We start from the raw sequence: 144,179 nt of genomic DNA, 5'->3' as shown, positions 1-144,179 counted from the left end.
CCCCATTTTCTTTAGTATTTTCTGAAAAATATTTATCTGGATAAGTGTATTTATTCATAATATTGTATTTTCAGATAAATAAGATAATGATTGTTTTAACCATAAAAAACCATTATTAAGAGGAATATTTTTGTCCCATTCAAGTAATAGTAACTTTTCTTCCAGGTGGAAAAGTATATATTCACCTAGGAGAACCCAGGAAAAATAAGTTTTCCATAAACTCTACATAAATCCAATAAGCATAATGAATTAACCAACATTGGATTATATTGTTATTGGATTTTATTTGTTATTAATCTAATCCAATATAATAAACATGTAGAATTTATTTAATATGATTCAATCCAATCCAATTAGTATAATGGATTATGATCGAATCCATTGACAGCCCAGTAAGAAGTAGAGCTGTAGAAGTCACTATTTGGGGGCCCATGGATCAATAGTTCATGTGGTTGTAAATCATCAGTCAACATCCATACATTTGTAGGCAATCATGAGAGGAGCACACGTGAACGTACTCATATTGATAAAATTAGATGCATGAAGGCGCGTGATGACATGAACATATCGCAGAGATCGTCTGGTCCACATGTATAGTGCTGTGGCATGAATGATTTAGAGGGTATACACGTAGCATTGCAATGCACTTTTGAGTTTTGACTTGACACATCAAAATACATACACACAGTCCACAGAAGGATGTCCATACATCTTGCATCATGACTACGAAATGACATACCCAAATCAAAACCTTATTGCAACTTATTTGATTTATTTTATAGAATGAGGTGAAAACAAGGAAATACAAATTTCCCAGATAATTAGACAAGATTTTTACTGTTTGAATATGGGCTTCTTTTAAGGATGACAAATCCTCGACATTGGCATGGGCTTGGCTTGATCCTAACCCATATCACTTTAGTCATGAACTTTGAGAAGATCAGAAGATTGAGAAAGAAGAAACGAGGGAAATATTTGAACTATATAGGTCCTTGTCAAGCAACCCAAATCCATCTAATACGACGCCATTACATTATTGACTGGTTCAATTTCATTAATACAAATTCGGCCCTAAGCTAGATTAGGAGCATGGTACTTGCCTGATAGAGACGAGTCGAGACGGGGTTCCCAGCCGACCATGTCCCATTGTCATCCCTGCTAGTGATAGAGGCTGCTCCACTGGATTGATACTGATAGTCGATCTGCATTGAGTGAGGCCTCATCTGGATAAGCCCATTCAAATTCAACGAAGACTTGGTCCAAGGACGACCACGTTATGTAACCCTGGTTTTAAGTTTTATGTCGACAGTCGACGCTAACATATCAATACCCGCCCCGGTAGGGATGGATCAGGATACCCAATATATGGTCTGGAAAGATTTGGTGCAAGAACCAAGGGCACCCCTAAGGTTCATTTTGGAAGGAGTATAAATACAAATTTATAGACTACAAAACTGAGCTTAATGATTTTGTATGTATTTGTACTGAGTTGATTTTGCATACATTTGTATTGTATACTTGTATTTGTACCCTTTTCAAACTGAGCTTAATGAATGTATATTTTTAGACTCGAAATTTCAAAAAAAAAAAAAATCATGATCCACCGATGGTCTAATTGGCAGAAATTCCTGAAATTTAAAACCTTGCAAACAACTCATATTCTAGCTTCTAATCTATATCAATATCAATATAAATACATTAAGTTTGAATGTATACGAAAGAAGGCTTGAGAATGTAGGAAATTGAATCTAAAAGTAAATTTTGCTTTTTTCTTTTCAAATTACAAGAATGCCACTCACTCTCTCTTTCTTGCTTTTTTTTTCTTTCAAATTATAAGAATGCCGCTCTCTCTCTCTCTCTCTTACAAATTACAAGAATGTCACCTCTCTTTTGTTTTTCCTTACAAATTACAAGTATGCCACTCTCTCTCTCTCTCCCCTTATAAATTACAAGAATTCCACTCTCTCTCCAATTGAGGGAGACATCATCTCGGCATCTCTGCTGCTAGGGAACCTGCAATCAAAGGTAGTCAAGTTCGATCTGAGTCGAGCTCGAGCTTAAGTCTCTAATTCGAATTGAGCTCGAGCTAGACGACACCTTAGTCACTGAGGGAGACATTGGCTCAGCACCTCGACAACTGAGGAATACCTTAATTTGGCACCTCGTCAACTAAGGGAGACCCTATCTCAACACACCGCCTGTTAGGGAAACCTCAACTCGACACTTCAGTAGTTGAGGGAGATCTTGGCTTAGCACCTCGACTACTAGGGAGACCTACAATCAAAGGTCTCACAAGCCTAATTGAGTGTGTACATAAGGTGTCACCTCGGCTCGGCACCTCGGTCATTAAGGGAAATCTCAGCTCAACACCTCGACAACTGAAGTAGACCTTAGCTCAATAGCTCGCCTGCTAGGAAAACCTCAACTTAACACTTCAGCAACTAAGGGAGACCTTGGTTTGGCACCTCGACAATTGAGGAGACCTTGGCTACTAAGGAGACCTCAGTTTGGCACCTCAACTGCTAAAGAGACCTACAATTAAAGGTAATCGAGCTCGAACTTCCAAACTTTTGACTCGAGCCAAGCTCAAACACAAATCTCTAATTTAAATTGAGCTCAAACCTAATAATTTATGAACGAGCCCTTGCAACGCTGGGCACCCTCCACTAGTATATACTAATAAGGAAATGGGGTACGGATGACCCCTCTACATTCAGCAAATGGAATCGCACGGTACCTTGTGCATTCTTTAACTTTGTTAAATAAGTGTATTTAAGATACATGCCATTGTGCATTGTAGATATTTACCCACTAAAACCTTTATTATTTACAATTCTACCATGCCTTTTTACTCTTTTATCCAAAGTTTAATAACTTTGTAGATATTTACCCACTAAAGCCTTTGTTATTTACAATTCTACCATGCCTTTTACTCTTTTATCCAATGTTTAATAGCTTGTAGATCCCTTTTACTCTTTCATCTAATGTTTAATAGCCTTGTAGATATTTACCCACTAAATATATAAGATTATTTTGAATTCCTAACATTCCATTTACTTAATTGTTTTGATTTTAACTCCTTTACTATTTCTACTTTTATTTTATTATAATCATTTATTTTTTATGTTTTTTCTTTTTTCTTTTTACTTTTGAGTGTTTAAACCTCTTCAAACCTCTCTCCTAAATCTCACAAATTTTCATTGTTTCCTATATTTTTAATATTCTTTCAAATATTAGTTATTTGGTTAGAAATATTCTTTATAATATTAGTACCCTAATTCTTATTCTTTTTAATTATCTTCTCTATCTTTAATATTATACTAAAGAACTTCCTAAAAATATTTTTTTTATTTCATTTTTATTTTTTTATTTCATTTTATACTAAAGACTCAAATTTGAATTTGAATTCAAATTCTAATGGACTTGAATCAGATTTGGATTTAATCCGGCTCCACTTTAATTTTCTAAAATACCAAGAAAATAAAAAATGTACTTATTTTTTAAAAATTTTATATATAATAAATTAATATAAATATAACATACTAAATTTATTATGTATATAAATTCATATATAATATAATATATAGAATCCATTTTTATAATTTTAAATATCATTATATAAAATTTATATATTAAAATTAATAAATATTATAATATAATTGGATTCAAATTCTAAATGGATCAAATGGGATCAAATCTAAATCCAATCTTATTATTAATCAAATGTAGATTGTAACATCCGAATCTGATTCGATTATATAATTACATCATCTGAATCCATGATAATTAGATTGGATGTTGAATCAACCCTCAATTTTGGGTATCATTGACAGGCATATGTGGGATATGGTTAAGCTCAATGTCAAGAGAGATGAAGGTTGTATGTTGGATGCAGTGGGCCTAGTGTCAAGAGAGAGATAGGGGTTGTGTGGGATATGGCAAGGCCCAATATTAAGAGAGAGATAGAGGGGGTTGTGTGGGACCTGATGTCATAAATGGGGTGAAAGAGAGAGAGTGGGGTTGTGTGGCACCTAATGGGCCTAATGTTAGGGGAGAGAGAAAGAGGGAGAGAGAGATGGTTGTATGGAACCTGATGGAGCCTCGTGTTAGGAGAGAAAGAGAAACAGAGTTTGTATGGGAGAAACAGAGTTTGTAAGTGAGACCCGATAGGGTCTTTGTTAGGAGATTAAGAGGTGGAGAGGTTGTGTGGGTTTTATTTAAAAAAAGTTTTAATTTAGTGAAAATAAATTATTTTTTCTTTCTTTCAAAAAAACAACTTATTTTTATTTGACAAATTATTTTTCTTTTTTTAATGATTTTCAATCTTGTAAACCCCTGAATAAAATTAGGGTCATTTACTTTTATATACTTTGTATATTTAATAAACTATTTAAATGTACCCAAATAAAAGGTAAAAGACAAAAGTAACCTTCACTATTTATTAAATTCTCAAATTAGGTGAACTCGTCAATAATGTGTGTGTGAGAGAGAGAGAGGGAGGAGGCTGAGGGAGAGGAACCGCCACTACTAGCTTGGCTATAACAGAGGTGGACGGAACTGAAGGAGAAGGAAAAGAATAAGAAGAGTGGTAGAACAGGGAAGGAAATAAGGGGAAGGAGAGAGAGAGAGAGAGAGAGAAGGGGGCTATTAGAACGAATATGCCAGTGCAGTGGTGGTGGTGGCGGTGGTGGAACAGGGGAAGGAGGGAAAGGGCGGCGAAGAGAGAAAGGGGGGAAAAGTGTTAGGGAGTTGACAAATATGATTGCCACCCCAGTCCCAAACCAAACTCGACCCTTCGAAGAAGATAGGAGCGGGAAAGAGTGTCAAAGTAAGCAGCGCGAAGAAGATGGGAGCAGGAACGAAGAAGAAGGTCCAAAGGAAGTTCAAGATTAGAGGCTATACCCTGCAAATCGACGCCCTAGAAGAGATTCTCTTTTTCTCGTGCCGTTTTGAAGATGCTGAAGATGAAGCCTTTGACCTCCTCATCAACAAAATCAAGAAGTAATCTCGTAAGTCACACTTACCCTTTTCCTCAAAACCTTCAATCTCTTTATTTTGTCTTCCTTTAAGTGGTTTTTGTTTGATTTCCTCAGTCTTGATGATGGAGGTCCATCCCAAAGCCCACATCACTATAGGGGCAGCAGCTCCTAGGATAAGGATAAGGGAAGGGATAATTCAAGAATTCAAGATTATCCCATAATTCAAGAATTCAAGACCCATCAAGAATTCAAGAATCCAAGATAATTCAAGAATTCAAGATACATCCAAATTCAAGACTCAAGGAAGTTCAAGATCCAAGGTAATTTTAGAAGGCAGGATAAGTCATGCACCCAGGGAGATCGGATGGTGGAAATCAAGCCCAAGAGTGTTCGATCCTATCAAGATAAAGATCAAGATCAAGAAGAGTTCAATCCTAGCATATTAGAGATCTATCACAATTTTCTTTCCTATTTATTCTACAATTTGTTACGGGAGGTTGTTCCACGGAATTGGGAAAATCCACATCCCATCGAAGGAGACGACCACGACAGACAACCCGGTACTGATAGAAACGGCAGAAATTGGCACAATCAAGGTAATTTCAATTTCTGTAGGAATAATGATGAATTTAAACTCAAGGTAAATATTCCTACTTTTAGAGGAGATCTTGGAATAGAGGGACTTCTAGATTGGACCACAGAAGTCGATCGGTTCTTTGAGTACATGGAGATACCAAAGGAACGAAGGGTAAAATTGGTAGCTTTCCGATTAAAGGGAGCCGCATCTGTTTGGTGGGAACACCTGAGAGAGACCCGGATCAGAGAAGGAAGGGGTCCTGTTCGAACCTGGAGGCGCATGAAACAGCTTATAAGAGGTAGATTTTTACCCCCAGATTACTAACAGTACATGTTTGAATCTTACCAACGGTGTGCGCAGGGTTCCCGTAGTGTTAATGAATATACATCTGAATTTTTGAGATTAGCTGAAAGAAATCAATTATCTGAAAGTGATAACCAACAGGCAGCCCGTTATCTAAGCGGTTTATGACCGTCTATCAGAGATAAAATTGGTGTACAGATGGTTCTTAGTGTGTAGGAAGCAAGAAACCTAGCCTTGAAAGCAGAATTAATGTTCCAGGACAAGGCACGCAATGATAATTATCGCCGATACAGCGGGAGCGACAACAGACTGGCAACTATCGACAGGAACAAATCAGTCCCGGCAGTTCAGCTTTCTCACCCGGCAAGTACAGCTAATGCCGGTAAGGTTACCACAGGAGGACATACTCGAGGTAACCCTTCCAACCCTCCTAAACCCAGTAATCCCTATGCAAAACCTGCTCCTAATAAATGCTTTAAATGTAATGAGGTTGGACATAGGTCCAGTGACTGTCCCAGGAGGAAGGTAGTTAATATGGTAGAAAGGGAGGAGGAAGAGGATGTGGAGGAGGAAGTATATTGTGGACCTGATGGGGAAGATGAAAAGGGTCCATACGAACATGAAGAGTATATTTGTGTTGTGAGAAAACTAATGCTGTCCCAGAAAAATCAAGATACCTCTCAAAGGCACAGATTGTTCCCTACTAGATGTACTATCAAGGGTAAATTATTTAATTTAATTATTGATAGTGGCAGTCAAGAAAATATTATTTGCAGGGATGTCATACAAAAATTACAACTACTTCCTGAAAAACATCCCAACCCATAGACAATTGGGTGGATCAAGGAAGGTGGCGGCGTACGGGTGGAGGAACGCTGCAATGTACCATTTTCTATTGGTAAGTATAATGATGAAATATATTGTGATATTGTAGACATGAATGCTTGCCATATTTTGTTTGGTAGGCCTTGGCAATTTGATACAGATGCAAGGTGATGAAGGGAAATTTGGCCCGACCTCGCAATCACCCGACACGTGGAAAAAGCAAGCAGCTCGGGGCAGCAGAGCGCCCAAAACGAGCACCGAAAGTAACCAACAGTCCAAGCTCACTACTGAGCCCGAACTCTACCAGACTGGATTCCCTACTAGGAGCCCGAGCTCCCTGCTAAGAACTCGAGCTCCCTGCGAGGAGCCCGAACTATCTCGGGTCCTAAGCCTCACAAGGCCGTGACCCGAGCTGGCCCATGGCAGCTCGAAACACTCCCCAAACCGAACTCAAGACATCTCGCTCGCCACTCCAGACTGACCAAACGTACCTGACACCGAGGACGTCCGTATCCAAGGGCAGCACACCTGACTGATTTGGGATCTGACGCCTGACAGCTGCACTTCAAACGGCCTCCTGCCACCGTCGTCACCAGCCGTAGAGACGGCTCCGACAAAAGGAGCAGTGGCGGTTCTGTCCGGCCAGAGGGGATGACATCCAAACTGGCAGGAGCTCAGAGATAATCAGGCCCGATCTGACAGAAGCCTGGAAGTGAGTGCTCGAGGTGGTTATAAAAGGCTCCCTACCCCCCAAGAACGAGGTATGCTAACTTTGCGCTATCTGGCTTATCTTGCCTTTGAAAGATTCTAACTTGAGCTTCGGAGCCCTTACGCCGGGTTCTCCCCGGAGCTTCTTCACCCCCTCCGTTTCAGGTCCCCTGCCACTCAGTTCAGAGGCAAGATCGTTGACAGCTAAGACCGGCCGGATTGTGCATCATCAATTGGCGCCGTCTGTGGGAACGCTTCAAAAGTGATAATAGTGCTACGCGGCCCGAGCGGAACAAAGTTGGAATACGCACTACGTTTTGAGTTCGCGGCATCCAACAACGAGGCGGAGTACGAGGCACTGATAGCCGGGCTAAACCTAGCGCACAAGGTTGGAGCAAAGCACATAGTTATCTGTAGTGATTCCCAGCTTGTGGTCAACCAAGTTACAGGCGAATACGAAGCGCGCGAGCTCACAATGATTGCATACTTGGCAAAGGTAAAGGAGGCTCTGCTCAACTTCCAGTCACACTTCATCAAGCAAATCCCGAGGTCAGAGAACACTGAGGCCGACGCTCTGTCCCGACTAGCTAGCACGAGCCACAACGCCATGAGAACCGTGTACGTAGAGGACTTACCTCGGCCCAGCATTCTCGGTGGGGCAGAAGGGGTCGCTCCCGTCACTGAAGCAGAGCTGAGCTGGATCGACCCACTCGCGAGCTTCCTGCTAGACGGAACCCTCCCCGCGGACCGCAACGCAGCCAAGAGGGTGTAGTGCCAGGCAGCCAAATACGTCATGATAGACGAACGGTTGTACCGACGATCCTACACGCTCCCCTACCTGCGATACTTGCGCCCAGCCGAAGCCGGGCTGGTACTCCGCGACACTCATGAAGGCTTGTGCGGCAGACACCTGGGGGGCAGAGCCCTCGCCCAAAAAGCACTTCGACAAGGATACTACTGGCCAACGATGAAGACAGAGGCAATCGAGCTCGTTAGAAAATGCGACAAGTGTCAGAAGCATGCCAATATCCACCATCAGCCCGCTGCCGACCTCAAATACCTCACCAGTCCATGGCCCTTCGCCCAATGGGCCATCGACCTCCTGGGGCCATTCCCACCAGCGACAGGCGGGAGAAAATTCCTAGTGGTGGCAGTAGATTACTTCACAAAGTGGATAGAAGCTGAACCCCTGGCAATAGTTACAGCCCGAAACATACAGAACTTCTTTTGGAAGAACATTGTATGTCGCTTCGGGCTACCTCGGGTACTGATCTCCGACAACGGCAAACAGTTCGAGGATATCAAGTTCCAAGAATGGTGCCAAAGTATGGGAATTAATCAGAACTTCACGTCGGTCGCACACCCGCAGGCAAATGGCCAAACAGAAGTAATGAACAGAGCCATCCTCCGCGGACTGAAAGCACGATTAGACCGAGCCAAAGGTTTGTGGGCAGACGAACTACCAAGTGTTCTATGGGCTCACCGAACCACGAAAAAAACCGCTACAGGAGAGACCCCCTTTAACCTCACCTACGACACCAAGACTTAAGGAAGTTCAAGATCCAAGGTAATTCCAATAAGGCAGGATAAGTCATGCACCCAGGGAGATCGGACGGTGGAGATCAAGCCCAAGAGTGTTCGATCCTATCAAGATAAAGATCAAGATCAAGAAGAGTTCGATCCTAGCAGATTAGAGATCCATCACAATTTTCTTTCCTAGTTATTCTACAATTTCCAAATGTATTATAAATATTGTTATTTTCTAAGCTAATGAACAACTCAGTTTTCTGTCACCTTTTCTCTCTCCTCTAGAGATTTTCTCTCTTTCTCGTTTCGCTAGAAACTTGGTTCGCCCGATGCTTGCATAGCCAACCCAGTTTATTGCTTCCACGCTGCGTCACTTGACCTTCAATATCTTATTGTTGTGAAAAATTGGAAGTTCAATCATCCATTCTAGACAAGGAGCTTGTGCAATGGATTGTAAACCTTTTATTTGAGGTCGAAGCCACATTCGAGGAGAACCCCGGTTCTAGTAATCGATCAGTACTTCGCATATAGATGCTTTCATTGTCTCTAAGTTTTGCTATGATCCCATCAAAAAGGTTGAGTAAGTCCCTTAATTTAGTGTTTTTTAGCTGTAAGATTGTCAAAAATATGAATGTAGTTAGGGGTACAAGTCAGGTTGGTCCGAGTTAATAGTTTACATTATTTCGGACTTGGGCTTTGGATTGGGTCCATTGAAAATTTGATAAAATCTCAACTCTAATCCAGAAAAGTTACACCCCTAAATGTAGTGCTCAGGGTAACAGAAATAAGATGAAAAAATACAAACATGTTTTAGAACGTTGTTACCAAAAGCCCATATGGGTTTTGGTTTTTAATTATAAGGAAAATATTGGCATTATAAAAATATTTAGAGCACTGTATTAATGGGGCCTATCAACAAAAGATATATATATATGTAGAGTTTGAAAGTTCAGGATACATTTAAGGAGTTCAACTTGGATCAGTGCATCCCCGTGTTCAGACTATTCGAACAAGGGACAAATTTCTTTCAACCTTATATTGGGAATATCTCTCCATGGAGATATTTCCAATGCAAGGTTATAAATGTTGTTCGAACTGACTTTACACCGATCGAAGCCGAATTCACATTGAGTAATGAACCCATAAAATTATTTATTTAAAAACTACTTTATCTAGTCAATTAGAAAAGCAAAATGACTCACAATTGAAAATTTTATTACTCAATTGGGAAATAATGTTCTTTCGCTCATTGATACAAAAATTAATTTCGCACACCACATTACGAAGATGATTTAATTTGATAGGAGCACGCCACAGGTGATTTGATTTGATATTGAAACATTACATTTTGCATCATATTGATGGAAACATGAAGAATACTTCTTTATTATTTAGCGCAGGACTGTAAACGGATGAAGGCTTTATTGTGTTTGATATCAAACTCCCTCTATTTAAGGCTGCACACAATTCATCTCTCTGCAGATATATATATATAAGTTCGTCTCGGTTCGATTTCAACCAATTTTCGAGTTGAATTTGAATATATATAATAAAAATATTGTAATTTTTAATTTTTTAAATATCAAATAAAAATATTTTTATATATAATTTTTTATTTTATAAAATATTTTTCTTTAAATCGAGTTCGAGCTATAAATTTTTTATTCGAGCTGAGTTCGAGTTCAATGTTCTAGTTCGAACCGAGTTCAAGCTTGAGCTCAAGCTTTATACAACCTTGACGAGCCAAACTCGAGCCTCATACTATTTGGTTTGGCTTGACTCGAATCCACCCCTCTATGTGACCACTAACATAAAGTATATCCTAGGTTCCTCAGTCAAAGTTTCCTTTTCCTCTATTTCTGTTTATTTTTTCCCTCCTTAAAACTAATTTCTATCCACCATCTGGGCCATAGACGCTTTAACCTCTTACTATTCCAGCAGTTTTCTCTCACTAAAAATACTCCTAAGTCCTAACAAAGTAAGAAGGGATGCCTGATGGACCACATACATGACGATAGGAATTGGAAACTCCACGAGCATTAGCTGCGTATCTAGTCCCAGTAATCCCAAACAGTAATCAATCTTGGACAGATGCACAAAGAGATCATGAACATTGATAATGGTTCTCCAATTAAAAAATGATAAATTGTTAAAACCTCCCCTTAAGCTTTGCATCGTTGCTGAAACCTCCTTTGAAGTTTGGTAATTACAATTATTTTCCTTGAATTTTTTGATACAACTGCAAATAGACCCTTTTTTTTAGAATACTTTAATAAGAAGCACAAAAATGTCCAACTTTGCCCTTCATATTAATCACTCAGGTAAAACTGCAACTTTAAACTCTCTCTTTTTTATTCTTGTTCATAAAGTCTGTATTGTTCTTATCGCATAAACCAACTTCAACTGTAGCGGCATGGGTATTTTGGATATTTTCATGTCTCATGTTAAAGAATTTTAGTCAGAAAGTTCAGAGGAGATTTCAGCAATTTACCTTAAAAAAAATAGAACATTGACAATGATTCTAAATGTTAAAGAAGTAGAACAATGGAGAAGAAAAATCCTAGACTATCCTTTACAATGCAACAGGCTAAAATGAATTAAACTGTGGTTCTAAATGATCTTTTTCAGAATGTTAAATCAAAACCCTAAGTGAGGAAAATTAGTTAAATCACAAGAAATAACAAATAAGAAACAAAAAACACAAAATCATAACAAGGTGCCAACCGGCTGGTTAGTCTCCTGCTGGTTGCAGCGGAAATTTGGGATTGAAACTGCTTCCAGCATGCACCGCTGTTAAATCTTATTTTTATAAATGATCATAGATATATAGTATATTGTGCAGAAGATGCTAGCTTGCTGCTAAGGTTTTTGGCGAGTTGCAGTAGAGATGTTGGGATTGAATCTTGCCTTCACCTGGGTTTGAGGGAGGGTTAGCCCTGGTTATATACTCCATTTGCCTTATCAAAAATAAGATAAAATGGAGAAAGAAAGAAAATATGTGATATATGGAGAGGAGGGAGGATGATGAAAATTGATAAAGGGTGTTTTCAGTTTTCTTTTCATTATAAGGTTCCAATAAGAACTAGGGCTGCTAGGCAGGTGAGCTCAGCCTTAGCTACCAAACTCAACTCAAGTATTTTCTTGGAGAATGGATTTTCAGGCTCTGAGCCGAGCTTGAGCCTAGAAGCTTAGGCGTGATCTCCACTGAACTTAGTTTGAGGCGTTGGGTAGACTTGTAGACCAATCCCAAACTTAACTGGATCCAACCTAAGCCCAACGGGACCTAAAGCATTTCTTGGATCAAATACCAAAACAAAATAAGATATAAAAAAAAAATAGAAAATAAAAACTAAGCCCCACCAAAAATTCTTTTCTGTATGATGGAGGCTCATCCCAAGGCCCATTTCACCCCTAGGGGCGGCAGCTCCTAAGATAAGGTCCCACGAATCCGGGAGGTTGTCCCACGAATCCGGGAAAATCCACAGTAGTTGGCAGAGGTCACACGTAACATCGAACGGCAGTTGGCAGAGGTGACTGAACAACTGCAAACCTTGTTACGGGAGGTTGTCCCACGAATCCGGGAAAATCCACAGTAGATCGCAGGAGACGACCACGACAGACCACCCGTCGCTGCTGCGTCCCGACATCCAGTTCTTGACGACGACAGTGATGACGATTTCGAATTTGGTGGTGCTCCAGTTCTTCCCGACAACGACAGAAACGGTAGAAATTGGCACAATCAAGGTAATTTCAACCCCCGTAGGAATAATGATGAATTTAAACTCAAGGTAGATATTCTTACTTTTACTGGAGATCTTGGTATAGAAGGACTTCTGGATTGGATCACAGAAGTCGATAGGTTCTTTGATTACATGGAAATCTCAGAGGAACAAATGATAAAATTAGTAGCTTTCCGATTAAAGGGAGGCGCATCTGTTTGGTGGGAACAGATGAGAGAGACCCGGATGAGAGAAGGAAGGGGTCCTGTTCAAACCTGGAGGCGCATGAAACGATTAATCAGAGGTAGACTTTTACCTCCTGACTATGAACAATATATGTTTGAATCTTATCAGAGGTGTGCGCAGGGTTCCCGTAGTGTCAACGAATATACATCTGAATTTTTGAGATTAGCTGAAAAAAATCAATTATCTGAAAGTGATAACCAACAGGCAGCCCGTTATCTAAGCGGTTTATGACCGTCTATCAGAGATAAAATTGGTGCACAGATGGTTCTTAGTGTGCAGGAAGCAAGAAACCTAGCCTTGAAAGCAGAATTAATGTTCCAGGACAAGGCTCGCAATGATAATTATCGCCGATACAGCGGGAGCGACAATAGACCGGCAACTGTCGACAGGAACAAATCAGTTCCGGTAGTACAACCTTCTCACCCGGCAAGTACGAGTAACGCCGGTAAGGCTACTACAGGAGGACATACTCGAGGTAATCCTTCCAAACCTCCTAAACCCAGTAACCCTTATGCAAGGCCCGCTCCTATTAAATGTTTTAAATGTAATGAGGTTGGACATAGATCCAGTGACTGTCCCAGGAGGAAGGCAGTTAATATGGTAGAAAGGGAGGAGGAAAAAGATATTGAGGAGGAAGTATATTGTGGACCTGATGGGGAAGATGAAGAGGGTCCATATGAACATGAAGAGTATACTTGTGTGGTAAGAAAATTAATGTTGTCCCAAAAAAATAAGGATAGTTCTCAAAGGCACAGATTATTTCGTACTAGATGTACTGTCAAGGGAAAATTATTTAATTTAATTGTTGACAGTGGTAGTCAGGAAAATATTATTTGTAGGGATGTCATCCAACAATTACAGCTGATTCCTGAAAAACATCCCAACCCATACACAATTGGGTGGATCAAGGAAGGAGGCGGCGTACGAGTGGAAGAACGCTGCAATGTACCTTTTTCAATTGGTAAGTACCATGATGAAGCATATTGTGATATTGTTGATATGGATGCTTGCCATATTTTGTTAGGGGGGCCTTGGCAATTTGATACAGATGCAAGGCACATGGGTAGGAAGAATATCTACCAAATTGAAAAAGAAGTTACACGTTATACTTTGTTACCCATAGTAGAAAAAAATATTACAAATACTCCAAAGGCACATGAGAAAAATTTCCTTACCATCACCCATCATCATGCTGAATTTGTTAAAGAATGTAAGGATACTCATGAGATACATTTGTTAGTAGTAAAGGAGAAGATGTTAATGATGAAAATACAATTCCAGCTGAAATACAAGGACTACTGGATGAATTTAATGATGTAGTTCCAAAGGAGTTACCAAATGAACTCCCTCCCATGAGAGATATACAGCACCATATTGATTTTGTTCCAGGTGCTAGTCTACCTAACCTCCCACATTACAGGATGAGTCCTAAGGAGAATGAAATTTTACGAAAAAAGGTAGAAGAATTATTGAAAAAGGGGCACATTCAAACCAGATCACCATAGGGTACAAATTTCCCATTCCTAGGCTGAACGACATGCTAGATCAACTAAGCGGAGCTGTAGTTTTCTCAAAAATAGATCTCAGGAGTGGATATCATCAAATCAAGATCTGTCCCGGAGATGAATGGAAGACAGCCTTCAAGACTAGAGACGGCTTGTTCGAGTGGTTGGTCATGCCCTTTGGACTAACCAACGCACCCAGCACTTTCATGAGGCTGATGAACCAGGTATTGCACCCCTTCATTGGTAAATTTGTGGTAGTCTATTTTGATGATATTTTGATATACAATAAATCTATCACTGAGCATGTGGGACATATTAGGGAGGTCCTGAAAACATTGAGGGAAAATAAATTATATGCTAACTTGAAGAAATGCATCTTTATGAATGATAATTTATTATTCCTGGGATTCGTTATAAGCAAGGATGGTGTGAAAGTAGATGAGAAAAAGGTGAAAGCCATTAGGGAGTGGCCGACCCCATCCACTGCCACAGATGTCAGGCGATTTCATGGGTTGGCAACCTTCTATAGGCGTTTTATTAAGAATTTTAGTAGTATCATGGCTCCCATTACTGAATGCTTGAAAAAGGGGAAATTTCAATGGGGATAAGAACAAGAGCAAAGTTTTGCTCTCATAAAAGAAAAGTTATGTACTGCTTCTGTTCTTGCCTTACTAGATTTCAATAAATTATTTGAAGTTGAATGTGACGCCAGTGGAGTTGGCATAGGGGTTGTATTGTCCCAAGAGAAAAGACCCATTGCTTTCTTTAGTGAAAAATTATGTGAAGCCAAAAGAAAGTGGTCTACTTATGACAAGGAGTATTATGTTGTGATTAGAGCCTTGAAAACATGGGAACACTATTTAATTGCAAAAGAATTTGTTCTCTATACTGACCACCAGGCCCTAAAATATCTTAGTGGGCAAAAGCAATTAAGAAGTGATTTACATGTCAGATGGTCTGCTTTCCTACACAAGTTCCCATATAAAATTGTGTATAAGGCAGGACAGCAAAATAAAGTGGCTGATGCACTTAGTAGGCGTGTAGCTTTCATCAAGACCCTCAGCGTTGAGATTGTGGGTTTTGAGTGCCTAAAAGACTTATATGCCCAAGATGAAGACTTCCAACAGGTATGGGAGAAATGTGTGAATAAACAGTCAGCAGAAGACTTCTTTATTTATGACGGGTTCCTTATGAAAGGGGAACAACTGTGTATTCCTTGCACCTCCCTCCGCGAAAAGATCATCAGGGATTTGCATGGGGGTGGACTAGCAGGACACTTGGGAAGGGACAAAACAATAGAAGCTGTTAAGGGGCGATATTATTGGCCGAAATTGAGAAGGGACGTGTCTACTATCGTAAGCAGGTGCTATGTTTGTCAGACAACTAAGGGACAAACCCAGAACACAGGTCTCTACATGCCCGTACCCGTTCCTACTGCTATATGGGAAGACTTGTCCATGGATTTTGTGCTAGGCTTGCCAAAGACCCAGAGGAACATGGATTCCGTCTTCGTGGTGGTTGATAGGTTCTCAAAAATGGCTCACTTCCTCCCATGCAAGAAAACAGCAGATGCATCCGCAACAGCCAAATTATTTTTCAGGGAGATTGTTCGCTTACATGGGGTACCCAAGACCATCACTTCAGATCGTGACACACGGTTCCTCAGTCACTTTTGGATGACCCTGTGGAGGTTGTTTGACTCATCACTTAATTTTAGCAGTACAACCCATCCGCAGACAGATGGACAAACAGAAGTGGTAAATCGAACCTTAGGGAATTTAATTCACAGCATATGCCGGGAACGGCCGAAACAGTGGGACTTCGCCATAGCCCAGGCTGAGTTCGCCTATAACAATGCAGTGCATAGTTCTACAGGCAGATCCCCATTCTCCATCGTATACATGAAGGTCCCTAACCATGCACTGGATTTAGTGAAACTACCCAAGGTACCCAGCGCCAGTATCTCAGCAGAACAGATGGCAGAACAAATCTGGTCCGTCCATGACGCCGTAAAGCAGAAGCTAGAGCAATCCAACGCCAAGTACAAGATGGCCGCAGACAAACACCGCCGACCTCAAGTGTTTGATGTAAGTGATGAGGTTATGGTCTTCTTAAGGAAGGAAAGAATTCCCGTAAGTACCTACAACAAGTTGAAGCCTCAGAAGTATGGTCCATACAAGATCGTGAAGAAGATTAATGATAATGCCTATATAGTGGACCTACCAGATCATATGGGTATATCCAAGATCTTCAACGTTGCTGACCTTCACCGGTACCTGCCAGAGATAACACTTGCCTATCCTCGTCACGACTCGGGGTCGAGTCCTCTCCAAGTGGGGGAGAATGATGGACGCCCATCCCAAGGCCCATCTCACCCCTAGGGGCGGCAGCTCCTAGGATAAGGTCAAGAGTCCAAGATAAGTCAAGAAAGGATAATAGGATAATTCAAGATCCATTAAGACTCTTCCAAGACTCCAAGACTTATCAAGAATCCAAGATTATCAAGACTCTTCCAAGAAGCATCAAGAAATCCAAGACTCCCAGATTCATGCATAAGGAGAGCCAAGGAGATCGAACAGTGGAACATCAAGCCCAAGAATTCCAAAAGGGTTCGACCTTATCAAGACAGCCCAAGAGGATCAAGATCAAGACCAAGACTCGTGTTCTTTCCTAGTTCTTTTACAATTCCCAAATGTATTATAAATACTGCTATTTTCCCAAAGTTATTCATCAATTCATACTTCAGATTTTCAGAATTTCTTCAAGTTCTCTTCTTCCTATTTTTGCCACCTTTTCTCTCTCCTAGAGAAATCAGTGTTTTTCGCTAGGTGCTAGCGAACGCCCGGTGCTTGCATAGCCAGCTCCGGTTCTCATTGCTTCCACGCTGCGTCACTGTATTTCTTTCTCTCTTAGCATACAAGTGCAATACTTACAGTTAACATTTTGGTAACTTTTAAGAAATTATTGCATTAAATAAATTAATTCAGTAAAATAATTTTGCGTTTTTTATTCATATTATCTTGTGTATATGCATCCACAGTTTTTACTTTCTTACTTTAGGATTGAGATATACAACGTATTTGTCGAGATCCGCTTCGGTCAGGACAAGCCCGTGCTCACACCGTCCCAACAGCTTTTTGCAATTTTGCATCGGGAATATCTCTCCATGAAATAAAGTATATAGATACAAAGATATTCCTGGTGCAAGACTGTAAAGGTTGCTTGAATGGTCGTTGCCCTAACGGAAGCCGAATTCGTATTTGCCTAGCTAGTATCCTTTTTTGGTAGAAAAATAATTCCATTAGGCTCAGCTTGAAAGGAGTACAAATACAAATATGTATAATAAAAATACATATAAAATAATACAAAATTTATGGTTACGCTCTTCATATTTGTATCTATACTCTTTCCAAATAGAGCCTTTTAGGAAAAGAACAAAGAAAACAACAGAAAAACACAGAAACAAGAAGAACAAAACAGGGAAAAAAAAAAAAAAACCTAAGCAGCTACCTACAACCGATAGTCTTTAGCAGAAGCTTCAGCAATGCCCAATGGGATTTCACACATGGATTTGAAAAACTTCATTCACCACACTTTGCTGCAACATGAGCTGTCTTGTTAGTTTCTCTTAAACAGAAACCGAACTTCAAAAATCTCCCTGTTGCCACGGCCTTTATATTTTTGTAAAAAAAAATATAATTTTAGGGTGATCATCAACTAGTTTTTCAATCAAATGTTTAATGCATTAAATAAATTGTTGACCTTTCAACAAGCCATGGCAAGTGATGAAGATGCATGCTTTCTTGCTAGGACCACCAATGTTGAGCTAAAGAACCCTGTACGAGGTCACGTCCCAGGGAAATCGAAGAGACTGAGCTTACTTTTTGTTCGTCATCTCTTCTTAGCATTCCACCCCAATTCCCATGACCGTTTGATTGAACCTGATAAGAGAGGAGAGAGTGGAAATGTCCCATTGCAGAACAATGGAACATTTCACAATTATGTGTATGTGTGTTCATTTCATAATTGCTTCTCATAGTAATCCCGCTGAACGACTAACAGTGCTGATGGCAATAACATAATTTCTAGCGACCGGGGCCGATGGATTCAATTTGTTGAGAGAAAGAAGATGTTAGAGGTCTTGTGAGTTATCCCAGGGGTGAAGACTCTGACAGTTAAGTTAGCAAGAGAAGAGACTTATAGCTTAAGTTCCAAAGAGTTTATCTCAACATGGGAGCCCCTTTTTCTAGTCAAAGTTGCCTTAGAGGAGGAGCAGGTGGTGGTGATTGGTGGGGTGACTACAAAACCCAAGAATTTTCCCAGGTGACCCCAAAGACATATTTTGTGGGGTTCAGCTTCATATTGTACTTTCTTAGTACCCCAAATGTCTCGTCGACGTCCGAGGTGTGCTATTAGCCTTAAGACTCTTTACAACCATGTCGTCGACATAGGACTCGATGTTCCTCTCCATTTACTCTTTGAAAATCATGTTCACCAGTCTTTGTTAAATGGCCCCGACATTTTTCAGTTCAAAAGGCATCACCTTGTAGCAGTAGGTGCCGTGCTCAATGATGAATGAGGTCTTTTCCTTGTCGGCCAGATGTATCTTTATCTAGTTGTACCAGAGAAAGTGACCATAAAGCTTAGTAGCTCGTACCTTGTAGTGGCATCGACGAGTTGATCAATTCTCGACAAAGGAAAGTTGTCTTTGGAGCAGGCCTTGTTGAAATCTCTCTTATGAAGTCGACACCAAGTAGTTTGTCCACCTCCTCTCTGATGGCTTTCAAGCATTCCGGTGCCAAGTTCCTCTTCTTTTGCTAAACCGGCCTACAACTCGGGTCCACGCTTAGCTAGTTCGGAAAGTATGTCCTGAAGGGGTGAGACCAGACTCGTATCGTTTTCTCAGGCTCGGCATCGTCTAGGGGAACTATGATGAAGTCCTCAGCCGAATGGCCTTAGCTGGACAGTTCATCCCTGAGGTCGAGCCCCTCTAGTGATAATGTTTCCTTGTTCTTGCCTTTTAGCACCGCAACGTAGCACTATTTGGTAGCTTATTGGTTTCCCCTATACCATGCTCCGTAGGGAACTTCACGACAAGGTGGTAAGACGAGATGACTGACTTGAGTGCATGAAAATCCAGCCTCCCTATGATGTCATTGTAAGGTGAGCTTATCTTCAAGACCAATAACTCAGTTATCCGAGTGACGTGCTGAGGTTCAGTCCCTATAGTGACCGATATGGTTATTTTTCCTTTAGCTTTGACAATTGCTCTGGAGAAGCCAACAAGTGGCACATTAACTGGCTGCAATTGGTTTGATGTTAATTTTATCTTATCAAACATCTCAAAAAATAGGATGTCGGCTGAAGAGTTGTTGTCTATGATGATCATTTTCACCATGTAGTTGGTGATAGTCATTAACACCACCAACACGTCATTTTGGGGCATAGATACCCCTTGTAGGTTGTCATCTAAGAAGGAAATGAGGTGTTCTGACCTCGACCTTTTCAGTGCTTGGCTCTGGATGTTGTATTGCCAAGCATATGCTTTCTGAGATGAGGCGAATGCTCCCCCCGAGGTCGAGCCTCCGACTATGACTTCAATGACTCTAGCCAAGGGGCGATGATTGTGGGGCTCGGCTTGTGGTTACTACAAGGATGATGCTGGGGCATTGACTTCCACAAAATCCATGAGGGACTTGATTTCGTTCTTGAGCTCGTAGTAGTCCTCAGTGTCATGGCCGATGCCATGGTGGTACTTGTAGTACTTCTTGGGGTTCCCCCTTCTCGAGCTTCTCTTCAACTTAGCCAGCCACTTCATGAATTCTTCTTTCCCTACTTACATTAGTATGCGCGTTTGGGAGGAGTTTAGCGATGTGTATTTATTGAAGGAAGGGGTCAACGGCTTCTTCTCTCCACCTTTGTTGGTGGGACTGTCGTTGTGGCCATCCCTTTCCTTCCTCTTATTGTCATTGAACCCTTAGTTGGCCTCGGCTTTTAGTTCTTAGAGGCGTTTGTTGGCTTTGGCCTCTTCAGCGATGATATACTTAATTCTAAACCTTCTTCAAGAACTCGGCTTTAGTCTTAGGCGGAGTCTTGGAAATGGGCCAACTAAGGGGTCTAAGCCAGAGGCCATTAATGGCCGCGTGCATACAGACCGAGGGGTCGAGGTCTTAGACCTCAAGTTCTTCCTAGCTGAACCTCTTCATATATGTCTGAAGGCTCTCCCCATGCTTTTGCTTGATGGACATCAGGGAGATGATGGTTTTCTGACACCATCGACTACTCATAAAGTGACTTAGAAAGAGGTACGTGAACTGTTTCCAAAAGGCGATGGAGTGTGGAGAACCATCGGCGCGTTGCTCCTTTGAATGTGGCTTGGAACTTAGGGCAACAACGTAATTTCTAGTGTCCTTAGCCAACAGGTCCAACCTATTGAGAAAGAAGATGTCAGAGGCCCCGAGAGTTATCCCAGGGGTGAAAACTCTGACAGTCAAATTAGCAGAGGGCTGTGAGGGCTCGGACCAAGTAGAGATGACACATATAACTTAAATTCCAAAGAGTTTACCTCAATGTGGGAGCCCCTTTTTATAGTCAAAGTTGTCTTAGAGGAGGAGCAGGTGGCGGCGATTGGTAGTGATTGGTGATGAACGGCCTGGATACATCCAGTCGAAGCCATGTGTCACGATCCCCAGGTCGGCCAAATATTCTTACATCAAAACCTACTTTTCTTAAATGAGTTGTTCATTATCATGTTTTTGCTTTTTTTGATAAATCGTTTTTTCATTATCATGTTTAGGTGATTAAAAAATGAACTTATAATTTTTTAACCATCTTTTGAATCTCTATTGCAGAAGCAATTCAGTAAAACAAGTACCGGAGAAGTTTTAGAGCAAAATGGTTTCAAATGAAAAAGATGATCTCAAAGCTTTGAATATTTAGGGGCAAAATTGGTATTATGAAATGCTTTGAAGTGAGGTGTTAACGGTCTTAAACGGTGCAATTAGAAAGGTCTTTTTTATGTTATGTGCTCCTGACCAATGAGGTATATATAAATTGTTTTTAAAAGTTTAAGATATATATATATATATAGGCTGGTATATATAAATAATTTAATTATTTGTGTAAAAAATAAAGAGCAATTCATTAACCAGAGCAACAAAGATAGTCTCCAAAGCAAAACAAAAAACCAAAAAAATAAAAATAAAAAGTTAAACAGGATCGGTTCCAGCTAAACCAAAGAGCCACTCTAGACAATCAAACAAAAATAAACCCCTAGAAACCTTTCTTAGCTAAAGTACAACCCATCACAGTTTCTGTTGATTAAAGAAAATGAAACAGATAAAGGTCCGATTACACAAGCAATATCTTTCAGAAGAGAAATAACCTCAACTGAACTGGGGTGATCTTTTTACTGACAGCTGAGAGTAATTTCTTGCAATCAGAGTCCAATGTAGCTGTGTTTAACAAGCTGAATTTGTCTTTCAATCTCATTCCAAAATTCAAGTTGAAGCCATTAGTTTTTTTTTCCCAATCCCAAATTCTAAAGGTGAAGGGTGGCCACCTTAGAATTTCGTCAACCATTTTCAAAAGGAAAGTTATAAATTAAAGGGGACGACATAACCCGCCTTACCCGGCCTAAACCAAAGTACATCTAATACTCTCCCTCACAAGCTCAATCTATCCCCTATTTAAAAAAACTGTAAGACTTAAAACTATAAAAACTCAAGAAACAAAGCTCATCAAATGATGAAAGAAGGTTGCACCGCATAGCAGCACTAATCAAGCCGGAAATGAAGCATCCGCATATAGTCTTCCTTCAACAGAGTTGAAAGACGTGCGAGGAAACGATTAACATCATAAATAGCGAGTCTATCCTCCTTCCCAGGGAGTATGCAATTAAAAGCTTGACATGCATGTTATTAAGAAGAGTTGAGCCATTAAAATTGGATTGGTGCTACGACTTTCTTCCTATTAAAACCATAAACCGTCTATGATCATTCCTCTTGGACAACTTTGCCACGTGGACTTGTGAAGCAGTCCCTTTCTGGATTGAGACATGCGTACGTGGCTATATATTCATGTTTCAATGGCTGTATATGACCGACCGACAAACTAATGACCAATGTCAACTAATTTGTAGGCTTGTATATCATCGAAGTTCCATTTTCCACTTGGGTTCAAAATGCAAGATATCTTTTCTAAACTTATTGGCCACGTTGCTCTCACATATCCTCGAGAACAAAAACAATGATTCTCACATCCACGGTGAGTCCTCCCGGCGACCTGTAGTTCCCTCTAGGGTCGGGAATCTTATATACTTGTATAGATCCAACAAGGGCTCCACTAATTTGAGAAGGCATCTGCTCTCTGTTTGACGCTGTTTGGGACCCTTATTTGTGGGGCCCTGTTCATTTGAGAGGGCTCCATTCTTAGTCTTATATTTGTATAGTATCTATATATGTTTTAACAATAGATACTTGAACACTGTTTTAACACTTAATTATTGAGCATCTATGTATCTGCAGTATCTGTGTGTTCTGGGAGGCTGTGGGATTGCTAAATGAACCAGGGATCATGGGGATCATCCTCACACAGGATTGCTAACACCGTTTTAATAGTCTTTTGCAACTTTGTATTGGAAATATCTGTCCATGAAATAAAGTATATAAGAATGGAGATATTTTTAATGCAAGACAGTAAAAACTGCTCGAATGGGCTTTGCCCTGACTAAAATCAAACTTGGTTGAGACATAAGCTAGGTTCCTTCATTCGCTAATCATGCATACAGCAAGTTTCAGAAATTAAAATCTGAACACAAGGGGGGAATAAGGCTAATGTGACTAAAGAACTGAACAAATATTGCAAATGATTCCCTATCTATCTGATGGATGGTCCTGACTAATCACATTCTCTCTACACATGGCAGCTGAAATTAAGCTAGCCATCTAAGGAAAGAGCAAAATTGACCTAACCAGAAAACCTTTCCCAATCCTCTCCAGAAGTGTGCCTTAGGGTGAAGATTGTCGAGACTATTGTCATCCAAAATACTGTCTACCCCTGTGAAAAACCCAATCATCACAATTAGTGCCTTCTTGACAAGGGCATATCTAAGAATAAAAATTTTGTCATGTATCGGCCAATATGTATCGTATCAGAGCCTTTTCGATACGCCTCTTCAGGGGTGTTTTGGATCAGTGAGTGGTTCAGGGGTAGACCTACCACTTTGAACCAGTTTCAAAAATAAAAAATAAAAAACAGCACTGATACAGGCTGATACGCCTTACCGATATATCACCCTGTATCGATATTTTGAACCTTGGGTATACCATTTCAATGAATTAGAGGATCCATTATTCATAAGAAAATATTAATTATAAATACAGTTCTTTAGAAATTTTATTTGTAGGTGATATGTTAAGTTAATTTTAATAAAAGAATATTTTATAGTATTAATTAAGGTTCTTTTCACTTTATAAGTTTTTTACTCAGGTAATTGCATTTATCCATATTCTTTTATTTCTTAGATAATAAATTAGATAAGGACCATTTTAATCATCAAAATCCATTATTAAAAGTGGTATTTTTAAGTTATTTAGCTATGGTACATTCAAATACTTATACTTGTTTATAAAATGTAAGGGGCCTATGTACCTGTTAGTAAGTTAATTAAGGACCGGAGGATGCACGGATATCCATACATGAAAAGATGGCCATCACATATATTCTAATTTAGAGCTATTGGGGGGTTGAAGCGGATGTTTACTGCTCACCGGCATGATGCTTTCACTTCACTACCTACACCAACAACCCTTTATTTACAAAGGTTTCTCCTCCAAGGTGATACTAAAAATTGAAGAAGGGGGAGAAGAAATCCAACTCATACAAGAATTTCAGTCTTTTCAGAGAAAGAAAATTAAGATTGTGCAAGAGAGTACACATTGATATTTTCACTGAACATATTGGTATTTACATTCTTCACAAACTGAGCCTTGAACAATTGAGTTGTCCTGGTGCTTTAGAGCTTGCTGACAACATCAAAACATACGGTTCGAATCTCCTGTGAACACGATTACAGGTTTCTTTTCTAACAACCAATCACAAACCAACCATTTACTTTATTAAGTTTACAACTTATGTTAAGTGGGCCCTGTTTACGATACAAGGGTGGGGTCTGTGTAATACTAGTCTCAGTAAATAAAAAAAAAAAAAAGAAAAGAAAAGAAAAAAAAGCAATGCCACTAACTGTAAATGAGTAGTTTATATATTTCATCTGTGACATAATCGGACCAAATCATTTAATTTTCTCCCCGCAGTAAGTACTGGTTTGTGAATTGTGAATGGTTGTCATGTATGTATAGGTGGGTTACAGTAGAGCTCGACTCATTCCAACCCTCTGAAGTCCAAAACAGATTAAACTATGTCCCTCTTTATCCTGGCTACTGATCGACTTTCTGGCTTGGTGTATCTTTTTCTTTCCTTTACATGATTCCAATTGGTATGAGGTTACTTGAGTCCTCCTGAATAGGATCAACCACACGTTTATCCATTTTAAACTCCCATGGATGAAGACCACTACAGCTTTCATAGCTCCTTTTTCTGGTGAACTTTCTCAGCTCCTCACATTCTTTTCTTCCTTTTCTTTCACTCTTTAAATAACTTATATTTTAATTACTTACCAAAAGTTATGCAAGTGGAAGCTAGTTTCGCGTGCTTAAGCAACAATGTCCCATAACAACAACCGATCTGTAGGTGTTGCAACCAACTAGCCAACAACTAGGACTTAAATAAAATGTAATTTTATCGAGTTCAGTTTATGGAGGTGGCTTCTGGGTATTGGAATGGGCCGGAGGACGTCTGGCCAATTACATAAGAACAGAAGGAAAAGAGTGATCTCATCAAGATGCAAGTTAAAGGGTAATTAACTTTTGGAATCTCCAGCCTGTAACAGATTTTAATTTGATGTTACAGTCCTTTCTTTAATGCTTTTCCCATTTGACTTTTGAGTAATTAGTTATGTTGGCCAGTGAAGGATGGATTAGCCGGAGTTGACATCAGCTCGAATTGGATTGGACCGTTGGAGGACCAAAGGTGGCCAAACTTGAACAACCTTTCTCTTGCCCTCTTTGAAGATGTTATTAACTCAGTTGAGAAATCTACAAGGGCCACTTCCAATGTTATCCCATAGATTATTATTCGGATTGAACGATTCATGTGCCACAGCAGAATCTGGGTTGATGGTCAAAGAGATTTTTTACTGAAAAACACTTGCGTTGGTCAATACAATTAATTGCTATTTCTACTTAAAATGTCAAATTCGATGTTACTCACAGATATGCATTTTTCTAGTTCAAATGACAGATATCGGCCTGTATCGAAGATCATTCTTCTTTTAAAAAAAAAAATGGTTTAGAGGAATGGGTTAATTTAGGCTGGTCTACCCCTCAACCAGGTTAACCCGACGACCCTACAGGGGCGTATTGTTGAAATTTTGAACTATATGATGTGGCTCACAAATTTGTATTTCATCAACCCAAAAAACAATGGCAACGTAATGCCACCGTACCAAACCCACCAACCCCACCCCCAATTGCTTCTTGATTTGACCTTATTTGGAACCATGGAGATTAATTTCACAAGGTTCGATCCGACCTCACCAAGAATCAAGAATGCCACACCTACACCTCTAATCATGCATAATATATTAAAAAAAAAAACGGTGGAGATACTGTAGCTAGATTGAACATTTAATTAAAGTGCTTTGGCTTTATTATATTCATTATAATCAAATATGAAATCTAATAAAATTAAAACTTCAGATTCTTAATTTCAATGTGCCACATCGGAGTCACGATTCAACATCGATCACCAGGTGATTCAGGAAACATCATTTTTGACGATTCAAGACGCCATTAATGTTAATTATAACGAAGATCCAGTTCTGCCGACAGATACCAAGATTTGGGAAAAAAAAATAATTCAACAAGCTAGGATTTGCCGCCGTCAATATTCTATACTTTAATTATTTCGTAACCCATTTTCCTCATGGAATTAAATAAACCATATCATCATTCTCATGGAAATTAATACTGCAAATGCATCTCAATGGATTGGAATTTGTGCTACGTTCTAATTTCTGGATGAAAATGAAGAACTTAATTGGCCCTCATTGCAATGAAAAATAAAATAATTATGAAGAGGAAGAGGAGGACAAAGGCTTTACATTAAAATAATTCAATTATGGGTGGTCTGGAATAATCTTAATCTGGATGGTGAAGTAATTAAAATCGTTGGCCATGGTCTTACTCTTATTACAAGCCTACGCAATTTCTTGAAGTAGTGATTCCGCCATCGACAACAAGGTTATGGCCACTCACATATTTGGATTCATCACTAGCAAGGTAAAGAGCAGCCTCAGCTATGTCTTTAACGGTTAGGGTTGCACTCTTAAGGTTGGCAAGGCTTCTCACAAACTCCTCCATCTTCCCAACTTCCTCCTCACAGGGTATCCCTACTATGTCCATACAGTCCTGTACGTCGTTGCATCTCCTCCATGCATTAACAAGCATGGAGGTGGCCACCCCAAATGGAGAAATGCAGTTAACCCTGATCCCGTACCTGCCCAGTTCACATGCCGTGTTCTTAGTAAGCCCCACAATGGCATGCTTTGAGGCTGTGTATGCGTGAGGACCCAACCCTCCCAACACACCTGCTACACTCGCCGTCGAGATTATGCATCCACTCCCCCTCGGCACCATCACCCGTGCCGCATGCTTCATTCCCAGTGCAACCCCTCTCACATTCACTCTCATTACACGGTCGAATTCATCTGCATCAAAGTTTATGATGCTTTTGTGCTTTGATTGATTCCCCAGGACCCCAGCATTGTTGAAGAGGATGTCGAGACGGCCGTGTCGTGAGACCGTGGAATTTATCAACTTCTCTACATCTTCTTCCAGGCTGACATCGCAATGAACGTAAGTCACCGATGGGGCTAAGGATCTAGCAAGAACGATTCCCAACTCATCCTCAACGTCGGCAATGACCACCTTCGCACCTTGTCTTGCAAACAGCCTCACCGTCGCTTCTCCTATCCCTCTGGCACCTCCGGTCACGATTGCAACTTTACCCTCCAGCCTACATCGTATTAATTAGTCACACACAGACAGAGAGAGAGAGAGAGAGAGAGAGAGAGAGAGATGAAGACATTTAGTAATCTTAGAATAACCTAGCTATCCCTCTTCCTTCAGCAGGAACTAGGAATATATAGTACTCATTAGTTAAATGCAACTTTTGTTTTCTGCCCTTAAAAGAATGGTCTTCATATATATTTATATGCATAAATTACTAGTCAAAAGAAATACCACAAAGATATGTTAGTATAACCTCATTATATTACGAATCAAATACTGTGATATATATAAAACTTGAAAGCATAAAAATTTGTTTTAATTTGTCAATCAACCCTATCATCACACGAGGACGCTACATATTTTAAATGGCTGCTGCCCATAAGAAATACAATCTTTATATATAGCGTCCAATGTCTTCCTCTTGCTATACTAGGTGTTTTCCGGTGGTCCGGCTTGTCGGCAAATGCAACTTATGGATTAGAAACCGGCGAATGATTAAGTCACCCATCAACTTGTAATACATAGCCGATGAATACCACAGCCGGCACACAAAGACACCATTGAGGTCTACTCAGTTCCTTGAGTGATCTGGCTGTTTATGCAGAGAGAGAGAGAGAGAGAGAGAGAGAGAGAGAGAGAGGTTACCTTCTAGGGGTGGAGGAGAGAGAGCTATTTTCCCGACTCAAGACATGGATTCCTTGTAGTGTTTTCTCCGGCATCACTTGAACAGACATGGTCTCTGGTTGATTACAGAAAAGCGGATGAGAGAGAGAGAAAGAAAGAGAGGGAGAGAGAAGAAAGAGGAGGGCACAAATTATTGTTGAGGACGTGTATGTATGGAATAGGATAGCAGTAGCTAGGGGAATTTATAGCGATCCCGGTATACATTGGCTGTTCTTCAGCCGTGGAAACGAACCACGAACATTCTTGGTAGCCTCCGCCCCATTGTCGCTCAAAGCTTAATTTTTTCTTTCCGTAATTACCTAAAGTACCCTTCCATCTTACCTTAAAAGTCAGCGCGGCGAACAAAGGCGCCTTTTTGCCCAGTTGGTCTTGGTCAAGGACTCAAACTCTCCTTTTCTTAGGTTCTCGACCGTTTCGTTTGTGAATGAACTGTGATGGTGAAACGTCAAAAAGACCGTACAATTGTACGAATGTACAAGGATATGATGGTAATCTCGCCTCTTATGAATCACTTCAAGAAATAAAGATAAGATCAAGGCGTTCTACAAAAGTATCCGATACGTATCTCACCTTTTATTTGTTTTCGTCTTTTTCCTTTTTTTTTATTTTAGTAAAATGAAATCTCCCTTCCTGATTTCCTTCTTCTTTCTCGCAGCAATTTAAATGCCATAAACAAATCATACAGATACAGTCTGGAAACAATAGAGAGGGCTCCGTAATTGGGTTTTCCTTTTCTGGCATTCAAAGCTAGCTCAGACTCAGACGTATTTCTCTGGACTCTGCACTCTGCAGGACTCATAGAATCTCTATTTTATACTTCTTGTCGACTTCTCAGAACTTACAGCACTCAGAAGCCAAAAGAGTAAAGACCCTTCTCCACACCTGTATGTCGGTGGAATGGGCTCGACCCCTGGAGGTGCTTACAATTACTGCATCGTTCTTAGTATTCTTTGTCTACTCTTTTTCTGGGGAAGTGTACATTGTTTTTGGTCTAGATCTCAGAAGATGGTGATTGAGGAGCTCATGCCATCAGAATATGCAGGGGAGAAGAATATGCGGTCAGACCAGGAAGTTGGGAACTTAAAAATAATTTGTTAATTAAGCATGGTAGTAGCTGGAACACACCAAGAAATGATAACAGCAACAGAATCGATCGACCTCTTCTTATATTTAATGATGGAACTTCTGAACTTGCTGAGAGACCAGGTGTTTTATGCCTTTGTTGCCTGTACCTGTTGTATCCCCAACACTCAACAGTTCAAGATTTTGAGGAGATATGTTCTGTTTTGGTTTGGGTTTCCCATTTCCAATCCATGATGGTTAATTTAATGGTGATGGCGCCATGACATGACATGACATGACATTAGGGTTCCAACTACATCCATCAAGTCATCTCAACATATGTAAGAACCTAAAGCGGGTTGCATGGGCTTACACCCATCTGATTGGGATCATCAGATCAATTAACACACACTTTTGCAGCTCCTTTGAAGTTTGAATTCCATCCGACCAGATAGCTTGCTTTATCTTCCCTGTTTTACTCGTCTTTCACATATTTGAAATAGTGGTTGTTAGTTTGTTGCTTTGCACAATTTGACTAGAGAAGGGAAGGCGACCCTAGTTTATGACCAAGCCACCTTGTTTCAACGATTCAACCTTCAAAGTTCAAACTTCAAACTACTTGTCTTGAACCTAATGTATTGTCTCGCTAAAAAATACCAAAAGAATTAATTAAAAAATAATTTTGTTTGGTATCTTTGATTTCACTTTGGTAGAGTTGGTACAAGTTCAGCAGTTTGGAGATACCTTGGCAAGACCAGATTTTGTAGCTGGTAATGTTTTCTCCATTTACTGGAATGGTCAAAAAATCATTGCATGTGCAATAGACACAGAAAAAAGTAGAAATCATTGTATCTGGGTCGGTGCAACTTTTTTAAAGTTGAAAAAGAAAACTGGATACTCATTCATTCTTAGTCAACATTAATCGCATTGCTTCAATTGGATCACCTGAGAAATGAAGGAAGAAGGATGAAGCAGTAGACCACGTAACACGAGGGGTGAGAGACTCCCATATTTAGCCATTCTAGATGCGCACGCGTTGATCGAAAAGTGTAGCTAACCTCTTGCATTATCAGATCAGCTACTAACCATCGTAGCCTCCACGGTGGGATTGAAGATAACCCCGACGAGAGATGTATGGAAATCGTAGCCTCCAAGGTCGCTCAGTGCCGTGGCATGCGCAATGATCTGCCCCAAATAAATTTGTCACGCATCACAATGCCTATACGTGACTGAGTTGGCCCGAGTTAGCATTTTACACTGCTTTTGCCTCGGGCCTTCCGGCTTGGTCGATTCTAATTTTGACTGAATTCTAAACTGAGTCCAACCAAGTTAGACCCTTATTTGGCAATCACTTTTGACTAGTTAATTGGCATTAGGATCAGACACACATAGACAAGGAATTATTGTAATGCAAAATCCAGAAATATAGATTCGAATACCACTTAAAACTAAAAAAAAAAAAAAACAAACAGAAATAAAGAAAGTAAACAGAGATAATACAATTGTGAAGAGTGTAGAATTGTGCACAATACCTCACTAAACCCCAAATCGCTCGACTTCCATCTCAAGTTAAAAATGTCAAAAAAAGGAAAAGCTCCAAAGTACATAATTGTTAGTATTCAGAGTATTCAGGTTGAATTTATAAGCTGAATACGAACCAGGTCCATATTGCCGACCCAAATCATGTATTTCTATCACACATCACTATAAAATTTTACTTTTACATTTTTCTCAACTTAATCCAAAGTGGGTCATAAAATATATCACAGTAGTAAATTCAAGCAATGTTTTTAAAATCAGACTGGACAGGGAACTTTTTGGGTCCAGTTTCCGAGTTGAACGGTCTAATCATCCAATCCAAATGGATGACTTGTTCTGACAAAAATAAAAAAAATAAATCGATCAAAAATAATTGTCCGGGTCGATGATTCAATGGTTCGACCGGAACAGCGATTCGCTGATCAAATCAATAGTTTTTATTAATAAAAAAAATGATTTATGGTAAAACGAAACCAATCAGGTGACCAATTTTTGGTTTTTCTTATCCGATCATCCCGTTTTGAAAACACTGGATTCAAGGCACAAATATAATAATTATAGTATAGAAGCTGTTAGGGGGAAGAGAAAATAATTTGGGTTTGAGCTCCTAAAAATATATATATATAGCTCCATTAACCATTTGGGGAAGGATTGTTCTTGTTGCTTTCTTATCTTAGCCAGCTTTTCTCTTCAGTTTATCAGAAGACTGAATGAGTGGCTTGATTTGTTTATTGGGCAGTTTCGTGGAACGCGATACGCCTATACCATCTACTTTTGCTTTCCAACACAGTCTATCCTGAAGATCATTATGGGAATAAATCGGCCAGACTAGCGAAAAGTAAATTTTTTTTTAAATTATATGAGCCAATATTTTATATATTTCATGGGAGGCTGAGCCAATTGTTACCTTATTGGGGAAGAAAATGCCCAAGCCAAATTTTACATCTGATTGAGATACCCAAAAGAATGAATGGGCTGGCTATTAAGCCCTCCCTTTTCATTTTTTATTTATCCAAGTTTTTGATTATTTATTTAAAAGCTGGATGTTGGGTTGGATGATATCCTGTTGGCCTTTAAAATAATTGAGCCCAATTTTGTGTCGAGTTGGGATTAGCCAGTCCAAGCATTTAATAGGTTGATGGGTCATGTTATGTAAAAGGCACAAGTATCATGACCCAGGGTACACCATAACCTTTCTTCTTCTTCTATATATTTATATTTGTAAAAGAAAATGATTGAAAGAGAGGTTGTATTTTCAAATCTGTTGTTGGATCTATTCGATTCATCTTCACAAACTCCTCTTACTTTCTAACACGTTGATGGAGGGGACCTTCCAGCCAACATGCACTAAGAAGGTAGGAAGGTCATAGGATGTGAATCCATTTTCATTTTTTTATGAAATTATAAAGAGACAAGTAATTAATGGGGGAAGGAAGCTTATGGCCTACCCTGAAAAAGAAAAAAAATGTGGCCCACATTTTGACTGTAAATGGACCATATTTGGTCCATAGAAACACAGAGAATATGCATGCTCCAGCCCATTAGTTCTAGGCCGGAAGTAAGCCTGTTGGCTGTTGCTGCTTAGAGTGATCCCATTAAAATTCCTAGTTTTATTTCTTTCCTTCTTAAAAATAACAAATCATAAAATTTGGCAACTAAAGCAATAACGGATGAAAACATTTCCAAGCAGTATAAATAAAACTATTGATCTTACAGATAAAGAAAGTAAAAATAAAGCAAAAATAGAAAAGCCAAAGCGCATCCCTCTTTTTCTTATCCTTGCTTATTTCATTATTCATAGGTTAAGTTAATTAATTAGTAGAAAGAATAAGAAGCTATGGAAGATGGACCACCATCGTGTTAGTGACAACCACTTGATTAAAAGTTTTGCTTTCCGGGTTTGGTGTTATAATTTTACTAGCGACTGAGCCCCTGCTACGCAGGGGGCTAACATAGAAGCAAGACACGTAAAGTGTATACAAAATCAATAAGGTAGAAACATAGAATTTAATATCATAGAAAGTAAGTGCCATGGTGATTGATAGGGTGTGTTAATAGTGATTGATATACTTAAATGATGCGATTTCCGCATTCAAATTGTTCAATACGTTACTTAATATCGATATCTACTTCAAAAGTTGGCTCTAGACAATCCAACCAAACTAAATACTCCATGAAGACTCAGCTCAATTTTCGTGGCTTAAACCTCCCAATACCTAGCGAAATGTATGTTATTATAGTTGAAAATCATGAATACTTTCTACATTAATTTCATTAGACTATCGCAAGCATATATCCCTCCACACCACACCCCATTTGCCCAAGTGCACCATGACAATTCCATCCGTTGCATTGAAATGGGTGTGATGTGGAGGGATATATGCTTATACCTTATATAGTCGGTGCAAATGAACTTAAAAAAGAGAAAGAAGAGGACAAGAAGCACAGTTAGGAGAAGGCAAGAGTATAGGAAAGGTCGATGAAGCCGACAGCTGGAGAAGAAATCCAACCAACGGAGAACAATATCCGACGACGAAAGACAGAGCGAGGTACACAGAGAGACAGGTGAGAAGAGAGAGGGAAAACGTCGATGAAGCCGACCAGCAAAGAGAGACGGAGAGAGCTAGAGAGACAAGTGAGAAGAGCGACGGAGAGAGACAGACAGAGAAGCCTGCGAAAGCGAACAACCGAGGAGATAGAAAGAAGTGAGAAGAGCGACGGCGATAAAGATGGTTTTCTTCGCTGCGATGATAGCGATGCTCAATGTCATCCACACTGCACAATAGCGATTCTCACGAACGATCAGCGTTCGAACACTTGACACGTCCGGCACACCGCAGCGAGCAATCCTATTGCGCGTAAGAACACTTCACACATTCGGGGTCGTTCCTATGTGGGGATACCGCGATGGCATTACCGTAATACTTAGGTATTTGCTTTGTGTTGTTGTAGTACTGCCTCATGGTGCGCAATTTGGTCGGTCCTAACTGTCAAAGACCTTGCCTCTGATTGGAGCAACAGGGGGGCTTGAAACGGAAAAGAAAGTGGGGAATCTCCGGGGAGGAACCCGATGAGATCACTCCGAATCTCAAGTTAGTATTCTCTCAAAGGCAAGATAAAACCAGATGGCACAAATTTCGCATACCTTGTCCTCGGGGGGTAGAGAGCCTTTTATAACCACTTCGCGCACTCACTCCTAAGCTTCTGTCAGGTCGGGTATGATTACTTCTGTGCTTTTGCCAGTTCGGGTGTCATCACCTCTGTTGGGACAGAACCGCCACTGCTCTTTGTCGGAGCCGTCTCTGTAACTGGAGATGGCGGTGGCAGGTGGCCGTTGGAGTGCGGCTGTCAAGTGTCAAATCCAAAGTCAGTCAGGTGCGCCGCCCCTGGAAACGGACTCCTTCGGTGTCAGGTACCGTGTGGTTTGTTCAGTTCGGTGTCCTGGAGGCAAAGTGTTGGAGTGGTGTGCGAGGTGAAGTCTTGAGTTCGGACAGAGGTGTGGCCCGAACTGCAATGGGGTAGGCCAGTTCGGGTTGTTTCCCTTTGTTTTCATAAGGCTCGGGGCCTAAGGGAGAGCTCGGGCTCCTTACTGGGAGTTCGGGCTCCTTGCAGGGAGTTCGGACCGCTGGTTCCTCCTTTCGGAGCTCGCACCATGGCGAGCTGCTGTGCCAAGCTGTTGCCTTTGACACGTGTTGAGTGGTTACGAGGTCGGGCCAAATCTTCCTTCATCAATTGCCCCCCACTCCTCGTGCTAAGGGTCTTGCCCTAGCGCGGGGAGTTCGCGAGGTGGCGGGTAGATTTGTCCCGTATTTCGAATTGGTTGACTGATAGCGCGAGGTGCGCATCGTCAGGATTCTTTCGGGTTTCTCGAGCGCCAAAAAGACGGGAACGCACCAATCTGCCTACAAATGCTGACATGACAGCGCGTGACTTATTTCAAAATTCAAAAAGCGCGCCGCTGGGAGACGTGACAGTGCACGCTTTATTTCAAAATTCAAAAAGCGCGTCACTGGGAGACGTGACAGCGGGCATCTTTTCAAATTTTAAAAACATGCCGCTGCCGCCTTTAATGTGAGGAGACGTGCGCTTTCAGTCTCGAGGGACGTGTGGCCAGTCACGTCTCGATCTCAGCAGGCATGCGGTCAGCGCGACTGCGGGCCGTCGGATTGGCTTTGAAGCCGTTGATTCTCGATTACTGTGGGTATAAATAGTGGGGGACCCCAATCGCTTTGTCACTTCTGCGTTTTGCTTCTTGAGCTCGCGTCCAAGCCTTTAGTTCTTATTCAAGATCTTAGCTCGTGTTCAAGTTCCCGTAGTCCGTTCAAGCCTTTTTCCGGGTGAGTACTTTCCTGGAATCCATCTTCTCCTCCCGATGTCTAGCTCGGATAGCTCAGACAGTTCTTCAAGGGGGTTAGATGCAGGTTCTACGAACCGAGTTGCATCCCCCGACGGTCCTAGCGAACCGGAGGTAGAGCTCGAGGAAGAGTTCAAACCCGTAGGCTGAGTCACCTCGGGTAGTTTGGCGTCCACCTCTCGTCGAGGTCAGACGTTAGACAAGTTTGGACCCTCGACCATGACATATGAGGGGTTTCAATCCCATATTACCCAGTTCAACTTGCCTGGGGAGTACGCCTACTTCATACCTTCGGGCAGTTTCCCTTGGGAACACGGTCCTGATGAGATCGTGATATTCCGGGAGCAGCTCGCTATGCGATTGCGCCTGCCTTTCCACCCCCTCCTTGTCGAGGTCATGAACCACTTCGGCGTTACTGTCGGCCAGCTTCACCCGAACTCCATTTGTAACTTGGTGGGGACAATCTCCCTATTTTGCGAACAGGGCTTTCCTTTAGACTTGGGGATCTTCTCTTCCATTTTAATGCTTAAGAAACAAGCGGGTCCCCTACCCGGGCGTAGGCGGGCATATTACCTATCTCCCCGCCCGGGTTTTAAGCTTTTACATGAACTTCCCAACAAGGTCCCGGCGTGGAAGCGGGACTACTTCGGGGTGTGAAGTGTATTGGGGTGGCCATTTCAAACCGGGTGGGGGATGACTGCCCCAGACTCCGGTGTTACGCTTGATAAGGAGACGGCGAAGGGCCTCCGGCAATGGGCACGGCTTGGGCTAAAATGCCATCATTATCTGTCGGAGTCCAAGCTCATTGAGGCCGGTCTGAGTTCGGGTAGGTTCCTTACTCAGGTTTGTCTTTTGTTTTGCTCTGTTCTTTCGTTTTTTCCTGATGCCGAGCTCATTTTGCAGGTGTGAGGGACTTAGAGAGGACTCGTGGTGGGCACCTGTTTCACGGCATGAAGAAGAGGAAGCGGGTCGCCAAACGAACTCATGTCGAGCTGCCCCGGGATGCGGAGCCCGAGGTACCAGATTACCCGTCCGTGAATCTGCCCAGGGAGCCTGAGATGGCCCCTCCAGTACATGAAGAAGTAGGGGCCCCTTATGCCGAGGCTACTTACACGGGGGCTCCCGCTTACTCAGAGTCCGCTTACACGCGAGCTGGGCCCTCAGGCTCGGGAGCCCAAGGCGAGTTCAGGACCGTGTTGTCGCCGAACCACGCTCTTCAAAAGAGTAGGGAGGCCATCTATCCTGAGGAGGTCGCGGCATGGTCCGAGCTTCCTTTGAACCAGGTAGCTTGTCGTGCTGCCACTCATGCCATGGTGGTAAGTCAGATTTCTTGTCGGGCTCTTTGCTTTTATCCTTCTTGCTATCGTTCTTTTGATCATTTTGTTCTTCCCTTTTGGTAGGTGAATTCTTCTATCCATGCCTTGGCGGCCCAAGTGGAAAGGAGCTCGAGGCTGGCGCGAGCTGCCGAAGAGGCTTTTCGTGTTGCCGAGGTGACTTCCCGAGCTGCTGAGGCGGCTGCTCGCGCTGCACAGGCCAAGCAGGCGAGGTCTCAGAGAGATGCCGAGGCCATGGGAGTTGTGGTGAAGCATATGGCGGACTTGAGGCTGTATTTGCAGCATCAGGTTGAATACCTTCAAGAGGATATCAGGGAGAGGACACAGATCTTTTCTCAAGGCACTGAGGACGCCAAGAAGAAGGTCGTCGATGAATACATCGCCTCGCCGCGCTTTGATGACCTGATGGTGGACTCGTACAGAAAGGGCTTTAAACTAAGCCGGTGAATGATCCGGAATACATACCCCGAGCTTGATATTAGTGCGATATCCACTTCGTGCATTACTTAGGAGATGGCCGACACCGCTGATGGTGAGCCGGATTCTGAGGGCGAAGCAGGACCTTCGGGTGTTGTTGAAGTGCCTTCTGATGAAGAATAAGTACCTCCGAGCCTGTAAGCTTGATATGTATTTTCTTTTTCGAAATGTACACTCCCTTATTTTGAAATGGAATGACTTTCTTTTGGTTAAGTGTTGGTTGTTCTTTCTCCCGAACTGATCGTATTTGCCGAACTGACCATATGCCCGATCTGTTTTTTTTCCAGGTTACTACACTCGCGCGGCCTGTTTTGGTGTTAATACTTAGTCTCTGAGATGCCGATGTCCCTATTAGTTCGTTGTTAACACTTCGCCTGAGTCTTTGGTTGGCGCTCTTCTCCTTTGGTTGCCTATGCCAAGGTAACTTCGTTAGCTCGGCATCCTAGCCCTTAGGCTCTGGTAGCGACTTTGTCCACTTCGCTTGGTGGTCTATAGGTAGTATTGCCTTAAGTTGACGATGTTCCACGCTCAGGGTACTTGTCTGCCCTCTAAGGTTTCGAACTCGTATGCCCCCCCGAGCGCTCTCTTTACTCTGTAGGGCCTTTCCCAATTTGGTCCAAGTTTGCCCATGCCGGGTTCGGGTGCCATGATCTTACGGAGAACTAGGTCGCCAATGCGAAAGCTCCGCTTCTTTACTCTAGCATTGTAGTACCGAGCTACTTTTTGCTGGTAGGCTACTGTCCGGATGTGCGCGAGGTCTCTTACCTCATCCAGTAGGTCGAGGTTGGTACGTAACTCGTCTCCGTTTGTCTGATCGTCATATGATTCTAGTCGTAGTGTAGGTATTTCGATCTCCGCCAGGATTACCGCTTCAGTGTCGTAGGTGAGGTTAAAGGGGGTCTCTCCCGTGGCGGTTTTTTCTGTAGTTCGGTGAGCCCATAGAACACTTGGTAGCTCGTCCGCCCACAACCCTTTAGCTCGGTCTAGTCGTGCTTTCAGTCCGCGGAGGATGGCTCTGTTCATTACTTCTGTCTGACCGTTTTCCTGCGGGTGTGCGACCAATGTGAAGTTCTGACGAACTGACCAGTGCGTATGCTAGCTTTTCTATCTGCGGGTACCTTGTCTCTGCTCCCTGCAAAATTTTACTAACATAATAGATGGGTCATTGGACCCGATCTACTTCTTTTATTAGTACCGAACTGACCACCTCGTCGCTTGCCGAGAGGTACAGTTCCAAGACCTCGCCCTCCTCGGGCCGGGCTAAGATCGGCACACTAGCGAGGTAGTTTTTTAGCTCGCCGAACGCGAGCTGGCAGTCTTGGGTCCATTCGAACCCTTTGCCTTTGATTGCTTTAAAGAAAGGCAGGCAGCGGTCTGCCAATTTGGACAAGAAGCGGCTATGCGGCCGTTTAGCCTCTAAACCTCTTTTACTTTTCTGGGTGGTCTCATATCTAGGATGGCCTTTATCTTGTCCGGGTTGGCCTCAATACCGCGCCGGTTGACAATGTACCCTAGGAACTTACCCGAGGTGACACCGAAGACACACTTGTTTGGGTTCAGTTTCATGCTAAATCGACGCAGAATTTTGAAGACAGAATCTAAGTCTTGTATTAATTCCTGTGAAAACTGCGTCTTGACGACCATGTCGTCTACATAACATTTTATTTTCGTGCCAATTAAGGGCCGAAACAGCCTATTTACAAGTCTTTGGAAGGTCGTCCCAGCATTTTTCAATCCGAAGAGCATGACTTTGTAGCAGTACAGGTCGAACTCGGTTATGAAGCTGGTTTTTTCCTCATCGGACTGATCCATCCTGATTTGGTTGTAGCCCGAGTAGGCATCCAAGAAGCTTAGCAACTCATGTCCCGAGGTCGCATCCACTAGGCGGTCAATTCTGGGGAGGGGGAAGCACTCTTTCGGGCAAGCTCGGTTCAGGTCAGTGTAGTCGACGCACATGCGCCACTTGTCGTTTGCCTTTTTCACCAACACTGGGTTGGCTACCCAGCTCGGGTAATGAACTTCCCTTATGAAGTCTGTTGCGACGAGCTTTTTGACCTCCTCGTCAATCGTCCTCCAGCGCTCTGGGGCTAAGTTACGTTTCTTCTGTCTAATGGGTCTGACTACAGGGTTAGTATTAAGTTTGTGAGTTATAAGGCTGGGGTCAATACCGGGCATATCAGCCGCGGACCATGCAAAAATATCTAAATCTTGAAGTAAAAAACTCATCAGTTCGGTTCGTAGAGGTTCCTTGACAGAAGCACCAATCTATAGCGTGCGAGCTGGGTCCGTAGCCGAAGTCGGGATTGCGACCGTTTCCTCTGTGGGCAAAGCTCGTTCCTCGCCTTGCTCCGTAGGCCACTCCAGTTCAAGGTCGTCAGCCGCCTTGGTTTTTCACTTCAGGGCGGCAACATAACACTTGCGAGACTCGAGCTGATCGCCCCGCGCTACCCCCACACCGAAGTTCGTAGGGAACTTCATTGCCAAATAGTAGGTGGAGACCACTGCCCGCAGGATATGCGTAATTGGCCACCCTATTATGGCATTGTATGGGGAGGGGGTCACGACCACCAGGAAATCATGGTTGAGTCTGACCGCACAAGGCCATGTGCCAACTTCCACAGGTACTGTTATTTTCTCGAGGGGTTTGACTTCCTCTCCGCTGAAGCCCACCAGAGGAGTGTTCGCAGGCTTCAGCTCGCTTCTCTGCAACTGTAGCTGGTCAAATGCCGACTTGAAGAGGATGTCTGCCGAGCTGCCCGAATCCACAAGTATGCGCCTGACCTCGAAGTCGCTGATCCTTAGTTTTATGACAAGTGCGTCATCGTGGGGGTAGTGGACCCCTCGCGCATCATCTTCCGTGAAGAAAATCGGTTCTTTCGTCTTCGGCCTCTTTGGAGGGTTCTTGTCTTCTCGAGCTGCTTCACGAATTGACGTCCGGGCCGCTGCCGAAGTACAACCTGCTACCACCGAACCTCCCACTATCACATGGATGGTTCCCCGAACTGGCCTCTCTTCCGGAGGCTGCCGTTGCAACAATTCGGCTGGCCTGCTGCTGGATTCGAAGGCATCCCTTCCGTGCTCCCCTTGCCGACCTGCCTTATTAATATTATTATCATGCTATACAAAATTTCTCAAGTATCCGCGACGGATGAGTCTCTCTATCTCGTCCCGGAGGTTATTACACTATTCGGTACTATGACCGCGATCTCTATGGAAACTACAGTACAAATTTGTATTTCTCTCGTTTGGATTCCCCTTTAGACGAGGTGGCCACTTTACGTATGGGGCGTCTTTGATCGTCATCAAGATCTCGGTCTGCCTCGTCTTTAACGGTGTGTAATCCGTCCGAACTGCTAAGGGAGCTCGGAACGGCTGGCTCAGCTTCGGCTCCCGGGCCGGGTTTTTTCTGTCGACTGGGTTGGAGGGCTCGCCTTTCCTCTTCCTTTTCTCGACCCCGCTTTCGGTCCTTTGGTTGATCTCTTCCTCTGTTCTCATGAACTTATCCGCGAGCTTGAGGAATTCGGCCACGGTCGCGGGCTGGTTAGCTACCATGTGCCATTTGAACTCCTTGTGTGTTACTCCTCTCTTGGCCGCCGTGAGCTGCACCGCGGGGTCTAATCGCGGTATCTGCAAGCGTGCGTCATTGAACCGCTTGATGTAGCCCCGGATGGACTCTCCTTCTCTCTGGACTACTCCGAAGATGCTTTCCTCAGTTCTAGGGCACCGCTTGTTAGTGACAAAGTGTGCGGTGAAAACCTACACGAACTGGGCCCAGCATCTTATCGACTCGGGGGCCAGGTTCCTGTACCAAGTGCGGGCTACCCCCTGAAGGTGGTGGTGAAGGCCACGCACATGCACGATTCACTGGCCCCAGCTAGGTGCATTTGGGACTAGAAAGCATCGACGTGGTCGTTGGGGTCAAAGGACCCATCATACTTGTCCAAAGGTGGGAGCTTAAAGTCTCTGGGCATGGGGACTGCCAGAAGTTCCGATGCGAGGGGGAAGGAACTGAGAGAATCGGGGCAGCTTTTACCTCTTCCGAGCTTGTCTCTTCTTTACCTCTGAGCTCGGGCAGGACACGGGTGGCAGTTCGGCAACTTCGCCGGCCCCTTCGTTGCTGGGTGTGCCTGGTGCTGGCGCTGCTGGCCTCTGTGTGGCCGAGCTCAATGGGCACGGGCTATTGGTAGTCTGCCGCTAGGACGCTGAATCGATTCTCTGTCAGCGGGAGCTCAGACTTGGAGTGCCGAGATACTGACTTGGCGGGCGAGGTGCCCAACCTGCCGGCGAGCTGCGAGGCGGGGGTGATTTTTCTTTCCCCTCGGCCCGGGGATGAGGCCTGGCTCTTGTGGGGGTTCTGAGGTTGGGAGACCTCTCCTCGGTGACGGCGTCCACCCTGAGGGGAGGGCTTAACCGGCCTTGGAGCAGGGTGCCGAGGTGGAAGCATTGGTTGGTTCAAAGGCAGTTGGGGGAACTGCTGCTTATAGTGATACTGAGAGATGTGGTGCAGTACTTGGTGCTGCTGGAGCTGATGTTGCTGGAATTGTTGCATTTGGACTTGCATTGCCCTCATGCATTGCATCAGGTCGTCCAACTGGTTCTGGCTAGTGCCAGGGGGACAGCAGTTGGTTCAGTAAAGGTTGTTTCGACAGGGAGAGGAAAGGGGACGTTCATGGCAGGAAGGTTTATGGGCACCACTGTTTGTGGCGCATTCAAGCTGGGGATCCCATCCACCGGAAGGGGGATGGTGAACTGTCCGATGCACACCACGGGGAAATGAAGTTGTTCCCCAGTGGTGTTCACCTCCGTGCCACGTCCGGCATTGCTGGAAGAAGCTTTTAGAAGCGTTTTAGAGGGAGGCTTTTAGAAGCGTTGGGGTTTTTGGAAAAAGAGGTTATGAGAGTTTTAGAGGGAGGCTTTTAGAAGCGTTTCCCACAGACGGCGCCAATTGATGGTGCGCAATCCGGCCAGTCCTAGCTATCAACGACCTTGCCTCTGACTGGAGCAACAGGGGGGCCTGAAACGGAGAAGAAAGTCAGGAATCTCCGGGGAGGAACCCAGTGAGATCACTCCGAAGCTCAAGTTAGTATTCTCTCAAAGGCAAGATAAAACCAGATGGCGCAAAGTTCACATACCTTGTCCTCGGGGGGTAGAGAGCCTTTTATAACCACTTCGCGCACTCACTCCTAAGCTTCTGTCAGGTCGGGTATGATTACTTTTGTGCTTCTGCCAATTCGGGTGTCATCGCCTCTACTGGTACAGAACCGCCACTGCTCTTTGTCGGAGTCGTCTCTGTAACTGGAGATGGCGGTGGCAGGTGGCCGTTTGAGTGTGGCTGTCAAGCGTCAGATCCCAAGTTAGTCAGGTGCGCCGCCCTTGGATACGGACTCCTTCGGTGTTAGGTACGGTGTGGTTTGTTCAGTTCGGTGTCCTGGAGGCGAAGTGCTGGAGTGGTGTGCGAGGTGAAGTCTTGAGTTCGGACAGAGGTGTGGCCCAAACTGCCATGGGGCAGGCCAGTTCAGGTTGTTGCCCTTTGTTTTTGTAAGGCTCGGGGCCTAAGGGAGAGCTCAGGCTCCTTACTAAGAGTTCAGGCTCCTTGCAGGGAGTTTGGACCGCTGGTTCCTCCTTTCGGAGCTCACACCTTGGCGAGCTGTTGTGCCAAGTTGTTGCCTTTGCCACGTGTTGAGTGGTTACGAGGTCAGGCCAAATCTTCCTTCATCATTGCCCTTTATACAAAAAACTTTCACTGTTTGGAAAAAACAGCCCAGACTGTTTGGATGCTTCGTGCACATGACACATAACCATGGCCAATGGGTGAGGGGTAAAAGAATATTTTTAACCCAATATTCTTTTAGCCAAAAGGACAAGTCAATAGGTAAAAGGTAGCGAAAGAAAGGAAAAAGTAGGAAAATCTTTACAAACTTCCCTTTTTTTCCCTACTTTTTCCTTCTAACCAAGCACAACTCCAAAGTTTTCCCTCTTTATATGCAGTCATGCATATATTATTAGCAAGGATGTGTCTGCTGGATTCAGGAGTGGTCATGGCTGGGTAGAGGCGTAGGGCTTAGCTCCTTTCTATAAGATTCCCCTTTATATAAAGGTAGTAGCCCAAGCCGAATCAGACTAGAAATGATTACCCCTAATTTTTTTTCTTCTTTTCCTTTTTTAATAAGCAACACCGCCAGTTGAAATATAGTATAAAAGAAATGTAATTAAAAATGATCGAGCCAATTAGGAGGTGATTCAGTTAGTACGGTAAATTCATTTAGGGGCATTATTTTTTCGGATTTTAAGAGGGAGAAAGTTGGTCAATGGGATTTTAGTTCTCATTGACCAAGAATCCTATGTTCTTTTTTCATATTTATGTGGAGATTAGGGAAAGATTATTTTACTCGGTACCACTTACCCCGGTAAGTGATACCCATCTCCTAGGTGGGTAAATAATTTTCACACCTATGGGGAAAGTTGTCAACACTTGAATGAGACAAAAATGCCCTTTTTAATAATGGATTTTTTTGGATAAAATGGTCATTGCCTCGTTTACATGAGAAATAAAAGAACATGGGTAAATGTACTTACCCGGATAATTATTTCCCAGGAAAAACTTACCCAGGTAACTGCATTAACCCGGGTAAGTAACTTACCGAAAAGCGAATGGGGCCTTAAGGATAAGTGGACTGCAATCCACATCAGAAATCTGAATTACAGCCCCCTCCTAGTCTATTAGTAGCCCCCCCCCCCTATAAACCACATCCTGCGAGTAAATTTAGCATCAATCCACGGATAAAATTCAATCCCACCCTAGAAATCTTAGCTCCAACCTGGGGGGTGGACTGAACTATAAAAACCCATTGATAATAAAGATGTGGATTCAATTCCTGCAACCACCAACTTTGAAAAGAGAGGGCTATTAATGTGGTGTTGCACTATATGACCCTATCGGGGATTTGGGCATATAACCAAGATGCCTATTAACAACCTTTAGACCTGTAAACGGAGTGAATTCGAGTCAAATCAAGCCATGTTCAAATTCGATTCCGAATACATCATAAGTGATTTGAATTCGATTCGAAATCCGTGAGATATTCTGAAATCCCAATCGGATTCGATTTTGTTTAAAATGCTGAATATTCGATTATAACCGATTTTGCATAGAAAACTATAAATCTAAAAACCAAAGAAGAGAAACAACTATCACATGTTAACAATACAAAAAAAAAAACTCACAAAATCTAAGACAAGAATGAAATTAGACAAAAAAAAAACCATAATCCAGAAGAAAGAAGAAACGGGAGATAGAAAAGGAGAGAAAGAACAAAGGAAGAGCAAGAAATCTTGGATAATAACCCCAATCGACAGAAGTTGAAGTTTAATCTTTAGAAACTATTTTGTCTTTCATCTTTGATAGATATCAAAGCCGGTTCTTCTTACTTTCTCTTTAAACATTTTCATCCTGAGTGCCAAAAGGAAAAGTGTTGTAGGAAAAAAAAACTTTTAATTGAATGTGAGGACTGAAGAGACGGAGAGGGAGGAGAAAGAGGGGAGAAGAAGTTGAAAGGCTTTTAGTATCTTGGTAAATGAAAAAGTTTTTGAAAAACTTTTGGTATGTCGGTAAATGAATCATATTTATCTTTTGTAATAAGAAATACAAATGACACTTTGGGTTGTGTGCGTAAAAGGTGTACTACAACAGTCAAATTAAAATATAATATATTTATATTATATATCTATTATCGAATTCGAATATGGTGAATTGAAAATGCATACTGTGATGATTGTTTTCAAGCCGAATTTTGCTTAGCCAACCATTTTTAGACCGAACCATTCAATATTGGAAGGTTCTCCATTCTGGGCTGGAAATTAAGGCCAATATGCCAAATTGGACATATTACCTACAAAGCACCACTTGTTTCTGCCATGTAATGTAGACGAATGATTTGGCTAATCCAGCAAAGCATTCGTCAAGTCACGGTTGCCGAGATTTTTTTTATTAAAACAATCCCCTGATGGTTTAAACAGGTGGCAAAAGGTTATTTGCTGGAATTTGTCCCATGAATAAAGGATGACCAAATGGAGAATAGAGAAAATCGTTTAGGGTCCAGCAATGCTATGTAAGCTTCTGAGTTCTGATCAATCCCAAATGATTAAACGATGTATTACTCATGAGTACTAGAGAATACTCTTTGCAAAGTATTCGGCATGAGCTCACCAATCTTTTAAGAGAAGACTACTAGAGGCTTTCTGTGTTACATATAGATTAGTTTTCTTTTTTCTTGATGTATTGCATATATTCATTTTAGAGATGGGTGAGATGGTGAGGCTGTGTTTTTTTTATTTCAGTTTTGGTGCAAGCCAAAGTACGTATTCCCCTGTACTAAGATTCTTCCTTTTTGATAATGGCTAATAAAATTTAAAATGATTAATTGCCCCTTCACCTAAAAACAAACTTGGGAGTTTAATATATATATAAGTACATATAAAGATGTTTCTAATGTAAGGGGTTGTGAGGACAGTGTGAAAACCGTTTTGTGAAGACCAAATCCGAAATCAATCTGCCTACACTCAAGAATCGACTTTCTCCGGTGAACTGGGCATGTATGCAGTGGAGCAGCAAAATTCACTTGACGTTGCCTTGGCCCATCAAGAATCAGATCCACGTAGACTTCAATTCTATATATTGGCTCAATATTCCATGGTTTGGTTGATTCCATATATAATACATTATTCGGATGCTATTCGTGCTAAGTCTAGTCCCCATCAATGGCCATGATAACACAAGGCTTTAAAGAAATTAACACTGAAGGCCCCCGGCCCCAACCAATTAACGCCCCTCTCTTCTTGAAGGGCCAAATTAAGTTGTGGCAAATCTTAGCACTGACCAGATACATAGGCCTGTGGTGTGTAAAAGTTCATAAGAGGCTTCCTTTTGTACTCGATCGAAGTAAATAAATATGATTTGATTAAAGTGAAGTAGACAAATATGTATTAGTTTTAGTAAAGATGTTGGTCTAAATGTTGCCATTACGTTGTTCACATCATATTACCTTTTCTTTTCTTATATATCAGTTTTTCTTTCCACTATTGGATGCATGCATATTGAGCGAAAGGCGTTTGGACTTTGGATGTTGCAACTTGCAAGAATAAATACTGCAGACCGCAAAGCAAGGCACTTAGTAAAGCTATTTCCTGGTCATTATGCTGCTACTTTTGTTTTCATTTTTTAGCTAATGAAAAGCTTGTGTCAAGTGGCTCATATTGGCCTCTAATCAAATAAACTTGAAATGGCGTTTTAGGTTTTTCTTTTATGAAATCAGACAAAATATTCGACATGTTGAATTTAGTTAATTTTATAAACAATCAGGTGTGCGTTGAATGTGTCTCTTCTCTATTACATATAAACAATAAATCAGAATGTCATAACTTTTTTTTTTCCGAATGTCAGAACTATAAATGAGAATTCTTGCTTTTAGCAGTAAAAAATGTGACCTAGGTTATGAAATAATAACAAAATCCTGCAACTAGGGGTGTCAATTGGAACAGATTTCGTCCCATCTCATGCGGCCCAATATGAGTTCAGACCATGCATTTTGGGCAGTCCAATCTGTTAAAACTCGTTTTAATTTAGATTCGTTTCAACCTAAATCATGTCCATTAATACCTACCTGTATTCTTATCTTCTATCAATGGACTGGATACTGGTTCAATTCGACCTAATTCAATATAAACCCATTATGAATGGATTAGGTCCAATTCAATCCAAAAAAAAAGAAAGAAAATGCTTTGGGCAATTAAATTTGAACATGTCCAATTCAATATGTCTTATTGGTTGGTCCAATCTGTCCAAATTGATTTTGATTTGGATGAATCCAACCCAAAACCAGTCCATTGACACTCCTACGCACCTGCAACGACAACAACAATAAAAGAGCCACTTGAACCGAAAATTAAGGCATATTTTGGTCTGAGTTGGACTGACTTTCTACTACGTAAATTAGATAACTGCATGCACCTGATAAGGCTAAAGGCATAAGTAATATGTATCACCTGACTCAGGCTTTGGTACTTCTTTTACTAGACAAACTTGTGGGATAGGAGATGAAGAGGGTGAATGGATCCCAAGGAAATAAGTGTTTGTTCAAATACATACTTATCCAATAAGTGCTTGTTTTTAAGTATTTATTAGTATTTGGGAAGTGTTTGCACAAACCTCTTATATTTATTTTAATTACTTATTTGTGTTGCAATATTTGCTGAATTATTTATCCCATAAGTACTTATTTTTGCGAAATAACAATTATAACCCTAACTTAATATAGGCATATATTTGATATTTATGAATATTATATTGATACACGATAGACAGAAAACAATAGTCTTCGCCACTGAGGTTCCACAATAATTGCTACCGTTGCAAGTTAATGTTCAATTGAGAGAAAACGAATGGGTTCTATTGGCTTTTTGAAGATGGGGCAGTCCCTAGAAAATAAAGAAAACATTAAGGATAGTCTTGTCTAAAAAAAGAAATTAAAATAAAAAAAATAAAAAAACACCTAACTCTGACATATTTTTTAAGTGTTTATTTTTAAAATAAACACTCATTCTAAGCTTATTTATCAAACACGAATATATACTTTTTTACATTTATTGTATAATCCCAACATTTAAAATAAGTACTTATTTAAGTGTTTCCAAATAGGGGTTGCATCCACTGACTTTACCAATTGCATTAAACATAGAGCTAGAAAATTTCTTTTTTATCGCCTCTAATTCTACTGTTTGCATAACCTTTTTGGTAAAGCTAAAGTTTGATTAAAAATCCCCTCCAATGATCCAACAATATTTTGTCTCTCATTTATTTTTGCAGACTCGTGGGGATGTGCTACCCCCGACTTGTTTGCCAATATGAATGGATCTGTTTTTCTAAAACGAAAACAATCAACACATCAACAGAAATATATTGTTTTTAGTTTTGTTAACACCCCTAACTTTTGCAACTTTTCCCAAGTATTCCAACTATTAATGAAGACAACAGAGTCCATATTAAAAACGTTTTGGGAATAATATATGTTATTTTTGTGAAAGCATAAGCGCTTCACATAAAAATGCAATATTTTACTAGGATACTTTATTTTCATTAATGCATTAGTTATAAATCTCAAAGATTAGAATATGTCTCACTACATCACGATTTTAAGTGGAAGCATCTCTTCTTTTTTTAATTATCCATTTTATACAAAAAGATTCAATCTTAGAATTATAGAAAAAGATGTTAAAGTAGTTGTCTCGATTAACTTTATTCTTTCTCATAAAAATATATTTGAGAGTTTCCTATTTTGGTCAAGTAAGGAAGCTTGATGGGTTATCCCACTTAATTTGGGCACGAGGGAGAAGTCGTGTAGCCAATCTAGGCGATATCAAGATCAACCATATCTATCGATTCCACCACCCTATTTCAGCCATATATATCCAGTGTCTTGCTCAGTCAATAACATACTTCGAATTTTCAAATTTTTAAGGTTAGAGATATCAATAAATAAAGGTTTATTTAAGCATGTGGAAGAAGTGATCTGAGACCAAATTTATTCAATGACCAATTGAATGTAGTGCGAGGAGAGGAACATGGAGAAATCTTTTTTGGGGCCCTAACCAATTTCCACGTGAAAATTTCCTTAGGTTATTTAGCTAATAATTAAGCTCAACTTGAAAATGTGATCATCTCCCAAAGGCTGTGTTTGATCAGGTTGATGAAAAGTTTTTAGTGGAAGTTAACAAAGTTAATTCATTTATAGAAATAATGACTTCATCTATAAAACAATTGATTAATCTTTTCAAAATCATGGGTATGACTTATGAGTATTCAATTCAGAGAGAGTGAGAGAGAGAAATGGGGGTGGGTTAAATGATATAAAAAAAGAAATACTACATTAGTTCGTAGAGCATTTTTCTAAAGTTCAAACTTCAAAGTATTGATACGTCTGTATTGAATATTGTATTTTGAATCTGCTGATGCGCACAAATCTAATCTATATCTATAATATAAAGAGGAACAAGAGAAGGCAAGAGGGCTCTCACGAGGTTGTTCACTCTCTCCCTTCTCACATGTGTGTTTTATTATTTTGTTTAAATTATAAAAGCAACCCTTTATGTTAATATTGTCATGTGTAGAGCTATTAAATTCTTTTTCATTATTCCCTATTTACAAAGAAATTTATAACTGACAAAACACATTATCGACATTCTCTCTTCAGGTGCAGACCTTCCTTGAAGATTACATTCTACTATTCTAGAATGTAGGCATCTTGCTTCCGGCTTTGTATCAACCAGATTTATTTATACATCTTGATCTTGTAATCGCTTAGCCCACGGGCTAGCAAATCATGCTGTCAGATACAATCATGCTATGACCTGATCGACTCCTCCAGATTTCATCAGGTCTAAATTTCTGGATGAGATGTAACCTGTTGTTTTGAAATAATTTTTTTTGCCTCTGGCTTCAAAAAGAAATGACAAATGGAGACAATAATAATAGTCATTTATCATGCATGTTATTAATGTGTTTGCCTAGAGAGATTTTATTCCCCTAACTTAAACTATTTTCTTATACCTAATATTCCCTCTATTTTTTTTCTCCTGCCCTCATCCTTTTCTTTAAACCCAAATTGATAAACCCCTATATTTCACTTTCTATTTAAATCATTCCTTAATGGCTGCCTACACACACACCTTTGCAAATGAACCATTACAAGTTGACATGTTTAGCTCTCTTAAGGTTGTGTTTGGTTTGAAGGAAAAAGTAGGGAAAGGAAGGGAAAGGCAGAGAAACCTATACAAGGTTTGTAAAGGTTTCCTTACATTTCCCTACCTTTTTTCTTCAAACCAAACATAACCTAAATATGTAAACTTTCTCAAATGAATACATTCTAGGGCTTTTTCCAAAGCCAAGCTAATTTTTGTGAGCATTTAATTTAATTTATTTGTAAATTATTGATTAGCCTCACAAACACTTCTCTCTAATTTCTCAATTATGTGCTCCATACACTAGGGGTTTAATTTTCAACTTTTCATGGTAGAATATTCTTAGATCTTTTCTAACCTAATTTTTGTACAGTTTATATATTCTCAACTTTTTTTCAGTAGTGTTTAAATCTCAGTAATCCTCTTTCAGCCTTACAAGGAATGGTTGATACGTATTCCTGTTGTTATATACATCGCTTAACTTTTCATTATGGCTATTTATCGCCTGTTGCATATATTAATAGAAGTTTAGGAAAACTGTTTTTCTGATGATCAAGAAATAAACATTTGTTTCAGTCTTCTTTTTAACAAGAGATAAGAAGAGGACCAACTTGTAACATGTATGACGTTAAAAGGATCAAATGATATAACCTGCTAGAAAATGTCAAAGAGTGCCATTTCCTGGTGCTAACAGTCTTGTCAGTTGTCTCTATCAAAATTTTACTATTTGGTTTTTAATTAGAATTGGAGTCAAAATTGACTATTTGACTAGAATGGATTATTTTGTAAAAGAGGGAGAGGATTGGCCAAACAGATCCTAATTTCTGTATATCAAGCTGAAACAATGGGGTCTTTCGGTTTGTATTTCTCGTTTAGTGGTGCAATTTGGGCAGGCCCAATTTAATTTGAGTTCAAACTGATCTAGTTCGTAATTTTTTATGGGCTAGGCTTGGATTTTTTGTTTTAGAGCTGGGCCTGTGCCCAAAGCTTTAGATTTTTTATTTTTTGGGGGTAGGCTTGGGGTTGGGGTTAATCCTTAGATAGCCGAACTTTATTCATTTATATATATATATATATATATGTGCATGTATAATACATGCATACATATATACGTACACATACATGCATGCATTTACACATACTTGTAAATCAATTTTTGGTCTAAGCTGCCTAACCAACCCAAACCCAACCCAAATGCATCAATTTTTAATGTAAGGCTGGTCTAAGGTTGGATAGTTTGGGCTTGCCCTCAGGCTCAGGGCTTGGGTTGAGCTAAAATCCAGCCCAGTCCATTCGACTTGCACCCCTAATCTCACCATTTTAGGGGTGTTTTTCCAATATGACTTTTTTTTTTTTTTTTGTCAGTTCCTAAAAAAAAAAGCAGTTGGTTTGAAAACAAACCGATTGTTAAAAGGAAAAACACAAAAAAACATGTACATGCGTGCTTTCTTAAGCCTAAAACCAAAAATATGCTCTTAAGAGGGTGTTTGACAACATGGTTTCAATTGCCATATAAGCGAACTGGTATAAAGATCATTATCATCTAATTATTTAATATCATGCTCCATAAATCATATAATTTCTATCATTTCTATACTATAAAACTTATTTTTATTTTAAAAACCATTACTCTGATGGTTCCTGATGAATCAATTTTTGTTGATGTATCGATTTTTTGGCTAAGTACCTCGTCATTTGGTCTGCTTCCAAGTGGCCGATGACTCAGGCCAAAGTGAACTTTGGCTGCCAAGCTGAGTCGAGTTGGGCAAGCTATGTGGCGAGCTGACTATAGTGTCGAGCTGCCTACGAGGTGCCGAGTTGACCAGGTGGCAAACTGCTTGTGAGGTGTCGGGTTGACCAGGTGGCGAGCAGCCTGTGAGGTGTCGGGCTATCTGTGAGGTGCTGGGTTGGCCAGGTGGCGAGCTGCCTATGAGGTGCCAAGTTGACCAGGTGGCGAGCGGCCTGTGAGGTGTCGGGATGCCTGTGAGGTGTTGGGCTGACTAGGTGGCGAGCTGCCTAGTGGCGAGTTGAATTGGTGAGCTTCATTGCTCTTTAGAGACCTGCAAGGAACCAAATGTCAAAGGACCCGGGGTGGCTAACCCAGCGAGATCGCTCTGATGCTTAAGTCAGTACTCTCATAGTAGAATGTGAGCTAAAAATCACAATGTCTGAGAGAGAGAATTTGCTTACTTGCTTGCCCCCCCCATTGTCATTGGGGTTGGTGCCTTTATATAGGCCTTGCTCACGTATTGCCCCCCGGGATCTCCGAGAGGTCATGTCTAACTGGTTTGAGATCCTCGGAGGTAACTGCCATGCACGTTGACCATCTTCTGGAACGAGGGCCAACCTCCAAGGATCGTGGGGAATGCATGCCGAATTTGTCGGCGAGCACGTCTTGCAGGTTGCCAGGTCGACGCATGTGCCAGGCTGCCAGGTTGGACACCATCAACTTGGCAAGTTGTTGCCTAAGTGATTCCGGGTGTCACCTAGTTGTTTTGAGGTGCCATGTGTCACAATATCATTGGAGGGCCAAATCCGCCCTCATCAATTCCAAAGACATGTATTATTTACAACTTGCTTTTGATCTTTTTTTTTTTTCTGATGTGATCACTTCAAATACAAATGAAAGCAAAAACATTAATGTTGGAAAATATCCCTCAAGCAATTTGGTGCCATTTTGGTCTCCAAACTTTAAAATGTGACAATTTTGTACCTGAACTTTCAAAACATGATAATCTAGTACCTATTGTTAATTAGTTGTTAATAAGCCATTAAGTGACATTTTGAAAATGACACAAGTGCCCTTCGAGTGTCATCTAATTTTCTTTATCAACCATCCAAACATTGACAAAAAAATTAACAACCTCAAATCCTTGCCTCTTCTATTCAATAAAGTTGGGGTCACTAGAATGTCCACTCAAACATGACTCCAACTTTCTTGAATGTTGGAAAAGACAAGGATTTTGGAATGTTTTTTTTTTCAACGTTTAGATGGTTGATAAAGAAAATTAAATAACACTTGAAGGGCAATTGTGTCTTTTTTAAATACCACTTAACGGTTGGTTAACAGCTAGTTAACGACAAATACTGGATTGTCATATTTTGAAAGTTTGGGTATTGAATTGTTGCATTTTAAAGCTTGGGGACCAAAGTGACACTAGGCCCAAAGTACAAGGTACTAATCGGGATTTTCCCAAACATTTATAAATGCATGGGCAGTGAACATGAAATTGAGACTTTGGAATAAAGAAAATTACTGCCTTAAATTTGAATTTTGGGAACTTTTCTCTGTTTTGATTTTTTTTTTTTTTTTTAACTTTGAAAACCAGTTTGACTGGTTGAACCACATCAAACTGGAATCAGACCTCGATCCAGTTCAAAGAAAAGTGTCTGGGTTCAGGCGGTTCTGACTTGTGATGCTGATGCAGATACTGAATTACCTGCTAAAATGGGGAAAACTAGGGACCAGTTACCTTTCCGACCGGTTCAATTCCTGGACTGATTTTTAAAACATTGTCTGTAACCTACAATTCTCGACCGATGTCAATTGATGAGTAGGGGTGTCAATTGGACCGCATTTGGTCCAATTTGATCAACGTCCAATCCAATTCGATGAATACTTCGGACCATTTGAATCAACCCAATTCAATGTTTGGACTGACTGATATGTTCAAATTATTTTTAATTTAAATTGGTTCCAACATAACCCCGGTCCATTGACACCTGTATTCTTGTATACTTTCAATGTATAAGATATTGGTTCAATCTAACCCAATCCAATATAAATCTTTCACGGATGACCAAGTCTAATCCAATATAATAAATATTTTGGACCATTAAGCCTAGATTGGTCCAACTCAATATGTTTTATTGGCCTGTCGAACCTGTCTGATTTTAATTCGGAGAGATCATCCAACCAAAACGGCCTATTGACACCCCTATTGGTGAATTACCTTTCTTTTATGCATTTACCGAATCACCTTATATTTTTTACACTGAACCCATTTGACCTTGAAAAAAGACACTCAAGCTGATTCATTCAATCACAGACCAAATTAAGTAAACGAGTAAAAGACCAAAGTTATGTAAGAAGGTTGTAGAACCAATGATGAGACTATACACCAGTTTTAAAATACATGAGCCCTATAATCATTCAACGTCTGTGGGCTTCACATTATACTTGTTACTTAGGAGTATGTTCAAACATTGACCGAAGTTTCCCTTAACTTAGTCCACAAGTTTGAGTATGTTCAAACATTGACCCAAGTTTCCCTTAACTCAGTTCACAAGTTTTAGGCCCGAGAGTGCTTTGGGCCTAGTGGGGTTCTGCTACTCACACGGACCTCACAATATGTTTATGGCTGCACATTAAGATTTAGGAGAGTTTACATTTGCGCCCTATAAGGAGGCACCCCACAACACATTCCCATTATGTATTGGAAACATCTCGATGATAGTACCATGATGAGGGCGGATTTGGTTCTCCAATGATATTGTGACACATGGCACATCGGAACAAATAGGTGACACTCGAAATCACTTTGGCAATAATTTGCCTTAGCCAAGTTGATGGTGTCCCACCTAGTGGCCCAGACGTGACCTGACGGCCTGGCCCTGGTGCAAGCTGGCAGCCTAGCACAGGCACGACCTGGTGGCCTGGCACAGGCACCGACCTGGCAACCTGGCCCAGGCGTGACCTGGCGACCTAGCACATGCACCGACCTGGTGATTTGCAAGACGTGCTCGCCGACGAATTCGACATGCATATCCAAACACTCCCACGATCCTTGGAAGTTGGCCCACGTGCCGAATGATCTAGAGGGTGGTCAACGTGCATGGCGGTTACCTCCAGGAATCTCGGACCAGTTAGACACGACCTCCTGGAGAGCTCGGGGGCAGTACATGAGCGAGGCCTATATAAAGGCACCAACACCAATGACAAGAAGCGGGCAAGTAAGCAAGTTCTAGCTCTCAGACTTTGTGATTTTTAGCTCGCAGTCTACTATGAGAGTACTGATTTAAGCATCAGAGTGACCTCGCTAGGTTAGCCACCCCGGGTCCTCTGACATTTGGTTCCTTGTAGGTCTCTAAAGAATAACGAAGCTCATCAATTCAGCTAGCCACTAAGCAGCTTCCCACCTGGTCAGCCCAGCACCTCATAGGCAGCTCGGCACCTAGGTAGCTCCACTTCGGCATCTGAGTCATCGGCCACTTGGAAGCAGACCAAATGGCGAGATACTTAGCCAAAAAATCGATACGTGACCAAAAATTGATTCATCATACCAGGATCGATTTAGGAACATATATCCCTTACTAACATGTTATGTGGCTTTAAGGTCTATGTGAGGGGAGAATATCCCAATTCCTCCGGGCCGGGCCAAGGTGAAGCCTCCTATCCCAGGTGCTAAGCCAGCCCCGGCCCGGGCCATGATGAAGTTGTAGGCTTGTATAACGTAAACGGCGACAATCGATGGTTTTATAAACCACAGAGGTCAGAGGACTTGATTAGTGATTCGTTTCGGTTGAAGTATCTTTAGTAGGCGTACTGCGTTTTGAAGCTTTCAAATCTCCCTCTCCTGCAGCCATCATGCTCTCTGGAGACATTCCTCCGAACCAAACCATTTACATCAAGAACCTCAATGAGAAAGTCAAGAAAGAAGGTAAGGTTTAGAAAACCCTCTTTCTACTTGCTTCTTCTTACGGGAGATATTATGTTCAGAATTAGGTTTTACAGGGGGACCTTTCAGATATGAATTTCTATCTGGGCGCTCTTACACTACATGCAGCTTCATAAATGGCTTTTGTTCTACACTTCTACTCGCATTTGGTCTCGGTTTCTTAGAGACATATTTCTCTTCGTGTGCGCTGCACAGTTTTATAACATGACTTTTTGTTTTTACCCAATTTCGTATCAGTTTCTTAGATTTACTCAAAGAAGCTCCTTTAACTTCCTATTGGTTCTCTCTCATATTCTTTTCATATTTCGTGCGTTTGTTTTTAGTTATGAATGAAATATGGATGATTCGAGGCAGCAAAACAATCTGGTTGGGACAGACAACATAACATTTATTTTTTCGAACTTCGTAAAAGATTTAAGCGATTTATTGAACGGTTTATACTTGATATCGCTATTAAAAACTTGCAACATCCTTTAGTGACGTGCTAATTATGCATTTACTTTCACATTTGATTTATTTAAGTTTGGCTAGTACGTTTCTGGAACAGGAGTAGTAAGTCCTTGAGAGATCAATTGAATTATTGAAACTATTAGTAACTTATCCACGAAAATAGCTCCTTTTGTTAAAGATTTTGAGTTTAACTTCTTTTTTAAAGCTTAAAAGCTCGCTCTGCATGATAAACCTGTAAGTGGATTATTATTTTAGTGGGTATTTTCACACACTCTAGGTTTTCTAGATGAATTTCTTGGTTGCTTTTGATTGCTCATTTAGTGTCTAGGTTCTGAATCATTCGTGCTGGATTTCAAGTATGTTACAGAGCAAAATGGTTAAAAAGACTAGACCTCAGATGCGTTTGGGATCTTGAGAGTGCAATGTTTTAAATTCGCCCTATTGTTTCAAATTATGTCGGCTTTCTTGGATATAGGCATAGAAGGGAGATTTTGAAGCCCTCTTAAAAAGACTAAATTGTATCCAACTAGATCCAGAATGACTTTTATACAAGTGTTGATGAGTACTTTTTTTGAAAAAGATACAACACGACTTTGTGTTTGGGGTATTCAGGCTTGTTACTCCAAACTTGATGATGGGCTTCCCTTTGTTTATTTTTGGAACCAAGAGATTTCTTTTTACGTTTTTTTTTTTTTTTGGGATTGGAAACAAGGACAGAATGATGTGGTGCACAAAGTAACTAATACTCATAACCATGTCATTTACTTGAATGTCAATCCTAAGCAGAAGGAAGATTTTCTTAAATTCATCACTTGTGTCGCTTGTTTGCCTTTATTTTGACATTATTAGAAAGGTCTTGAATTGCTTATCCAAGCAAATTATAAAATATGAAATATGCATGGTACTGACAGAAGTTGCTATTTTGGGGTTATTTGCCTTTTTTCAGATTAATCCTATTATTGTAAACTTTATTTCTTAGGAATTAACCATGGATGCAGTTTACTTTTAGAAATTGGAGTAAAGTTGCAAAAGATAAAAAAGCCTATTTTTATATTTTCTTTTGTTGTTATTATTTGTGTTTATTTAGTTCATCTATAGAGTATAGATATCATATGGAGTATCTAGGTATTTTTACATTAGGGTAATAAATGTATATAACGTCCATTGATTGATATGTAAAAGGTCTCTTCTGTTTTTAGTGTTCATTGTTCACACATTCTGAAAGTGCTGATTCCTTTGGAGTTCTATATTTTAATTCCTAAATCCTATTATATCTGAAATAGTGGTTCAGACTAATCCAGCACTGTAGAAATAGAAATACAATGTTAAGTTAAGAGAAGTAAGAAGAAGGAGAGAAAGAGAAGTCAGTTAGTGCAAAAGAAGTCAACTGTCTAGCCCAGCTGATCCATATTTATTCAATTTTAAAAGTATATACAAAGGCTATAGTGCCCCTATTTAAGTATGGGAGACACCACTTAAAATAGGATAGAAAAGACGATACACATCATAAAATAAGAAAGGTAAATGACTGAAACATCCTCCATAAGTCAGCTATAACAATATCCTTTAGGTTTAGGGGTTAACTAAGAAGCATAGGCTATCTATATTCTATCATTTTTTTTTTAAATTTTATTTTGCTCCTGATACCTTGGATTACTATCATTGTTCATCCTTTTCCTTTTACGTGCATTATAATCTCTTTGTTTTAAGTGATTCGTAAACCTTAAAAGGATCTAAAGATGCATGGTGAAGAGGTTTTAATTCAAGGGCTGGAAGCCTGGAACATTAACAGCAACAGAATAGATAAATAAATATAGAAAATAGGGATTTTGGCTAGAGCTATTCTGGTATTTTAGGAAAGTGTGAAAGGCCATTACCCAATATTGGTATGGGGTCTTGGGAAGGGTGGACTAGATATGGACATGACCTTTGGCATTTTTTGCACAAAGTGGCTTCTCTCAAACTTGAACCCACATTCTTGAACTAGTTAGCTTGAGGTTTTACCATTAAACCAAGCAATGACTCCTTTTAGGAGATTGTATAAATAAAGTTTAATAGAAGTTCCCTTTCTTATCCAGGTTGGCCAGGTCTTACAGGGGGAGTTCTCAAGTCATGATGGAAATATCATTTGGGATTTTAGTGGCCCCATTTGTAGCAGATTGAAAACATCCATGATTTGATTTGCCTAAATATTTCCTAATTTTTCCAATTTTACATGGCATATTTCCATATCCATGGTTTTTTTTTTGATTGGAAACAGTAACTTTCATTAAATTAGAAAAAGGAAACATACAATGTCAACCACTCACAGCATGAGTGTTGACCCCATATTTACCCCAAGATTTATAATACAGCCAAAAGAGATTTTCCCTTTGAGTCCCCTGCTTTGCCAAAGTATCAGCCACACTATTGGCTGACCTCGTCCAAATAAAGATTTCTCCAGCTTCCCTTGCTAAGCAAAAAATCTCCTTGTCCAAATAAAAAATTTCCGTATCCATGGGAATCAACATGAAATATTATTGGAATATGTCTTGATGTATTCTACAGTGTGTTAAAGTCTTTTATATTATTCTTAACAAGTTTTACTTTGCAAGTGGTACTAATTTAGAGTTTCAATTTACATGTACAAGAGATATCATCCAAATAATTTGTTTTAATGTATTTTTTTTTCTCTTGAGTCTGTTATTTTTTTGAGTATATCATTATGGATTACTTTTACCTTCTTATTTTTTGTTCATAAAATATTTTTAGTTATATAATTTAGTAAAATAAGCCAGTGTTTTAATATTTTAAATATTTTCATATTTAAAAAATATTTTTTTTTGTATTAAATAAAGCACAATGAAATAATATCTACAACTAAAATATCAATATGTACTATTATAATAATCTTTTAAACCCTTAAAATTTATCTAAATGGCGGAAGTGGCCATTGTGAAATGGTTTAATCACTCTAAAAGCATTTTAGTACTTTGTAATGATGTGATTATTTAAAAGAGTATGGCCTTTTATAATTGAATGTTATAAAATATTAACAAATGTTTTCGTGGATTAAAATTTCCAATGTTATAAAAGTTTCTACGACAAGTCTACATGACATTTTTTATATTTTCAACATTTTTCTTATTCTTAAGTGGTTGACATTCCAGTAAAACCAGCATTTTAAATTTTGTTAAAGACCCTTTATATATGTTGAGCTTGGGTATGACAGGATGTGGCCCCCTATCCTGATGGTGCTCCAATATATATATATATATATATTTATGTTTTATATAATGCGCCCTCCCTAAGAAAAAATGAAGAATCCTAGCTCCACTCCTGCCCATTGTAGACACTGATTCAACTAAAGCAGAAGTAATGGCCCCTCCAAGGGTGGGCCTGGTGGCTTGCATCGTTTAGATTAGAGATTGTGAATCCCCTTGTTGCTGGTGGAGGAGCCTAGTTCAATGCCATTTCATGGTCCAAAACTGCTGATAGAGGCCCTTGAAGATTAGTCTACTATCTAAATGAAATATGCAATTTTGCAGTGTCCAAAGTTCTGTTCAGATGGATTCCTAGAGAGGTTGATTCTATTGCAAATAGATTACAAGAATTGGTGTCAGAAGGATCTTTGTTTTGTTATAGTGCACGCTGTTTTAAAAACTGATCTGGAAACAGAACTACTTTTCATCCAGGTGGTGGGTCAGTGGTTCAGCCATCCAGGTCAAATGGTTCAACTATGATGTAATAAATTAAATAATAAAATATAAAAATAGATAAAATTACAGAAAACTTGAGAACATCTGCAGAAAAATTGGGCATGTCTCTAATATTCTATATTCATCATATTAAACACATGGCTAGAAGAAAATGAATTTTGATGGGAGCTGTTTGGGTAACCCAGGCCCCTCAAGTATTGGGGGAGTCATTAGGGATGAAGAGGGGAACATAATTGCTTTATACTCTGGCCCTGTGGAGCAGGGTGATGTGGCAAGATCAGAGTTTTTGGCTGCAGTTTTTGGGGTTGAGAAGGCAAAAGAACTGGGTATTAGTAGGCTGATTATTGAGGGAGATTCTAAAACTGGTTAAGTGGCTGGTTAACGGGGAGGGGGTGGCATGGCACTTGAGAAATGAATTCAGAAAATTCAAATGGCTGTCACAGGACATGTTAATCCGAGTGAAATGGATCAGGAGGACTGCTAATAGCTTGGCAGATAGCTTAGCCAAGCAAGGGGTACATAGAACAATGTTTTGGGCTCAAATGTAGTACTGATTTGGGACAGCTTCTATAGCTGGTTCTTTTCACAACTTCTTGTTGTAATCATGTTTCTCTCATAATTAATGAAATTTTTTATGTGTTGCTTATCAGAAAAAAGAAGACCCCACCTTTGTGGAGAAAAGCAAGTCTTGGTGGCAGGAGGCTTGAAGAAAGGTGTTGGCTTCTTGAGAAGGCTAAAGAGACTAAAAGAGATGTCATAATGCTATTTCACACACCCAATCGTATGTATCCATGCTTTACACATGCCTATGCATCTATACATGTGACCTGCAGGCCAGGCCAAACGGTTTGGAGGTTCAATTGGAGGGGTCATCAGGTTATTGACCAAGTCAACAGTTTTTTTGCAAGTAAGCAGTTTGGGGGGTGAAACGGACTTGGAAATCTGTCTGGGTTATGGGTTGGCTGGTTCAACTGGTCAGTTTTGACTGTGGGTTGAAAACATTGATGGTGATAATCTTAGTACCAAATAATGGAATGGGATCTGAATCTGGAATAAGAGTAAGAACAGGAGTGCTAAATTATTGAAGTCCTCAATATCTGAAGCACATTAGGAGCACATGTGCATGTCTACACGTCATTTTTCAGAGTCTCAAAGATGTTGATAAGAGTTGTTGGTGTTTTTGATGGTAAAAGAAAAGAAAATTTTATTGAATGTAAAACTGAAGAAGTAAAATAGATGGAAGAGGTGATGGGGTAGCACCCCAATCCTAGATCTTACAGAATATGACCAAAACAGTGAAAAAAATACATTTCATTGCAAGTGAGATACTGAGATTCTAATACTATGTGGGTTGAGGGTCTTTCACCCTCTTTGAAGGTGACTTCTGTTATTGCCAATACTAATAACGGGAGTGAGGTACCATTGGTTAGTTTCTCATGTTTGGAGATGGTGGGGTTGTTTTAGCTCCAAAAATCTTGAGGCTTTGCAGGTTAGAAGTGAAGGTTTTAGAGATTTGAATGTGGATGTTGGAACTAAAATCCCTATTGGTTTTAACTTCTAAGGAGGTGTCTGGTTGCTCAGGTGGAGGCAATAAAGCTGATGCTAAGGGGGTTGATGATAGATGGAAAGGAAGTGGAAGTGGATGTTGAGGAAGTGAAGAAGATCTAAGCAGAAGTTGTAGTGGCAAGGGAGGGTCAGTTAGATTTTAATCCTAAAGAACAGAAAATTAAGTTATGAAATGGATTTGCTCAGGGTAGCTGTGAAAGGGACAGGGAGGTTGAATTTCTTGAAAAAGTGTGTAGAGGGAGGATAACTCAGAAGCAGATGGTGGTTCAACCAAAAAGGAAAATAGGAGAGAAGTTTCAATTGGACAGCTAGGAGTAGACTTGGGGCATGTAAAAGGGATATTTCAGGGTAATGGAGTTAATTATATTAGCAGCAAGATATTAAAAGTGAAGGGTAGTGGCTTGGTGATGAGGGAGAATAATGCTAGCCTGGATAAATGATAGAAGGGATCTAAAGTAGTAAGTTGGTACAAATCTCTGAACTTTTCCAGGCTAAGGGGTGGGTCCATGCAAGAAGTTTAAAAAGGAAGGTCAAGTGTAATGTACAAAAATCAGGTTGTAACTGTGAATGGAAGTTTTTTTTTTTTGGTATTGGCGAAACAAGGGGTGGGAAGGGAACAAATGTTTTGGGCTGTATTGTAATCCTCTTTTCTTTTTTCTCTCTCGGGAGAGTTAAGTCTCTTTACCTCTTCCCGAATTATTGTTTTTTTATTGTCCATTAATAAATTGAATTCTGTTATTGATAAAAAATGGAAGTTTTTTGGTTGAAAATTTGTTTAACTAAGAGAGGAAGTTTTGGACTAATAGAGAGGTGGTGGATAAAATAGACATATGTTCGTGAAGAGCATGTCGAGAAAGTTTAGGCAAGGGGGTTTTAATCTATTCCTCTTCTCTTTGTATTTGGGCATCCAAGTAGGGGCCTCCTTGTAATTTCTTGCTTTAAAATATAAAGTGCCTTTTGAGGTTGTGAACAGTAATAGAAACACACCACTTGACACATTCTCTCTCTCTCTCTCTCTCTCTTTCTCATACAAATCCTATGTTTACAACACTAGTTTCACAACTTGGTATTAGAGCGGGTAAGGGCACTTTGGATTACTTTTCTTGCTGATTCTGTTCCACGAGATGAACTGCTGACATCAAATCGCCGCTGGATGACGTCATCAATCCGTAAAGGTGTCGACGACAGTACATGAATTCTGCATGGTTTGATTCACCCTAATTTTAGAAGATTTTTGGTATCACTCTTGTCTTTATTCGAAGCTTCTATGATTTTTAGTGGCCTTTTCAAGTAGAAAATCACAGAAATTCCAGATATGATGTTGGGCTTGATACACTTCATTTAATCAGTTTTTTTGCTGCAAAACCTAGACCATTCAGGCCGTTTTTCATCATGGGAGCAACGAGAAGTGGTCCCGTGATTTTTTGAGCCTTGGACACTTTTTGGGAGGTTTTCTTTTCCCTCTATTTTGGCGCTAGCCTAGTTTTTTGGCCTTTTTTTGTCTCTTAACCGTGTGGTGACCTAGTTTCTTGGGTCCTTAGCTGTGGTTAAGTATTGGGGGTCCCTTTTGGTTGATGCAATAATGTTTTGATAGAATATGGAATCATCTAAGGATGTATAGATGGTTTCCGGTGTGCTCCCGGGAAGTGCAAATATTTCTAGTGGTATGATAACTACTATTAAACTTGATGGAACCAACTTTTTAGAGTGGTCCCAATCTGCTAAACTTACCATCACTGAGAGAGGTAAATTGGGATTCATCACAGGAAAGGTGGTTAAGCCAAACTTGGAAGATTCGAAATATGCAAAGTGGGAACAGGATAACTCCCTTGTAACGTCATGGTTGATTTGCTCAATGCAACCTCATATTGCTCGAAACAAGATGTTTCTTCCAACGGCAAAAGATACTTGGGATAGAGTTGTTGCCACCTATTCCCAAGTTAACAATACTGCTAGAGTGTACCAGCTTCGGAGGGAAGCTTGTAGTATGCGTTAGGGGGAGAGATCTGTTGCTATGTATTTCTCTTCTCTACAGTCTCTCTAGGTAGAAATGGATCACTTGAAGGCTCTTGTATGGAAGGACCCTAAAGATGGTGAGCAATATCGAAAGTACAAAGAGGAGAATATAGTCTTTTATTTCTTGGCTGGCTTGAATCTAGAGTTTGATTTTACCAGGCAACATATTCTTAGTGCCGGCATTGTCACTCTTGCCTCCACAAAGGCTCTTGCATGAAAGGACTTTGAAGATGGTGAGCAATGTCGAAAGTACATAGAGGAGAATAGAGTATTTGATTTCTTGGCTGTCTTGAATCTAGAGTTTGATTTTACTAGGCAACATATTCTTAGTGTAGGCATAGTCACTCTTGCCTCCGCGTACTCCTTTGTATAAGGGGAAGAGAGTAGATGGACAGTCATGATGCAACCTCCTGTGATTGATCACTCTCCCTTCATGTCATCTCGATCTAAGCAAAATACTAGTAAGTACCCTGTTATTGAGAAGGCTGAGGATGTAGTTTGTGATTATTGCAAGAAGCCAAGACATACTAAGGATAGGTGTTGGAAGTTCAATCCTCACTTAAAACCGGGAAGATGGGAAATGCTCACTTGACTACAGTTGGTAATGAGGCTCAACCTTTTCTTGACTCCTCTGATGTAATGGACAAATTCAGGAATATATTGTTGTAGTTGGAAAAGGGTGGTACATCCTTCTCATTGGTTTTGGACCTAGTATTCCATCTAGTTCATACGTCAAGACAGGTATTGCACTTGCTTGTTCCACATCTTTTAGTCCATGGATTGTAGACTTCGGGGCCAATGCCCATATGACTGGTATGCTTTCACATTTTACCTCATATAAGTTAATCCCAGGGAAGGGCAAGATTACTGTTGCTGATGGATCTTAGACCCTTATTTCGGGTCAGGGTGAAGTCAAACTCACTCATAACCTTTCTCTTGAATTTGTTCTTCATGTGCCCCAGTTACATAAAAGTTTGTTGTCTGTTTGTTCTCTTACAAAATCCCATAGTTTCTTAATAACCTTTTTTCCTACCCATTGTGTTTTTTAGGGCCTGAGCACGGGGAAGATTGGAAGTGGGTATGAAGTTGGAGTATACTTCTTTGATGGATCTTCAGAGCATGGATTATCGAGCCAGACTGAGTCTTGTTCAAATGAGAAAATGAGTCTTTTGAAATTATGGCATTGTTGTCTTGGTCATACGTCTTTCAATTTTGTAAAACTTTTTTCCCAAATTTATTTGACTCAATGTCAAAGTTGGACTTTGAATGTGAAGTTTGTCATCTATCAAAACAATGTAAAGCACATATTTTGCGAGTCGTAAAGAAGTAATGTTGCTTTTCATTTGATCCATATTGATGTTTGGGGCTCATATGCTATCCCTTGCATGAGTGGGTATAAATACTTCATATTCTTTATTGATGATTACAGTCGGTGTACATGGCTCTACTTGATGAAAAGTCAAGATGAAGTTCCTATGATGGTTTAAAACTCCATGAATATGATAGAGACAGTTTGAGAAAAGAGTTAGGATAATAAGATCTGACAATGCCAAGGAATACTTTGAACATCATTTGCATAGATTTTTTGAAGATCGGGGCATTCATTATTCACCAAAGTTCATATAGTCATACTCACAACAAAATGGGGTAGTCGAAAGGAAGAATAGGCATGTGGTTGAAGTTGCTCAAGGTTTATTTTTCTAGACTCATGTTCCCACCTGTTTCTGGGGTGATGTTGTTGAGACAACTATGTATCTCATCAACATACTTCCTTCAAAGGCCTTTAATCTTTAGTCTCCATATCAACTTCTCTTTCCTGATGAATCTCCTTTTAATCTCCCCCTCAAAATCTTTGGTTGTGTTTGTTTTGTTCATGATATGAGTCTTTCCGACGTAAGTTTGATCCTAAGTCAGTTAAATGTATCTTCCTCGGTTATTCTCCTATCCAGAAAGATTATAGATGCTTTGATACTCTCTCTAGAAAGAGATGTGTCTCTAAGGATGTTACCTTTTTGGAGTCCTTTTTTTTTCTAATCATCTTGTCCTTTTCTTCAGGGGGGAATGCAAGTGAAGATTGGATTCCCTTCTGCCTTGCTGTCCCTGTCTCTTCCGTTCCTCCTCCTCCCTCTTTTCCTTGTAATGATGGCATTCCTCCACCTCCTCCTCCTCCTGTGTATCGACCTTGGCCCTGGCATCAGTTTTTCATCAGGCATAGTAAGAGGGTGGCTCTTAAAGCATAATGCCCATCACAATCTGATATCCCAAACTCAGGTAATCTTGAACTTCCTGATAATTCTATTACTGATCCTGATCTTGATCTTCTTATTGCCATTCGAAAAGGGAAAATGACATGTAGCAAGTATCCTATTACTAACTATGTGTCTTATGATGCTCTCTCACCTTCCTATTGTAACTATATTTCCGCCATCTCTTTGTTTCCATCCCTCGTAGTGTTACAGAGGCGATGCAGTCCCCTCACTGGAAGGAAGCTATGAACCAAGAGATGGAGGCCCTAATAAAGAACTAGACTTGGGAGGTTGTTCCTTGTCCTAAGGATAAGATTCCTATTGGGTGTAAGTGGGTATACACCATTAAGCACAAGGCAGATGGCTCAATTGAGAGGTACAAAGCTTGGCTTGTTGCCAAAGGATACACACAAACTTATGGCATTGATTATTTGGAAACCTTTGTTCCAGTTGCTAAAATGAACTCTATTCGTGTGATCATGTCTTTTGTTGCCCATTACCCTTGACCTTTATATCAAATGGATGTGAAGAATGCATTCCTTAATGGGGACTTACAAGAGGAAGTGTATATGGACTTACCACCTGGGGTAAGCTTTTCTAACAGTAAAGGAAAAGTTTGCCGCTTGAAGAAGTCCTTGTATAGGCTCAAGTAATCTCCTAGAGCCTAGTTTGACAAGTTCAAAAATGCTATCATAAAAATTGGGTTTTCTCAATCTCAGGCATATCACACCTTATTCATTAGAAGAGTTGATGGAAGAGTAACAATGTTGATAGTATCTGTTAATGACATTTGATGACATTGTTGTGATAGGCGACGATATCCCAAGTATCTCCCAGTTGATGGAAGGGTAAGCTTTTCCTTCCTTTTGTAAGGTCGAAAGACCAACTAGCTGATTGCCTCACTAAAGGTGTTCACCACCCAAAGTTTGCTAAGAACCTTGCCAAGTTGGGCATGATTGACATATATTCTCAGCTTGAGGGGAAGTGTTGAGAAAGTTTAGGCAAGGGTGTTTTTAATCTTTTCCTCTTCTCTTTGTAGTTTGTACTCTTTGTATTTGGGTGCCCAAGTAGGGGCCTCCTTGTAATTTCTTGCTTTAAAATATAAAGTGCCTTTTGAGGGTGTGAATAGTAACAGAAACACACCACTTGACACATTCTTTTCTTCTTCTTCTTCTTCTTCCTCTCTCTTTCTTTCTTTTTTTCTTTCTTTCTTTCTTTCTCATACAAACCCTAGATTTACAACACTAGTTTCACAACTGTGCATATTAGCTTGAAATTGAATATGGGCATATAAACATTGTTGCATGTTCTGAGGGGTGTCATGGTCCCAGAACATGCATGTTGAGGGCAAGTTTTTCAGAACAATAGCTTCAAAATAGAATCTTTGTGTGGTAAGCAATTGAATATTCTAGAAAATTATTTAGAATTGAGGGGGAGATGAATCAGGTCAAGAAATTTTGGATGGTTCCTGCCCATTGGACAACATGATTCAAATGGATAAAAAATGAGATTGAGAAGGTGATAGACAGAATGGTTTAAGTGGGAAGGAGTTTGGTTATATTCTTCTTGGAGGGAAGAATGTGAAGGGAGAACAGTTTTAAAGTTAGAAGAATGAGAGGATTAAAGATTCAGAATCTGCAAAGGTGGATTGATATGCAGAGTGGACAGGGATACTTGTAAAACAAACGATGGTATGTTTTTTTATGATCAGCAAAAATTTATATTGTTGTATTAATAGTGAGTAAGTACAAAATGTCTTCACAATACATAGGCTGATTTACAAAGAAGCCCAGTACAAATGCTGTCTTACAGTCCCTTGTTTTGCTAGGGAGTCAGCTAGCCCATTTGCACTCCTAATCCATTTGAATTCAGCATTTAGGTCCTTTGCTACCCTTTCCACTTCCCTGAAAACATGTTTGAGGGTCCATGGGATTTGTGTATTACATCTTGCCCATGAGATAGTGACTTTTGAGTCCTCTTCCACCTCCACTTGTCTGAAGCCCAATTGTTTTGCAAGCCTGAGCCCCTATTGGTAGTGTCAATAGTTCAGTCTTCACCGAATTTGCAGTACCAATTGGCCCTGAATAATGCCAGTATCCTACTCTCCTAGTTTCTAATTGCACCACCTATTCCTGCCAACCCTGGGTTGCCCAATGAGCTCCCCAAAGTTCAGTTTTACTTTAGCACCTACTGGGGGTTTCCATTCCATTTTTATCTCTTCTTTTCCTTGGAGGAATTTGCTACTTCCCTCCAGATACATATAATGTCAGGCACTAAGAAGTTGTGGCAACTGTCAATGGTTTTTACCCAAAAAGCTACCTTCACTTTAATACTATCTAGAACCTCCTTCAAAGACCTCTTCTTTGCAGAAAAAATTCTGTTATTCCTCTCTCCCACACTGTCCAAACAACTGCTGCCCTAATGGCTCTCCACAATTATCCTTCCTCTCTTCTTTGGTTGCCTCAAGAAAGTTGGGTTGAAGATATCCACCACCTCTTGTGGTGGTCCCACCTGCAGCCAAAAAGAGAATAGAAAAAACTCTCAAATATGATGTACAAAGGAGCAGGAGATTATGGAGGTGTAGAGAGATGCTTATGAGGTTTAGGATGTTGTAGTACTCCTTCTGGACTGGAAAAAGCTTATGTTGTACATTCCTTATAGAGGAGAAGGTTATGTTCATTTTGCACAGTTTTTCTTGTTCTGGTCATTGTATTGTAAATGCGGGGGTTGATCATTGATTTTTTGGAGGGGTGGGGGTTGAAGCTTTATTTAGTAGGGTTTGGGAGGACTTGCCACTGTGGAGTTCAGAATGTATGAGTGTTTTTTAGGGTGATGATTGCTAATTCAGTATACAAATCTTCTTGGTGATTTCTCATTGCTGTTATGTATCTCTTTTTTCATTTTGATATATTTCATGTTTACTATAATAAATTATGTATCCATGCGAAGGTATTATTATTAATAATCTGCGTGGTCTTTCCTTCTGGAGATCCTTCAAGGAATCATGTCTTGGCTATTTTTTTTATTTTTTTTATACCAAAGCAAGCATATATACTACCATTTTGCAGTTCCTTTTTTGTGTTTATTTTATTAAGTTCCATAATATTTTTTTTTGTTTTTTTTGGTGTACTGAATCAATTTCAATATGAACCATAGTACAAGAGAGAATCTGCATGCATAAGAAAAGGTGAAAATAAAATCACTATGCTGTTATTCGAATTTTCTTACCTTTCAATTGTAATTCTACATATTCATATTTGCAGTTATGTTTAACTACTGTAATTATTAACATACACTTGCTATTATAAATTATATTATGCAATTTTCTGATGCCTTCTTTGTATACATTCTTCTTTGGCAGAATTGAAGAGGTCTCTTTATGCTTTATTCTCACAGTATGGAAGGATTTTGGATGTTGTTGCCTTGAAAACTTCCAAGCTTCGAGGCCAAGCATGGGTTGCATTTAGTGAAGTTACAGCTGCTAGTAATGCAGTGCGTCAAATGCAAAACTTTCCATTCTATGATAAACCTATGGTAGGTCTCATTAATTTATTAAAGTGGGTCTTTGTTATATGATTTCTATATGAATTTTAGATTTTTAGCTTCTGTGGGTTTTGTGGGGTATGGCTTGATAATGAATGTTGGTTTCTAAAGTAGGTAGTTGGTGGTTTTAATAATATCAGCCAATGTTCATACTGTCCCTTGATATTAGGTCCATTTCCAGTCTACTCATTCCAAGACCTTGGATAGCCAGGACTGGTATTTGGTGATGGCCTTTTTCTTGGAAGATATTTATTTTACCTATTATCAAGAGAGAAATTTCTCAGTGGTATAGTTGTAACTTGGGTTGTAGGGGTATTTCTGTATTTTTCTTATTTGTAATGTTAAAGATAAATAGTAACATGAATCATGATACCCTCATTTCCTCTTCTGATTTACACAACCGTGTTCTTCTCTTTCCTCCCTACTTGTTTTTTGATAAACGAATAGATTTTATTGACGAGAGATTAAAGCAGTTACAAGCTCCCCTTGGGGGGCACAAGATGCAGCCACACCCTTGAGCCCAAAAAACTGAAAGTCGAACTGAAAAATTTAAGTATTACAACTCAGCCACAAACAGTAATTCCCTAACAGCCCCTTGTTTAGCCATCAGCCATGGCATTAGCTGACTTGCTCACCCATTGTATTCTGATTGTCATTATCCCTTGTTAGCCACTTGATGTTCCTTAATAACTCCCTGTATTTCCAAATAGCAGAATCTGGATCTGTAACCACCCTACCACCACCTTAGAATTTCCTTCAATACATAATCTGTTGACACCTAGTTGGCTTGCAATCTGAATTCCTTGTACTGCAGCTAGTAGTTGAGCTCTAGTAGAGTCTCCTGATCTCACTGGGCCTGAGAAAAGAGATAATAAGTTGCCAGCCTCATTCCTCAAAACTCCACCCACAGGCCACACCTAGGTGCCCTGGATTTCCTTGACTGCTTCCATCAAAGTTCAATTTTATGAACCCATACACAGGTGAAGACCAATTTGAGATACTCTAGTGCTTCTAGTGGAGCTATTAGCCACTTCCAACCAGTTTCTCTATAGATCATCAAATATATAAGAGTGGAATGAGATAAGGGTTCTCAACCAATGTATTGCACTATTGCTCTTGTTAAAATGCACTCCTTTAGTTCTGAGAGACTTCTTTCTTTCTCATGGAAGATTCTGCTGCTCCTTTATTCCCAAATTGTCCAAAGGTTGGCTGCTATAATACTCTTCCACATAATTTTTGCCCTCTTTGTGTGCTAAACAAATAGAGTCAGATCGAAAAATGAGCTTCTGTTGGTAGGTTCCACCTGCACCCAAATAAAGAGAAAATCCTACTCCAAATAGCTGTAACCAAAGGACAAGATAGAAACAAGTGAGTGCAAGTCTCCTCACTAGCTTTGCATAAAAAGCATCAGTTAGGTGACAAATACAAGAAAGGTCTTCTCTTTTGCAGGTTGTCCCAAGTGTTAAATCTTTCCACGAAACACTTGCCAACAAAAAAATAGAAATTTTGGGTGGCACTGGCTTAAACCAAAGTTCCTTAACCGGTAACACCCTAGGAATAGGGTGGGAACAAAGGGCCTTGAAAAAGGAAGCATAAGAAAAGGTACCTTTTGGGCTGGATGACCAAAGCCTTATATCGGGCTTGGAAGGGTCCAGACAAACACTATCAAGAAGAAGCAAAAGTTCAGAAGCACAAGAGGCTCATCACCCTCAACCCCTTTCTGAAGCCGAAATCCCAAGTCAAGTACAAAAGAAAAATAGGTGAGGAGAGTAAGTTGGAAACGACCTCTTTCCTAATCAAAGAAATGGAGTGAAGAGATGAGAAGAGATCCTCTAGAGACTGATTACCTACCCAAATGTCCTCCCAAAAGAGTACAAACGTCATACCTGACAAAGTTGAGAAAAAGAGGAAGGATACTGTGAATAGCTTTCCATGGTGTTGCCATAGTAGCCTGACGAGAGACGCCAGCATCCCAGCCATTTTCCAAGACTCCGTGAATACTCGCAATTACCTCATGCCACAACCTGTCTCTTTCTAAAGGCCATCTCCATAACCACTTCACCAACAACAAGAGTTCCTACTCTGTAAATTCTCTAAACCTAAACATCCTTCTTCCTTACTCTTAACACACTATTTCCCAGGTGAGTAGATGGTCCTTTTTTTCCTGGTTCCCACAGAAAATCCCTCATATTTCCAATAAAAAAAGTCTCTTTAGCTTCTTGGCCTCTCTAGAGGGAATTCCTTCCCCTAGTTCTCCTTCTCTTTCTTTTCCAATCCAAGATTTGAAGCTAAACATAACTCTTATTTAGTATTTGAGTAAAGGTATTTGTGTAGTCAATGCCATTTGTTTCTCTCCATTGGTTACAAATCTTGTTCTTGCCTTGTCAACTGATTTTTCTACTTTGTGCTTCATAATGAACACTAACTTGCATCCCAACATTTCTTTGCCTCTTGGAAGATTTTTTTTTTCTCTAAGTAACCGTCAAGTACTCATTATCACTATGTCAAAAATGTACAGTGTGCAACAAGTAGCTATATACTAATATTGTATGAGTTGTGACTGATCAGTAATAATTATAAAAAATATTGTAATAAAAAATGGGAGTAAGGGACATCCCTGAAATCTGCCACTGTTGCCAGTCCCGAATAGGTTTTCCTAGTCATATGTCAAATGAGTTCCTCTTGTTGGAAATAGGCCTGTAAATGGTACTAGAAAATCTGAATTCAAATACAAGATTTGACATAATCTAGTCAAATTCAGATAGTTCGATTTGGATATTGATCGAATTCGAATATAGTTTTTTGACCAATTATTTAATCAGATAAAATTCAGATATGGCCTGATTTGGTCGAATATATATACAGGGGTAAAAGCATAAAACACTAAACTCTAAATGATTCCTCCTCCCCTCCCAAATTCGTTAGGCCCCATTTTGATTTACGAATCTACTTCAGTCTCTTGACTCTCCCCTACCTTTCTCTGTCTGAATGGACCCTGATCCTATTGCCTAACCGCCCACTGGCCACCAGCCCACCACTGCTGCTTGCTATCCCCTACTTGTCGCACCTATTGCTGTTGATCGATTGCCTGTCTCAGTCTGTTATCAGCCATCATTGTCGCTACCATCTCCTTGCTTGAGAAGACCCCTGCGTACTCTTGCTGCTTGCCGCATTGTTATCCGTACCCACTGGACACTGGAGGTTATCTCATTCACCACAGACCACAGCGGTGGCCAAACTTGCTATTGCCATGATTTTACAGGCATTAGCATCTTTTCATCTTCTTTTTAGTTTGCAGTTTCTTATGAAGATGGGGAAATCACTAAACCAGGAATAAATTATGCATAATCTAATTGAATTGGACATTAAGCTAAATTGAATTCTTGATATCTGTCGTATATTGAGTTGAATTTGAATATCAGTAATTTTAATCTAATTTAAATTCAAATGTTGATTCTATTCGAATTTGATCTGTTTAAAGGCCTAGTTGGGAAGAATTGTCCTAAAAAACCTGAGCATTTCTTTCCTTCCAAATTGTTCAAAAGATGACTGTGGAGCAGATTCTTCAAAGGACTTTTCCTTTTTACTAAGGCCCTTTAAATACTAGCTAAAAAGGAACCTTTTTACTAAGGCCTTGTGGAAGGTTTATTAGCTTCCAAGTGTTATTTTTTTTCCAAGGCACTTGTTTCCTCCAGCAAAGCAGCTGTATACTTAGGTTTTGAAATAGACTTAGTAACATTGTAGGGAATTGACACAGTGGAAATAGATGAAATGAAGGCACAGTATGAGGAAGATAATGAATTATAAGAGACAAAGAGATAAAGGATGTAAAATACACTGCCTAATTCCTTTTCTTTGAGTAGTGAAGGAATGGTGGGGTGAGGAGGAGAGGGGGGTAAGATGGAAGGGGATCAATTTTCATAAGAATTTTAAAAGGTTGAGAGCCAAAATAAAAGAGTGGAATAGAGATCATTTTGGTAGAATTGAGGAGCAAAAATTGTGCCTAATCTCTCGAATAGAGAACTTGGATGTAAAGGAATCTCAAAATGGGCTGAGTGAGGAGGACAAAGTGTTAAGGAGACAATTGAAAAAGGATTTGGAAGAGGTGTTACTGAGGGAAGAAATCAGTTGGAGACAAAAATCTAGACACAAGTGGATTACGAAAGGCAATGGGAATACTAGATTCTTCCATGATTTGGCAAATGGGAGACGAAGAAAGAATTTTGTGACCAAGCTAGAGATAGGAGAGGAGGTGATTACCAACCAGGATGACATAGCCAGAAAATTTGTGGACCACTTCAAATCGATTTATAGAAGACCTTTGAGTGAGAGAGCAGTCGTGGAAGGGGTCGATTGGCCAAGAATTGGTGATGGAGTGGCAAGGTGGCTGGAAAGGGATTTCGAGGAAGAAGAGATTAAGAAAGCTGTCTTTCTAATGGATAGATCCAAGGCTCCAGGTCCAGATGGCTTTACAATGGGTTTTTATCAAGACTGTTGGGAGGTGTTGAAAGAGGATTTAGTTGAAGTCTTTAAGGAATTTGCAGACAATCGCACTATAAGCTCTGGAATTAATGCCACTTTTTTGGCCTTGATACCTAAGAAGAATGATGCCAACCACCCAAAAGATTATAGGCCTATTAGTCTGGTGACAAGCATCTATAAAATTCTGGCTAAAGTGCTCTCGTTGAGGATCAAAACAGTCCTCCCTTCTATCATTAGTGAAACCTAGGGGGCTTTCATTCAAGGGCGACAAATAACAGATCAGATCTTAATTGCGAATGAGTGTGTGGAGGAAATGAATAGGTCTAGTAAGAGAGGTTTCATTTGTAAATTGGATCTTGAAAAGGCCTATGATTTGGTGGACTGGAAGTTTCTATTAGAGGTTATGCAAAACTGTGGATTTGGGACAAGTGGTGTAGTTGGATTTTTGGGTGTATCAGTACTTGCCACTACTCTATTCTGGTAAATGGTATGGTGAGGGACTTTTTTCCAGCTTGCAGGGGTGTCAGGCAAGGGGATCCACTCTCACCCTTCCTTTTTACCTTAGTAGCTGATGTGATTAGTAGGATGTTTACTAAGGCTGACAGTGAAGATGCCATTAGGGGTTGGAGAATAGGGAGACACCAAGTCCCTGTCACCCACCTTCAGTTTGCATATGACCTAATGATCTTTTGTGAAGGAGGTTTTAGCGAAAAGGTAGCAAACCTAAAGGAGCTAATCAAAGGATTTGAAATTATTTCTAATTTGAGTATAAATTTGGAAAAGAGCTGCATAGCGGGTATAAATTTGGACGTAGGGGAGGTCGAGGCTATTGCGGAGTGTCTTGAGTGTTCCACCTCCGCTTGGCCTATGTCATATTTAGGGCTTCCTTTAGGGGCAAATCCTAGGGAGAGTAGATTTTGGACCCCAGTGATAGAAAAGTTTGAGAAGAGATTAGCCTCATGGAAGAGGAATTATATCTCTTTAGGAGGGAGAATTACCCTAATAGGAGCTACCTTGGCTAACTTACCTACTTATTTTCTGTCTGTTTTTAGGATACCAGTTATGGTAGCTAGGAAATTGGAGAAGTTGATGAGAGATTTCTTATGGGAGCCGGGACAAGAAAAAAAGGATCACTTGGTTAATTGGGAAATTGTGTGCAGAAGTAAAGAAGAGGGGGGTTTGGGAATTGGGAGGGTAACTAGAAAATCAAGCTCTGTTAGGGAAATGGTTGTGGCGATGGCCATTGGAAAGAGAGAGATTGTGGCATGAGGTGGTGGGAAGCATTCATGGGAGGTCAAAGAATGGATGGGATGATGGTGTATCAAGGCAAGCTAACCTAGCAGCACCTTGGAAGGCTATTCACAATACCCTTCCTCAATTCCTCAATTTTATCAGGTATGAAGTTTGTTCTGGCAACTCTGTCCATTTTTGGGAGGATATTTGGGTAGGAGACACACCTTTAAAGGATTTGTTCCCTTCGCTATTTTTTGTTTCTTTGTACAAAAAAGAGGTGGTCTCAAAATTCGTCTCACCTTTGGGAACACCCTTAGATCCTACTTGGGATTTTGGGTTTCGTAGAGGACTTAGGGATGATATTGATTCTCTTTCTGTTTTGCTTGGTTGTCTTAATCAGGTTTGTTTGGATCCCTCCAAGCCAGATAAGAGGGTTTGGACTCTTAGACCCAATGGAACCTTCACTTGTGCTTCTTTCTTCAAGTCCATCTCTCAACCTTCTACTCACCAACCCTTTTCGTCAAAAGAAATTTGGTGTAGGCCAGTTCCCCCAAAAATTATGGCGTTTTGTTGGGAAGTATTCCATGGGAAAGTAAACACTCTGGATAACCTACAAAAGAGAAGACCTTTCCTCTGTATTTCTCCTAATTGGTGTATCCTCTGTAGAGCTCACGGTGAGGATTGTTACCACCTATTAATATCTTGTCCCTTTTTCTGCAGACTTTTGGGCTTGGCTACTTTCGTTGTTTGGGGGTAGTTGGAGTTTACCAGCAGAAGTTCACATGCTCTTCAACCATTCTACCTTTTATTGGCCTACAACAATAGGGAGAATTATGTGGAGATGTGCTCGTGCTGCCTTGATTTGGACTCTTTGGGAAGAAAGGAATATTAGATTTTTTCAAGAAAAGGAAAGGAGCAGTCAGGATTTGAAAGACTGTGTGTTAAATAGGGCAATACCTTGGCTGAAGACCTTGGAAATCTTTCATCAATTCTCCTTTAATGACCTTTGGAGAAATTGGTCAGCAGTAGCGAGGTGTTCATCTCTAAAGCACAAATCAATTACAAGCTGGTCTCCTCCATCCGAAGGCTCACTAAAGTTGAACTTTGATGGAAGTAGCATGGGTAATCCAGGATTATCCGGAATGGGGGGTGCTCTGAGAAATGAGAAGGGAGAGATTTTGTTGCTCTACTCAGGTCCCTTGGGAATTGGGGACTCCATCAGGGCAGAACTTTTAGCTGCTGTACAAGGGGTGCAATTTGCAAACCAGCTGGGGGTACAACACCTAATAATAGAGGGAGATTCCAAAGTGGTGGTGGGTTGGTTGAAATATCCTGAAGAGGCTATGTGGCGTTACAAGAATGAAATGAAGAAATTTAGTTGGTTGACAAGGAATATGTTGGTCACTGTACAGTGGGTTGGGAGATCAGCAAATACTTTGTCAGATGTGTTAGCTAAGCAAGGGGTAAATAGGGAAGAATTATTTTGGGCTCAGTTGTGATTCTTGCTTTTCTTTCCTAGTTTACTTGTAAGATTCAAGGAAGGGTTGCAGCTCGCGCCTCTCGCTGGGATGTTGTATGAACTCACTCTAAATTTGCTTCTGAATTAATAAATTTATTATCATTCATAAAAAAAAGAAAAAACAGAGAGAGGAAGATTAATAGAAGATTACATACTTGAGCTTTGGATTAGGGGAATCTAATTTTTCTTGCGGAGGTTTAGTAGAGGTCTAAACATCTTTGCTCATCTTAGCCTATTGAGAATAAACTTAAAGATCTTTTATAACACCAAGAATAGGGACACTTAGATGAGAAGAGACTTTGGTACTGGAAGAGGTAGTGGAAGCCTCTCTTCCCATGAACCCTCCCCATGAAGAGAACTAGGAATAGGAGATAAATATGGAGTAGACTCAAAAAAAGTAATATTCATAGTAATAAAGCATTTCCCAGATACGGGATCAATACACTATTACCTTAATGCTCCAAAATATTCCACATATCTCCTTTAGAGGAATAGAAAAAGGGCTCTTACAGTCTAACCAGGAAGCAAAAGATCAAATGGACAATGAAAATTCAGGACTTGGGATGGCGCCCAATTTATAAGAAAAGTTGCATTAAGCACTTCTTCAGTTCAAAATTTATGAGGAACATCCACGGTAAAAAACAGCCCTCTTGTTTATATCTATAGGTAAGAGAATCAAAGAGAGGTCCAAGATTTGGCTATAATAATTGAAAAAATATGTTCTGATAATTAATCCATCCTTTTGGATGGACTGATGGAGTTAAGAGATGCTATGAGAGGGGTCAGTTGCAAGTGTCTCTAAGTGAGATCAGATGACATTGGCAATCAGAAGGTTGGTTCCTCAATTGGTTCTGAAGAGGAAGATGCTGGTGGGGTAGTTGGCGGTTTTGTGTAAGCAAGTCCAAAGACTGAAATTTCCGTTGGTAGGTTGGGGGTCAATTTCGACTAAAGGGGCTTATATGCCTTAGTACATTAAATTATAAAAAAATATGCTACTTCTCAAGAGGGAAAACTCTGTACCAAACTATAGAGTTTCTTTGACAGATTATAGTTTAACATCAATTCCTGGCCCTGGTACACCCCAATCTAGAGTTTTTTTTGTTACCCTCAGTATAGCTAGACAATCATTCAGACCATTTGCTAATCTCGGAATCCACCTCAACAAGCGGTTCAGATTAGATGCTATGGCTATTGCTTCTCTTATCAGATGCCTAAATATCCAGGGCCCTTTTGCGTTTGCAAAAAACAAGATGACTGCCACATGACAATAACCTTCTTACACAGTTTAAAAAATTTACACTAAAAATCAAAATATCTGACATGATATTGGCACCCCTGTACATGTGTCTGTGTGGGAACATGTCACCACACAAAATCTGAGTGAATGGCTGTGGATGGCTCAATGGAGCCTTTGTGATATGAATCTGGTAGAAAATAATCCAGTTGAGGTCATCTTGATGCAACATATGCCCACAGATGGTGGAGTTTCACTAGGCATCGGGAGTTCATTCTTGATTAAGGCATCTCAATGAGAATTTCAGGATGTACAAGAAATGTGTTTTCTGAAGTTCTTGTAGGCAGACTTGGAATTTACTTAAGCCATAGGAATATTACTCTACTTGGGAAGTGGTTATGGTGCCTGCTGTTGGAAAGGGGAATATTGTGGCATAGAGTTATTGTGAGTATCCATGGTGCCGGTGCCGTGGGCAATGGTTGGGATGCCAAGGTAGCTTTTCATTCTGCAAAATTTCCCTGGAAATCTATCCACCAAGTGCTTTCTCCTTTGCTAAGATTTATAAGGTATGATGTGGGCTGTAGGGACAATGCACTTTTTGAAGACCTTTGGTTGGGAACTGCTATCCTTAAGGATTACTTCCCTTTGCTTTACACTCTGTCCAATTACAGGAAGGAACTCATTTCTAAATTTTGGTCTACTTTCAAGTCGGGGTCAAATTAGAACTATGGGTTTAAAAGAGGCCTTAGAGAATGAATGACTCTCTAGTTGACCTATTAGACAAACTAGGTAATGTTTTCTTGGATGGTCAATTTGTTGATACTGGTAACCTAACCTCTTCCACAAACCTTTTCTCTTGTGCTTCTTTTTTTTCAGCTCTTCAATCTAAACAAACAGTTTGGGGGGAGAAAAATTTGGAGTAGATCTGTTCCACCTAAAATCCAAGCCTTCTGCTGGGAAGTGGCTCTTGGGAAGATTAATACCGATGGTGTGCTTCAGAGAAGGCGTCTTTCTCATAGAGGGAGACTCAAAGCTGATCATTTCTTGGGCCAGGAGTAAGCAGCTTGTGCCTTGGATCTATAGGCATGAGTTTAGGGAAATAGATAGCATCACACAGGAGCTGAACATAACTTTCAACTGGGTTAGGACAGCAAATGGGATGGACGATACTCTAGCAAAACAAGGGGTATAAAGGCAACAGTTGTTTTGGGCACTACTGTAATTTTTGTAACTTCATTGGGATTGGAACAAGTCCTTATGGGTGGATACACCCCATCATTGTAATGTCCAGATTCATATTTTAATATAATTTTCAAATTTCTTGCTGATAAAAATAAATAAATGCCTTTGTTGTAATATGTGCATTCTTTGCAAAGCAAGCAGAGAGATGATTCCTACTTACCTTTCATGAGTGGTGCTTGGATGAAGTTTTCCCCTCTCTTTGGTTGTAGGTGGGAAGCACCTCAAAATGTGGCAAGCTTGTTCAGTTTGAACTTTGAACTTCATGAGGCACTCAAAAAAAGGAGGCAGGATAATGTGAAGAGTAGAAAACTCTTCTAAAGTAAAGGATAAGGTTATAGTGGAGTAGCAACCATTGACACGTTTTTTTTTTTTGGATCAAACCATTGACAAGTCATAGGCTGAAGCTAAATTTTGGTGCAAGCTCTTTAGGCAATCCAGGCTCATCAAGAATTGAAGGAGTGTTTAGAGATGGAAATGGTGCAATAAAAGCATTTTATTCAGGCCCTATTGGAGTAGGAGATTCTGTTAAAACTGAAGTATTGGTGCTGCAATAGGGGCTGAGGTTAGCTAAGCAGTTGGGATTTTAGCAGTTAGTAGTGGGGGGAGACTCAAAACTTGGCATTCTTGGCTAAGCAGCAATGGTCCAAGAGCTTGGAGTTATAGGCACTAAGGGAGATTGTTACAATTGCGAAAGAAGTGGGACTTTTAGATGGGTTAGAAGAATGACAAATGGAATGGCAGATTGTTTGGCAAAGCAAAGGGTTAATTGGGAATAACTTTTTTGCATTGAATTGTTATTGGAATAAAATTGTAAAACCAAAAGGGGTGGCTGGGGATTTACCTAGCTCTTTTATACTCCATCACATTTTGATTAATGAATGAAATTTCGGTTTCTAATGAAAACAAATTCATTTCTCAAGACTTGTGTCTTGCCAAATTTAATTAAGTTTTTAACATGTGCAGATATTTTTATTATAATTTGTCAAAACATACTGAATTACATATTCTAAAAGTGTTAATTCTAGAGAGTACATCTAAAAGTATCCATGCGGTATTTGGTATCGTAACGAATAAACCAGTCCATGTAATTGAGGTTCTTCTCATCTAAAGAGTGGGCTATGTGGTCCAGGTTCATTTGACATTGTAATCAAGTACGATTAACACTCAGACAGTCAGCCTGTTATCAGAAAGATCTTTGAAAGATAAAGAGGTGATGTTGTTCAGATTTAAAGTATTAAATGATTCAGGTGATGTTTCTTCCCCCTTTTATTGGAGGTGGTCAGGCCTGTTTGGTCCCCACCCCCTAGAGGTTTTATTAAACTCAACTTTGATGGTAGTAGTGAAGGCAATTTGGTCCTGTCTGGCATTGAAGGAGTGTTTAGGAATGAGGAGGGAAATGTCATTGCATTCTATTCAGGTCCAATTGGAACTGGGGACTCTTTAAGGGCCGAAACCATGGCTGTTATGGAAGGGATTCAAAAGGCTAAGGAGCTGAATATCAGGAAGTTGTTAATTAAAGGTGATTCGAAGCTTGTAATAAGCTGGCTCTGAAAAGAAGAGGAGGCTGGATGATGGTGCTATATATATGAGAAGAGGAAAGCCATCAAGTTGTTACAAGGGATAGAGGTGACTGCAGTTGGTCAGAAGAGATGCAAATGCCTTTGCTGAAACACTTGCTAAACAAGAGGTAGGAAGAAATAGTTTATTTTGGGCTGTGTTGTAACCATATTTTATGTTGGGGAGGGCTAAGAGAGTTTATCCCTTCCCTCTTCTTTCTTTTTTTATTGTACTAAATTTCTTCATAATTAATGGAATTGATTCTGTTATTGATAAAAAAATGATTCAGGTGATGTTAACTTGTTGGAATTTTAAGATGATAATCCTATACAGGAAAACAGAGGAAGAAGAGTCCATAATAATGTTATTAGTGGTCATATATGAAGATGATTTTCAGAATATTGACAATGAAGAATCAGGGGAAGATAGCGAAGGAGATTTACAACATCAAAAGGAAGATGATGAGTTTTTATTTGACAGAGTTAGGCAGACAAAGAAGAAGATGGATTTGGAGAAGGCAATTGACAGAAAGTTTAGGTTAGTAAGAAATTGCTCTTGTTCTTCTTAGGTGGTGAAGAGTTTGCTAGAATGGTTCTTTTAGAGAGGGAATAAAGGGAGATGTGATTTTGGTAGCTGATAAAATGTACTTGGTTTATGGTGATCTGGTAGGCCTAAGGCAGATGTGTTTTTGGTGTTTTAGGCATCTAAGAAGTGTTTCTTTGTTTGCATGGGGGAGGGATGCAAGTTATTAGTTTGTGGGGGGAGGAGGGATGGGAGATGGATTGAATAAAAAGTTGATCCGTGTAATTTGTACATGGATAATTGGGAGGTATTTTAGGTTTTGGGACTACAGTTGCTGAGTATTTATGATTGGGGAAGGGGTATGCAGTATGTACATTGGGGAATTTCCAAGGCACAGACTACCCACTAACATATGAAAAAATAGAGACTACCTCTAAGGTCTACTACCTTACTATCACAATCAAGAATTTCCAAGTTATTCTAATATATATATTGACGTTTCACATTGTCACAATACTTTCTTGTGACCTTCCGATAAAACCCTAACATGCTATCAATCCAAAGGAAAAACAATATCATCTAGTGAGTGCATGCTTAGGTGTTTTGATTTTGATGAGTACACGTGGTCACAACCTTGTGACCCTCCAATAAGCCACAAACATGCTAATAATCAAATTTAAAGCCAAATCACCTTGTGAGTGCATGCCTAGGTGATTGGGTTTCAATTAGTCTAAAATCTACATGGTCACAACACTTTTTTGCAACCTTCCAATCAGTGATTTAAAAGGCACGCCTAGGCACACAGGTGAGGCGCATTTTAGGGTAGGCGCCTTGCCCAGGTCCTAGGCGCACGCCTGGTGTGCCTTTTGAAAAATTGTCGCTTTTTCCTTTTGTTTGAGTCTAGCATCTAGGCCGGGGGCTCCGCCCCTAGACCCCCATGCCACACCCCTCGAGGCCAGTCCAAACAAGTTCATGTTAGGGTCTTAAATTCTTAGTTTTCACACAAAAAATAATAATTTTATAGTTTCCGCTCACTCATCGAAGCTTCAAGAATCCCCTATTTGGTAATGTTGTCCATTCATTCATCCTAATAAAATATCTTCTTAAAAGCAATTAAAACTATAAAATTATTATTTTTTGTGTGAAAAATAAGAATTTAAGACCTTAACATGGATTTGTTTGGGCTTGCCTCGAGGGGCGTGGCACAAAGGCGGCTCGTAGAGTTAGGAATGTAATATGTCACATTAACTACTTGATGCAATTGATATAAAAAAGAGATTGTGGGTTTTATATGCTTGAAAATGTTTTGTATGTTTGATTTCATTTTTAAATTCTCAATTGAATATGCTTTACATATTATATTTATGTATTTTAATTTTAGATAAATAGGTTTTTTAAATCATTTATTTTAAAACTTAAGTTTATATTTTTATTAATATTATGTTTTATAATTTTTTGATTTTTTGCATTTTTTTTTGAATTTGTTTAAATTTTTAGCTTTTTCTTTAAATTGTGTGCCTTGCCTCAAAAAGGCGCACGCCTTGCGCCTCAGGCGCAAAATGGCCCTTGCGCCTCAGGCGCAAAATGTCCCTTGCGCCTTGCGCTTTTAAAACACTTCTTCCAATAAAACATAGACATTTTATCAATCAAATGAAAAGCAAAATTATCAGTGAGTGCTTGTTTGTTGTTGCCACCCCAAGTGATACATGAACTTCCCACTATCATATGATAAAGTAGAGACTGCCTCCAGGATCTAGTACCTTACTAGGAATATTAAGAAATATGAAGGTAGCCATTTTGCGGATGGGGAGACTGGTTTTCACCTACTGGTGTCTTGCCATTTTGCGAGGTCAATTTGGGAATGGGATTTGTCCCTATTTGGATGTAATTGGAATACCCCATCAGACTTGCAAGGCCTTTTTTCCCCTTCTCTTTTCAGGTGGCGGATAAAAAGGGGAAGGACAATGTGGAGAGGACTAAGGGCTGCAGTATGTTGGACACTTTGGGAAGAAAGAAACTCTAGGATATTCTCAGAAGCTCAGAGAGGAGCAGCAGATTTGAGGGCTATCATTCATATTAGGGCGGTACAGTGGCTGAAATCTTTGGAGCTTTTCACAGATTACACTGTGGATGACATGTTGAGGAAGTGGGGTGAAATTGCAAATTGCACACAGACTAAGTCAGTAATGAGTGTGGCTTGGACCCCTCCACCTAGTGGATTCGTGAAACTAAACTTTGATGGTTGTAGCAGGGGAAATCCGAGACAATCGGGGATTGGGGGTGTTTTTAGGGATGAAAATGGGGCCATTTCTGCTATGTTCTCAGGCCCAATTGGAGTAGGTGACTCCCTTAGAGCTGAGATCTTTGCAGTTATGGAAGGAGTACAAAAAACTAAGGAGTTGAACATCAGGAAACTCTTAATTGAAGGGGATTTAGAGGTGGTGATAGGGTGGCTGATTAAAGATCACAATGGCTTATGGAAGTACAATAATGAGAGGAGGAAATTCAAGTGGCTGGTGAGGGAGATGGAAGTTAAGATACTTTGGGTTAAAAGATCGACTAGTTTCCTAGCTGACGGTTTAGCTAAACAAGGGGCAGAAAGGGATTCACTTTTTTGGGCTAAGCTGTAACTATAGTGTGTTTTCTTTCTTTTTTTCTTTTCTTGAGGTTCTTTGTTGCTCTTGGAAGATAAGCGTGTTTGCCTTCCTATTGTAAATCTTCTTTTGATGAGTTAATGAAAGTGTTATTGATCAAAAAAAAAAAGGTAGCCTAACATGTGGAGCGATGATTTCACATATTCATAACACTTTCTTATGGCCTCTAATAAAACCTAGACATGATATAAGCCTAAGGATAAACTTAATCACCCAGTGAGATGATTTCACATATTCTTGTGGCCTCTAATAAAACCTAGGAGATTTGGTTTCATGAGTTCACATGGCCACAATACTTTCTTGTGACCATCCAATAAAATACAAACATGCTTCTATCAATCAAATGAAAAACCAAATAACCTAGTGAAGGAATGTTTTCTATTGCTACACAAATGATACAAGAACAACCCACTATTATATAAAATAGAGACTACCTCTAGGATATACTATGTAACTATAACAATCAGATAATACCAAGGTAGCTTAGCATGTAGAGTGATGCCTAGGCAATAAGGTGCTCATACTAGGGGGTCGCCCCACTTAATCACCAAGATATTTTTTACACGGTGCTCTAGAATATTCTTAACTTTCTGAGGTTATAATAATAAAGTACACATTATTAAACCAAGTTATTGAGTTTGAGTTAAAATATTAGTTTCTTTTTATTACTTTTCTTATTTGTTAGGGTCCAATCAAAGATGTATACTGTTTTGAACCCTCGAAGACTTAAAAATCTGAACTAATATAAGCATGGAAGAACTCAAAATTTTGTCCAATGAACATATATTGATTTTCCTAGGACAAAAATAGAGGCTCAACCCCTCTATTTCTGAAATTTATTTTCTTCCATTTTTTACATGAATACGTTGATTTTCTATGTTTTAAATGAAGTTTATTACATTTTTTTATGAAGATTATAGACAACTAATAGTGAAAGATGGTTATTGCTTTCTATGGAATCCAGGGTATTATACCAGGATTCATGTTTTTTTAAAAAAAAAAAAATCCCATTGCCACCTTGCCTCAGCACCTTGTAAACTATGCTTGTACCTCGATATAAATACCTCTTTAAATGCACTGCATTTTTTTACTTATATTCCATGGTGTTCGGTGAGTATTCATTACTTTGTGTCTTTATGTTTGAAATCACTGTTGATGGTAACATGGTTTACTTGGTTCAGCGGATACAATATGCAAAAACAAAATCTGATTGTGTAGCAAAAGCAGATGGAACCTACATTCCAAGAGAGAAAAAAAAGAAGCAAGAAGAGAAAGGTAACTGTGTTTCTATGAAAATTTTTGTTTGTGTCTAGTAGACATCATCATTCATTAAAAAGTAGGTCAGGAAGTAGACACTGCATTGGTATCAATAAATGGATTCCAATGGAGACAAGGAAAACCATTCTAATGGTTAACCGAAATTGTAGTACTTTTTAAATGTTTCCAGTACTTCCTACCATGGCTGCTTGGTAATGGAATGCAGTTAAAATATCAGTCTGATATGTTGAATACAAAGCTGCCAAAAGTTCCTATTCAAAGCAACTAGGGGAAGTTCTTGGATGAACTAATTGTTTTAACCTCCATTTTTTAATGCTTGGTCTGGTACTCTTTTAGAGTTTCTGTAGTTGGGTATATGGGGCCCAGAATAGCTTCTTTGCTGATTGCCTTTGCAATTGTAAGACATTGTCATAAAAACTTGGAAAGAAACCTATTTCATATTTGCATTATTGGATCCAAATCCTAACAAATCTAAAATTTTATTTTTTAATATGGGTAAAAATGGTTAATAATGGTACCAGTATTGATGTCTTTTGGTTGAAGGGTGACAAGACAGGGGTATGGAGATTCAGATATGTTTTTAGAGAGAGAAAGTTCCTAGTGTCTGAAATGAATTGCTCAATTACTTGAGCACCCAGATCTGCAAATGGCTGATGGACTAGCCAAGATGGGGGTTGATAGGAATGACCTGTACTGGGGGCTGGTTAATCCATTGTAAACTGAACAATATAGTTATATTATATTTGATGGATAGGCTAGCCTATGAAGGGCTCTTACGATTGAATATTCTCTTTTCATTAATTAAATATTTTTTCAGTTGCTGATAAAAAAAAGAGAAAACTGTCTTTTGGATACCATTTGTTTGACTTTGAACTGAATGTCTTTGCAGCCGAAAGAAAACGGAAAGCTGAGGCTCCAAATTCTGCAGCAGCAGCTGCTAATGGTAGAGCTGACCATAGTAATGGGGGGCCTGCTGTAAGTTTACTTCCATCCTGTAGTTTTATTCTTGAATTACACTAATGTTAATATTTCAGTTACCACGTCTGCTTCTCAATCAGCTAAAACCAGGGATTGCAATGACTTAGGGTTTGCTTTGGTCATATCTGATTTTGACCTGTTGAACCAAGCCAACCCTAACCCACTCTGCTGGGGTGAGTCAGGGATGGATGGGAAATTAGGTTTTTCATTTTTTTCATGGTAAGAAAAATTATCAGAAGGAAGTGTTTGTTTGTTTGGAAAATAGGGTTATTGAGTGTTGAGCAGTAAGATTAGTGATTTTAGAACTAGTTTGTATATTTATATTGGCAGCTGCACCAGTTCATGAATATGGTCTAGTTTGAGAGGTAGATCTGGACAATGTGGCTGTCTGGGGGGGGGGGACTTGGGACTTGGGACTTGGAAGTGCCACACCACAGTGGCCATTTTCTCTCCCAGTTGAAGGAGATTCCTGAAATACCTTAAGATTGGGACAATGTGGCTGTCTGGGGGGGGGACTTGGGACTTGTGCATCCTGTAGTCTATTGTATGCCTTGCGATTAGGGATTTGATTTTTTTTTTCTGGCAGGCAAGTAACTCCAGGGGCAAGGTTGGAAAAAGGACATGAGTCATATATGAATGGGTCCTTGTTGTGATAGATTACACGAGTTGTTTGGATAATTTGCCTTTTTTTTATGAGCAATCAAAAAAAATTATTAGAAGTTGTTGGATTGAAGTCTTTGTATGTATGAGTATTCGGCTGATAAGAGTTCTTATTAGCCTATACTTAAGTTTAAGTTGTCCTGTACTGGGCCTTTGTTAATGGGCCTAATCCTGTTTAATGTTTTAAGTTGTTTGGGTGTCCCATCACTAATCAGGGGCATTCTAGTAACTTCCTGTATCATTGTACTACACCATAATATAAATAATAGTACTGTCGACTGAGCAGTGAAGTTCGACATTCCAGCATCTCTTCTTCTTCTTCTCTTTTCTGCTACTTCGGCTACAGTAATTTAGCTTTCATGGTATCAGAGCATTAGCTTCTTCCTGGTTTCAGCCGGCACACACTCTCTTCTCTTGCTGTCTTTTCATCTTCTCTCTTCCTTTTCTGGGTTGCTGTAGTGAAGACCTAGGGGTGTAAGAGAGTAAAGCAAGTTCGAACCTAGGGTTTCTCTTGGTTGTAGGACTCAAGGGAAGTAAGACCCAGAAGTAGATGTCCTACTAGGTTATTTCCAGCAAATAGTAGCTATTTGGCTACTAAGAGAGGTCTGTGTAGGACAGACCTAGTTGAGGACTGATTTCAGCAGTCCTAGCACTAGCCGAAAGGGGCTTGGCTACTTCTACAGTTGCAGCTTCGGTGCTCCAGCAAGACTCGCACAGACTTAGCTTCTTCTACAGAGCCACTGTTCACTTGCTACTGTTGCAGCCTCGAACTGTTCACTCACTACTGTACCCGAACTGTTGCAGTTTTTGGTTCAGCCCAAGTGAAGTCTATCTAGTGTTCTACCAGCACTGTGAACACTTCTACCATCATAGCAATGTGGCAAACAGCTCCAAGTTCAGGGTGGTTATCAGTCCGAAACCCCTCACCACTGCTGTGAGATTACCTAGGGAGCTGCCAGCTCCAGATTGTTCAGCACTGTGAACCCTAGTTGAGGACTGATGTCAGCAGTCCTAGTATTGGCCGCAAGGAAGGGCACTCTCTTTACAGTTGCAGTACTCAAAGTTCAAGTGGAGTCTGCATAGCACAATAGTTGAGAACCCTTAGCTTCAGGTCGGTTACCAGCCCAGAACTCCTTGCTTGCTGTTGTAACTGAATTGTTTCAGAACTGTGACAGTCTCGGCAAGTCTGAAACTGTGTCGAGTGCTGTCAGAACCTGCTGTGATCATTTCAGCTAATCAGATCTGCTCCAGAACTGGTTCAGAACCTTCAGAACTGCTTCGGCTAGTTTCAATCAGTGTCACCTACACAGTGGCTGCAGTCAAGATGTCTTCAATACCCAGAGATGTTTCTTCTAGAGATAACAGGCCTGCGGCAAGTGGGAATTTTGTCGCCAGCAACAATGATGGCAACTCACAAAATACACCAACAGTGTCTTCTTCTCTTATGGGACAGGTTGCTGATTCCTCTGGAACTGGTACATTGGGCTTCATTGCTAGTGAGGTTGAGATCCTTAGTAGGGCATTAGCCCATCTAAGAAATAATTCTTTTGCTTCTACATCTCTTGCTAGATCAGGTACAACCTCTGCCTTCAGTGCCACTGGCTCTATTGACTCTACTTCTTGGGTTATTGATTCCGGTGCTACTGACCATATGACACATATGTCTTCCCTATTCTCTTCATATCATTTGTTGTCTGGTCAGGATAAGATGAGAGTTGCTGACAGGTCTTTCTCCACTATCTCTGGAAAGGGAATTGTTGACCTAAGCAAGGACCTCTCTCTTAAATCAGTTTTACATGTTCCCAGTCTTACCTCAAATCTCTTGTCTGTTTCAAAACTTACCAAAAATTTGAACTGTAGTATAACCTTTTTTCCTACTCATTGTGTCTTCCAGGACAGATTGACAAGGAGAACGATTGGGTGCGGTCATGAGTATGGAGGCCTCTACTACCTTGATGCAGACAGCGACTCAGCCTTACAAGCATTTGCTGCTAGTAATCCGGAAAGTGTGGTGTCAATAGCTAAGCTGCATCTTTGGCTTGCTAGGCTAGGTCATGTGTCTTTCTCATTAGAAATGTTGTTTCCCGAATTGTTTAAGGGCATTCCAAGTCAGAGTCTAACCTGTGAAGTATGTCAAATGTCAAAACAATGTAGAACTGTGTATCCAATTTCCAGCAATGAAATTTGTGCTCCTTTTGATTTGGTTCATTCTGATGTCTGGGGCCCTTCACCCATTGTTTCCTTTGATGGCTTCCGGTACTTTATCAGTTTTATTGACCACTACTCTCGTTGTACATGGATCTACCTGTTAAAAGGACGGGATGAAGTACCACGGATAACCATGGCATTTTGCAAGATGATTGAAACACAGTTTAATAAGAAGATTAAGCAATTCAGGTCAGACAATGCTGCTGAATACTTTGAAAAATCCTTGAACTTATTCCTGGAAGATGCTGGTATACTACATCAGTCATCCTGTGCTTATACTCCTCAGCAGAATGGGGTTGCTGAGCGCAAGAATAGACATCTATTGGAGACAGCTCGAGCCTTACTATTCCAACACAAAGTCCCCAAGCAATACTGGTCTCAAGCTGTACTTTCTGCATCATATCTGATAAATTGGATGCCATCTAAGGTGTTGGGTATGAAAACCCCTTTCTTTGTTTTGTGCCCCACTCTTCCAGACTTTCCCCTTCCTCTTCGGGTCTTTGGTTGTATATGTTTCATACATGTGAAGGATCCAAAGAAGACTAAGCTGGATCCTAAGGCTACAAAGGGAATATTCTTGGGGTACTCTCCTACACAAAAGGGTTACAAGTGTTATGACCCTGTCTCCAAGCGAAAGTATGTCAATAGAGATGTGGTGTTCTTTGAGTCTCAACCCTATTTTCAGTCTTCTCAGAATCCTCTTCAGGGGGAGACTAGTGGGATGGAAAAGGATTCTCATTCTCCCTCCTTTTTTGTTCCCCTATCTGCCTCGGGTCTTCCATCCTCTCCTCCTACTCCTTGTTGTGACATTCCGGGTCAACCCAGTGAGGCTCCCACTGTGCCGGTTACCTCTCCTGATGCTGCAGATGTTCTTGAAGGCTCCAGTAGGCAACAAAAAGAGATACTTACATACAACAGAAGAAAAAGGGGTCCTCATCCTCATGACAGCAACCGGTTGGACTTGGATCAATCTGTCTCTACAATCCAAGGTAATTTCAACTCTCATACTTCTGATTTGGATCTTCCTATTGCTTTCCGTAAGCCTATCCGCTCTTGCACCACTCGGCACCCCATTGCTGATTTTGTTTCTTACTCACATTTATCTCCTGCCTATCACTCCTTTGTGTCTGCTCTTTCCTCTGTGCGTGTTCCTTCTAGGTACTCAGAGGCTGTGTCTGATCCAAGGTGGAGAGAAGCTATGAATGAAGAGATGAAAGCCCTAATGAAAGCAAGAACTTGGGAATTAGTGGATCTGCCAGAGGGGAAGACCACTGTTGGGTGCAAGTGGGTGTTTACTGTAAAGCACAGGGAGGATGGATCCATTGAAAGGTACAAGGCCAGACTTGTGGCAAAGGGGTTTACTCAGAAAGAAGGGATTGACTACAAAGAAACCTTTGCCCCGGTAGCAAAGCTCAACACAATTCGGGTTCTATTGTCACTAGCAACAAATTTTTCATGGGAACTTCATCAGCTGGATGTGAAGAATGCCTTCTTAAATGGTGACCTTCATGAAGAGGTATTTATGGAACCTCCACCAGGCTATGACTTTAGTAGAAAGGTGTGCAAACTGAGAAAAGCATTATATGGGTTGAAGCAATCTCCTCGTGCATGGTTTGAGAGGCTCTGTGGGGCCATGAAGAAAGTGGGGTACACTCAGAGTGGTGTAGACCATACCTTGTTCATAAGGAGACAGGATAGCAAATTTACTGCACTTATTGTTTATGTGGATGATATGGTAATTACCGGGAATGACTTGGAAGAGATAAAAAGACTGAAGGAGTTTCTAGCTTCTAAATTTGAGATCAAAGACTTGGGTCATTTGAGATATTTTCTTGGGATTGAAGTTGCCAGGTCAAGAGAGGGAATCTACATATGTCAGCGGAAGTATGTTCTTGACCTCCTAGAGGAAACAGGCATGATGGGGTGCAGGCCAGCAGATACTCCAATGGAACAGAACCATGGCCTGCAGGAATCAGTAGGGGAGGACTACTGTGATAAAGAGAGATACCAAAAATTGGTAGGGAAGCTGATATACTTATCTCTCACTCGGCCAGATATTGCTTATGCTGTGCATGTTGTCAGTCAATTTATGCACTTTCCAAAGATTCCTCATATGAAAGCAGTTGAAAGGATTCTCAGGTACTTGAAGACTTGCCCAGGGAAGGGAATTCTCTTCAGGAAAAACAATAGAATTGAAATTGAAGCCTACACTGATGCAGATTGGGCTGGGTCTGTTGGAGATAGGAAGTCAACCTCGGGTTACTGTACATTTGTGGGAGGAAACTTGGTCACATGGCGCAGTAAGAAGCAGAATGTAGTGGCTAGATCAAGTGCAGAAGCAGAGTATCGAGCTATGGCCCACGGGGTTGCTGAACTCTTATGGCTCAGAACTCTTCTTAATGAACTTGGCATTAAGGCTGAAGGTCCTCTCAGGCTGTATTGTGACAATAAAGCTGCCGTCAACATTGCCAACAATCCCGTGCAGCATGACAGGACAAAACATATTGAGATTGATCGGCACTTTGTTAGAGAAAGAATTGTCTCGGGTGAACTCTATGTGCCTTATACTCCATCTGAGATGCAAATTGCGGATGTACTGACTAAAGGGCTGGCAGCAGCAAAGTTTAGGGACATGCTTGGCAAGCTAAACATGATTGATATCCATGCTTAGCTTGAGGGGGAGTGTTGGATTGAAGTCTTTGTATGTATGAGTATTCGGCTGATAAGAGTTCTTATTAGCCTATACTTAAGTTTAAGTTGTCCTGTACTGGGCCTTTGTTAATGGGCCTAATCCTGTTTAATGTTTTAAGTTGTTTGGGTGTCCCATCACTAATCAGGGGCATTCTAGTAACTTCCTGTATCATTGTACTACACCATAATATAAATAATAGTACTGTCGACTGAGCAGTGAAGTTCGACATTCCAGCATCTCTTCTTCTTCTTCTTCTCTTTTCTGCTACTTCGGCTACAGTAATTTAGCTTTCACAAGTATAATTCTTTATGCATATGTGTTCAAAATGATGAGTTAAAAAACACTTAGAGTAACTGCACATTGGACCTATTATAGACAAAAAATCCCTAGATCTAGTGACCCTTTGAACTAATTGAGAACTGGAGTCAAATCCATTAAGGGGGCGTTCTTTTTTTGGATTTTGGTTCCCATTGACCAAGAATCCCATGTTCTTTTTTTTCAGATTTATGTGGGGACCAAGGAAAGTTTATTTTCCTAGGTATCACTTACCTCCTAGGTGGGTAAATAACTTTCTTACCTAGGGGGAAAGTTGCCAACACTTGAATGTGACAAAAATGCCATTTTTAATAATGGATTTTTATGGCCAAAATGGTCATTGCCTTATTTACATAAGAAATAAAAGAACATGGGTAAATGCACTTACCTGGATAAGTGTTTCCCAGGAAAAATTTACCCAAGTAACTGCATTTACCCGGGCAAATAACTTAACGAAAAGCGAACGGGGCCTAAAAGTCACTAACATCTGCATAAAGATGCATCAAGGGTCTTTCAAAATCGAAACTGAGGGCCAAGAGAGAATTGCTATCTTCATTGAATGGAGACAAGACTAGGACATCTGAAACAAGGGAGCAAAAGAATTCCCAGAGGAAGGACTTGGCAGACTAAAAGAGAAACAAGCAGATTGATGACTATGACAATTTGCACATGGCTCAAAAATTTGGATCTGCATCCCTCTTTTATTAAGATCGTTAATAATGCACACCTTGTCAAGAAACACCAACTACATGAAAAGCCTGAAGCTAAAGGACACACTTCCTCCAGATATAATCACAATGAACTGATGTTACCATCCCTCTAGGAGTGCTGTATAGAAGATCTAGCAGAGACTGGAGAGCTTTCTAGAAGATTCCTCCTTCCGGTTAACTTTCATTTCTTGAATCTGGAATACTGAACACACATCCCCAGGTTTTGGGAAAATGAGGATGCATGTTTTGATCTCCCTATTCAAGAGAGGCCTACACAAGTTTGAATGCCAAGACACTATATTGCCCTGCAAGAAGTAAAATTTTGAAATGTTCTTCTCACTTGTATTAAGATCCTATAGAGCCTAGCCTTGGACATGATGCACTGATTGTAATAGCCTGTGATGGGCTCTTGGTTTTCTTGTCTCTGCTGTTATCATGTAAATCATCCCTTTTTTAATCTTCTCTTTTCTTTTAGTATAATCTATGCATTCCAACCTTGGTATTGGGAAAGTACTTTAAACTAAAGCTAAGAGGGCAGATAATCAGACCAATATGAGTTTGGTAAACTGTACCAACACGGTATCATGAATGATCTAAACATGAGAGCTAAACATGACTCCCATCATGTCTACCCCATATTGGACCTATTCCAGTAAGAACAGGGTGTACTAGATTGCCCCATTATCCTGTGCAAATGCTGCTATCTCTAATTAATACAATTCATTGCTGAGAGTACGAAAAATGGTCATGAGGTTGAACATATGCCATGTACACTAAGATGTATCAGCAAACCATCTTTTACTCAAGCTGCCAGATGATAACTAATATAATATTTATGCTGATAGTCAAGGAACCAAAATTCCAATGGAACATTGTAGTGAACTTTCCTGTTTGTTTGCTTGCTTTTTATGACTCTTTAGGGCCTTTTCTTCTGTCATGCAGGCTCCCTTCCAGCAAGGAAAACCTGGTGCACAGGAGGCAGCTGCAGCTCCTAATAATATACTCTTCATTCAGAATTTACCACATGAGACCACTAGTATGATGCTGCAAATGCTCTTCCAACAGTATCCAGGATTCAGGGAAGTCCGGATGATAGAAGCGAAGCCAGGCATTGCCTTTGTGGAGTTTGGAGATGAAGTGCAGTCATCAATTGCCATGCAAGCCCTTCAAGGGTTCAAGATTACTCCCCAAAACCCCATGGTCATCACTTATGCAAAAAAATAAGACCAATCTTTTCATGGTATGTGTTTTCTACTTCATCTTTTGTAATTTCACTAAGACGTGAGAGCTAAGGGAGCATTACATTACCATAATCATATGTATTTTTTTAAGATAGTTAAACTGTTTAAAATGCTTTTCCTTGCACCAATCAAAAAAAAGTTTTTGCTAGCATTCAGATCCAAATAGAGAGACGGGTCATTTTTTAACAGAGACAGCTTGACAAGTCACGCATTGACATTAGTGAAATACTTAATTCCAGGAAATACATGCCCAAAAGAAATCTTGGTGCTGACCAACTAGTTCAAGCATGTGACTTGAACTTGGTTGAGTAGATGTTATAAGAACAGAACTCGTGCTTTTCAATTTCTTGCTATTTTCAAATAAATAATATAGCAATGAAAGAAAATGAAATGTTTAATAAACTTGACATCAATGTGATAATGAAAGAATACATTATATATTCCATGTAATGAAACCATTGTAGTTTGTTTTTTCATAGAGTATTTATCATGAAGAGTTGAAAGAGATTGTTAATAAACATGAGATAACTTTTGTGTGTGTTTATCTTCAAAAAAATGAGGTAACTTGGTGTTTTGACTTTTGAGGAATGAATTCATTTGAATCTTTGTGATGCCATTCACATATTTTGGATGATTAACATACTAAAATGTTACAAGGGACCATAAATGAAATGATTTCATCAAATGTTATTTCCAAATATCTGTTAAGAAAATTAGATTTCAAATTATCGAAATATTGATTTGTTTAGCAATCACATGAAAGTTAGAAAAACTGTTCTTTTGGGGTATATAGTGCAAGTATAATTTTGGCAGTATCTTTATGAAAACAAATTATAAAGAAATAAGCAGTAAGCACTACTTTTTGTTTCAATTTTTAATGCAATATTGTCAGTAGTTAGTAGGTGATTATATGAACGTTTGAGGACAGTAATTCAAATCGACCTAGGGAGTCGTAGGTACAAAACCATTTGAATGATAGATTTGCATCAAATATTTATCTAACGCTCAACTTTATTTGATTGGGTAGTGGGAAAATGAAACTTTAGTTGCTCATGTGAATGCGGCCACTTTGGTAAAGTTTTTTGATGGGTTTCTTTTCTGGGTAGTACAATGAATGAGTTCGCTAGATCATTGATGGATCCGTCAGTTCTATCTTCGCATGAAAATCATTTAGGATATAAAGTATTTTTTAGTTTTGTTTTTTCTTAAAAAAATAAAGAAATATTCATTTTTGACAAATTATTGCTAGATCAATGAGTTTAATAAGAAATATTCATTCATAGATCCATATTCATTTGTTTTTTCTTAAAAAAATAAAGAAATATTCATTTTTTGGGAGAAATATATAGATCTAACAAGTTGACTGCCAGTGTAATTGGATATATATTGGTCAAAACTCCAAACCGTCAAGGCAGCGTATAAAAATTGTCAAAAAGTTTAGATGAATATTGGATAGCAATAGCATTTTGTTGAGACACCAATATTTTTGTAATTTTTAGCAGTTGTCTTCAGCATCATTGTACTATTCTACCCACACCTCATGCCTATGCCTTGAAATACCAATATGATACCTCTTTGGGCGTATTGTATTTGTATTGATGTTTTGTATATAAACGGTATTGACAAAATAAGAAACAAAAAATTGTATAGAAACGGAACTCGGGAACTGCAAGCTGCGATGCATGGGAAGTGCTTTGCCAGGAGATCATCTGTCCATGGCAGTTCAGAGGGATTCACCAATTTAGTGGCCCCACTATTGGTAGTGGCCATATATATATATAGTAAATGTGTACGGCGTTTCATGTGGCAGTATCTTTTAAGACAAAACTATTTATAATTCATGAGCAGTTTTTGAACTGTTATAAGTGGACAGTTTTTCAAGTGGGAGTAAATAACATATATATCCTCTTTATACCCATTGTATGCTGTTCAATGAAAATTCCAGAAAGGAGGGCCATTCGATATATGAGAGAGAGAGAGAGAGAGAGGTAGAGGTGGCAATATGTCATTGTGAGCATAGGTTGTATAGTGTGCACGAAACAGGGATTCACCATATGACCGGTCCTCCCCCTGATGGGCATGTTTTGAAAGAGAAGGGTTGTATGAAGGAACATTATCCATTTATTTGATTGGCCTGGCCTCACTAAAGAATAAGGTGAGGCCTGGGGGGAAATCTTTCATTTGTACAATATTATCCAATCAATCTGTCGATTGTGACTAGATAGTCTTCAACGTTCTTTTGGGTGTCAACACAACAGTGCAAGGAGAATGGCCCAAGCGAATACAAAGTGGGGTTCGGAGAACTTGTATCATGTTATTTGTAGGAAGGTGGCGGAAGTTGGAGTTTTGGGGCCTTTGGGCTCCTCTTGGTGTGCCCAGTAGCATGTTATGTCTTAGATCAGTCCTTTTATCTTTTGGATTTGACAAATGTTTAGGTTAGGTGGGCGTGGACCCGGTGCCACATGACATGCTAGTATGGGCCTCAATCCTCATGTTTTCTCTACCATTTTCAGATCAGTGATTGAGCATTGATGCGCGGCTGGGTGGCTCCCCCTGGCCTGCATCTAATGTCTCCCTCCCCTTGTCAACTTTAGAAGGAATAGCCACACAAGTAGAGGAGACGGTGCACCCAAAAGGGCCCACGATCGTCAGGGCCAGCACTGGGTCTGGATGAAGGTAATTGCTATTGTTTGCCAACCTCGCTTTATTTCTTATGGAATCATGACAAAAACAAGAAGTACAAGGAAAGAGAAAAAGGTAAAAGACCATTCGATGTTCATGTCTCAGTCAATTTAATGGCCGTCATCGTCGCTAAGAAAGCTTATTTGGGGAAATGCGTTGCATTCATTTATTGTGGGGATCGTCAGTGGTTTGGTTGCTGGGGTCCCCAGCTGTTTGTAAGAATGTTTGATTAGGCTTACTTGCCTTCCCTGCAAGGGCACGTTTCTTGGTGCGGTTTAATAATTCAAGTGCTTTCCATTCCATCCCATAATAAGAAACAAACTAGAAGGCTTTACGGCAAAGATTTTATTTCATTAAATTCTTATCCCCATCTCTTCCTCTGTTCTTCAAAGGTAAGTAGGTTGTTGGAGCCAATAATTGCAATTTTCGTTTTCCCGTATGTGAAGTGATGAACTGATTGGGAGGTGTTATTAATGATTTCCTTTCCTTTCCTCTCTATTCCTCATGAATCATATTCATTATCACAACCACGGTGTGAGCTCTGATCTCTGATCACGAAATGGTGATATCGCGGGTCTTCACATGACTACATGAGATATATTTATATAAACTTTTAGTGTTGGGAGTGTGGGACCACTTGTCAAAATTCAACAATTATGTAACTACTAACTAATGTAAGGTTGGAAACTAACCAACCATCAATCGACCCATACTCCCATTCAATGAAGAATCAAATGACAAAGGAATAGTGTTACGGAAAAGAAATGTCAGCTCCAAAAGGATTCTAGGACTCTCTCTCTCTCTCTAATTGAATTGGCTCAAATATCCCTTTTGTGCCAAAAATCAACATGATCATATTATCTTTTGTTTTTGTGATAAAATCATACTAGCTTTGAAACATCTTATCTTTCTTTTCCTTTAATCTTTGCTTCTGTTTTTATTTTTCCTTTCTTTTAACCTTAAATGAACCTTTTCTTTTCTCACTGCCCAAATGACAACAGTAAAAGTGATATGGAATCATTTGATTTTGCGTATGTGTTATTGGTTGGATTGTTGGACACCTACCAAAAATTCAATTTGGTTTGACCCCAGTACACTAAGTTCGCTTGGATTGGATTGGACCTCTCTTCCCATTCTTTAACTAAACTACAAATTGTTGTATTTTGCTTCAGAATTTCTTCCACTCTATGAGTAATTTCATGTTACGTATTGTTACATAAAGGGGGTATTTGCAAATACAAATGTCTCAGTTTGGTGAGAATCCAAACATAAATACAAAGTTTAGAAATATCATATGCAAGGTAAGGTTTTGCATTGAACATATTTATATATATTTAAGGAGAGTATAAATATAAATATGTAGAATACAAAACCTTGTATTTTATATGCATTATTTTGTATATATATGTATGTATGTATGTATGTATGTATTTGTACTCTTTTCAAACGAAGATTTAAAATCAACCTAAAAGAATGTAAATATAAATATGTTCAGCACAAAAACCTGTATATTATTTATAAGCCTTGTATTTGCATTCTTCCTTATTATCAAAAAAATCTTCCCAAACTGACCTTAAGATTATTGGAACTTAAATCGTTTTACATTTATGACTATCACATACCATCAAGCTTCCACGGTTTTGAATTTGCATGGATAGCCTAGGGTGCATTTGAAAACATCTCCCCAATGACAAATACAATTTAACTTCCATAGTCTCAATAGATGTCATAATTCTTTGTAATTCCAATTTGAGACATGGGGGTAGGGTTTGATAAATTGATACCAATTGTTAATAAGATGGGAGTGGGATATTTATCACCAAATGTCTTATAATATATACATGATCTACGTGTATGTATATAACACAACCCAGGAATCTCTTCTCCCCCAGTTTATGGGTCCCGAGACCAGGAATAAGAGACACAGACCACCGGACATTCCAACTTGGCACATGTGCAATCTCAGTACGGAGTCAATCGTTGCAGTTATAAATCTATCAACCCCACCACACAGGAGTCACTGCTCTGCCTTTAATTAACTAAAACCTAAGTACACTGCTTTAGTTTATTACGCCTCGTGATGCCCAGGCCCCAGTCTAGCGAGTAGACACCAGAGACCAGATGGATTATGGTGGATCCTGGTCCATCAAAATCTTCAGTTTTAGATGTATTTTGATCGCACAATAACAACGTTTTTAGAGTGCGTCCAGACCCTCATCTATCATTCTATAATAGAACTGGAAGCAAGGAAGAGACATTTAGTGGGTGGGCCCGTGGGCCGGGAGATTGGATCTTCGATCTTCGGAGGGCCCGTGGATTAGACACCGTGTTTCCTCCACTACACACGGCTCAACTTTAGATTTTTCTTTCTTTTCCGATCAGAAAAAAAAAAATTATATATAAAAATGAAAAGAAAAAGTTTAGATCTTGTTTTCCTATTTTGTTGCCGTAATTATTGCTTAATTTGGATTTTCGCTAAAGTCTCTTACAGAAGAAGCTCACTATAGACTAGGAAAGAAGAAAGAAGGGAAAGGAAAATTACAAGGGAGCAATTGCATCATCTAACGCGGCAGTATGCTTGCTCTAGAGGTCGGAGAAGGAGGATTCTGGATTCACGGTTCACCAATCAACAACGCAATTATCAATTTGTTGCTGAATTAAATTTTTATTATTGAATAAGAAAATAAACTCTCACTACCGCTACCTGTCAGACCAGACTGCCACTGTATATTCATTCAAATTCCCGGAACCGACTAAAAATATTCTCCCCCTCCTCTCTCTCTTCCTGATGAAAATTTGTTAGGGGCTTTTAATGGCGGAAATGTAGCGGTGAAATTAGAGTGGAGACTCAGTTTCAGAAACTAGGGTTTGCGATACTTGGACGAAATGCCCATTACAAGGTACCAGATAAGAAACGAGTACAGCTTAGCCGATCCGGAGCTGTACAGAGCTGCCGATAAAGATGATCCCGAAGCGCTACTTGAAGGCGTCGCCATGGCCGGACTCGTCGGCGTCTTGCGTCAGCTTGGAGACCTCGCCGAGTAAGTCAATCTCTCCTCAACTCCGTGCGACTTTCCTTTTTTTGTTGTTGTTGCTCTTCCTCTTTCACCCTTGAAGTGGTTATATTTAACACTATTGAAAGCTTTTTTGTTTGAATTTGGGGGCTGTTTCTTATGTATTTTTTTTTTCAGTTTGAGTGATCGAAATGCCTGCCGAAATTAAATACTTTTGGAATCTTACATTCGTTGACTTGACTTGGTTCCAAATCTTAGATCTGTGAGAATTCGAACCATAGGTAGATGGTCAATTTGTCTTCATTTTCTGCCGTTATCTATCTATAGTTTGCATTTTGGTTTGTGGAAGAATCTAAGAAGATTAGGGTTCCACTTGGTACTTCTATTCAAAGTTCGTGGTGTAGTCCTTAATACTTGGACAATTGAGATGCATTATCAATTTGATCGGCTTCTCCTTTGGTTTAATAACAATTTGAATCTGGATTGTTTGTGAAATGCATGTTCTTGTAAGCTTAGACTACCCTTTACGTAGAATCCAACGAATTGGATGATTTCTATCTTTAAACTGTCTTCTACCAGGGATTGGGACCTTTTGGTCTAGTTGATAGGTTCTCTTGGATTATGGATTCGCACTAGTTTGTACCTTTCTGTTTAAGTCTATGCTGCAACGACTAGTCTCACTGATGATGGATGCCAAATAGAGAATTCTGTAGGTCCTTTAATTTCTATATTCTAACCATTTCAGGTAAATTTGGATGGGTCTCTGGAGAATATCGATTGGTAGGTTCTGGGCTCTGGATGAGTGCCACCTACATGGTAGATGCAGAGAGGAAGGTTTCTTCCAAGATTTTACTGACAAAATATTTTTACTCTGCAATTAGATATAGCATTTCAAAAATTCCTTCTAATCTTTTGGAATGACTTCAAATTCACATACCTATTGATGTACTGTGTTGATATGGTAGGAAAATCTTATTGAATGCTGTTCATCTTTAGATATTAATATTATTTTCTATAGGTATGGAAAATTCATTAAAATAAAAAGGAGAGTACATGATTAAGTAATAAGAAATCACCAAGAGAAGAAGTAAAATAAAAACTCATTAGCCCCTTGCCATCAAAATCAACACTTGAAGAAAGCACTAAAATCATCTGCTAATATTTCTTCACAAAAGAAATCTTCTCTGATTTTCCATCTTCCCACTTCTATCCATAGTTTTCAAGGCGCCAAGGCGAGGCTAGGCAACTGGGGGGTGCCTAGGCGTTGCCTAGGCAATGAATTTTTTTATGTTAAAAAATAAATCCTAGGGTAGTTCCCTAGGTACCATAACCATATTTCTTTAATAATTATTCATGATTTTCATAAAAAAAGTATAAATTTCATATTAAAGTATAGAAAATCAACATATTCATGAGAAGAAAAGGAAGAAGGAAAATAAAATTCAAAAAATATAGGGGCTGAACCCTTATTTTTGTTATAGGAAAAGAAGAAAATAAAAAGTATTGGTAGTAGTAGTAGTAGTAGAAAAGAAGAAGATTTTTAGTTCTTCCTTACTTATTGGTTCAGGTTTTTAAGTCTTTGAGGGTTCAATACAGCATTTAGCAATGTTCGTGTTGATTAAACCCTAATAAATAAGAAAATAAAAAAATGAAATTAGTATATAAACACACAAAATGATTATTTTAGTTTAATAATGTCTATTTTATAATTATAATTTCAAAAAAGAATGAATAAAAACGTATTTTATAGTAGGAAGTAGAAAACTGTTAGGCGATTGGGCGAGGCGAGCCTCAAAGGGCACCTTGTCGCCTAGGCGTCGCCTTGACAACTATGCTTCTATCTAATAAATCTCATCCTTTTTGATTGCCATCCTTTCTCCGATTAAATTAGAAATCATTCTCTAGCAGCAACCCGCAACTACGCCTCTTGAGACTAACTCTAAACCCCTGAACTTAATAATACTTACACCCGACACAAACAACTTATATTGAAGAATTTTTACCCTTCTCTCTCTTCTAAATCCATAAAAGCCTTACTTGCAAATTCTTTACCACCTAAAACTAAAAAGAACAGCCCCAACTTTTTGCCAATTAGTATGTCTTTTCCCAACCGCCACTTCTATGTCCATCTTTCACCATAAAATGTTACTAATAATATTAGGAACAATAATAAAATACCAAGTACAGTATAATAATATAAATTCACCAATATAACCATCTATTCTTAAAAGCAATGACTTAATTTGGTTACGAAGGCATATATAAAACTGCTTATACAATGTAATAGGTCCAAGCAACCAAGAAACTTGAGCTGGGTCTTACATCTGTCAATAAATCTAATATTTTAATTAGTTCTATGTAGAAACATAATGCTTATTTTATACATATAAAACCACTCTCCCTATTTATTTTTATTCTCATTGGTTTTTCTTGTAGAAACATAAACAGAAGATGATATTCATGGTGCTCAATCCCAACCATATGGGATTGGCTACATGAACCCTGTTCCATCATTCCACTCTCTTCAGTGCCATGTTCACTGTTAGCTTATGGGTCCTCAAATCATTTCTTACTATTTCATGGACTGACAACAGAGGAGATGCACTAGAGCTCCTATAATTTGGAGTTTGCATGAAAAGAGAAGCATTAGGGTGTTTATTCACAAGATATAGGAATCCTACATCATAGATGACCATGTGAATGTTAGAGTAGTCAATAGGGTCTAATATTAGAGGAACTTACAGGAGTGTCAGTGGATACAATCATTAGAGGGTGACTATGGGTAGCTAGTTTTTCTTCCACAGATGCCCCCCCCTGTAAGTAGGAGCAATGTAATGGTAAACATTGATGGCTGTTCTTGTATGATTGGTAACCTAGTCTCTTCACATGTGGAGGGTCCATAAAGAGGAAACTGTGATGAGCTCATCCTGACTTTTTTCAGGGCCAATAGGAGAAAAAAATTCCATATGGGCAGAGTTGCTTTCTACTTTCAAGATCCAAAGCTTGACTTTGATTTGGCCTTAGATCCTATCTGTGCAGTGGTGAAAGAATCACAATTAATGGTTGGATCCATTCTTTCACCAAAAGATATCCCTCAGATTTTTAGGCATGTCATTACAGAAGTTGAGTTGTAGGCATTCATAATACCTGGATACCTGTGCAAGGGTGTCTGCCGTGTACTGTCTGATGCTTCAATTTTTAGTGTAAAGTTCATAAATGATGCCATATGCATCTGTATCCTTGCTATACCCAGGTAACAAGGTAGGCATCCAAAGTGAAGAGTTTGTTCCGGTGGAACTCAAGATCAGCCAACTCTTGCTATACCCTGTAGTTTGAAGGCAGATGATGTTCCTAACCCTTTGCTTCTCACATCGTAAATTCTCTTTATTCTGCTGCTGATAATAAACAGTGTTTATTATGATTAAAACCCAAAAACCAAAAAAAAGCCATATGAATATGGCAAATAACCAAACAAGTGCTTACAATACATATTTTAGTAATTATCTGAGATTTATTTTGTTTCCCCTTTATTTGGTCATACTCTCTAAAAGAGTATTAAATTACTAATTTTTTATCATACATCAGGAATTTTATAGGTACTTTGTTAACATATTATCATACCACTTACCAACTTCACCCAAAATAGCACCAAGCAGTCTAGCACTTTTCTATTGCACTCCCCTCTTCACAGGAAACACGGGAAACAATTGATACTTTGTAAATTCCATAGATTGATAAACAGAAATAGTTCTTGTATACTTTGTATTGATCCCTTCTGTTTACGGATAGATATCCATTTGTTCTGAAGGATGCATGTTGATATTTAAAACTATAATAACTCGATTAGATTCTCTCTTTTGATGCTATAGGTTTGCCGCAGAGATATTCCATGACTTACACGAAGAAGTATTGGCTACTGCTGCTAGAGGCCATGGGCTGATGGTTCGTGTTCAACAGCTTGAGGCAGAAGTTCCATCAATTGAGAAAGCATTTCTTTCCCGAACTAGTCATTCACAATTCATCTACAATAGAGGTTATAATAGTCACTTAAGCTTCTTTTCCTTGAATTGGGTATTTGAGATACTGTTTTATTGTCTTTGGAAAAGGACTACATGAGAGGTGCCAGCTTGCCCAATGGATAGTGCCTAGAGTACAAACTTAAAACCTTTCATCGCCTACTTATCCTTTAACCAGCCCACCTGCACAACCCTACCCCCAAATAAATAGTTTTAACATATCTCTATTACCACAAAGATGCATATGTAATTCAACTAATATTTGCATTTTTTTTATTATTTTTGGACTACACAACCGGGGGGGGTAGCCCATCCCCCAACCCAGGTGCAGGCGGGATTCGATCCCAAGTCTCTGCTACAACCAGCAGGAGACCTTACCAACCAGCTAGTTGGTACCTTGCTCAACTAATATTTACATTCAATATACCTTATTCTTACACATTCTTTTGGTTTTCTAGGTTCATTATGTCTTGAGAGCTGAGGTCTCAAGTGTATATACCACATTGAACACAAATTTGTGTCTGAGTCATGCAACATAATACATGAACACTAAGGCACATACATACCATAATTTTCAAGGCACCAAGGTGAGGCTAGGCAACAGGAGGGTGCCTTGCCGCCTAGTCTCTCCTAGGCGATGGATTATAAGTAAAACATATATCCTAGGGTACTTCCCTAGGTTCCATAACCATATTTCCTTAATAATTATCCATAATTTTCATAAGAAAAAGTATAAACTTCATGTTAAAGTATAGAAAATCAACATATTCATGAGAAGAAAAAGAAGAAGGAAAAGAAAATTCAAAAAATATAGGGGCTGAACCCTATTGTTGTTATAGGAAAAGAAGAAAAGAAAAGGTGCTGATTAGACAAAACTTTAAGTTCTTCCTTACTTATTGGTTCAGGTTTTGAAGTCTTTGAGGGTTCAATATAGCATTTAGCAATGTTCGTGTTGATTAAAACCTAACAAATAAGAAAACAATAAAAAGAAATTAGTATATAAACACACAAAATGGATATTTTAGTTTAATAATGTCTATTTTATAATTATAATCTCAAAAATTAAGAATATAAAAATATTTTATAACACAATGTTATAAAATACATGTGCACAGATATGTAATCTAGACCATGCAACAGGGATGAGGAAATAAAACATATGCTCATTTGACTTTCCCTTTAATCCAGTAGACCCAAATGCACATTTATGGAAAGCATTACAGTGGTGTAAGTAGAACTTTCCCTCTGTTTGCTAATATTGTTCACCAGATAATCATACATTTATTGATTAAATGCAACCACACCAACCAAAAGTCCTGGGATCCTTACTGTTACATTATTGAGATATTTAGCTCTCAAAAAAATATTTAGCCCTCAAAGGATGTTTGATAAATTTAATAATGCAGAGCTGTATGGTTTTCTTCACAAACAAATAACTAGAACAAAAGGTCATAATGTATGCAAATGCTGAATAGCTCATTCAGTGATTCAGATGGGTCCGTTGGTCTGCAATTGCTGTGGTCGATTATCTTGCTAAATCAGGAGTCAATTATTTGGGGAGACAAACTGGGCCAGGGGCTCTATTTGTAAATTCTATGAGAAATATTTTGTTTCCCCTTTTGATGCTTTGTAATCTTCATCTTTCTCTCTACCCATTTCTTGGGTAGTTTCTTGGGTTGTTTGAATGAAATGCTGTTATTTGTCCCCCCCCCCCAAAAAAAAAAAGAAAAAAAAAAAAAGGAACCCATGGACAAGTTGATAAAAAAAAAGTCTTGGTTATGTTCCTTACAGAAGTCTTTACTGCATGAGCACTTAATTTTCTTGCAGGTGTTGACTGGCATCCTAATCTTCGAATGGACCAAAATCTGGTTAGTAGGGGAGATTTACCTCGATTTGTAATGGACTCCTACGAAGAATGCCGGGGTCCACCTCGGTTATTCTTGCTGGACAAGTAAGATTATTTGACTATTGTTTCTCTCAAGGGTTATGCTATATCTTCTTTGTAAATTTTATTACGATTATCTATCATTCTACAGGTTTGATATTGCTGGTGCTGGAGCATGTTTAAAGCGATTCTCTGATCCATCATTCTTCAAAGCAGAATTAACCTCTTCTGAGTCCAAAAAAGCAGAAATTCAAAGGGATAAGAGAGCTCGAAAGGTCAAGGTACATTGAAAAGAATAGCATTACATAAGGAATAGTTAACCGTTTTAGACATGTATGTAATGACTTACTGAAGAAGCTGTGTTCTAATACATATGAAGATCTGTATTACCTTTTAATGCACTTCTTCACAGAATAGGGAGGTTTTCTTTATGTGAGTAAACCATGTTGTAAATAAATAGGAGATCGGTTTTTTTTTAGCATGAGAGATCTAGTTTGTACTTGATAAATGGTGGTGGATCCTAAGCATGTGCATTTATGAGTTTCATGTTTACAATTCATGATACAATTTGTATCCTCACTTTATTCTCCTAAAAGGCTAACATAACCAGGTATATGATTATTTGTTTTTTCCTTAGGAATGAACTTAAATGTATAATTTGAGAATAGGCTTCTCCTACAGTTTACAGAAAACTTGTCTTATGATACTGTCATTTAATAAGGGCTTTGCATTTGCTTTTAACTGCTAATGGTGTGGTACAAGAGTACAGGGGCAACAAGATGTGCATGCCCACATGTTCATGTGCATGCGGTTTTGTTAATATCATTGATTGCTCATTGCTTAATTATTGTTGTTTATATTGCTACTATGATAGAATTATCTAAATCATATATTATTATTGTTATTATATTCTTTTTTCTATTATTATTTATTGATGTCATTTAAATAATTCACTTTGTTATATTTTTCCAATGAAAATATTCTTATTTGGCAGGTCTTTACCATCTAGATTTGCTGAGCAGTAAAAAAACCTATATGCCAATGTTAATCTGTATTTGTTTTGCCTCTAATTCCTTACCCATGTAATATTTACCATAAAATTGCCCAAGAAAAATGTTCTAAAAGGGTTTCTAAAAATGCTCTCTCTGGCATTGGAAATTGGCAATCTACCGTCTTATAGTGCACTTTGTACATATATCTTTTCATATTTTCTCATAAAATGCTTTGGCAGTTACTGTTTAAAAAATAAAGAAAGATATTGTTTCTTATTCTTTTTGAGAAAAAAGGTAAGGTTGTATTACCAGTATGCTGCAAAATCAGATTACAGTGTGAGACATGTATGCAATATGTGCAGCCAGAAACTATACATCAAGTCTCAATGGAATTATATAAATCTTCAACAAAAACTTCCAAGGACTAAAGGCTAAATTTGAAAGCCAGGAATTTCTGACAACTTATCTGGCTAGCCATAAAAGGTTGCCGTGATAAAAAACTGATTATGTGGGATTCTGCTGAAAAGATCTTGGGCTGATAACCAGGAATATATAAATGTCATTGCCTGCTGAATCAAACTATCTTTATCCCCACTCTTTTCTTCAAAGATCCTCCTATTTCTTTCCTTCCACACCACCCAACAAACTGATTGGGGAATTGTATTCCACAAATAATTTCCTTTCTGATTTAATCCTGGCAACTTCCAGGACTGCAATAGCTCCCACAAACTCCTCAGATGACACCAGCTAACATTCAACAGCCCACAAAAATTATTAAATAAGCAACTGGTTACTTTGCAATGTACAAGAAGATGATCAATTGATTCTTCTTCCCGTCCACACATAACACAAACCAGAGAATCCAGCAACAACCCCTCCTCTCAACTGAATCTTCAAAAGGCAATTACCTTTTACAGCTGACCACATGAAGACAGTGATCTTAGATGGGGTGTGTGAAAGGGAAACCCCGAGAGAGGGAAGGAGCTGAGTTATCATAAAGTGATTTGACAGTAACATAAAGTGATATTATTTCTTATTGTTGATAGTAACATTTGGAATTTTATTAAAAAAAATTACTGATTTCTTCCCTCAATGACAGAAAAAAGGATCACGCTGGAGGAATGGAGAGACCCCAGAGGCTCTCCCAGTACCCCATACCAAGTAGGACCTCTGTTTCTCTTTTAGTCAAAGTATTAGATTAAAATTGGTAAGTTTTGAAATGTTAATTGGTGATTAATGGCATTGTATTGGTGCAGATTGCATCAATTACTTTTGGAGGAGCGTAGACAGACTGAAAATAATGCTCCTGGACATCGTGCAAAGTTGAAGAAGAGGCAGTCAAACCAATTTCCTTTTGGTTCAACAACCGGGAAAAGTTACATGGAGAAATTTGTGGAGATGCATTCACCTGAGTGCAAAATTGTCTGTGAAAGTTCTTTAACTTACACTAACCTGCAGATGGCATCAAAAGAGACTAGTGAGTTGGTTCCTGAAATACATGAAATTGGTACTGCAGATCCTCCTTACAAATTATTGCAAGGAAAGAGAAGCTTGGTTATGTCTCATATTAAACAAGAAAAAGAGCTAGAACCATCCATGAAGGAGTTGCATGAGGATGCTGTTGAGAGAGGAATCTTGAAGAAGCTGCCTGAACCAATTACCTACACTGAGATAGAGAAAATTCCATACACCTTTTATAAACCTCAAGATCAAAAGGAATCATCAGAGAATGAAAAAGAACCTGTGGTTGATATGGGAAGAAAATTAGAAGCCATTGGTGATGGATATCGATCTGATGACATTCTGTACACCTTTTATAAACCTCAAGATCATAAGGAATCATCAGAGAATGAAAAGGAACATGTGGTTGATATGGGAGAAAAATTAGAAGCGAATGGTGATGGATATCGATCTGATGACATCACCAGTGAGGTGGATAATTATATGGATGCCCTTGCTACCATGGAATCAGAAATGGAAACTGATACTGAGAGTAAAACTAAGAAGGAGAGAGGCATTTTCAGCATTGAAAGGCAGGGAATAGATTCTGATACTAATGAGGAACAACTAGAGCTCCAAAATCAGTTTCTGGACTCCCATTCTGTTGGAGAATCCAGTTCTTCAGATAATGGGAAAACTTCATTCAGAAAGGGAAGATCAAGCTTTTCCAATTTAGATACTTTAAGCACTTCTGCTAACAATGCTCCATCAGATGGCGATGTGGCAGCCAAAGTGTATCCATCTATTGATACCTGCCTGGGTGAACGTGCAGATGTGTCTTCCAAAATGTTCTCTGTTGATGGGGATAGTTTAGCAATTGAATCCTCAGAAAATGTGATCCGCAATGGTTCTTGCAATGAAGTATCTGAGGTCCCAAGTTACAAATCTGAGTTCAGTCAAAGATCTAGTTCCTCTGTCACAGATCAGTCCCAATTAAGCATCAATTTGGGTGAACTTCATTTGCAGCAGCCAGAATTGGATGAGATCTCCTATGACTCTCTAAAAGCTGGTACTAAGGGCTCATCTATTGATACATTCCTGGCTGGACTTGCAGATGTATCTTCTAAAAAGCATGGGAATGATTTAGAAATTAAATCCTCAGAAAACATGATCCTTAATGGTTCTTGCAATGAATTATCAGATGTCCCAAGTTACAAACCTGAGTTCGGTCAAGCATCTAGTTCCTCTGTCACAGATTCAGCTTCTATTTCGTCCCATTTAAGCATCAATTTGACTGAGCTTCATTTGCAGGGACCAGAATCAGACGAGATCTCCTCCGACTGTCTGAAAGCTGGTACCAAGGGTTCATCTTCAACTATTGAAGATGACAGGAAAAATTCAATTATGGATTTATCTTGTCCAACAAATGTCTCAGATCTCTCTTCCGAGGTGAGAGATAGTTTTCTTCATTTGGGGTCTGCCAAAGGCGAGCCTGTGGAGGAACTTGATGGTGTGAAAAATGATTTTCTCCATTCAGTGTCTGACAAAAAACAACTTATGGAAGAATTGGATGGTGGGGCCCTTGGTAGATCTCCAGCTGCTTCACTGAATCTGTCTTACATTTCAAACCTGGCTCCTGAAAGGGAAGACAATGGCACTTCTTTTGAAGAAGTGCATCCTACAGGGTATCCTGAAGATGGTTCCACTGAGAACCTTGATTCACAAAATTCTGTTATTTTGCCTACAGAAGAACAGGTCCATGACTTGGTAGGACATGACTTGGAAGCTAATATAGATACTGTACAACCTGAATATTTACCTTGTACCACCTGTGATGATCTAGAAGACGTTAATCCTGAAAGTAAGGTTGTGGAAACAGATACTGTTGTTCTATTAACAGGAAAAAACTCAAGATATTGTGAAGACAGTTCTGCTGGAAGCTCTGATTCACCATATGCAGTTTTGCCTACAGAAGAACATTTTGAAGGCTTGTCGGGAGGAGATGTAGAAGCTTCTGCATGTTCAGCACCACTTGAGCATGCTTGTACTACACTTGAACATTTACCTGCTTCTATTGCTGCAGGTTCTGTGGAAATTGCAGAGTCTGATGTGGATAGAGTTACCTTGTCAACAGCAGTGAACTCAGAATACTTGAAACCAGAATTGTATATTCTGAGTGATGCAGAGTCTGATATTCCAAGAATTGGTCATTTTGTTGAAGATGATGTTCTAGAAAGGAAAATTAAGGTTCCACCACTGGAATTGGTTCAGGAAGCTGATGGCAAAGACCATTCTGAAGTGAAAATGAATTCCAACAATCTTGAAGAACAGCCTAGTACATGTGATATCATGTTGAAAGATGAAGCTAGACTTGATGTTCCAGGAAGTACAGATTGGGTTCCATCAGTTGAATCAGATCAGGAAAAATATGGCAATGAGCATTCTTATGTGAAAACATCTTCCAACAATCTGGAATTACTATCCGATACATCTGATATTAGGATAAAAGATGAACCAAGAAGTGGTATGGTCCATTTGAGTCCCTGTGATTCAATGGGAATCTCTGCTCTTTGTCTTGGAATTCCATCCATATGTGACGTGCCTAGTTCTCCAAAGCCAGCATTGAATGAAACTCATTTAGATGATTTAACAACTGAAACAGTTCATGCGGAAACTGATGGTTATGATGATGCTGATAAAGATGATGCAGTAAGTGAAGCTGTTCATGCAGACATTAATGATTATGATGATGATGATGTGCACCCAAATCTGATAGGTTCTCCTTCCAGTAACCAGATAAAGTTGCAAGAAGAATATATTTGCAATGGGAATTCAGAACAATCCGAATTGGAAGTAACTGAGGCCTGTGGTACAAAACATATTTTAGAACCAGATGATCAAAAGGAAGTGAATCAACTAGAAATTATCACCGAGGATTTGAAGTTTGAACACTGTAGAATGGAGTTTCATGATACTTACAGTTCTGAATTAACTGCCAGTGCTCATGATTCATTGAAGTCGAATAATCTTTCTTCCACTTCGGAATCACTTGATGTTCATGATCATGCACTGCTGGTTGAACATGCCACAAGCAATTTGTATCTCAATGATGGCCTCTGTGCTCCCACACCTTCCAACAAAACCAATCAAGAATGTGAACCAAAACCAACCAACCAGAGAAATCTTTCTGAAAGTGCAGAAGATGTTATCCCTTCATCTACTAGTTTGCTTCCAGAGGGGGGAATTCCTTCAGAACAAGTATTGGAATTACAAGTTGATAAACCCAGTATAGACTCTTCGCATGATGGAGAGAATTCCAGATCATCTTATCTTCAGTGTGAACAAACACAATCTCCAAATCATATTGATTACAATGGCTGCTTTACTGTTCCATCTGAGTCCTCTTCTGTGGATTCTTTCAATCAATATACTGAGCCGGTACTCTCACCGCAACCTACTACTCAAAATTTTAATATGTCTAAGCAAGCCATGGACCCATTGGATTCAATACTTCCTAGCTTTGGCATGTTTGTTGAAGCAACCCATCAAAAATTGTTGCAACAACATCCAAGTGGACCAGCAATGGATTTTCCAGTTCCAGATCCGAATGCACTACAATCCAAGTTGGAGATGCCACCATTACCACCTCTTCCTCCTATACAGTGGAGGATGGGTAAATATCGAAATAGCCCCCTAACTTTGGAGGGAGCAATGATACAATCTAGTTTCAACCCATTCTTGACACCTATAGCAGCCACATCTGAAGAGCAGGCTAATGAGGGTTTCCCAACACTTAGGGAGGGGTTAACACTGCCTTCCAACCCTTTCTTATCATCTCCAGTGAATGAAGATGAGAAACCTCAACATGGTGATGAAATGTCTGGAGGAGAAATAGTACAGTCTAGTCTGAATCCATTCTCATCACAACTAGTGACTGTAGATGATGAAAATAGTAAACATGGTTTCCAAACCTTTGAACAGAAAATGTCAAATCTTAACCCATTCTTACCATTACCATCCCCAGATGATGAGAAGCCACAACATAGTCTTGCTTTAGGGGGAGAACTTGGGCAGCCTAGTTTGAACCCATTCACCTCACCATCACCCATCGAAGATGTGAATTCTGGACATGCTTGTATCTCTTTACAGGGGGAACCAACGGAGCCCCTGAAGCTGCTGGTAGCAAAACAAAATATAGAAGATGAGATGCCTCAACAAAGTTCTCTGTCTCCAGGGAGAGCATCACTGCATCTAGATTCATCTGTACTGCCAGTGACCATACCAGATGAGAAGCCTCAGCATGGTTCATTTAGTTTGGAGGGAGAAATGACATGGCCAGTGAGCACATCCACACAGCTCCCGAAAGTAGGGGATGGGAAGGTAAATGGAAAACTAATGGAGCCCCTGAACTTATCAGCAGCAAAACCAAATATAGAAGATGAGATGCTTCAACAAAATTCCCTGTCTCCAGGGCGAGGAGCATCACAAAATCTGGATTCATCTGTACTGCCAATGGCTTCAGATGTGGAGAAGCTCCATAATGGTTCATTTAGTTCAGAGGGAGAGATGATGTGGCCAATGAGCACATCTGCACAACTCCCTAATTTAGAAGATTGGAGGATAAATGGAAAGCCTTGGAGACAACCTCGGCCTAGAAACCCTCTCATTGAAGCTGTTGCCTCTCATGACAAAAGCATGGTAATAATGGTTATAGATGGTGTATCCTTTCTGAGTCATATCCACATGACATTGAAACTTAAACTTCTGTTGGTTTTGCAGTTAAGAAAGGTGACAGAACGGGTTCGGTCTCTGATTGAACCAAAGAAGGATGAAAGAGATTCATTACTAGAACAGATAAGGACTAAGGTTGGATGTTTGTAACCGTTTCTTTTTCTTTTGCATTTTTCACTGATTTCATGTTTGTCTTCTATGAAACTGTCTTCAGCTCTTATCATGAGAATGTTATTTTGTTTCAGTCATTTAACCTAAAGCCTGCAGTCACAACAAAACCCAGCATTCAGGGTCCCAAAACCAATTTGAACGTTGCTGCCATTTTGGAGAAAGCAAATGCAATTCGCCAGGTTGGTTTCTGTTTAGTGGATGTTAGCCCCTTCAAATTTTTTCTGTTGTTTTTACTTTTAAGATTGTAGATGGTGTTGAGACCATTGTTGGTTGACACAGGCATTAGCTGGGAGTGATGAAGATGATGATGATTGGAGTGATTCTTGAAAACCATTCGTTTTCTGGGAACATTGAAACTGCCATGGTACTTATCAATAGCCCATCATCAAGCTCTCCCTCCGAATTAGAGGATGGAAGGGACCAGGTGTATCCATGTGTAATATAATTTTTTTTTTCTCGTCTTTGAAAATGTATTCAATAGTTGAGGTTGTATTTTACCCACAAAAAGATCTGTGGGATCAAATGATGTATTCGTATGAACTCCGAGTCTCAGCGTGTAAGCGCTATTTCAACGTCCATACATAGTACATAGCTATCCAAAGCTTGTTAATTGTTATCAGTGGCATTCTTTTGCATCCAAGCATTGGAGTCGGACTCTCTCTTTGGCGTTTTGTTTACGGTTTATACAAATATACCAATATACCACCATTATTAACCAGACATGTTGCGTTAGCTGAAACCTGAAGATGCGCGTTCTTGCCCTAGTTATTCTTATTTTTCTTGTTTGGATACTTTGATATTTCTTTTGGTTTAGGCTTATTCTCTATTCTTGACATCCCAGGCTGCTGTGCTTAGTTCAAACGAAGGATCAAAATTTCGTTACATATCGGTCCATATTGGCTGATATGTATCGTATCGGAGCCTTTCTGATACGCCTCTACAGGGAGTGTTTCGGGCTGGCAAATGGTTTAGAGGGTAGACCGGCCTTAAAATGGCCCTTCTGAACCAGTTTTGAAGAAAAAAATAAACACTTAAAAACAGTACCGATACATGCCAATATGCCCTACCGGTGTATCACCCTGAATCAATATTTTGAACCTTGGTTCAAATTGGTTTTGATGAAATGTATTTGAGCAGAAAAAAAGATGATAGTCCTCATTGGATAGAATGCTTTCAAGCGCATTATTATTCTGTGAATGTTACCCTCCGGGCCATGGTTTTTGAACCTTAGTTGACCTGGATGGTTGGACCGTTTGGTTCAGAAACCAGTCAGGCAACTGGTTTTGTTTCACCCCTGAACCTTCTTTTTTTTTTTGTCCAAAAACTGTTGACTTGGTAAATGATCCACTGATCCGGGCAGTGGAGCTGTTGATTCAGACAATGGTTTTTGGTTTTTGTTTTTTTATTTTTTAAATTGCAACTGACTGATTATTTGGACCAGACAATTGAACTGCTGAATCAGAAACCGGTGGCCAATGGGTTTTAAAACATTGCTCTGGACTTGGAGTACTGTTTGTATGATTTATCAGGCAATGCTAACCTTTGAGAGAAGTTATTTATCTATTTTCTCTATTTTTTGTATTTTTTATCTTTTTTTGTTTTAAAAATATAAAACAGTAATAATTGCTTATCTTGATTAGATTAATAAAGTTGCACACTATTAGAAAGCTTTGTGTTTTCCAAGGCCTCTTATTTTAATGCATGTTATTATTATATTTAAAAGAGAGAGAGAGAGAGAGAGAGAGAGAAAATAGTAATAATATAAATTAAGGTTTTTAAAATTGAACCGGACAACGAACCGGCCAGAGGTCCGGTTTCCGGGTCGAATGGTCCAACTATTTGAATCAAACGGACAGCCCGTTTTGACAACAAAATAAAAAAATGGCCAAAACTGTTGGACTGTTCAGACAGTTTGACTGCCTAGGTCAGCAGTTTGCTGATCAAATCAACAGTTTTTGGCAAAATAACGGTTTTGGGGCAAAACGGAATTGGTCACCTAACCGGCTCCCGATTTTTCTGGTCCGGTCCAGTTTTGAAAACCATGATATAAATCAAATAATATAAATAGATTGAGGTTAAACAATCAAAAAATTATTAATTTAAAAATACACTAAACTTTCACTACAAAAATAAATATTAACAAAACTTAGTAAATGTTAAAAATGTGTTTCAATTCCACTTAAAAATCCAACTTAATAAACAATAATAAAAATAAGAAATTTAAATAGATAACTTAATTGATAGTTTTAATACTACTATTAGATAACTTATGAGTTGAGACCTTAATAAACACCAATAAAAAATATTAATTGATAGTTTTAAAATACCAACAATTAATTAAAAATCCGAAAAAGTTTGAAAAACCTAAACATAATTAAAATACTAAAAATAATTAAAAAATATTAAAAATTAACAATATTTTATATTAATAAGGGTATTTACTAAAAATAATAAAAAAGTACAATTAATAGTATTTTGTTATTAAAAATACCAAAAATTATTAAAAAAATACCCAAGCAGAAATTATTGAAAAATATTGAAAATTAGTTGTATTTTTATTAACTATGGTATTTATTTAGTTATTTAATTTATTTTTACTGAAAGCACATGCAAATTAATTTTGTAGTGACTAATATGCAAAAATAAATGATGAAAATATTGAAATGTATTGAAAAGTACTCATATGCAAAAATTACTAAATAATAATGAAAAAACACCAAAAATGAATTAAAAATCTGAAAATTCTGAAAAAACTAAAGCTTAAGTAAAATACTAAAAATACTTACAAAATTAAATTAATTGTATTTTATTGCAAAAAATATTGAATAGTAATGAAAAAATAATGTATTTTAATTATTAATAGTAATATAATTAACGATAATTATTTTTAAATTGTTATCAACAGTAATTATAATTTAAGCTATAAATAGTAGAAAATTACATTTAGTTACCAAAAAGTTATATTTAATTACCAGAAAATTACATTTAATTTGTTTTAGCTAAGAAATTAGCAATATTTCTTAAAATATGATAACTCGATTAGATCTATAAATTTGCAGGCTTAAGCAACTATTTTCTTTTGAATCAGATCTAACTGAGGCATGCCCATACGTTATCAAGGATAATCAGATATGAAGTCTAATTGGGTATCAAACTTTTGGAGTCCAATGATGGCTTTAGCGGATAGGGCCCAATCTAAACAACCCCTAATAAACTCAACTTTGAACTTATATGCATATATGGTAAATATTATTATATAATATTTAAATAACAAATTTTATATTAATATATATATAAATGTTATATATTTTTTTATACTAGACTAAAATTAAATAAAAATTTTAGTTTGTAAAAAATCATAGTTTTATAATTAACACGGGCCTCTTTATCAACAAAAAATGTGCAAGCCCGAGCCCAAGCTCAGCCCGACCATTGGGCCTAGATCTTGAGCCCGAGCCCGAAACCCAATCTGTACACAAAATGTCTTATTTTCACTATACTTTTATAAACTAATATTATATTAATTTAATAAATTAATAAACTAATTTATATTTCCTAATAGTAAATTGATATTTATTAATAATTTAAAAAGCATATATAAATATTTATTTATTTATTATATATAACATAAGTACTTTTTATATATGTAATAGTATTGCCCGGGCATATTTGAGAAAGCCCGAGCTCGAGCCCACGAGCCTAAAATTTTTTCCAATCTTGAAAAATAATGGGTCAGGTCGGGCTAGGCTAGGCCGTCAGGCTACTTGGTCCAAAAATAGGTCTAATTGTATATATAAACAATTGTATACATCAAAAATCATATGAAATAAAAATTTAAACATCTTTTTCATTTTTTTTCAAATGGACCTCTCATAGCTTGATCTGATCCGTGGCCTAACTTGGCCAAAGGCTCAGCCCAGCATAACTCGATTTACACCTCTACCTGAACCTGCCCAATACTAGGGGTAGGGCAAGGAAATTCGAGGATTCCCCATCCTTGATGTGGAGTGGGGTGCCTTGCCCCTAAACTCACCCGACATTGAGGAGTGGTTGCCTTGCCTTGAACCCGCTTGACACTGCACACTGGGGACGGAGTAGAGTTTCTTGACTATGGGGCAGGGACAGGGATGGAGTGCCCTGCCCTGAACCCACCCCGTTGTCATTCCTATATAATTGTTAATTATTAGTGAAACTAATAAAAATATTAGCTTTTGTAACTATTTTTATTTATTTAAAGTTAATCAAAATTTCATTTAAAAATAATAAAAATAATAACTATTATTAAAATTACTATAAATTATTAACAAAACTAATTTTATTAAAAAATATTTGTTCATATTAAATTAAGAATAATATATTCTGTAAATCAACATGAAATAAAAATACAATTATTAAAATTTTAGATATTAAGAATAACTTTGAATGCTTTTAATTAATTATCAACAAATTTTGATTATTAATTTAATATTAATTAATAGTAGTATAAGGATAAAAACCCAACTACCCAACCCATCCAGAAGATTCCGACAGGTTCTGTGCACATTAAATAATTTTTATAATATTTAAGAATTTCAGAAATAATTACAGGCAAGAAATTGCTCAATTATGTTTTTATGGGTAAACAGGTTGACTACACTAGATAGCCAAAATTCTAACTCCTTGGGGCTGCGAACGGATCAGTTTGGACTTCGAACAAACCTACAACCTCCCAACCCCAATGATAGCAGGATTTGATAGAGGAAATCCGATTTGGTTCCCAAGACTAAGTCCAGATCTGCTCACTCTTCATACCGACCTCACAGGCACATCATATCATGTATCGGAACAACATCTCTCCCATACTTATTATTATTCATGGAAGGAAATTTGTCAAAAACTCATCATGAGTTTTCAGCATTTCTCTTAAACTCACCACAACTTTTCAAAATGTCTAAAACTCACTATATCACTAACTTGACATTAAAGAGGCTAACATCTGCTATTATATTACCATTTTAACCTTCATAGAAAATATATAAAATATATACATATATTTTAATACTTAGATATGAAAAAAGGAAAAACTTCAAAAAATATTTTCAAATATAAAATACATAAAAACATAGAAATTGGAAAAAATATAAAAAATTATAAAAATTGCACACAAAATAAACAATTATTTTCAAATTATAGAAACTATAGAAATTGAAAAACAAAATTAGAAAATAAAAATTATAGAAAAAACACCAAAAGTTATAGAAAAACACAGAAATCACAAATAAATAAAAAAGTACAAAATATTTTATAGATTGTAGAAAATAGAAAATGTAAAAAAAATAGAAATTATAACAAAACACTAAAATGTAAAAAGAAAAGAAAGTGAAAAGTGAAAAGACCATTTTCCTCTAACTCACCATTCAAGGGTGATTTTGTCATAAAAATTGTTATTTATGCTGATATAGACACCTCCGTTAAGAAACAAGGTGAGTTTTGAAAAATAAAATGCTTCCGGATGTGTATGTGAGATCGGTGTAAGGTGCGCTCTGGGAGGAGCAGGTCCTAATTCCAACGAATGACACTGTCATTCGCCTAGTAAGAAGGAAAGTTCAGTATAGTAGATGGTTCCTTCTTTCTTGTATGATCCATTTTTCTCGTATTCATTTTTGAAATATTTGGCGGGAGAAGGGTATGACCTTCCTCACCAATCCAACTACATCATCATTTTCGAAGACTTTAGAGATCAAAAGACGCCTCCTCCAAGGATGCAACAACTTCAAAGAGCTCAAGCATGTCCATGCTCGGCTTCTTCGATTCGGCCTCGATCAGGACAATTATCTTGTCAACATGATCTTGAAATCGTGCTTAGAATCTGGAGAGACGCAGCACGCCCGACTCGTTTTCTCTCAAACCAGAGAACCAAATATCTTCTTGTGGAATACAATGATCCGTGGCTTCGTATCCAATGATTGTCTTTACGACGCAATCAAATTTTACGGCCTTATGCGAAGAGAGGGCTTGTTCCCCAATAATTTCACTTTCCCTTTTGTTCTCAAGGCGTGTGCCAGGCTCTCCGATCTTGAATTGGGGATCAAGATCCACACACACGTACTGAAAGCGGGATTTGACTACGATGTGTATGTCAAGACTAGCTTAGTATGTTTGTATGCGAAATGTGGGTGCGTGGGAAATGCCCATAAAGTATTTGATGAGATGCCAGACAAAAATGTTGTTTCTTGGACTGCAATCATTAGTGGGTATATAGATTTTGGAAATTTTGGGGAAGCAGTTGTAATGTTTCAGAAGCTTTTGGAGATGGGTCTTAAGCCGGATAGCTTTACCCTTGTTAGGGTCCTGTCTGCATGTTCTCAACTAGGGGATGTAAAAAATGGAGAATGGATACACAGATACATAAGAGAGATGGGGATGGATCGTAATGTCTTTGTGGCTACGTCTTTGGTGGATATGTATACAAAGTGTGGAAGCATGGAGAAAGCCCGCAGTGTCTTTGATGGAATGCATGAGAAAGATACGGTTTCTTGGAGTGCCATGATTGCAGGGTATGCAATGAATGGAGTCCCTAAAGAGGCTGTGGAACTTTTCTTCCAGATGCAGAGAGAAAATGTAAAACCTGATTGTTTTACCATGGTTGGGATTCTTTCTGCTTGTGCACAATTAGGAGCTTTCGAATTAGGGGACTGGGTGAGTGGTTTGATTGGTAAAAATGAGTATCTCAATAATTTTGTCCTAGGTACTGCATTGATTGACATGTATGCAAAATGTGGGAGAATGAGTAGGGCATGGTGGATCTTTGAAGAAATGAAGGAAAGAGATGTAGTGGTTTGGAATGCAATTATCTCTGGGCTCTCCATGAATGGGCATGTGAAAGCTGCATTTGGGCTTTTTGGTCAGATGGAAAAATTGGGAATTCAACCCGATGGGAACACTTTCATTGGTCTTCTTTGTGGTTGCACTCATGCTGGTCTAGTTGAAGACGGTCGCCAATATTTTGTTAGCATGAGTCGCATCTACTCCTTAACTCCTAGGATTGAACATTATGGATGTATTGTTGACCTTCTTGGTCGTGCCGGGTTTTTAGATGAGGCTCACCAATTGATTAAAGACATGCCAATTCAGGCCAATGCTGTTGTTTGGGGGGCCTTGTTGGGTGGATGCAGGATACATCGGGACACTCAGTTGGCTGAACATGTATTAAAACGCCTCATCGAGTTAGAACCATGTAATTCAGGAAACTACGTCCTGTTATCAAATATCTATTCCACAAGTGGTAGGTGGAATGATGCGGCAAACCTCAGGTTTCTGATGAACGAGAAGGGTATTCAAAAGACACCAGGATGTAGTTGGATTGAGATCAGTGGGGTTGTTCATGAGTTTCGTGTAGGAGACCGATCCCATGCCTTGTCAGAGAAGATATATTTGAAGCTTGATGAATTAGCTAAGAAATTGAAGGAAGTGGGCTACATGCCTACCACTGAGTTTGTGTTATTTGATATAGAAGAAGAGGAGAAGGAGCACTCCCTTGGCTGTCACAGTGAGAAATTGGCTATTGGATTTGGTTTGATCAGTACAGAGTCAAGAGATGTGATTCGAGTTGTGAAAAATCTCCGAGTCTGTGGTGATTGTCATACGGCCATAAAACTAATATCTAAGATAACAGATCGAGAGATAATTGTCAGGGATAATAATCGATTCCATTATTTCCAAAAAGGATCATGCTCATGCAGAGACTATTGGTGAATCTATACTAGTAAAAGTATGAAACCATCAGGTTCTCTCTCTCTCTCTCTCTATAATTTCACTATTTGCATTTTTTTTTTGGGGGGGGTCCTTATGAATTATGATACACAGACTTTTTTCTTCCAATTCTACACTGTCAGCTTTTGGATATTTTAAGTAAATCAAATGATTAATAGGGACATAATGGTCTATACGAGCCATTCTTTTTAATTTCATATATTTAACCTGTTCAATTTTGTAGACTTTTTATGACTAAAATAGCTCTATAATCCTGCAGTCTGATTTTTATTTTTTTTATTCTAATGATCTGCAGTCTGATTTTCTTATATTTCAGGGCATTCTTCTTTTAATAGTAAACAAAAAGAAAAGGATTTATAGTAAAACTAGAATAAGGATCCTGAGAAACACATAAAAACTTCTCTACTATAATCCTTCAGGAATTCAAATTACTAGTTTTAGTGGAACCCTACCTAAAGATTCAGTTTGGAATCTATTCTACCTACAAGAAGCTGAGGAAGAACTAGAAGGAACTAGGAAGACAATGAAGAATAATCCCAAGAAGTCATGATTTTCTGTTGGGACTCCAGGTCAGTTTTTCCTTTATTTTTCTTTTAAAAATAGAAGAACTATAATTACTAGAAATGTTCTGCTTATTTTGTGATGTCCCCAAGATTTATCTTTAGAATTTGTCTGTTTGTCTCTGTTACACTCTTCTGTTAATTCTTGCGGTAATTACTAGATCTAGAGAGTGTTGGCCCCTGAGGATATTATAAGTGAAGTATATCAACTGTTCTTGTATGGCTCATGACACTTTATGAGTGTTGGCCCCAACTCTCTCTCTCTCTCTCTCTCTCATGTAGTGCACACTCACTCTTCACATGCCTAGAATCTCTCTCTTAAGTGCATTTAGAATATATCAATTTCTACGGTGTTTTCTATGTCTACCTATCAGACTAGGAAAGATGTTACACTACACTGAACTTCTCAAGACCATTAAATGGCTACATCTTAGGGTATACTCTACCTTCACAATTGATAAGGTGGTTGAAGTGACAAAGTTGAAGGCAATTATGGAATGCCATTTTGAACTGTTTATTATGGCACAATATGCGTTTGTTCAAGCACATGACATGTCTGTTCAACACTAAGATACCATTTCTTTAACTATATTTTTATGAATAGCTCTATCCTAACAACTACATGCATGCATGCAAGTTAAATCAATTATATTTGAAGGCAAGCTCTGAAGGAAATCTTGGACTATCAGGTATTGTGGTTGAAGTGACAAAGTTGAAGGCAATTATGGAATGCCATTTTGAACTGTTTATTATGGCACAATATGCGTTCGTTTAAGCACATGATATGTCTGTTCAACACTAAGATACCATTTCTTTTAACTATATTTTTATGAATAGCTCTATCCTAACAACTACATTTATGCATGCAAGTTAAATCAATGAAGGCAAGCTCTAAAGGAAATCTTGGACTATCAGGTATTAGAAATATTTTATAAAATTCTAATGGGATCATACTTTGGGTGGCCTTTTGGCAATGTGGATTTTCCAAAAGCTCAAGTTTTTGCCCTTCTTTTGCAGTCCCAAATCACTAAACAGGCAAATGTTTCATCTCTTGTCATGATAAAATTCACAGCCTTTGCAGATGGGAAGTAATTGGGCAAAATTGTTGTGCAAATGTATTGGAGTGTTTTGATTTGATGGGTGTAAAAGAATTTGAATTTTTTGTGGTTTGGTTTTCTGAGGGTGGGGTGGTTAGGTGGCAGGTCTGGGAATTTAGGGCTTGAACATTAATCCTATTTGTTTTTAGTTCCGTTATGCTATGGTCAGGTTTGGGGTTTTATATGATTAGGCTTTTGAATTATGGTATTTGGAGGGTGAAAGGCGAGGATGGGTTTGTTGTTCTGTTCTTTGTAATTCTCTCTTCTCTTGCTTAATAAATTTTCTTTTTTATTTACTACCCAAAAAATAAAATAAAATTCACAGTGTTTTCATTTCTATTCCCCCACCCCTACCCTTGAACTGTACTCCTAAAATGTTATTGGCATCGTGAACGTCATTGAGCCTTTAGATGAAGTTCTCTGAAGTGCCTATACCTTAGAACCAGTTGCATTTCTGGTAAACATTCTTATTACAAAATTTTACATGATATCCATTCCTTTTGGTGGTAACTCAGTAAAATAGTGAGGAGTTTATCCATTCTTAGTCCAACATGTCGTGTCAATACTGGATTCAAACATGTAAGGGAGCGATTGAGGTGATGTTTGGTACCATTGCTGATTCCTCTAATGAGATATTTCATAAGTCACTAATTTCTGAGATCATTGATTTCTTAGAAACCAGAGAAATTGTTTGTTTGATATTTGTTAAGTCTTTAAGTTTGTTGGACTAGGAGCAGGTTATTAAGATACTCCCAGACACAACTTAAAAAAATAATAATAAAGAAGAAAAAGGGCTTTCTTATAAGCCCAGTTAGTCCTATTGGTGGGCTGAAACATTTTAGTAAAGAAAGAGGTCTGCAGTCTAGTTTAGTGAACAACAGAATCCATGTTAATTGGGCTTGTTTGTAATGCAATAAATATTTAATGGGCCTACAGTAGAACCCATTTAATGGAACAACATGCCCTAAAAGAATAAATTTATATTAATTGATTTCTTATGAGGTGTCTCACTTATTTATAAGGGGATGCCACTTGTTCTATTCTAACAAGAGGGTTATTTTTCCTCTTTTAACCACTTGAAGTGGGGGGGACACATGTCACTCTAGGGGAGAGAGTTATTTTCCCTCCTCTAACCACTTTAGGGGAGAGAATTGTTTTCCTTTCTTTAACCACTAAGTAGGGGGACACCTTTCATCCTAGGGAGAGAGTTTTCTTCTCCCTCCTTAACCCATTTTAAGTGGGGGGAAACTTGTCACCTTAGGAAGGAAAGAGTTTTCTTTTCCCTCCTTAACCCATTTTAAATGGGGTGACACTTGACACTCTAAGAAGAGGGGAGTTATTTAACCACTTTCATCCTTTATATAAACCCCTTTCCTACAAGGAGAATGGGGTAATGTCATTTTGTTGGTTAATACTAAATTATCTACAAGATTTCTAGCACTAAGAAACAAGTGGGAAGAGAAAAGAGAAGAATATTGATGTGGAGAGCATAAAAAAAAAGGAAGAGGAATGTAGGGAATCTTGTTTTCTTCCTACACCCCTTCAATATGATATTCCTTGTGCTTCCCACATGAGATGGAAGACCATATTCTTTCTATTCCTCTCACTCATTTTTTCTTCATTTTTTTCTTTTCTTCCTTGTTTCATATTGAAATACATGTAAGGAGATAACCATCTATAGCCTTGTCTATGAAACTTGGATAATTATGGTTCCTTACTTCATTTTGACCCTGAAAATCAATACTTTATGTGAGGGAGACAACTATCTACAGCCTTGTTCATGAAACTTGGTTGATTATGCTTCCTCACAGCATGATAATGCATATAACTACAATTTAAAGGTCATTTGTAGCCTTATTGATGAAATATGACTATTTATGAGATCCTATTTACTTGTTATGTATAAAAAGTTGTTTATTTATTTGCTGGTTTTCTCTTAAACAAAGAGGGTATATATACTAGAATTTTCAAAGAAAAATTCTGTAGAAAAATGATACTTAGTTTAGTCTATTCATTTGTACTTCTGAATCGGAATCAAAATGTTTTCTCTACCCCTAGCGGAGATGTAATTAAGGGAATATCTATGTAATTTCTTGAATGGGACTTACCCAAATAACAAAAGAAACCCAGTTATTAGTCTAATTGGGTGAATTATGTTATGTGAGAAATTATACTAAAATTTTTCCACTAACAGTATAATTGATGCCATATCAACCAATTTCTGAGAAATTGGCAAAGTTTGTTTTATAGTGATTACTACCAGTGATTTTTATTTTATGGGTACTATCTCCCTTATCCACATCAGATGCCATGCCATCCAAAAATTGGAATCGGCCCGATTTTAATAATCATTTTTTTAGCGATTTTCTTATTTCTCAAAAAGCAACCAACCAAAATTCAAAAATCGCTAATGTGGTTTTGATATGGCAATGATTTCTAAGAAATTAGCAATAGTACCAAACATCACCTTAGTTTTTTTGTTTTTTTCAAAAGCATGCTTTCACAATTTTCCTATGTTAAATAGGTTTAGCTTTAAAATTCTAAATGCATTAGGAAGAACAAAACCAAGTAGAAGGGGAAGACCGAAGAAAATGTTGTTTGAAGTGGTAAAAATGATTTAAGGACATGTAATTTGATAGAAAAACGCCTATAACACTATTTATTTATCTATATTCAAACAAGTAAAATAAGCATAAATAGAGGTATCATGTTTAAGTAATTTGTTATCTCTTTCTCTCTCTCTCTCTAATTCAAACTAGTATTGCCACTTTGCCAGACTATGGTGAAAGACAAAACCACTTTGGTCAATGGGTCATATGGTTCAATTGTTCAACTCATTTAAAGAAAATGTCAAAAAGAGAGAAAATAAGAAAAATAACAAACAACTCCACATTATCTTTTAAAGTTATATTATCTATACTACTATTAAAATTGTGAACGAGAGTGTGAAAATTTTTGTTTGACTAAAATACCTCAAATATTTTAATTTAGCCTCTCTCATAGTGAGGACAAAAATGTAATTTTAATAACCTGTTTTTCCTCATTCAAATCCTCCTCATTAAGTCTTATATATTTAAGGTATGTAATAGCTCACAATAACATTCATTGAATTCTATTCTTGATTAGAATATCCTTATTCTTGAATTTGGTCTTTCTAATTATGAGGGCATAAAATGTAACTTGAATTACTACATTTCTCCTCATTCAAATCCCTCTCATTAAGTCTTATATTTAGGGCATTAACTCCCATTTTTATTAACTCTTCTATTAATTGACCATATTAAAAAATGTGTACCAAGAATAATTGTTTTATTGATGATAAAAATAAAATACAAATTTAAAATCAACCCAAAATAGAGTTGTTTTCCTATTTGGTAGAAAGTCAACAATTCAACCTTTTAGGTTAAATGTGTAAATCCTTGATATCATAATTAAATAATAATAATAAAAATTAGGGTAAATTACACAGACCAGGGGGTATGTGACAAAGACCTTCCCGTACTTTGGCCATTAGACAAAGGCCCAACCGTTAAGTTAGATAACATAATGCGTTAAATTACTAAAATACCCATAAGAACTTTTTGTATTTTCTTTTTATTGCCCTTTTCTCTTAAAAATCCCTTTTCTTCCTTGTGTTATACTATGCCTTTAGCTATCTGTGAGTAACCTTTGGTATGGATATGATCATGCATAGTGAAACTCTTACATTGCATTTTCTCATCTTTTCAATTTCTTTTACTTCGAAGGCTCAAAGCCATGGCCAACTCAGAGCTGATAGCTCCCAACGCCACCTTCTTCTTGGAAAAAGAAATGTTTTAATGGTGAAGAGATGAGATGGGTCAACTAAAATACTCCATTTTTGTCTCAAGTCTTGAGTCTCGACCTCGATCTCTCGATCCTATATAACCAGTAGTGGCCTTTACAAGGTCCTCGACTAATCTCTATTTGAAACTATAAACGAAGACATCCTTTTCCCTTTGGACATCGATCTTGACTTCAACTTCACCAGCTACACTTCCAATACCTACCTCCACGGACCGCACCTTCACCTCTTCTAGCACTTGCAACAGTCTTAGCGTCAGCTCTAATGCTCTCGCCTTTCTTCCTCCATTGGAGCAGGATGGCTGCATTGGAAATCCGATCCCCAGTGGGTGGCAATAGGAATGGTAATGGGTAGGGTACTCGTGCAAATTGCCTTACCCATTTCCGAACCAACCTATCTATCCTTGATTCCAAACCCGTCTAACTTTTCCTCTTAATTTCCAAAACCCATCCCGATCCGTCCCACCCGTTAAACCCCTTGACCAAATGTTTTCTATTAAAATAAAGTTTCTTAATGCTTATAGTGTGATTTGAATCAGGATCAATTAATGATAGCACCAAATCTCTTAATACTACTTTAAGCCACTAAGTCATCTCGCCTTTTGTGTTATTTAATGAAATAAAATAGATTTTATTAACTTTTGTGTTCATTAAAACAATCAATACATGTATATGATTAACAATTCCAACTAAAAATTAAAAGAAATAATATTTAAAATTAGCATTTTATAACTAAACAAAATAAACAATCTATCAAATCCAAATTTACATCAAATGATGATTTTAATACCAAGAAATTTATACAAATAAAATATTAATAATACAATAATTATCTTAGTACTTAAAATTTATAAATCTGTGCATGATATATAATATAATAGGTTCATATTTATGTATCTCAGGTATCATGTATCGGATACCCTAAAGTCAAAACCCAAACTCATCCCAAATCCTGTAGGGTTTTGATAAACGGGTCCTATTAGGGTTATTCCCACAAAATTGCCATCCTTAAGCGTCAATCAAAATCGCCACTAAACTCTCCTCCAACGAGTCCTTGCACCTCAGCCAACTCAAGCTCGTTCAACCACCCTTTCCTACCAACGCTCTACATTTATGCCCATCTAGAGAAGTCACATTACTCTTGTCTATTAATCGACTATTGCCTCGGTGGTGACCTCCATTCGCTCTTCCACAAGCAACTGAGACATTGCTTTCGGGTCGACTCGGTTCGGTTTTTTTGCGATGGAGGTGTTGGTGGCTTTGGAATTACTACACGTGCTTGGGGTGGTGTACTGGGATCTATTGATCAAGGCCGATGGCCATATAATGTTGTCAAACTTTGACTTGTGTTTTAGAGCCGATGTGCTTCCCACCCCGACAAACGCCACTTTCATCTAGGGTGGAGTCAACCAAAAAATAGCCTACCTATTTTGGAATGGTTTCCCGATGACATAAAATGACAAAGGTGGCAAAGTTGGTGGCGGAGTCGAAGACGGTGTTCTCGAAATCTTGCATTGGCACGCATGAGTATCTTGTGTTGAGTTGTTTAGTGGCAACAAACATGGTAACTAGACCTGTTCATGGGCCGGGCCAGGCTGGGTCGGGTTTTCACTTGTCATTAAGGGAAATATGTTAGGCCCGAGCCCGAGCCCGGCCCGACCAATGGGCCTATAATTTGGGCTTGAGCCTGGCCTTGATAAAAAGCCCAAAGACTGAGCCTGAGCCCAAAGTCCGACCTAATAAAAAGAAAACAATTTTCCCTATTCAAATTAGAATTAAAAATTCAGATAGTTTTTTTTCCTATTTAAATGAACAATGGGCCTATAAGATGGTTTTTTCCCCTTTCTTTTATATTTTAAAACACAGTTTTACATTCTTAAATAAAAAAATTTATTCAAATGGACATAATCACATTACTCACTTTAAGTCTAATATTAGGTCGGGCCGGGCTATTTTGACAAAACCCAAGCCCGGCTCGAATTTATTGCAGGCCGTGCTTTTTGGCCCGAATTTAAGCCCGCGGGCCTATAACCATGTTCAAGCCCGTTCGGGAGCCGAGCTGGGCCGGACTGGCCCATCGGGCCACCCGGCCCATGAACAAGTCTAATGGTAACGGAGTGGATTGGTGGGAATTTGGGTCGGTGATCTAATTGATCTCCAGGAATACATCATGAACGGTGGCCAAGATTTATATGCAAGGGTGGCAGCTCCAGATGCTTTAGCACGGTGGAGAAGTAAGTGGGAAAAATTGTCCAGAAAATGATCATAAGGGTAATTTAGGGATTATAAAATATGGTAACTGTGAAAATGAAATATTTTTCGAATATACCTGAGGGAACATTGACGGAGGGGGTCTTTGTCTAATGGCCAAAGTACGGGGGGTGGTTATCGCAAAATAAGAAAAAAGTACTAGAGGATCTTTGTCACAAACCGCATAGTATGGGGGCCCGTGTAATTTACCCTAAAAATAAAAAAAAATAGAAAATAAATAAAAGTAAAGAAATTAAAAGATTATATATAAAAGATATTTAGATACATCTCTAATATTATATATTTATTATATTAAAATAAGTATGATAAATAAAAATAAAATTATATTATTTACTATTATCCTTTTAGAGAGTAGTCATGTATCAGTATTGCCTTCCAAGAGTGCTCGGCTGTATTTGAGTAGTTGTGTTATGTCGTGCACATCACTTGAGCCCTTTGGTTGGATCATCCACCGATCAAAAATGCCAATTGGGTGATCGTAAATTCGTAACACAGGTGGGGATTTGCCTTTGTCTTCTTCAAGGATGAAAATATCTTTCTCAATCCAATCCGATTGGGAAATATCGGATTTATGAATGCCTTGCAAGTTGCAGCAAACGCTTGAACATTGTCCCATTTGGCCAGTTGCAAATCCTAACTCTTCGGTGTGATCGGACATTCTTAAATCTTTAATCCTGATTTCCGAGGAGAAATGTTCATGGCTGGACGGTGAAAGTGTGGATTTCAGATATAGCTCTCGGACATTTAAGCCCATACAGAATTACAGATCAGCCTCACCCTCACGTTCTCATCTAATCCGTCTGATTCTATGTCGACTTGATGATCGGGAAAATGCGGGATATGCGGCATAGATGCATGACATGAGGACACAATAGCAAATCTGACGGCTATGATTATGTTATCACTAATCAGATATAATTCTTCCTCAAGTGGGTCACACCACGAGATGGTCCCAGTGCTAATCTTCAATCCAACCGCCTATAAATATCTTGCAGACCAAGATTTCCTTTCGGGTGTTGGAACCAAGGAACCTTCGTCCTCCGCAACGCGCTCTGGAAATCTGCATTCCAGTTCGACGCGTATATATACTTTATTTCTGGGTTACTCGCTCGTCTCTCTCGTTGGTAAGATGGGTTTAAGCTTCACTCCTTGAGAACCCTACAACTCTGTTCTCGAAGGTTTCAAGATTTAGACAGGCCTGGGCTATCGACCTTGCCAAATGATTACCACTTTCAGTTATTCTTTATGAAAGTTGTTTTTCTTCTCATCCTATTTATATATAAAAGGTAAAATAAAAGCCTTCTGTTTTATGGGAAAATCACTTCCTTCTACGACCAGGCTACAAGAATTCGCTAAAGTTACATCAGAGAAGTTTAAGGGCCCGAAACACACGAAACCCATACAGAAAAGCAGTTCATTTTCGCCGGAAATAGCAAAATCAGGCTGTGGCGGCGGAGCATCTAAGCATTTGAAGTTGACAATGGAGAACCCAGAGAGGCAGACCCGTGTGCCGTTGTCGGAGGTGGTCTCTGATTGCGTTAAGCGGTGGTTTCAGGACACGCTCAAGGAGGCCAAGGCCGGTGATAGCGCCATGCAAATCCTGGTGGGTCAGATGTATTACAGCGGTTATGGAGTTCCCAGAGATGCCCAGAAGGTGAGCTCTTAGTCTTTTCGTGCTTTTCTGTTTGTTCCCTTGTTTTTTATCCACTTTTCACGGTTGTGTTTTTGTTGATAGGGAAGTACTGTTCAAGATAGTTAGGGTTCTTTTAGTTTCTAATCCTTCTCTTTGTTTCTCTTTTTGTTTCTACGGCAGAGTTCATGAAGAAATTCGACTGTTTCTTTTTCGGATTATAATCAGTTTCTTTTTAAAAACTTGATTTTATGTTGGAATTGTAGGGAAGAGCTTGGATTACAAGAGCTTCCAAGAGCCGATCTTCTGCATGGAAGGTTAGCGATAAACATCCAGGTGACTCTCTAGCTTTATGTATGTGTGTGAGAGAGAGATTGACTGTGTTTATCTTACAAATCTTTATTTGGTTCTCCTTAGGTTATAATGCAAGTGATTCAGATTCAGAAGAGGAAGTGAAAGGTGATGCAAAATAAAGATTATTTGGGCTTTGAGGATGAAAGAAAAAGTTTAAAAGTGAGTTGACATTTTTCTATAATTCCTCATCTTTCTGGACTAGGCCATTAGCATGTTTGTGGTTGCATCTGTTTCATTTATGGAGAGAATCCAGCTGGTTCCATCTTTTTCTTTTCAATAAATATTTATGTTCTTTAACCGGTGACTCGAAAAAATAAATATTTATGTTCTTATTACCAATAATAGATTATAGATGATTTATGTTCTTATTCTGATGCAATTGCTCAACATCAACACTGTAAAGGATAATCATGTGCAGCATTAATTATATAAGTTTTTGGTGAAACACAGTCTAATTTCTGTTTATGAAAGTGACTTTAAAAGCTTCAAGCTAATTTCTATTCAAGTTAACATCTTGCACCTACCACTGCTAGTCTATGTTTTGTAATGTTCTGTAATGAAATTCAGTAGCTGTTATGGATCTTGTTGGCTATTGATATTACTATCCTTACTTCCCAAATCCCAACAAGTCATTTCTATTAATGAGTCTCCTTGATCACATTATTGATGGTCAAGCATAATATAAACTCAAGAGAACTTTTTATTTTCTATGTAGAGGAGAGCAAGATTTGAATTATAAATGTTTCTTTAACTGGCAATAATCAAGACAACTTTTGTGACTTCCTAGTCCTTTTTTCTGCAGTGCTTTACAAATTGATTAGTGCCTACCAGCTCTCATAACTCTTTATAGTGTTTTATGTTTAATGGATTTTACATTAAACATTGGCATGATCACATTCTAAACTATAGCCAATTATTTAGGATTGCCCATAAGGGTATTTAGCACTGGTTTCTTGTTTGAACAGATATCTGCCACTGTTTTCCATCTCTGCCTGCTTGTCTCCAAATGTTCGCCTATTCCCTCTCTTTCTAGAATAGAATCTTAAACCACTTTTTTTTTTTTTTGATGAATAGAATCTTCAACCACTTGCTGCCTGCTTGTCTCCAAATGTTCGCCTATTCCCTCTCTTTCTAGAATAGAATCTTCAACCACTTTTTTTTTTTTGATGAATAGAATCTTCAACCACTTGCTGCCTCTGGTTTTGGGCCAGAGAGCAAATATCTCATTGAGCTGACTTGGGGCTGATCTCTGACTCTTAAATATCCTGCAAAACAACTCTCAAGTGAAGTCCTCAAAGCTACATCTACAAAACATGCCCCTCCTCCCTACACATGGTAGACCTCTTAGTAAGATGACATCCCCTGCTCTTTATGTTTTCAAGTATCATTATGTTGCCCACTATTGTGCTTTGGATATAATTGCCACAATGGTCATGAATGCAATTAGAATCTGTATTAAAAATCCATCCATATGGTGCAACCAGACAAAAAATAAAGACATGGATATGCTAGCAAACTTTTCTTAACTTCTGAACCTTGACCAGCATCAAAAGAAAATGTTACTAAATTTAGTAAGAGATGACAACACTATGGATTAATATTAGAGATTTCTAATGTAATAGCAACTCAATGGTGAGTTAGTCGATCAATCCAAATCCTAGGCTGGCACCTTCAAGTGATTCACTAAATGTGCTGTTTGATGGTAGATATGGGAAGTAAACAGCTAAGACCCAACTGTCTTTAAAAATAATATCATTGGGAAGAAATTCATTACTAAATGGTGGTGGCTCAGTTGGTAAGTTCTCTGGCTGGTTGCAGCATAGATTTGGGACCAAATCCTGTTGCCACCAGTTGGGAGGGGGAGGGGGAGGGGGGTAGCCAGGTAGGAGTATGGGACTACGGGGAATGGACTACCCCCATGTGTAGCCCCTTGCTACTACTGTTTAGATGGGAAGAAAATCATTTGTTGTTGAAAATAGGGATGCTTGAGTTTTTTTTTTCTTTTAATTATTTGGTTAGTTATTTTGTTGCTTTCAAAAATATATGAACAATGTTGAGTGCCATGCACCACAACTTGGTCTTGGCTAAACTTATCCCTTACATGTTTCTTACAGAGGTATAGTTCCCCAAAACATTTTCTCTCTGATTGCCCCAGATTTTGCCAGCCCATCAAAAAGGTAGCTGTCTGATATAGGAATCCACCTATATTGGGCTCCAATCTCCAATGACAGATTAAATTAGTTATCTCCCTCATCATATGTCTATATTTCCATGAATCCATTCTGTTTTTGGCCCATTATGCAATTGCCTTTTAATCTTCTTCGATTTGTCACCAGAAATGTACTTTCTAGTGAATGAAAATCCGGAATCCCACTAGGCCAGGACTGAAGATCTTTTTTTTTTCCCTTTATTTTTTGATTGATAACTGAGATTTCTTTATTAATTGGTGTGGAAGAATGTGTGATTTAGACAATAGAAATATCAAGCATCCCAATGTTGTGGGATTGCCATGCTATCTATCTATCTATCTATCTATCTGATCCCTCATTATAATTGTGTTTGTTGACTCATTGTTTAGCCAAAACATCTGCCACACAATTACATGAATTCTAAATCCAAGTGAATCTAGCTTCTAAATTTCTAGATAGATGTCTGAATTCTCTCAGAATATGTCTATATTGTGAAGGCCCCCGGCTATTGCTTCTTAGTAACCCTATTATAACCTCGGAGTCCCCCTCTACTTGTAGCTGGTTATGGTTGAGGTATCACCCTATTCTTAGACCTTGGAATACAGCCAATAATTCTTCTCTTATTGAGTTTCCATACCCTATAGGTTCAGTATAATGCTGCAATTGTTCCATCATGGTGTCTAAATACATGCACCAGCTAGGTCTCCTCTTTTGTATAACCTCGCAAGTGTTAATCTTTCGATGGAAAATCCCCCAACAGGGCACTGGTCTTGGGTGGTATTGGCCTACACCAAATAGTTTTCATGGAGAAAGGCCTATTGGGAAGGGAAGAAGATGAATGGGCAGAAAAGGTAGATGCACAAGTAAATGGCCAGAAGTTCACCATAGCCCAACTCTTTGGCTATCCAACAAACATCAAGATGCAATAACAAATCCAGAGCCACAGGATGTGGGTCCTCAGAAATTGGCCAACAGGCTCAGAGAAATTTGAGAAATTTCTACTCGTCTTTTTTGTTCTTTCAGATGGGTTTCTAGGGAGCTGAATGTTGTAGCTGATTCCTTAGAAAAATCAGGGGTAGATAGGGCTTCATTGTATAGTGATAATACTTTGTTGTTGTAATTTCACCGTCTTTTTTGATTTTTAATGGAAGTTTCCTCTTCTCAATAAAAAGAAAAACAAAAAGGCAAATTCCAATTGCAACTTCCAAAGCCACTTGCCAAGGAGAGAAAAGTTTCTCTTTGCCAAACCAACTAAAACTAATCCCCCTCAAGCAAATAGTCTTCCAGTTTAAGAGGCTGTTCCTTTTATAATCCCCTTGGTCCCAAAGAAACTCCATCATAGTTTGGACTTTGAAAACAAAAAGAAAATACACGACCAGTAAATTTGATAGTTTGGACTCGATCAAAGTGATAATTCCACCCAAAGATCACTTACATCTGTAGAGAGAAAATATGTTTCACTGTACATGGCATTATTACGGTATGAGGAACAGTGACAGTGACATCAGTTCTTTATGGGAAAAGAAAAAATCATTAAAATAAAATAGAGAGCTGCTTGTAAGACATGACTGGAAGAGAAAAACAAAAGGTTATAACTTAAAATCACACCCACCCTAATGAAAACTCCTCAGCCTCCTAACCAATCCAGCACCCAAAGAACAAAATTAGAAAAATATCACCAAAACCAGCCTTCCTCCATTAAATCATTCCAGGCCTTACCCTGACCTCTTTTAAATGCTTACACCCCTACCCTTCAAATTCTCATGGTTCACTCAATTTCAAGATCTGCACCTCTCATCCATACAAAAAACTGAATTTCCAATCCCAATTTGGGAGGGGTATTTTTTTTATCAATCAATTTGGGAGGGGTATTCAAATTTGTTCTTTTGTTCTAATTTCATAAAAAAACTTCCTTCCATTTTCTTGTCCCCCTAAAAGAAGAAGACTCAATCTCTTCCCTGCTTGAACTTTTCTTTCAACTGCTTTCAGAATCTCTCTCTGATCAGTGCCTTCTGAGTCTCTACCTTTTTTATAGCTTTGGACCACTTCATCTATTGATGCATCCTCAATCCCGAGGTACCACCAACAGGACAAAAATAAACTTTGATGGTTGCAGCATTGAGAATCCCAAAGAATCAGATATAGGTAGAGCTTTCTGTGGACACAAGAAATTATATTGGCGTTTTCAGAGCCAATAGGGGCCTGAAATTCTGTAACAGCAGAATAAGCTGCAATTCAAGGTCTGAAATTAGCCAATATAGGGTGGGCTACATGAATCCTGTTTCACCATTCTGCTCTATTCAATGCCATATTCATTTATAGTTTATGGGCACCTAAATCATTTCTTGTTATTTTGACACATGCCTTTTTTAGTGTCTTCTCTCTCCCTAGCCTTCTAGCCCATTCAACTTGTAACATATTATTTCTTCTTATGGGTGCTGTACGTGACCATCTATGCACGTAACTACTACACATTCTTGGTCTACTATCTTTCATTTTATCATCTATTGGAGCTACTCCTAGGTTCCTTAGAATGATTAATGATTTCATTTTTAACCCTATCCTATCCTTCTAGTTTTTTCACTCACCCTCCTTAGCATATGCATTTCTGCCACTCATTTTTTGGACAGGTTGTTTATTGACTGCCCAACACTTGCGTAGCTGGTGTTACAATTACTCTTTACCTTTTTTAATCACTTATTAGTTTGTAGGAGATGATCCTGCCTTTTTTATGGTGTTATTTTTCATTGCATTTTATGTTTGTTTTCATTGATGGTTTGGTCTTATTGGGACCAGAATTTGATCAATCAAATATTATAAAACATCTATAGTTAATAGAATATCCAGGATTTGATCAATCAAATATTATAAAACCTTGGTATTTATTACCATTCAGAATAGGACCATGACGGACTTTCAGCCTATATATAGCACCATAATATTAGATTTGGGCGGAAGATCAGAAATTCAGAATTAGAAATTAGAAAAGCAAGGATATAGGCTTGTGTGAGTAAGAAACAAAAAATATCTATTCTAGTTCCATTATCAATTATCCATGAGAGCTTGTAGATGTGATTGCATGAATGTGCATTGTCATTAACATTTCATGATGCATTGGGATTAGTCATGTTTCTCATGCAGTGCGTACTCAAAGATAAGACATTTTTTAAGAGAAAATCTAGCATGTGCAAAGTGGCATTGACTACTGAGTACTTTTTTTTTGTATGGATAGTATATGGCTTATTGAATATGACAGTGAGTTTACTAGTTAAGAACACGGACTAAAGTGGATTCAATATTTCTGGCACATCTTTCTTGTATGGATATTATATGATTCATTAAGGCTATGTTTGGTTTGAAGGAAAAAGTAGGGAAAGGTAGGGAAACCTATACAAGGTTTGTAAAGGTTTCCCTACCTTTTTCCCTACTTTTTCCTTCAAACCAAACACAGCCTAAAGAAATAGAGGTGGCTGCAACCAACTCTGGTAATGTAAACGTCCACTAGAGGCAGGTAAGCCATTACCTAATGTTGGTCCCGGCTATCCAGAGGGGTGAAGTGGTGAACTGGATACTGATCTCACCTTAACTCTTATATGGATACTTTTGTTTTCATGCTTGTTGGCCTGGGATTTTACCATTAACATCAAGCAATGGCCCCTTACGATCATCACACAAAAAGAAGCCACTAGAATCTGGAGACGTTTTCTTTCCTGAAAATTGTAATTTCTCCAGCTACAGGGTATTTATAGTTTCATACTTTATTTAATAGAGTTAATATAAAATGTGAAGTCTGAAATTATATATCGATTCATTATTCAGACTGACGGTTGGTTATGTCCTCTTATATGCTGAATTCAAACATCTACTGTAGAACGTTATTACAGTTGGGGTACCCTAGGAAGTGGAAGAAATGTGCTTGCTCTGAAACTGAAGAGAATTAGTACATGCGAACGGAAAAACTTTAGGGAGAATGACGATTCAGCCCAGGATAAAGGGAAAAGGTTTTCCTGATTGGGTCAACACATTAACGGAGTACTGCAATTATATGATTTCAATAATGTTTTCTTGGCAAGTAATAAACTAACGTGTTTATCAGGTGCTTTCCATGCCCTAATCTTGTGCTGGTTTTCTTTTGCAGGCTTACGAGTTAGAGCTGTGCCAAATCACCATTTTCAATCATTTCCTTTGGCTTTTCCCCCCGTTTCCAGATATTCCATCTGTTAAAAGACGAACACATTGTTTGCAAGTGTGTAATCAATCATACCTTTCTTTGATGGTTTAGAATCCTGATCCATCAAATTCTATCCATGTTTTGCATTGTTTGTTAAACAATAACCATTCTTTTGAGTTTTTGATCCATCTAACTAACATTGCAACGATTGGTGAACAAATTCCCTTAATGAGGGGTCAATTAGATGGTTTACTGGTCTCTGAAACGAGGGCAATGGATATTTTACTAGTCGGCGAGGGGTCAATTATGAAGGTAATCTTTGCCAAGATATATATTGGATATTATTGTAAGCTTGTAATTACAAGCTATAACCAATTTTTCATTCGAGGGTCTAATTCAAAATAGATAGATACACACAACATGATTATGTTAATGAAAATTTTGAATAATAGAAGACCACCCAAAAAATGAAGCAAAGGATAGAAAAAAGTTTTGAACATAGACAATAGATAAGATGCAAATCGAAAAGGGTTGGGATGGGCCTGGGGCCACGGGCCACCTATTCTTTGCTTGCAGTTGCAGGAAAGGCCGAAGGGGACATCATCTTTATTTCGGAGCTATCTGCCCTCGCGTCTGTCTTTTCTCCATTCCCAAGGCATTTCTGGGTTCCTTGCCGCCCACAATCCAATCCGAGCAGCTCGAGCCTCCTTCTCCCACTGGTACCCAACATTAATTTAGAGGCAGAAATTTTTATAGTTAGATTGAAGGTAGTACCGAAATACATGAGAGCTTCATTAATGGGCAATCAAATCATCCTATTCCTACCAATGCTAATTCTGGACGTTTGTCATAAGCCACGTAGTGCCATGCACACCCCCTTTTGAGTAATGATTCCTGTAGGTGTAGTTGTGGTTGTAGGGGCAGGAAGAACAAGAAGCAGGTGAGAGGTGAGGTGACGACTAAGAATGACACTCCACTATAACTCCATTTTGGAATGATGAGACCAACAAACACTCAACTCACTCAGCCTTACCTGTACGAAGAGACCATTGCAGTAGATATCCCCCACGCATCTGCCGTAGCGGTCCTCGTTGTAAACATAGATTGTCAAGCGCTTCCCCTGTACCAGCTTAACCAGCTCTTCCTTTGCCTCCTTTCCATAGGGCATCTGACTCTCTGGTGCGTCTATGCCTCTGCTTTCTTCAAAATTCATGTTAACAGTTGATCTCTATGCCCATTATTAATTTAAAACCTTGTCAATGGCATTCAGAAATATGCTTACCTTAGTCTAATCCTATACTTTCGGGCAAGAACCTCCTCATTGTTGGGACCGCTCAAAATGCTGCCAAGTAATGGATTGAAGAAGAATAGTTGAAATTCAGAACAAACAAAACAACAACAATCGTGTATGGTTTACGGTTTACCAACCGATACCCAGCATCAACAATGCTCTTGTGGAGTGCGTCTGCCTTTGCATAATTCTTGGCTGCACGCGCCTTTGATCTTTGAGCCACTGCCGATTGCACATCTTTGGGAACGGTAGAGGATTCCCTGGGGTCCGTGGTATCCACATAAACTGTTATCGTATCCCCATCGGCAACAGCTTTCGCGTCCACCTAGGGTTCAGTTGTATTATTTCCAGTGTCTAATTGGAGTAAGGAAAAAAAACGAGTGAGACAATTCTTGGAGGAGTTGGGGAAGGAGAAACATGGCCTCACTGGAAGTGTCTGCAGTTGGAATTGGACCCCTTCGGGCCATGATGTCGGGGGCCGTGTAGGGGTTTCGACCAGAGTGTGTGGAAGAGGGAGACCATAGAAGGCCAATAAACCCTGCAAACGCAAAGCAAGCCCCCCCTCGTCAGAAAAGCCCTAAGATGCGTGAAATCCCAAACTACATCTCTCCTCTCTATCTTTTCTTACATAGAAAAACAAGCTCAATGTAGTTAATGAAATGCTCTTTTCCCTTCTCATCCTCCTCCTCCTCCTCTCCCTAGCATCTATGTACCTCAACATCTGCCTTTTGGTGTCTCTTCAAGGTGAGAATGACGAGCCTTGCTGCTTCTTCAGGTGTTTTTGGAGATGGCTTTGCTTCATTCCATGCCGCTAAAAGTTTCGTGTACCTACATTCATACATGATCCCACCCAATCAACCAAGGGTTTAAACGAAAAGCAGAACATTTGTAGCTAATTCGGAAATCTTAGTTCAACTAGAGTGATAAAGGTGTTGTGTTAATACCAGTTAGCCTGTGCTTTCTTCGAGGAGACCACATATCGACCGAGTCCTTCCGGAACCTTGAATCAAGAAAAGAACTAGAGAAAAGTTAATGAGCTGCTGATATTAGAGTTATACATCCTGAGAGCAAGCCCCCCTCCACTCTTCTTAAAAAAAAGATTAAAATAAACAACTCAACAGCCTCGATGAGCTATGATTATATATTTTATATGTTTCATATTTGAAAAGCTAACTCGATCCTTTACCAAAGATGAAAAAGAGAAGAGAAAAACTAACTAGATCAGAAGGCAGATCACGTAATAGAAATGACAATTAAGCTTAAACTCGATGATAATTGATGATTGATTGCCGACCTGAGATGTGCTCTGGAAGTTGAGGAGATCCTGACAAAGAGCCGAAATTCCGACGGTGGCGGTGGTGACGCCATGGGGACCAAGTGATTCAGATTCCTGGGTTGTGGGCTTACAGCACTGGCCACACAGAAACCTTAGAACGTTCCCCATTCCCTACTCCCAAGTCCCAAGCACGCTCATACACAACGGCCCAGCGAAAAGGAAAGAAGAAGACTCGATCGAAATTCGAAAATAATTGAAATGTAGAGAAAAGAAAGAAGCTTTGAATGAAAGAGGAAAGGAGAGGAAATGGAATGGGGAAGACGGGGAGTCGCCCTCCCTGCCTCCAATTCAGATATGGGTTTTTTGGCATCTTAGTTTATTATTTTTTTTCATTTCCACTCAAAAGATAAACCGACACTTGTGCTGATTCTATTTGCGTAAATCACATTTAATGTCAGGTAACATTGTTCATTTCCTGACGAAGGAAATATCTAGCGTCTAAAGGATTAGTGATTTAAAAAAATAAACAGAAAAAAAAAACTCTTATTTTTCTTTTTTATTTCTTCTGGTCAATGGATTGTGGGCTTCTAGTTTCTGATGGAAGAAAGATGTGATGGTTGCTTGATTTATTGGATTGATGAATGAAACAGTGGTTTCAGTGATTATTCAAATCTACGACTACTAGAAGCTGGTAAGCCCGGTACGCCCGAAGCCCAAAGTTGCTTCTGGTGCAAGAAATTTACTGCAATTCCAATTACCAGATGAAATTCAGTCGTAGCTGCGTCGTCCTTTGGTCTAGAACGCGTTTGATGATCTGGGATTTTTCTCCGGTTCGTGAAAATATGAAGATACAGTAGTAGTGATAGAGACTCAAAATATCGAATCAGAAACCAAACTATCAATCAGATGGTAGTCTTGCAGACAACGCATTTTACTGATAAAACAATAAGATAGTTCATGATCGGTAAGCACGAGATTCAATGGAATTCCTCTCTGCTACAGATAAGATCGTCCAACGGGCAATGAGCTGTGAAACCCAGTATTGACCAAACTCGTTACTTATACTTACTGCCTTACTGGGTTTTGTAGCCCATTGTAATTTGTTTACAGGTGCAGCAGATCCGGATTTCTAGATTATAATGTTTTTAAAAACAAATTTTACCAAAATCTCAACACTTTATACAAATAAGTCTATTTTGATTACTGGAGCACGCTCAGTAATTAAGTTAACTGACTAGCAAATTTAGAAGAAAGGTCATTGCTCTCTTGGTTCAGGTCTCTTGAGAGGCTATGGTATGTTTCTTATTCACATCTTCTGGCTCTATTGCCCTAAGGCCTTACCTTTTTTGTATGTAAGGTTTTTTTTTATGTGATGTAAATCAAGTACGCGATTTGAAAAATTTACATTGCATTGAGTCCCAATTTTCTGGGCCAGGCCCATTAAAATTTGAACAACTTCCCAACTGAGCCCACCCAAGTTATTGGTGTGGTTAAATTGGCTACTGAGCTAGCACCCTTTGGTCTCATGCTCTTGTAGGGGTGTGTGTGTGTGAAAGTAAACTCACTTCATGGGTTATGTTCCAAGATTGGATTGTTAAACAGGGTCAAGCTGTTGAGCTTAGGGGGTGCAACTCAGGTGGATTGGATCAGTTTGAGGGCTAACCGAAGTACAACCCAATTGGGTGGAGATAGGAATTTTTTATAAAGGGGACCAAAACTTATGGATGGGCCATAAGGAAGGCCAACCATTGGGTGAAAAGTGGGGGAGAGAAAAAACTAGCATGAAAAAGTGGGGGAGAGATTTCTGGACCATAGGGGGGGGGGGGGGGGGGGGGGCATGGCTCCCCTGGGTCCCCCCTTGGCTCCGCCCTTACGGCCAAAGACTCAACTCATGTTCAATGCTGGTCCAACCCATGGCCAATCCAAGCTTAACTCAAGATTCTCTAATGATGACAAAGTCCTCCATGACGGATGATGAAATTAACCATATTGATTATTGGCTGACCCTCTAAAATTAAAATAATCAATATTCATTACAAAGTTCGAATTGGGGAAGTTAATTAAACAATCACAGTTCCATGTATTTCTTTTTAACTGCTTCGCTAGTCATGTTGACCGTTGGACAAAACTGAACAAGTTTGAGAGGTCAAAATCAACTCTTTAACATTGACAAACCTTAATTAATTAAATTGATCTTAATTAAGCGCTTCAATAGTTGCATACATGCGCATGCATATATAGGATTTACATATAAAAGTTAAGTACCATCTTTAGTCCAAAAATTCAAGTTATTAAGTTGTATATCAATTTTAGAACAAGTTTCTTACACTTCTCATCTCTTTCTAATGTGGAACATAACTATTGATACTTGTCTCTTATAACCGATTCTATAAAACCTTGAGACATCTTTCTCCACTATTATATATTAGGCCATATTCATTTTTTAAGTAGGGCCAAGTAAGTTGGTAGGTCCCACTGAAAAAAAAAATATACCCATGTTTGTTTTTTGGTATTAGTGGGTCTTGTGGAAAAGAACGATTTCTAAGTGATTCATTTACTAATATTCTCCTTAGATTTTGGATGAATTACTTATCCATGCATGTCAAAAATCGTGAATATATATTGGGGAACAATATTGTCACTTCAATAATATTAGGGAGAGCAATTTGTGATAATATCTTCCCGACCCATGAGATCATCCACTTTATAAAACATTACAAATGAAGAAAAAGTTTCATGGCAATCAAGTTAGACATGAATAAGGCTTATGATAGAATTGAGTGGGTTTTCTTGGGAGAAACCATGAGAAAGTTAGGATTTGGTGAAAAATGGATAGGGTGGGTTATGAAATGTGTCTCTTTAATGTCTTATGAGATTCTCATAAATGATTCCCCTTCTAATAGGATCTATCCAAAGAGAGGCCTCAGACAAGGAGACTCGATATCATCCTATCTATTTTTAATCTGCTTTGATGTTTTCTCAACTATCCTCAACAATATGGTGCATAATGAGGTGATGTCTGGCATTAAGATTTGTAGGCAAGTTCCAGTGATTACCCATTTATTTTTTGTAGATGATAGCTTCATCCTCTCATTAGCAAATTTCATTGAAGTTGGCTCCCTCCTACACGCTATTTCAATCTATGAACAAGCTTCAGGATAAAAAGTCAACTATAACAAATCAGAGGTACTCTTCAGTAAATCCATGCATCCAAGATTAAAAAAAAAAAAAGGTTTTGCCAAAGGCTCTTCACATTAAAAAAGTAAACAAGCCCTCTATCTACTTAGGATCTCAACCACTAATTCCTAGAAGAAAATGCCACCCTTTTTGATTTCCTTTCTGACAAAGTAGCCTCCAAAGTCCTAGGGTGGAGAGATTCCCTTTTCTCTTAGGCGGGTAAGGAAGTTCTCCTAAAATCAATAATCACTGCTATACCTGCCTATTGTATGTCTTGTTTCATTCTCCCAAAGAAAATCTACACTAATCTCCAGAAACTTCAAAGAAATTTTTGGTGGGGGAGCTCTCAGGGCAAGAAAAAGTGAAGTTGGGTTGCTTGGCATCAAATTGTAAGGAGCAAGGGTGGTGGTGGAATGGGAGTGAGGGATCCCTATCTTTTCAACTTAGCCCTCCTTGCAAAGCTTGCATGGAAACTGTGTGAAGACTCCCAAAGCCTATGGGCAAGAGCTTTAAAAGCTAAATACTATCCGAACTGCCATTTCCTACTTGCTAGACATAAATCAAGTTAGTCTTGGGGTTGGAGGAGTGTCTTGGAGGGTAGAAAGCTTCCCCTCTCGAGAGGGTATTGGAAGGTTAATAATGTAGGCTTAAATCTGAATATTTGGATTGGTCCTTGGGTACCAGGCCTTAACGTCTTTAAACCAATGGGACCAAGTCCTAGAGAGGCCCAAAACTTCTCAATCAACCACCTGATAGGTCCAAAAGGAAGGTGCTGGAACATGGAAAGAGTTTCAAGTCTTTTTACTGTTGAAATTGCTATAGTGATTAGCAATATCAACCTACCCTCTAATATATGGGAAGACAAGTTCTTGTGGGCTCCTACCTGAAGGAAATAATGAAGATTGAATTCTCATGTATTCTATTGATGTAATTAACTCAATATATATACACAGGTGTCGTGTCATGTTACAATAGGTAACAAAAATAAAACAGAGGGATAAGATATACACTACAACCAGATAGAGATAGAGTTGGTTTCCAACTCTAGCATATCTGGTAAGGTCTAACAGCCCCCCTCAAGTTGCTGGTGGAGGGACAACGTTCAACTTGCTTCGAAGAGTAGAGAACCGAGGTCCAGGAAGTGCCTTTGTAAATATGTCAACAGGCTGGTCCTTAGTGTTGATGTATTGCACTTGAAGTTCTTTGGCAGCCACATGTTCACGTACAAAATGATAATCAATGGAGATGTGTTTGGTACGTGCATGAAACACCGGATTGGCTGTCAGTAGATGGCACCGATGTTATCACACCATAAGGTAGGAGGCTCTAAAAGAGAAAGACAAAGCTCCTTGAAGAGGGACTTGAGCCATAGGAGCTCAGAGGTAGTAGTGGCAACCATGGTTCAAAGTATCGATATGCCCCTGTGTATCGACAGGGGCGTATCGGTACTTAAAAACACACGCTCTATGGTTTTTTTAGTTTTTTTTTTTCAAAATATGGTTTTTAAAGATGTTTTTAATGGCTTTTTTATTAAAATAATCCAGGGTCCCAAAACACCTGTAAATAGGTGTATCGAGACCAAAAGATACGAGTATCGGGAGTTTCGTATCGATACTTTGAACCTTGGTGGCAACACTTCTATACTCAGATTCTATACTGGAGCGTGAAACAATGGCTTTCTTCTTAGAGATCCAAGAGATGAGATTGGGACCAATGAAGATACAATATCCACCATGAGAGTGGCGATCAAGGCAGCCGGCCCAATCGGCATCGGAGAAGGCATGCAACTGGAGAGAGGAAGAACGAGTAAACAAAAAGTCCATGTTCAATGGTTCCTTTGAGATATCGTAGGACTCTTTTGAGTGCAGCCATATGATCAGTGGTGGGTTGGTGTAGGTATTGATATAATTTGTTGATGATAAAAGAAATCTCTGGACGAGTAATCATCAAATACTAGAGAGCACCAATCAGTCTTCTATAATCAACAGGACCTTGGAGTGGTGTACCACCAAGGGAGAGAGACATGTCAGGAGTGATAGGCGTGCTGATGGGCTTGGTGGTATCCATGCTTGATTTGTGAAGCAGATCAACTATGTATTTCCATTGGGAGAGATGAATACTGGTATTGGAGCGAGAAACCTCAATACCCAGAAAATAATTGAGTGTGTCAAGGTCCTTAATAGAAAATTTCGAACCCATGGTGGATATGAGAGAAAGAACATCTTGAGATGAAGA

General features: G+C 39.1%; 6 protein-coding genes and 1 long non-coding RNA gene across 12 annotated transcripts; 5 read left to right on the top strand and 2 right to left on the bottom strand.

Annotated features, from left to right (window-relative positions):
* The first annotated feature begins 3,668 nt into the window (after positions 1-3,668).
* LOC148801926 (uncharacterized) lies at positions 3,669-9,185 on the top strand. The gene is made up of 2 exons (XR_016082119.1): positions 3,669-5,009; positions 5,094-9,185. It is a non-coding gene; the product is annotated as an uncharacterized LOC148801926 (long non-coding RNA).
* Positions 9,186-26,604: 17,419 nt separating this feature from the next.
* LOC104597239 (short-chain dehydrogenase reductase 2a-like) lies at positions 26,605-28,365 on the bottom strand. The gene is made up of 2 exons (XM_010258688.3): positions 28,165-28,365; positions 26,605-27,523 (listed from the first exon to the last, which is right to left on the bottom strand). The coding sequence occupies exons 1-2, from the start codon at positions 28,251-28,253 to the stop codon at positions 26,698-26,700; spliced, it is 915 nt and encodes a 304-aa protein (XP_010256990.1). The 5' UTR covers positions 28,254-28,365; the 3' UTR covers positions 26,605-26,697.
* Positions 28,366-55,184: 26,819 nt separating this feature from the next.
* U2B'' (U2 small nuclear ribonucleoprotein B) lies at positions 55,185-93,574 on the top strand. Its single transcript, XM_010258689.3, has 5 exons — positions 55,185-55,361; positions 68,717-68,889; positions 84,523-84,616; positions 85,509-85,594; positions 93,125-93,574. The coding sequence occupies exons 1-5, from the start codon at positions 55,289-55,291 to the stop codon at positions 93,404-93,406; spliced, it is 708 nt and encodes a 235-aa protein (XP_010256991.1). The 5' UTR covers positions 55,185-55,288; the 3' UTR covers positions 93,407-93,574.
* A 4,986-nt stretch (positions 93,575-98,560) lies between these two features.
* Positions 98,561-112,994, top strand: LOC104597241 (uncharacterized). 3 transcript variants are annotated; one of them, XM_088898611.1, is made up of 10 exons: positions 99,022-99,146; positions 99,297-99,400; positions 102,989-103,152; positions 104,963-105,086; positions 105,172-105,301; positions 107,112-107,173; positions 107,269-112,150; positions 112,232-112,318; positions 112,429-112,533; positions 112,634-112,994. In XM_088898611.1, the coding sequence occupies exons 3-10, from the start codon at positions 103,059-103,061 to the stop codon at positions 112,679-112,681; spliced, it is 5,532 nt and encodes a 1,843-aa protein (XP_088754737.1). In that variant the 5' UTR covers positions 99,022-99,146; positions 99,297-99,400; positions 102,989-103,058; the 3' UTR covers positions 112,682-112,994. The 3 variants fall into 3 exon arrangements, with proteins under 3 accessions (XP_010256993.1, XP_088754737.1, XP_088754738.1); XM_088898612.1 differs by lacking the exon at positions 99,297-99,400 and adding an exon at positions 99,865-99,899 and having other exon boundaries at positions 99,047-99,146; XM_010258691.3 differs by lacking the exon at positions 99,297-99,400 and having other exon boundaries at positions 98,561-99,146.
* A 4,829-nt stretch (positions 112,995-117,823) lies between these two features.
* Positions 117,824-122,081, top strand: LOC104597242 (Pentatricopeptide repeat (PPR) superfamily protein). 3 transcript variants are annotated; one of them, XR_016082412.1, is made up of 2 exons: positions 117,824-121,581; positions 121,684-122,081. XR_016082412.1 is itself a non-coding variant. In XM_088897755.1 (2 exons), the coding sequence occupies exon 1, from the start codon at positions 118,022-118,024 to the stop codon at positions 120,086-120,088; it is 2,067 nt and encodes a 688-aa protein (XP_088753881.1). In that variant the 5' UTR covers positions 117,876-118,021; the 3' UTR covers positions 120,089-120,119; positions 120,526-120,650. The 3 variants fall into 3 exon arrangements, 2 of the variants coding, with proteins under 2 accessions (XP_088753881.1, XP_088753880.1); XM_088897755.1 differs by lacking the exon at positions 121,684-122,081 and having other exon boundaries at positions 117,876-120,119; positions 120,526-120,650; XM_088897754.1 differs by lacking the exon at positions 121,684-122,081 and having other exon boundaries at positions 117,876-120,119; positions 120,423-120,558.
* A 6,783-nt stretch (positions 122,082-128,864) lies between these two features.
* LOC104597244 (uncharacterized) lies at positions 128,865-136,393 on the top strand. The gene is made up of 4 exons (XM_010258697.3): positions 128,865-129,510; positions 129,753-129,822; positions 129,904-129,999; positions 136,168-136,393. Exons 1-3 carry the CDS (start codon positions 129,166-129,168, stop codon positions 129,957-129,959), a joined length of 471 nt encoding a protein of 156 aa, XP_010256999.1. The 5' UTR covers positions 128,865-129,165; the 3' UTR covers positions 129,960-129,999; positions 136,168-136,393.
* A 125-nt stretch (positions 136,394-136,518) lies between these two features.
* On the bottom strand, positions 136,519-139,227 carry LOC104597245 (staphylococcal-like nuclease CAN2). 2 transcript variants are annotated; one of them, XM_010258698.3, is made up of 9 exons: positions 138,786-139,227; positions 138,436-138,491; positions 138,205-138,319; positions 137,919-138,029; positions 137,629-137,816; positions 137,483-137,542; positions 137,234-137,393; positions 137,026-137,094; positions 136,519-136,916 (listed from the first exon to the last, which is right to left on the bottom strand). In XM_010258698.3, exons 1-9 carry the CDS (start codon positions 138,933-138,935, stop codon positions 136,818-136,820), a joined length of 1,008 nt encoding a protein of 335 aa, XP_010257000.1. In that variant the 5' UTR covers positions 138,936-139,227; the 3' UTR covers positions 136,519-136,817. The 2 variants fall into 2 exon arrangements, with proteins under 2 accessions (XP_010257000.1, XP_010257001.1); XM_010258699.3 differs by having other exon boundaries at positions 137,635-137,816; positions 138,786-139,219.
* Positions 139,228-144,179: the final 4,952 nt, after the last annotated feature.

Source organism: Nelumbo nucifera, chromosome 2 (genome assembly GCF_055504915.1).
Source record: "Nelumbo nucifera cultivar China Antique chromosome 2, China Antique-T2T, whole genome shotgun sequence".
NCBI classification, from domain to species: domain Eukaryota; kingdom Viridiplantae; phylum Streptophyta; class Magnoliopsida; order Proteales; family Nelumbonaceae; genus Nelumbo; species Nelumbo nucifera.
This window is presented reverse-complemented; position numbering and strand designations above follow the sequence as displayed.

What these genes read in the sequence shown, in the direction of transcription:
- LOC104597239 (XM_010258688.3), bottom strand. Translation starts at nt 28,253, where the DNA reads ATGTCTGTTCAAGTGATGCCGGAGAAAACACTACAAGGAATCCATGTC. An exon ending in CTCTCCTCCACCCCTAGAAG is followed by an intron (nt 27,524 to 28,164) that starts GTAACCTCTCTC and finishes AATACGATGTAG; the next exon opens with GCTGGAGGGTAAAGTTGCAA.
- U2B'' (XM_010258689.3), top strand. Translation starts at nt 55,289, where the DNA reads ATGCTCTCTGGAGACATTCCTCCGAACCAAACCATTTACATCAAGAAC. An exon ending in CATTCTATGATAAACCTATG is followed by an intron (nt 68,890 to 84,522) that starts GTAGGTCTCATT and finishes TACTTGGTTCAG; the next exon opens with CGGATACAATATGCAAAAAC. An exon ending in AAAGAAGCAAGAAGAGAAAG is followed by an intron (nt 84,617 to 85,508) that starts GTAACTGTGTTT and finishes ATGTCTTTGCAG; the next exon opens with CCGAAAGAAAACGGAAAGCT.
- LOC104597241 (XM_010258691.3), top strand. Translation starts at nt 98,992, where the DNA reads ATGCCCATTACAAGGTACCAGATAAGAAACGAGTACAGCTTAGCCGAT. An exon ending in CAGCTTGGAGACCTCGCCGA is followed by an intron (nt 99,147 to 102,988) that starts GTAAGTCAATCT and finishes TTGATGCTATAG; the next exon opens with GTTTGCCGCAGAGATATTCC. An exon ending in CTCCCAGTACCCCATACCAA is followed by an intron (nt 107,174 to 107,268) that starts GTAGGACCTCTG and finishes GTATTGGTGCAG; the next exon opens with ATTGCATCAATTACTTTTGG.
- LOC104597242 (XM_088897755.1), top strand. Translation starts at nt 118,022, where the DNA reads ATGACCTTCCTCACCAATCCAACTACATCATCATTTTCGAAGACTTTA.
- LOC104597244 (XM_010258697.3), top strand. Translation starts at nt 129,166, where the DNA reads ATGGGAAAATCACTTCCTTCTACGACCAGGCTACAAGAATTCGCTAAA. An exon ending in TTCCCAGAGATGCCCAGAAG is followed by an intron (nt 129,511 to 129,752) that starts GTGAGCTCTTAG and finishes TTGGAATTGTAG; the next exon opens with GGAAGAGCTTGGATTACAAG. An exon ending in GGTTAGCGATAAACATCCAG is followed by an intron (nt 129,823 to 129,903) that starts GTGACTCTCTAG and finishes GGTTCTCCTTAG; the next exon opens with GTTATAATGCAAGTGATTCA.
- LOC104597245 (XM_010258698.3), bottom strand. Translation starts at nt 138,935, where the DNA reads ATGGGGAACGTTCTAAGGTTTCTGTGTGGCCAGTGCTGTAAGCCCACA. An exon ending in ATTGTTGATGCTGGGTATCG is followed by an intron (nt 137,543 to 137,628) that starts GTTGGTAAACCG and finishes ATTACTTGGCAG; the next exon opens with CATTTTGAGCGGTCCCAACA. An exon ending in AACGTCCAGAATTAGCATTG is followed by an intron (nt 136,917 to 137,025) that starts GTAGGAATAGGA and finishes GTTGGGTACCAG; the next exon opens with TGGGAGAAGGAGGCTCGAGC.